Here is a 144,179-nt window from a genome sequence, read left to right on the forward strand (position 1 = left end):
AATCCCCAACTCTGATTCCCTGCCTCTGATTCACCAGCTCTGATTCCCCGCCTTTGATTCCCCCCGTCTGATTCCCAGCCTCTGAATCCCTGTCTGATTTCCTGCCTCTGATTTCCCGCCTCTGATTCCCGGCATCCGATTCCCTGCCTCTGATTCCCCGCCTCTGATTCCCCATCTCTGATTCCCCGCCTCTGATTCCCCGTGTCTGATTCCCTGCCTCTGATTCCCCGCCTCTGATTCCCCATATCTGATTCCCCGCCTCTGTATTCCCGCCTCTGATTCCCTGCCTCTGATTCCCCATATCTGATTCCCCGCCTCTGATTCCCCAACTCTGATTCCCCGCCTCTGATTCCCCAGCTCTGAATCCCCGCCTCTGATTCCCTGCGTCTGATTCCCTGCCTCTGATTCCCCGCCTCTGATTCCCCATCTGTGATTCACAACCTCTGATGCCCCACCTCTGATTCCCCATATCTGATTCCCCGCCTCTGTTTCCCCGCCTCTGATTCCCCGCCTCTGATTCCCCATATCTGATTCCCCGCCTCTGATTGCCCACCTTTGATTCCCCGCGTCTGATTCCCCGCCTCTGATTCCCCGCCTCTGATTCCCCATCTCTGATTCACCACCTCTGATTCCCAGCCTCTGATTCCCCATCTCTGATTCCGCACATCCGATTCCCTGCCTATGATTCCCCACCTCTGATTCCCCGCCTCTGATTCCCAAATCTGATTCCCTGCCTCTGTTTCCCCGCCTCTGATTCCCCACCTCTGTTTCCCCATATCAGATTCCCCGCCTCTGATTCCCCAACTCTAATACCCCGCCTCTGATTCCCCAGCTCTGATTCCCCGCCTCTGATTCCCCGCATCTGATTCCCTGCCTCTGATTCCCCGCCTCTGATTCCAGGCCTCTGATTCCCAGCATCTGATTCCGGCCTCTAATTCCCGGCCTCTGATTCCCTGCTTCTGATTCTGATTCCCTGCCTCTGATTCCCCATCTCTGATTCCGCACATCTGATTCCTTGCCTCTGATTCCCCACCTCTGATTCCCCATATCTGATTCCCCGCCTGGGTTTCCCCACCTCTGATTCCCCTCCTCTGTTTCCCAATATCTAATTCCCCGCCTCTGATTCCCCAAATCTGATTCCCCACCTCTGATTCCCCAGCTCTGATTCCCCGCCTCTGATTCCCCGCATCTGATTCCCTGCATCTGATTCCAAGCCTCTGATTCCCTGCCTCTGATTCCCAACCTCTGATTCCCCACCTCTGATTCCCCATATCTGATTTCCCGCCTCTGTTTCCCCGCCTCGGATTCCCCGCCTCTGTTTCCCCATATCTGATTCCCGGCCTCTGATTCCCCGCCTCTGATTCCCCGCCTCTGATTCCCTGCCTCTGATTCCCCATCTCCGATTCCGCACATCTGATTCCCTTCCTCTGATTCCCCGCCTCTGATTCCCCGCCTCTGATTCCCTGCCTCTGATTCCCAACCTCGGATTCCCCCCCTCTGATTCTCCATATCTGATTCCCCGCCTCTGTTTCCCCGCCTCTGATTCCCCGCCTCTGATTCCCAACTCTGATTCCCCGCCTCTGATTCCCCAGCTCTGATTCCCCGTGTTTGATTCCCTGCCTCTGATTCCCTGCCCTGATTCCCCATCTCTGTTTCACCGCCTTTGATTCGCCACCTCTGATTCCCCATATCTGATTACCCGCCTCTGTTTCCCCGACTCTGATTCCCTGCCTCTGATTCCCAACCTCTGATTCCACACCTCTGATTCCCCATATCTGATTCCCCGCCTCTATTTCCCCATATCTGATTCCCCGCCTCTGATTCCCCAACTCTGATTCCCCGCCTCTGATTCCCCAGCTCTGATTCCCCGACTCTGATTCCCGGAGTCCGATTCCCTGCCTCTGATTCCCCGCCTCTGATTCCCCATCTCTGATTCCCCGCCTATGATTCCCCGTGTCTGATTCCCTGCCTCTGATTCCCCGCCTCTGATTCCCCGCCTCTGATTCCCTGCCACTGATTCCCTGCCCCTGATTCCCCAATTCTGATTCCCCATATCTGATTCCCCGCCTCTGTTTCCCCGCCTCTGATTCGCCACCTCTGATTCCCCATATCTGATTCCCTGCCTCTGATTCCCCAACTCTGATTCACCGCCTCTGATTCCCCAGCTCTGAATCCCCGCCTCTGATTCCCCGCGTCTGATTCCCTGCCTCTGATTCCCCGCCTTGATTCCCCATCTCTGATTCACAACCTCTGATTCCCCACCTCTGATTCCCTATATTTGATTCCCCGCCTCTGATTCCCCGCCTCTGATTCACTGCCTCTGATTCCCCACATCTGATTCCCCATCTCTGATTCCGCACAACCGATTCCCTGCCTATGATTCCCCGACTCTGATTCCCCACCTCTGATTCCCCAGCTCTGATTCCCCGCCTCTGATTCCCCGCGTCTGATTCCCTGCCTGTGATTCCCCGCCTCTGATTCCCCATCTCTGATTCCCCACCTCTGATTCCCCGTGTCTGATTACCTTCCCTTGATTCCCCGCCTCTGATTCCCCGCCTCTGATTCCCTGCCACTGATTCCCCGCCCCTGATTCCCCACCTCTGATTCCCCATATCTTATTCCCCGCCTCTGTTTCCCCCCCTCTGATTCCCAGCCTCTGATTCCCCATATCTGATTCCCCGCCTCTGATTCCCCACATCTGATTCCCCGCCTCTATTTCCCCATATCTGCTTCGCCGCCTCTGATTCCCCAACTCTGATTCCCCGCCTCTGATTCCCCAGCTCTGATTTCCCGCCTCTGATTCCCGGCATCCGATTCCCTGCCTCTGATTCCCCGCCTCTGATTCGCCATCTCTGATTCCCCGCCTCTGATTCCCCGCCTCTGATTCCCCATATCTGATTCCCCGCCTCTGTTTTCCCGCCTCTGATTCCCTGCCTCTGATTCCCCATATCTGATTCCCCGCCTCTGATTCCCCAACTCTGATTCCCCGCTTCTGATTCCCCGCGTCTGATTCCCCGCGTCTGATTCCCTGCCTCTGATTCCCCGCCTCTGATTCCCCATCTGTGATTCACAACCTCTGATGCCCCACCTCTGATTCCCCATATCTGATTCCCCGCCTCTGTTTCCCCGCCTCTGATTCCCCGCCTCTGATTCCCCATATCTGATTCCCCGCCTCTGATTGCCCACCTCTGATTCCCCGCGTCTGATTCCCTGCCTCTGATTCCCCGCCTCTGATTCCCCATCTCTGATTCACCACCACTGATTCCCAGCCTCTGATTCCCCATCTCTGATTCCGCACATCCGATTCCCTGCCTATGATTCCCCACCTCTGATTCCCCGCCTCTGATTCCCCATATCTGATTCCCTGCCTCTGTTTCCCCGCCTCTGATTCCCCACCTCTGTTTCCCCATATCTGATACCCCGCCTCTGATTCCCCAACTCTAATACCCCGCCTCTGATTCCCCAGCTCTGATTCCCCGCCTCTGATTCCCCGCATCTGATTCCCTGCCTCTGATTCCCCGCCTCTGATTCCAGGCCTCTGATTCCCAGCATCTGATTCCGGCCTCTGATTCCCGGCCTCTGATTCCCTGTTTCTGATTCTGATTCCCTGCCTCTGATTCCCCACCTCTGATTCCCCATATCTGATTCGCCGCCTGGGTTTCCCCGCGTCTGATTCCCTGCCTCTGATTCCCCGCCTCTGATTCCCCATCTGTGATTCACAACCTCTGATGCCCCACCTCTGATTCCCCATATCTGATTCCCCGCCTCTGTTTCCCCGCCTCTGATTCCCCGCCTCTGATTCCCCATATCTGATTCCCCGCCTCTGATTGCCCACCTCTGATTCCCCGCGTCTGATTCCCTGCCTCTGATTCCCCGCCTCTGATTCCCCATCTCTGATTCACCACCACTGATTCCCAGCCTCTGATTCCCCATCTCTGATTCCGCACATCCGATTCCCTGCCTATGATTCCCCACCTCTGATTCCCCGCCTCTGATTCCCCATATCTGATTCCCTGCCTCTGTTTCCCCGCCTCTGATTCCCCACCTCTGTTTCCCCATATCTGATACCCCGCCTCTGATTCCCCAACTCTAATACCCCGCCTCTGATTCCCCAGCTCTGATTCCCCGCCTCTGATTCCCCGCATCTGATTCCCTGCCTCTGATTCCCCGCCTCTGATTCCAGGCCTCTGATTCCCAGCATCTGATTCCGGCCTCTGATTCCCGGCCTCTGATTCCCTGCTTCTGATTCTGATTCCCTGCCTCTGATTCCCCACCTCTGATTCCCCATATCTGATTCGCCGCCTGGGTTTCCCCGCCTCTGATTCCCCGCCTCTGTTTCCCAATATCTAAGTCCCCGCCTCTGATTCCCCAAATCTGATTCCCCACCTCTGATTCCCCAGCTCTGATTCCCCGCCTCTGATTCCCCGCATCTGATTCCCTGCATCTGATTCCAAGCCTCTGATTCCCTGCCTCTGATTCCCAACCTCTGATTCCCCACCTCTGATTCCCCATATCTGATTCCCCGCCTCTGTTTCCCCGCCTCGGATTCCCCGCCTCTGTTTCCCCATATCTGATTCCCGGCCTCTGATTCCCCGCCTCTGATTCCCCGCCTCTGATTCCCTGCCTCTGATTCCCCATCTCCGATTCCGCACATCTGATTCCCTTCCTCTGATTCCCCGCCTCTGATTTTCCGCCTCTGATTCCCTGCCTCTGATTCCCAACCTCGGATTCCCCACATCTGATTCCCCATATCTGATTCCCCGCCTCTGTTTCCCCGCCTCTGATTCCCCGCCTCTGATTCCCAACTCTGATTCCCCGCCTCTGATTCCCCAGCTCTGATTCCCCGTGTTTGATTCCCTGCCTCTGATTCCCTGCCCTGATTCCCCATCTCTGTTTCACCGCCTTTGATTCGCCACCTCTGATTCCCCATATCTGATTCCCCGCCTCTGTTTCCCTGACTCTGATTCCCTGCCTCTGATTCCCAACCTCTGATTCCACACCTCTGATTCCCCATATCTGATTCCCCGCCTCTATTTCCCCATATCTGATTCCCCGCCTCTGATTCCCCAACTCTGATTCCCCGCCTCTGATTCCCCAGCTCTGATTCCCCGACTCTGATTCCCGGCATACGATTCCCTGCCTCTGATTCCCCATCTCTGATTCCCCGCCTCTGATTCCCCGTGTCTGATTCCCTGCCGTTGATTCCTCGCCTCTGATTCCCCGCCTCTGATTCCCTGCCACTGATTCCCTGCCCCTGATTCCCCACCTCTGATTCCCCACATCTGATTCCCCGCCTCTGTTTCCCCGCCTCTGATTCCCCGCCTCTGATTCCCCATATCTGATTCCCTGCCTCTGATTCCCCAACTCTGATTCCCCGCCTCTGATTCCCCAGCTCTGAATCCCCGCCTCTGATTCCCCGCGTCTGATTCCCTGCCTCTGATTCCCCGCCTTGATTCCCCATCTCTGATTCACAACCTCTGATTCCCCACCTCTGATTCCCTATATTTGATTCCCCGCCTCTGTTTCCCCGCCTCTGATTCCCCGCATCTGATTCCCTGCCTCTGATTCCCCGCCTCTGATTCCCCATCTCTGATTCACCGCCTTTGATTCGCCACCTCTGATTCCCCATATCTGATTCCCCACCTCTGATTCCCGGCCTCTTATTCCCAGCATCTGATTCCCGGCCTCTGATTCCTGGCCTCTGATTCCCCGCTTCTGATTCTGATTCCCTGCCTCTTATTCCCCATCTCTGATTCCGCACATCTGATTCCCTGGCTCTGATTCCCCACCTCTGATTCCCCATATCTGATTCCCCGCCTCTGTTTCCCCGCCTCTGATTCCCCGCCTCTGTTTCCCTATATCTAATTCCCCACCTCTGATGCCCCAACTCTGATTCCCCGCCTCTGATTCCCCAGCTCTGATTCCCCGCCTCTGATTCCCTGCATCCGATTCCCCATATCTGATTCCCCGCCTCTGTTTCACCGCCTCTGATTCCCCGCCTCTGTTTCCCCAAATCTGATACCCGCCTCTGATTCCCAACTATGAATCCCCTCCTCTGATTCCCCAGCTCTGATTCCCTGCCTCTGATTCCCCGCGTTCTATTCCCTGCCTCAGATTCCCCGCCTGTGATTCCCCATCACTGATTCACCACCTCTGATTCCCTACCTCTGATTCCCCATATCTAATTCCCCTCCTCTGTTTGCCCGCCTCTGATTCCCCGCCTCTGTTTCCCCATATCTGATTCCCCGCCTCTGAATCCCCAACTCTGATTCCCCAGCTCTGATTCCCCGCCTCTGATTCCCCGCATCTGATTCCCTGCCTCTGATTCCCCGCCTCTGATTCCAGGCCTCTGATTCCCAGCATCTGATTCCGGCCTCTGATTCCCCATCTCTGATTCACCGCCTCTGATTCCCCACCTCTGATTCCCCCTCTCTGATTCCGCACATCCAATTCCCTGCCTCTGATTCCCCAACTCTGATTCCCCACCTCTGATTCCCCAGCTCTGATTCCCCGCCTCAGATTCGCCGCGTCTGATTCCCTGCCTCTGATTCCCCGCCTCTGATTCCCTGCCTCTGATTCCCCATATCTGATTCCCCGCCTCTGATTCCCCAACTCTGATTCCCCGCTTCTGATTCCCCAGCTCTGAATCCCCGCCTATGATTCCCCGTGTCTGATTCCCTGCCTCTGATTCCCCGCCTCTGATTCCCCATCTGTGATTCACAACCTCTGATGCCCCACCTCTGATTCCCCATATCTGATTCCCTGCCTCTGTTTCCCCGCCTCTGATTCCCCACCTCTGTTTCCCCATATCTGATTCCCCGCCTCTGATTCCCCAACTCTAATACCCCGCCTCTGATTCCCCAGCTCTGATTCCCCGCCTCTGATTCCCCGCATCTGATTCCCTGCCTCTGATTCCCCGCCTCTGATTCCAGGCCTCTGATTCCCAGCATCTGATTCCGGCCTCTGATTCCCCATCTCTGATTCACCGCCTCTGATTCCCCACCTCTGATTCCCCCTCTCTGATTCCGCACATCCAATTCCCTGCCTCTGATTCCCCAACTCTGATTCCCCACCTCTGATTCCCCAGCTCTGATTCCCCGCCTCAGATTCGCCGCGTCTGATTCCCTGCCTCTGATTCCCCGCCTCTGATTCCCTGCCTCTGATTCCCCATATCTGATTCCCCGCCTCTGATTCCCCAACTCTGATTCCCCGCTTCTGATTCCCCAGCTCTGAATCCCCGCCTATGATTCCCCGTGTCTGATTCCCTGCCTCTGATTCCCCGCCTCTGATTCCCCATCTGTGATTCACAACCTCTGATGCCCCACCTCTGATTCCCCATATCTGATTCCCTGCCTCTGTTTCCCCGCCTCTGATTCCCCAGCTCTGATTCCCCGCCTCTGATTCCCCGCATCTGATTCCCTGCCTCTGATTCCCCGCCTCTGATTCCAGGCCTCTGATTCCCAGCATCTGATTCCGGCCTCTGATTCCCCATCTCTGATTCACCGCCTCTGATTCCCCACCTCTGATTCCCCCTCTCTGATTCCGCACATCCAATTCCCTGCCTCTGATTCCCCAACTCTGATTCCCCACCTCTGATTCCCCAGCTCTGATTCCCCGCCTCAGATTCGCCGCGTCTGATTCCCTGCCTCTGATTCCCCGCCTCTGATTCCCTGCCTCTGATTCCCCATATCTGATTCCCCGCCTCTGATTCCCCAACTCTGATTCCCCGCTTCTGATTCCCAAGCTCTGAATCCCCGCCTATGATTCCCCGTGTCTGATTCCCTGCCTCTGATTCCCCGCCTCTGATTCCCCATCTGTGATTCACAACCTCTGATGCCCCACCTCTGATTCCCCATATCTGATTCCCTGCCTCTGTTTCCCCGCCTCTGATTCCACACCTCTGTTTCCCCATATCTGATTCCCCGCCTCTGATTCCCCAACTCTAATACCCCGCCTCTGATTCCCCAGCTCTGATTCCCCGCCTCTGATACCCCGCATCTGATTCCCTGCCTCTGATTCCCCGCCTCTGATTCCAGGCCTCTGATTCCCCATCTCTGATTCCGCACATCCGATTCCCTGCCTATGTTTCCCCACCTCTGATTCCCCGCCTCTGATTCCCCATATCTGATTCCCTGCCTCTGTTTCCCCGCCTCTGATTCCCTACCTCTGTTTCCCCATATCTGATTCCCCGCTTCTGATTCCCCAACTCTAATACCCCGCCTCTGATTCCCCAGCTCTGATTCCCCGCCTCTGATTCCCCGCATCTGATTCCCTGCCTCTGATTCCCCGCCTCTGATTCCAGGCCTCTGATTCCCATCATCTGATTCCGGCCTCTGATTCCCGGCCTCTGATTCCCTGCTTCTGATTCTGATTCCCTGCCTCTGATTCCCTATCTCTGATTCCGCACATCTGATTCCCTGCCTCTGATTCCCCACCTCTGATTCCCCATATCTGATTCCCCACCTCTGTTTCCCCGCCTCTGATTCCCCGCCTCTGTTTCCCAATATCTATGTCCCCACCTCTGATTCCCCAAATCTGATTCCCCACCTCTGATTCCCCAGCTCTGATTCCCCGCCTCTAATGCCCCGCATCTGATTCCCTGCATCTGATTCCAAGCCTCTGATTCCCTGCCTCTGATTCCCAACCTCTGATTCCCCACCTCTGATTCCCCATATCTGATTCCCCGCCTCTGTTTCCCCGCCTCGGATTCCCCGCCTCAGTTTCCCCATATCTGATTCCCGGCCTCTGATTCCCCGCCTCTGATTCCCCGCCTCTGATTCCCTGCCTCTGATTCCCCATCTCCGATTCCGCACATCTGATTCCCTTCCTCTGATTCCCCGTCTCTGATTCCCCGCCTCTGATTCCCTGCCTCTGATTCCCAACCTCTGATTCCCCACCTCGGATTCCCCATATCTGATTCCCCGCCTCTGTTTCCCCGCCTCTGATTCCCCGCCTCTGATTCCCAACTCTGATTCCCCGCCTCTGATTCCCCAGCTCTGATTCCCCGTGTTTGATTCCCTGCCTCAGATTCCCTGCCCTGATTCCCCATCTCTGTTTCACCGCCTTTGATTCGCCACCTCTGATTCCCCATATCTGATTCCCCGCCTCTGTTTCCCCGACTCTGATTCCCTGCCTCTGATTCCCAACCTCTGATTCCACACCTCTGATTCCCCATATCTGATTCCCCGCCTCTATTTCCCCATATCTGATTCCCCGCCTCTGATTCCCCAACTCTGATTCCCCGCCTCTGATTCCCCAGCTCTGATTCCCCAACTCTGATTCCCGGAGTCCGATTCCCTGCCTCTGATTCCCCGCCTCTGATTCCCCATCTCTGATTCCCCGCCTCCGATTCCCCGTGTCTGATTCCCTGCCTCTGATTCCCCGCCTCTGATTCCCCGCCTCTGATTCCCTGCCACTGATTCCCTGCCCCTGATTCCCCAATTCTGATTCCCCATATCTGATTCCCCGCCTCTGTTTCCCCGCCTCTGATTCCCCGCCTCTGATTCCCCATATCTGATTCCCTGCCACTGATTCCCTGCCCCTGATTCCCCAATTCTGATTCCCCATATCTGATTCCCCGCCTCTGTTTCCCCGCCTCTGACTCCCCGCGTCTGATTCCCTGCCTCTGATTCCCCGCCTTGATTCCCCATCTCTGATTCACAACCTCTGATTCCCCACCTCTGATTCCCTATATTTGATTCCCCGCCTCTGTTTCCCCGCCTCTGATTCGCAACCTCTAATTCCCCACCTCTGATTCCCCATATCTGATTCCCCGCCTCTGTTACCCTGCCTCTGATTCCCGGCCTCTGTTTCCCCATATCTGATTCCCCTCCTCTGATTCCCCAACTCTGATTCCCCGCCTCTGATTCCCCAGCTCTGATTCCCCGCCTTTTATTCCCGGCCTCTGATTCCCTGCCACTGATTCCCCGCCCCTGATTCCCCACCTCTGATTCCCCATATCTGATTCCCCGCCTCTGTTTCCCCAGCTCTGATTCCCCGCCTCTGATTCCCGGCGTCCGATTCCCTGCCTCTGATTCCCCGCCTCTGATTCCCCATCTCTGATTCACCACCTCTGATTCCCCGCCTCTGATTCCCCAGCTCTGATTCCCCGCCTCTGATTCCCGGCGTCCGATTCCCTGCCTCTGATTCCCCGCCTCTGATTCCCCATCTCTGATTCACGACCTCTGATTCCCCACCTCTGATTCCCCATATCTAATTCCCCGCCTCTGTTTTCCCGCCTCTGATTCCCCGCCTCTGTTTCCCCATATCTGATTCCCCGCCTCTGATTCCCCATCTCTGATTCCCTGCCTCCGATTCCCCGTGTCTGATTCCCTGCCTCTGATTCCCCGCCTCTGATTCCCCGCCTCTGATTCCCTGCCACTGATTCCCTGCCCCTGATTCCCCAATTCTGATTCCCCATATCTGATTCCCCGCCTCTGTTTCCCCGCCTCTGATTCCCCGCCTCTGATTCCCCATATCTGATTCCCTGCCACTGATTCCCTGCCCCTGATTCCCCAATTCTGATTCCCCATATCTGATTCCCCGCCTCTGTTTCCCCGCCTCTGATTCCCCGCGTCTGATTCCCTGCCTCTGATTCCCCGCCTTGATTCCCCATCTCTGATTCACAACCTCTGATTCCCCACCTCTGATTCCCTATATTTGATTCCCCGCCTCTGTTTCCCCGCCTCTGATTCGCAACCTCTAATTCCCCACCTCTGATTCCCCATATCTGATTCCCCGCCTCTGTTACCCTGCCTCTGATTCCCGGCCTCTGTTTCCCCATATCTGATTCCCCTCCTCTGATTCCCCAACTCTGATTCCCCGCCTCTGATTCCCCAGCTCTGATTCCCCGCCTTTTATTCCCGGCCTCTGATTCCCTGCCACTGATTCCCCGCCCCTGATTCCCCACCTCTGATTCCCCATATCTGATTCCCCGCCTCTGTTTCCCCAGCTCTGATTCCCCGCCTCTGATTCCCGGCGTCCGATTCCCTGCCTCTGATTTCCCGCCTCTGATTCCCCATCTCTGATTCACCACCTCTGATTCCCCGCCTCTGATTCCCCAGCTCTGATTCCCCGCCTCTGATTCCCGGCGTCCGATTCCCTGCCTCTGATTCCCCGCCTCTGATTCCCCATCTCTGATTCACCACCTCTGATTCCCCACCTCTGATTCCCCATATCTAATTCCCCGCCTCTGTTTTCCCGCCTCTGATTCCCCGCCTCTGTTTCCCCATATCTGATTCCCCGCCTCTGAATCCCCAACTCTGATTCCCTGCCTCAGATTCCCCAGCTCTGATTCCCCGCCTTTGATTCCCCCCGTCTGATTCCCAGCCTCTGAATCCCCGTGTCTGATTTCCTGCCTCTGATTCCCCGCCTCTGATTCCACATCTCTGATTCACCGCCTCTGATTCCCCACCTCTGATTCCCCATCTCTGATTCCGCACATCTAATTCCCTGCCTCTGATTCCCCAACTCTGATTCCCCACCTCTGATTCCCCAGCTCTGATTCCCCGCCTCAGATTCCCCACGTCTGATTCCCTGCCTCTGATTCCCCGCCTCTGATTCCCTGCCTCTGATTCCCCATATCTGATTCCCCGCCTCTGATTCCCCAACTCTGATTCCCCGCTTCTGATTCCCCAGCTCTGAATCCCCGACTCTGATTCCCCGAGTCTGATTCCCTGCCTCTGATTCCCCGCCTCTAATTCCCCATCTGTGATTCACAACCTCTGATGCCCCACCTCTGATTCCCCATATCTGATTCCCCGCCTCTGTTTCCCCGCCTATGATTCCCCGCCTCTGATTCCCCATATCTGATTCCCCGCCTCTGATTGCCCACCTCTGATTCCCCGCGTCTGATTCACTGCCTCTGATTCCCCGCCTCTGATTCCCCATATCTGATTCACCACCTCTCATTCCCGGCCTCTGATTCCCCATCTCTGATTCCGCACATCCGATTCCCTGCCTATGATTCCCCACCTCTGATTCCCGCCTCTGATTCCCCATATCTGATTCCCTGCCTCTGTTTCCCCGCCTCTGATTCCCCACCTCTGTTTCCCCATATCTGATTCCCCGCCTCTGATTCCCCAACTCTAATACCCTGCCTATGATTCCCCAGCTCTGATTCCCCGCCTCTGATTCCCCGCATCAGATTCCCTGCCTCTGATTCCCCGCCTCTGATTCCAGGCCTCTGATTCCCAGCATCTGATTCCGGCCTCTGATTCCCGGCCTCTGATTCCCTGCTTCTGATTCTGATTCCCTGCCTCTGATTCCCCATCTCTGATTCCGCACATCTGATTCCCTGCCTCTGATTCCCCACCTCTGATTCCCCATATCTGATTCCCCGCCTCTGTTTCCCCGCCTCTGATTCCCCGACTGTTTCCCCATATCTGATTCCCCGCCTCTGATTCCCCAACTCTGATTCCCCTCCTCTAATTCGCCAGCTATGATTCCCCGCCTCTGATTCCCTGCGTCTGATTCCCTGCCTCTGATTCCCAGCCTCTGATTCCCCTTTTCTGATTCACCACCTCTGAATCCCCACCTCTGATTCCCCATCTCTGATTCCGCACATCCGATTCCCTGCCTCTGATTCCCCGCCTCTGATTCCCCGCCTCTGATTCGCAACCTCAAATTCCCCACCTCTGATTCCCCATATCTGATTCCCCGCCTCTGTTTCCCTGCCTCTGATTCCCGGCCTCTGTTTCCCCATATCTGATTCCCCTCCTCTGATTCCCCAACTCTGATTCCCCGCCTCTGATTCCCCAGCTCTGATTCCCCGCCTTTTATTCCCGGCCTCTGATTCCCTGCCACTGATTCCCCGCCCCTGATTCCCCACCTCTGATTCCCCATATCTGATTCCCCGCCTCTGTTTCCCCAGCTCTGATTCCCCACCTCTGATTCCCCAGCTCTGATTCCCTGCAACTGATTCCCCGCCCCTGATTCCCCACCTCTGATTCCCCATATCTGATTCCCCGCCTCTGTTTCCCCAGCTCTGATTCCCTGCCTCTGATTCCCTGCCCTGATTCCCCATCTCTGTTTCACCGCCTTTGATTCGCCACCTCTGATTCCCCATATCTGATTCCCCGCCTCTGTTTCCCCGCCTCTGATTCCCTGCCTCTGATTCCCAACCTCTGATTCCACACCTCTGATTCCCCATATCTGATTCCCCGCCTCTATTTCCCCATATCTGATTCCCCGCCTCTGATTCCCCGACTCTGATTCCCCTCCTCTGATTCCCCAGCTCTGATTCCCCGCCTCTGATTCCCGGCGTCCGATTCCCTGCCTCTGATTCCCCGCCTCTGATTCACCATCTCTGATTCCCCGCCTCTGATTCCCCGTGTCTGATTCCCTGCCTCTGATTCCCCGGCTCAGATTCCCCGCCTCTGATTCCCTGCCACTGATTCCCTGCCCCTGATTCCCCACCTCTGATTCCCCATATCTGATTCCCCGCCTCTGTTTCCCCGCCTCTGATTCCCCGCCTCTGATTCCCCATATCTGATTCCCTGCCTCTGATTCCCCAACTCTGATTCCCCGCCTCTGATTCCCCAGCTCTGAATCCCCGCCTCTGATTCACCACGTCTGATTCCCTCCCTCTGTTTCCCCGCCTTGATTCCCCATCTCTGATTCACAACCTCTGATTCCCCACCTCTGATTCCCCATATCTGATTCCCCGCCTCTGTTTCCCCGCCTCTGATTCCCCATATCTGATTCCCCGGCTCTGATTGCCCACCTCTGATTCCCCGCCTCTGATTCGCTAGCTCTGATTCCCCGCCTCTGAATCCCCGCATCTGATTCCCTGCCTCTGATTCCCCGCCTCTGATTCCCCATCTCTGATTCACCGCCTTTGATTCGCCACCTCTGATTCCCCATATCTGATTCCCCACCTCTGTTTCCCCGCCTCTGATTCCCCGCCTCTGATTCTCCATATCTCATTCCCCGCCTCTGAATCCCCACTTCTGATTCCCGGCCTCTTATTCCCAGCATCTGATTCCCGGCCTCTGATTCCCGGCCTCTGATTCCCCGCTTCTGATTCTGATTCCCTGCCTCTGATTCCCCATCTCTGATTCCGCACATCTGATTCCCTGCCTCTGATTCCCCACCTCTGATTCCCCATATCTGATTCCCCGCCTCTGTTTCCCCGCCTCTGATTCCCCGCCTCTGTTTCCCCATATCTAATTCCCCACCTCTGATGCCCCAACTCTGATTCCCCACCTCTGATTCCCCAGCTCTGATTCCCCGCCTCTGATTCCCCGCATCCGATTCCCCATGTCTGATTCCCCGCCTCTGTTTCCCCGCCTCTGATTCCCCGCCTCTGTTTCCCCATATCTGATTCCCCGCCTCTGTTTCCCCGCCTCTGATTCCCCGCCTCTGTTTCCCCATATCTAATTCCCCACCTCTGATGCCCCAACTCTAATTCCCCACATCTGATTCCCCAGCTCTGATTCCCCGCCTCTGATTCCCCAGCTCTGATTCCCTGCGTCTGATTCCCTGCGTTCTATTCCCTGCCTATGATTCCCCGCCTGTGATTCCTCATCACAGATTCACCACCTCTGATTCCCCACCTCTGATTCCCCATATCTAATTCCCCGCCTCTGTTTGCCCGCCTCTGATTCCCCGCCTCTGTTTCCCCATATCTGATTCCCCGTCTCTGAATCCCCAACTCTGATTCCCTGCCTCTGATTCCCCAGCTCTGATTCCCCGCCTTTGATTCCCCCCGTCTGATTCCCAGCCTCTGAATCCCCGTGTCTGATTTCCTGCCTCTGATTCCCCGCCTCTGATTCCCCGCATCCGATTCCCCATATCTGATTCCCCGCCTCTGTTTCCCCGCCTCTGATTCCCCGCCTCTGTTTCCCCATATCTGATTCCCCGCCTCTGATTCCCCAACTCTGATTCCCCGCCTCTGATTCCCCAGCTCTGAATCCCCGCCTCTGATTCCCCGTGTCTGATTCCCTGCCTCTGATTCCCCGCCTTGATTCCCCATCTCTGATTCACAACCTCTGATTCCCCACCTCTGATTCCCTATATTTGATTCCCCGCCTCTGTTTCCCCGCCTCTGATTCCCCGCCTCTGATTCCCCATATCTGATTCCCCGCCTCTGATTGCCCACCTCTGATTCCCCGCCTCTGATTCGCCAGCTCTGATTCCCCGCCTCTGATTCCCCGCATCTGATTCCCTGCCTCTGATTCCCCGCCTCTGATTCCCCATCTCTGATTCACCGCCTTTGATTCGCCACCTCTGATTCCCCATATCTGATTCCCCACCTCTGTTTCCCGGCCTCTGATTCCCCGCCTCTGATTCTCCATATCTCATTCCCCGCCTCTGAATCCCCATCTCTGATTCCCGGACTCTGATTCCCCACCTCTGATTCCCGGCCTCTTATTCCCAGCATCTGATTCCCAACCTCTGATTCCCCACCTCTGATTCCCCATATCTGATTCCCCGCCTCTGTTTCCCCGCCTCTGATTCCCCGCCTCTGATTCCCAACTCAGATTCCCCGCCTCTGATTCCCCAGCTCTGATTCCCCGTGTTTGATTCCCTGCCTCTGATTCCCTGCCCTGATTCCCCATCTCTGTTTCACCGCCTTTGATTCGCCACCTCTGATTCTACATATCTGATTCCCCGCCTCTGTTTCCCCGACTCTGATTCCCTTCCTCTGATTCCCCATATCTGATTCCCCACCTCTGTTTCCCCGCCTCTGATTCCCCGCCTCTGTTTCCCAATATCTAAGTCCCCACCTCTGATTCCCCAAATCTGATTCCCCACCTCTGATTCCCCAGCTCTGATTCCCCGCCTCTGATGCCCCGCATCTGATTCCCTGCATCTGATTCCAAGCCTCTGATTCCCTGCCTCTGATTCCCAACCTCTGATTCCCCACCTCTGATTCCCCATATCTGATTCCCCGCCTCTGTTTCCCCGCCTCGGATTCCCCGCCTCAGTTTCCCCATATCTGATTCCCGGCCTCTGATTCCACGCCTCTGATTCCCCGCCTCTGATTCCCTGCCTCTGATTCCCCATCTCCGATTCCGCACATCTGATTCCCTTCCTCTGATTCCCCGCCTCTGATTCCCCGCCTCTGATTCCCTGCCTCTGATTCCCAACCTCTGATTCCCCACCTCTGATTCCCCATATCTGATTCCCCAGCTCTGATTCCCCGTGTTTGATTCCCTGCCTCTGATTCCCTGCCCTGATTCCCCATCTCTGTTTCACCGCCTTTGATTCGCCACCTCTGATTCTATATATCTGATACCCCGCCTCTGTTTCCCCGACTCTGATTCCCTTCCTCTGATTCCCAACCTCTGATTCCACATCTCTGATTCCCCATATCTGATTCCCCGCCTCTATTTCCCCATATCTGAATCCCCGCCTCTGATTCCCCAACTCTGATTCCCCGCCTCTGATTCCCCAGCTCTGATTCCCCGACTCTGATTCCCGGCGTCCGATTCCCTGCCTCTGATTCCCCGCCTCTGATTCCCCATCTCTGATTCCCCGCCTCTGATTCCCCGTGTCTGATTCCCTGCCTCTGATTCCCCGCCTCTGATTCCCCGCCTCTGATTCCCTGCCACTGATTCCCTGCCCCTGATTCCCCACCTCTGATTCCCCATATCTGATTCCCCGCCTCTGTTTCCCCGCCTCTGATTCCCCGCCTCTGATTCCCCATATCTGATTCCCTGCCTCTGATTCCCCAACTCTGATTCCCCGCCTCTGATTCCCCAGCTCTGAAACCCCGCCTCTGATTCCCCGTGTCTGATTCCCTGCCTCTGATTCCCCGCCTTGATTCCCCATCTCTGATTCACAACCTCTGATTCCCCACCTCTGATTCCCTATATTTGATTCCCCGCCTCTGTTTCCCCGCCTCTGATTCCCCGCCTCTGATTCCCCATATCTGATTCCCCGCCTCTGATTGCCCACCTCTGATTCCCCGCCTCTGATTCGCCAGCTCTGATTCCCCGCCTCTGATTCCCCGCATCTGATTCCCTGCCTCTGATTCCCCGCCTCTGATTCCCCATCTCTGATTCACCGCCTTTGATTCGCCACCTCTGATTCCCCATATCTGATTCCCCACCTCTGTTTCCCGGCCTCTGATTCCCCGCCTCTGATTCTCCATATCTCATTCCCCGCCTCTGAATCCCCATCTCTGATTCCCGGACTCTGATTCCCCACCTCTGATTCCCGGCCTCTTATTCCCAGCATCTGATTCCCGGCCTCTGATTCCCGGCCTCTGATTCCCCGCTTCTGATTCTGATTCCCTGCCTCTGATTCCCCATCTCTGATTCCGCACATCTGATTCCCTGCCTCTGATTCCCCACCTCTGTTTCCCTATATCTAATTCCCCACCTCTGATGCCCCAACTCTGATTCCCCGCCTCTGATTCCCCAGCTCTGATTCCCCGCCTCTGATTCCCCGCATCCGATTCCCCATATCTGATTCCCCGCCTCTGTTTCCCCGCCTCTGATTCCCCGCCTCTGTTTCCCCATATCTGATTCCCCGCCTCTGATTCCCAACTATGATTCCCCGCCTCTGATTCCCCAGCTCTGATTCCCTGCGTCTGATTCCCTGCGTTCTATTCCCTGCCTATGATTCCCCGCCTGTGATTCCCCATCACTGATTCACCACCTCTGATTCCCCACCTCTGATTCCCCATATCTAATTCCCCGCCTCTGTTTGCCCGCCTCTGATTCCCCGCCTCTGTTTCCCCATATCTGATTCCCCGTCTCTGAATCCCCAACTCTGATTCCCTGCCTCTGATTCCCCAGCTCTGATTCCCCGCCTTTGATTCCCCCCGTCTGATTCCCAGCCTCTGAATCCCCGTGTCTGATTTCCTGCCTCTGATTCCCTGCCTCTGATTCCCCATCTCTGATTCCTCTGATTCCCCACATCTGATTCCCCATCTCTGATTCCGCACATCCGATTCCCTGCCTCTGATTCCCCAACTCTGATTCCCCACCTCTGATTCCCCAGCTCTGATTCCCCGCCTCAGATTCCCCGCGTCTGATTCCCTGCCTCTGATTCCCCGCCTCTGATTCCCCATCTCTGATTCCCCACCTCTGATTCCACATGTCTGATTCCCTGCCTCTGATTCCCCGCCTCTGAATCCCAGCCTCTGATTCCCCATATCTGATTCCCCGCCTCTGATTCCCTGCCTCTGATTCCCCAGCTTTGATTCCCCGCCTTTGATTCCCCCCGTCTGATTCCCAGCCTCTGAATCCCCGTGTCTGATTTCCTGCCTCTGATTCCCCGCCTCTGATTCCCCATCTCTGATTCACCGCCTCTGATTCCCCATCTCTGATTCCCCACCTCTGATTCCCCATATCTGATTCCCTGCCTCTGTTTCCCCGCCTCTGATTCCCCACCTCTGTTTCCCCATATCTGATTCCCCGCCTCTGATTCCCCAACTCTAATACCCCACCTCTGATTCCCCAGCTCTGATTCCCCGCCTCTGATTCCCCGCATCTGATTCCCTGCCTCTGATTCCCCGCCTCTGATTCCAGGCCTCTGATTCCCAGCATCTGATTCCGGCCTCTGATTCCCGGCCTCTGATTCCCTGCTTCTGATTCTGATTCCCTGCCTCTGATTCCCCATCTCTGATTCCGCACATCTGATTCCTTGCCTCTGATTCCCCACCTCTGATTCCCCATATCTGATTCCCCACCTGGGTTTCCCCGCCTCTCATTCCCCGCCTCTGTTTCCCAATATCTAAGTCCCCGCCTCTGATTCCCCAAATCTGATTCCCCACCTCTGATTCCCCAGCTCTGATTCCCCGCCTCTGATTCCCCGCATCTGATTCCCTGCATCTGATTCCAAGCCTCTGATTCCCTGCCTCTGATTCCCAACCTCTGATTCCCCAACTCTGATTCCCCATATCTGATTCCCCGCCTCTGTTTCCCCGCCTCGGATTCCCAGCCTCTGTTTTCCCATATCTGATTCCCGGCCTCTGATTCCCCGCTTCTGATTCCCCGCCTATGATTCCCTGCCTCTGATTCCCCATCTCCGATTCCGCACATCTGATTCCCTTCCTCTGATTCCCCGCCTCTGATTCCCCGCCTCTGATTCCCTGCCTCTGATTCCCAACCTCGGATTCCCCACCTCTGATTCCCCATATCTGATTCCCCGCCTCTGTTTCCCCGCCTCTGATTCCCCGCCTCTGATTCCCAACTCTGATTCCCCGCCTCTGATTCCCCAGCTCTGATTCCCCGTGTTTGATTCCCTGCCTCTGATTCCCTGCCCTGATTCCCCATCTCTGTTTCACCGCCTTTGATTCGCCACCTCTGATTCCCCATATCTGATTCCCCGCCTCTGTTTCCCCGACTCTGATTCCCTGCCTCTGATTCCCAACCTCTGATTCCACACCTCTGATTCCCCATATCTGATTCCCCGCCTCTATTTCCCCATATCTGATTCCCCGCCTCTGATTCCCCAACTCTGATTCCCCGCCTCTGATTCCCCAGCTCTGATTCCCCAACTCTGATTCCCGGAGTCCGATTCCCTGCCTCTGATTCCCCGCCTCTGATTCCCCATCTCTGATTCCCCGCCTCCGATTCCCCGTGTCTGATTCCCTGCCTCTGATTCCCCGCCTCTGATTCCCCGCCTCTGATTCCCTGCCACTGATTCCCTGCCCCTGATTCCCCAATTCTGATTCCCCATATCTGATTCCCCGCCTCTGTTTCCCCGCCTCTGATTCCCCGCCTCTGATTCCCCATATCTGATTCCCTGCCACTGATTCCCTGCCCCTGATTCCCCAATTCTGATTCCCCATATCTGATTCCCCGCCTCTGTTTCCCCGCCTCTGACTCCCCGCGTCTGATTCCCTGCCTCTGATTCCCCGCCTTGATTCCCCATCTCTGATTCACAACCTCTGATTCCCCACCTCTGATTCCCTATATTTGATTCCCCGCCTCTGTTTCCCCGCCTCTGATTCGCAACCTCTAATTCCCCACCTCTGATTCCCCATATCTGATTCCCCGCCTCTGTTACCCTGCCTCTGATTCCCGGCCTCTGTTTCCCCATATCTGATTCCCCTCCTCTGATTCCCCAACTCTGATTCCCCGCCTCTGATTCCCCAGCTCTGATTCCCCGCCTTTTATTCCCGGCCTCTGATTCCCTGCCACTGATTCCCCGCCCCTGATTCCCCACCTCTGATTCCCCATATCTGATTCCCCGCCTCTGTTTCCCCAGCTCTGATTCCCCGCCTCTGATTCCCGGCGTCCGATTCCCTGCCTCTGATTCCCCGCCTCTGATTCCCCATCTCTGATTCACCACCTCTGATTCCCCGCCTCTGATTCCCCAGCTCTGATTCCCCGCCTCTGATTCCCGGCGTCCGATTCCCTGCCTCTGATTCCCCGCCTCTGATTCCCCATCTCTGATTCACCACCTCTGATTCCCCACCTCTGATTCCCCATATCTAATTCCCCGCCTCTGTTTTCCCGCCTCTGATTCCCCGCCTCTGTTTCCCCATATCTGATTCCCCGCCTCTGATTCCCCATCTCTGATTCCCCGCCTCCGATTCCCCGTGTCTGATTCCCTGCCTCTGATTCCCCGCCTCTGATTCCCCGCCTCTGATTCCCTGCCACTGATTCCCTGCCCCTGATTCCCCAATTCTGATTCCCCATATCTGATTCCCCGCCTCTGTTTCCCCGCCTCTGATTCCCCGCCTCTGATTCCCCATATCTGATTCCCTGCCACTGATTCCCTGCCCCTGATTCCCCAATTCTGATTCCCCATATCTGATTCCCCGCCTCTGTTTCCCCGCCTCTGATTCCCCGCGTCTGATTCCCTGCCTCTGATTCCCCGCCTTGATTCCCCATCTCTGATTCACAACCTCTGATTCCCCACCTCTGATTCCCTATATTTGATTCCCCGCCTCTGTTTCCCCGCCTCTGATTCGCAACCTCTAATTCCCCACCTCTGATTCCCCATATCTGATTCCCCGCCTCTGTTACCCTGCCTCTGATTCCCGGCCTCTGTTTCCCCATATCTGATTCCCCTCCTCTGATTCCCCAACTCTGATTCCCCGCCTCTGATTCCCCAGCTCTGATTCCCCGCCTTTTATTCCCGGCCTCTGATTCCCTGCCACTGATTCCCCGCCCCTGATTCCCCACCTCTGATTCCCCATATCTGATTCCCCGCCTCTGTTTCCCCAGCTCTGATTCCCCGCCTCTGATTCCCGGCGTCCGATTCCCTGCCTCTGATTTCCCGCCTCTGATTCCCCATCTCTGATTCACCACCTCTGATTCCCCGCCTCTGATTCCCCAGCTCTGATTCCCCGCCTCTGATTCCCGGCGTCCGATTCCCTGCCTCTGATTCCCCGCCTCTGATTCCCCATCTCTGATTCACCACCTCTGATTCCCCACCTCTGATTCCCCATATCTAATTCCCCGCCTCTGTTTTCCCGCCTCTGATTCCCCGCCTCTGTTTCCCCATATCTGATTCCCCGCCTCTGAATCCCCAACTCTGATTCCCTGCCTCAGATTCCCCAGCTCTGATTCCCCGCCTTTGATTCCCCCCGTCTGATTCCCAGCCTCTGAATCCCCGTGTCTGATTTCCTGCCTCTGATTCCCCGCCTCTGATTCCCCATCTCTGATTCACCGCCTCTGATTCCCCACCTCTGATTCCCCATCTCTGATTCCGCACATCTAATTCCCTGCCTCTGATTCCCCAACTCTGATTCCCCACCTCTGATTCCCCAGCTCTGATTCCCCGCCTCAGATTCCCCACGTCTGATTCCCTGCCTCTGATTCCCCGCCTCTGATTCCCTGCCTCTGATTCCCCATATCTGATTCCCCGCCTCTGATTCCCCAACTCTGATTCCCCGCTTCTGATTCCCCAGCTCTGAATCCCCGACTCTGATTCCCCGAGTCTGATTCCCTGCCTCTGATTCCCCGCCTCTAATTCCCCATCTGTGATTCACAACCTCTGATGCCCCACCTCTGATTCCCCATATCTGATTCCCCGCCTCTGTTTCCCCGCCTATGATTCCCCGCCTCTGATTCCCCATATCTGATTCCCCGCCTCTGATTGCCCACCTCTGATTCCCCGCGTCTGATTCACTGCCTCTGATTCCCCGCCTCTGATTCCCCATATCTGATTCACCACCTCTCATTCCCGGCCTCTGATTCCCCATCTCTGATTCCGCACATCCGATTCCCTGCCTATGATTCCCCACCTCTGATTCCCGCCTCTGATTCCCCATATCTGATTCCCTGCCTCTGTTTCCCCGCCTCTGATTCCCCACCTCTGTTTCCCCATATCTGATTCCCCGCCTCTGATTCCCCAACTCTAATACCCTGCCTATGATTCCCCAGCTCTGATTCCCCGCCTCTGATTCCCCGCATCAGATTCCCTGCCTCTGATTCCCCGCCTCTGATTCCAGGCCTCTGATTCCCAGCATCTGATTCCGGCCTCTGATTCCCGGCCTCTGATTCCCTGCTTCTGATTCTAATTCCCTGCCTCTGATTCCCCATCTCTGATTCCGCACATCTGATTCCCTGCCTCTGATTCCCCACCTCTGATTCCCCATATCTGATTCCCCGCCTCTGTTTCCCCGCCTCTGATTCCCCGACTGTTTCCCCATATCTGATTCCCCGCCTCTGATTCCCCAACTCTGATTCCCCTCCTCTAATTCGCCAGCTATGATTCCCCGCCTCTGATTCCCTGCGTCTGATTCCCTGCCTCTGATTCCCAGCCTCTGATTCCCCTTTTCTGATTCACCACCTCTGAATCCCCACCTCTGATTCCCCATCTCTGATTCCGCACATCCGATTCCCTGCCTCTGATTCCCCGCCTCTGATTCCCCGCCTCTGATTCGCAACCTCAAATTCCCCACCTCTGATTCCCCATATCTGATTCCCCGCCTCTGTTTCCCTGCCTCTGATTCCCGGCCTCTGTTTCCCCATATCTGATTCCCCTCCTCTGATTCCCCAACTCTGATTCCCCGCCTCTGATTCCCCAGCTCTGATTCCCCGCCTTTTATTCCCGGCCTCTGATTCCCTGCCACTGATTCCCCGCCCCTGATTCCCCACCTCTGATTCCCCATATCTGATTCCCCGCCTCTGTTTCCCCAGCTCTGATTCCCCACCTCTGATTCCCCAGCTCTGATTCCCTGCAACTGATTCCCCGCCCCTGATTCCCCACCTCTGATTCCCCATATCTGATTCCCCGCCTCTGTTTCCCCAGCTCTGATTCCCTGCCTCTGATTCCCTGCCCTGATTCCCCATCTCTGTTTCACCGCCTTTGATTCGCCACCTCTGATTCCCCATATCTGATTCCCCGCCTCTGTTTCCCCGCCTCTGATTCCCTGCCTCTGATTCCCAACCTCTGATTCCACACCTCTGATTCCCCATATCTGATTCCCCGCCTCTATTTCCCCATATCTGATTCCCCGCCTCTGATTCCCCGACTCTGATTCCCCTCCTCTGATTCCCCAGCTCTGATTCCCCGCCTCTGATTCCCGGCGTCCGATTCCCTGCCTCTGATTCCCCGCCTCTGATTCACCATCTCTGATTCCCCGCCTCTGTTTCCCCATATCTGATTCCCCGCCTCTGAATCCCCAACTCTGATTCCCTGCCTCAGATTCCCCAGCTCTGATTCCCCGCCTTTGATTCCCCCCGTCTGATTCCCAGCCTCTGAATCCCCGTGTCTGATTTCCTGCCTCTGATTCCCCGCCTCTGATTCCCCATCTCTGATTCACCGCCTCTGATTCCCCACCTCTGATTCCCCATCTCTGATTCCGCACATCTAATTCCCTGCCTCTGATTCCCCAACTCTGATTCCCCACCTCTGATTCCCCAGCTCTGATTCCCCGCCTCAGATTCCCCACGTCTGATTCCCTGCCTCTGATTCCCCGCCTCTGATTCCCTGCCTCTGATTCCCCATATCTGATTCCCCGCCTCTGATTCCCCAACTCTGATTCCCCGCTTCTGATTCCCCAGCTCTGAATCCCCGACTCTGATTCCCCGAGTCTGATTCCCTGCCTCTGATTCCCCGCCTCTAATTCCCCATCTGTGATTCACAACCTCTGATGCCCCACCTCTGATTCCCCATATCTGATTCCCCGCCTCTGTTTCCCCGCCTATGATTCCCCGCCTCTGATTCCCCATATCTGATTCCCCGCCTCTGATTGCCCACCTCTGATTCCCCGCGTCTGATTCACTGCCTCTGATTCCCCGCCTCTGATTCCCCATATCTGATTCACCACCTCTCATTCCCGGCCTCTGATTCCCCATCTCTGATTCCGCACATCCGATTCCCTGCCTATGATTCCCCACCTCTGATTCCCGCCTCTGATTCCCCATATCTGATTCCCTGCCTCTGTTTCCCCGCCTCTGATTCCCCACCTCTGTTTCCCCATATCTGATTCCCCGCCTCTGATTCCCCAACTCTAATACCCTGCCTATGATTCCCCAGCTCTGATTCCCCGCCTCTGATTCCCCGCATCAGATTCCCTGCCTCTGATTCCCCGCCTCTGATTCCAGGCCTCTGATTCCCAGCATCTGATTCCGGCCTCTGATTCCCGGCCTCTGATTCCCTGCTTCTGATTCTGATTCGCTGCCTCTGATTCCCCATCTCTGATTCCGCACATCTGATTCCCTGCCTCTGATTCCCCACCTCTGATTCCCCATATCTGATTCCCCGCCTCTGTTTCCCCGCCTCTGATTCCCCGACTGTTTCCCCATATCTGATTCCCCGCCTCTGATTCCCCAACTCTGATTCCCCTCCTCTAATTCGCCAGCTATGATTCCCCGCCTCTGATTCCCTGCGTCTGATTCCCTGCCTCTGATTCCCAGCCTCTGATTCCCCTTTTCTGATTCACCACCTCTGAATCCCCACCTCTGATTCCCCATCTCTGATTCCGCACATCCGATTCCCTGCCTCTGATTCCCCGCCTCTGATTCCCCGCCTCTGATTCGCAACCTCAAATTCCCCACCTCTGATTCCCCATATCTGATTCCCCGCCTCTGTTTCCCTGCCTCTGATTCCCGGCCTCTGTTTCCCCATATCTGATTCCCCTCCTCTGATTCCCCAACTCTGATTCCCCGCCTCTGATTCCCCAGCTCTGATTCCCCGCCTTTTATTCCCGGCCTCTGATTCCCTGCCACTGATTCCCCGCCCCTGATTCCCCACCTCTGATTCCCCATATCTGATTCCCCGCCTCTGTTTCCCCAGCTCTGATTCCCCACCTCTGATTCCCCAGCTCTGATTCCCTGCAACTGATTCCCCGCCCCTGATTCCCCACCTCTGATTCCCCATATCTGATTCCCCGCCTCTGTTTCCCCAGCTCTGATTCCCTGCCTCTGATTCCCTGCCCTGATTCCCCATCTCTGTTTCACCGCCTTTGATTCGCCACCTCTGATTCCCCATATCTGATTCCCCGCCTCTGTTTCCCCGCCTCTGATTCCCTGCCTCTGATTCCCAACCTCTGATTCCACACCTCTGATTCCCCATATCTGATTCCCCGCCTCTATTTCCCCATATCTGATTCCCCGCCTCTGATTCCCCGACTCTGATTCCCCTCCTCTGATTCCCCAGCTCTGATTCCCCGCCTCTGATTCCCGGCGTCCGATTCCCTGCCTCTGATTCCCCGCCTCTGATTCACCATCTCTGATTCCCCGCCTCTGATTCCCCGTGTCTGATTCCCTGCCTCTGATTCCCCGGCTCAGATTCCCCGCCTCTGATTCCCTGCCACTGATTCCCTGCCCCTGATTCCCCACCTCTGATTCCCCATATCTGATTCCCCGCCTCTGTTTCCCCTCCTCTGATTCCCCGCCTCTGATTCCCCATATCTGATTCCCTGCCTCTGATTCCCCAACTCTGATTCCCCGCCTCTGATTCCCCAGCTCTGAATCCCCGCCTCTGATTCACCACGTCTGATTCCCTCCCTCTGTTTCCCCGCCTTGATTCCCCATCTCTGATTCACAACCTCTGATTCCCCACCTCTGATTCCCCATATCTGATTCCCCGCCTCTGTTTCCCCGCCTCTGATTCCCCATATCTGATTCCCCGGCTCTGATTGCCCACCTCTGATTCCCCGCCTCTGATTCGCTAGCTCTGATTCCCCGCCTCTGAATCCCCGCATCTGATTCCCTGCCTCTGATTCCCCGCCTCTGATTCCCCATCTCTGATTCACCGCCTTTGATTCGCCACCTCTGATTCCCCATATCTGATTCCCCACCTCTGTTTCCCCGCCTCTGATTCCCCGCCTCTGATTCTCCATATCTCATTCCCCGCCTCTGAATCCCCACTTCTGATTCCCGGCCTCTTATTCCCAGCATCTGATTCCCGGCCTCTGATTCCCGGCCTCTGATTCCCCGCTTCTGATTCTGATTCCCTGCCTCTGATTTCCCATCTCTGATTCCGCACATCTGATTCCCTGCCTCTGATTCCCCACCTCTGATTCCCCATATCTGATTCCCCGCCTCTGTTTCCCCGCCTCTGATTCCCCGCCTCTGTTTCCCCATATCTAATTCCCCACCTCTGATGCCCCAACTCTGATTCCCCACCTCTGATTCCCCAGCTCTGATTCCCCGCCTCTGATTCCCCGCATCCGATTCCCCATGTCTGATTCCCCGCCTCTGTTTCCCCGCCTCTGATTCCCCGCCTCTGTTTCCCCATATCTGATTCCCCGCCTCTGTTTCCCCGCCTCTGATTCCCCGCCTCTGTTTCCCCATATCTAATTCCCCACCTCTGATGCCCCAACTCTAATTCCCCACATCTGATTCCCCAGCTCTGATTCCCCGCCTCTGATTCCCCGCATCCGATTCCCCATGTCTGATTTCCCACCTCTGATTCCCCATATCTAATTCCCCGCCTCTGCTTGCCCGCCTCTCATTCCCCGCCTCTGTTTCCCCATATCTGATTCCCCGCCTTTGAATCCCCAACTCTGATTCCCTGCCTCTGATTCACCAGCTCTGATTCCCCGCCTTTGATTCCCCCCGTCTGATTCCCAGCCTCTGAATCCCTGTCTGATTTCCTGCCTCTGATTCCCCGCCTCTGATTCCCCATCTTTGATTCACTGCCTCTGATTCCCCACATCTGATTCCCCATCTCTGATTCCGCACAACCGATTCCCTGCCTCTGATTCCCCGACTCTGATTCCCCACCTCTGATTCCCCAGCTCTGATTCCCCGCCTCTGATTCCCCGCGTCTGATTCCCTGCCTGTGATTCCCCGCCTCTGATTCCCCATCTCTGATTCCCCACCTCTGATTCCCCGTGTCTGATTCCCTTCCTTTGATTCCCCGCCTCTGATTCCCCGCCTCTGATTCCCTGCCACTGATTCCCCGCCCCTGATTCCCCACCTCTGATTCCCCATATCTTATTCCCCGCCTCTGTTTCCCCCCCCTCTGATTCCCAGCCTCTGATTCCCCATATCTGATTCCCCGCCTCTGATTCCCCATATCTGATTCCCCGCCTCTATTTCCCCATATCTGCTTCGCCGCCTCTGATTCCCCAACTCTGATTCCCCGCCTCTGATTACCCAGCTCTGATTTCCCGCCTCTGATTCCCGGCATCCGATTCCCTGCCTCTGATACCCCGCCTCTGATTCCCCATCTCTGATTCCCCGCCTCTGAATCCCCGTGTCTAATTCCCTGCCTCTGATTCCCCGCCTCTGATTCCCCATATCTGATTCCCCGCCTCTGTTTTCCCGCCTCTGATTCCCTGCCTCTGATTCCCCATATCTGATTTCCCGCCTCTGATTCCCCAACTCTGATTCCCCGCCTCTGATTCCCCAGCTCTGAATCCCCGCCTCTGATTCCCTGCGTCTGATTCCCTGCCTCTGATTCCCCGCCTCTGATTCCCCATCTGTGATTCACAACCTCTGATGCCCCACCTCTGATTCCCCATATCTGATTCCCCGCCTCTGTTTCCCCGCCTCTGATTCCACACTTCTGATTCCCCACCTCTTATTCCCCGCCTCTGATTGCACGCCTCTGATTCCCCGCCTCTGATTCCCCGCCTCTGATTCCCCGCCTCTGATTCCCCTACTCTGATACCCCGCCTCTGATTCCCCACCTCTGATTCCCCGCATCTGATTCCCCGCCTCTGATTCCCCGCCTCTGATTCCCTGCCTCTGATTCCCCGCCTCTGATTCCGCGCCTCTGATTCCCCGCCTATGTTTACCCGCCTCTGTTTACCCACCTGTTTCCCCGCCTCTGATTCCCCACCTCAGATTCCCTGCCTCAGATTCCATGCCTCTGATTCCCTGCCTCTGATTCCCTGCCTCTGATTCCCTGCATCTGATTGCCCGCCTCTGATTCTCCGCCTCTGATTCCCCGCCTCTGATTCCCCACCTCTGATTCCCCGCTTCTGATTCCCTGCCTCTGATTCCCCGCCTCTGATTCAATGCCTCCCTTTCCGCTCAACTTTCTTGGCCTACTTTTCCCCACATATCTTTCCCCGCCTCTGATTTCCCGCCTCTGAATCCACGCCTCTGAATCCCCGCCTATGTTTACCCGCCTCTGTTTAACCGCCTGTTTTCCCGCCTCTGATTCCCCACCACAGATTCCCTGCCTCAGATTCCCTGCCTCAGATTCCCTGCATCAGATTCCCTTCATTTGATTCCCTGCGTCTGGTTCCCTGCCTCTGATTCCCTGCCTCTGATTCCCTGCATCTGATTGCCCGCCTCTGATTCCCCGCCTCTGATTCCCCGCCTCTGATTCCCCACATCTGATTCCCCACTTCTGATTCCCCGCCTCTGATTCCCCGCCTCTGATTCCCCGCCTCTGATTCCCCACCTCTGATTCCCCGCCTCTGATTCCCCATATCTGATTCCCTGCCTCTGTTTCCCCGCCTCTGATTCCCCACCTCTGTTTCCCCATATCTGATTCCCCGCCTCTGATTCCCCAACTCTAATACCCCGCCTCTGATTCCCCAGCTCTGATTCCCCGCCTCTGATTCCCCGCATCTGATTCCCTGCCTCTGATTCCCCGCCTCTGATTCCAGGCCTCTGATTCCCAGCATCTGATTCCGGCCTCTAATTCCCGGCCTCTGATTCCCTGCTTCTGATTCTGATTCCCTGCCTCTGATTCCCCATCTCTGATTCCGCACATCTGATTCCTTGCCTCTGATTCCCCACCTCTGATTCCCCATATCTGATTCCCCGCCTGGGTTTACCCGCCTCTGATTCCCCGCCTCTGTTTCCCAATATCTAAGTCCCCGCCTCTGATTCCCCAAATCTGATTCCCCACCTCTGATTCCCCAGCTCTGATTCCCCGCCTCTGATTCCCCGCATCTGATTCCCTGCATCTGATTCCAAGCCTCTGATTCCCTGCCTCTGATTCCCAACCTCTGATTCCCCACCTCTGATTCCCCATATCTGATTCCCCGCCTCTGTTTCCCCGCCTCGGATTCCCCGCCTCTGTTTCCCCATATCTGATTCCCGGCCTCTGATTCCCCGCCTCTGATTCCCCACCTCTGATTCCCTGCCTCTGATTCCCCATCTCCGATTCCGCACATCTGATTCCCTTCCTCTGATTCCCCGCCTCTGATTCCCCGCCTCTGATTCCCTGCCTCTGATTCCCAACCTCGGATTCCCCACCTCTGATTCCCCATATCTGATTCCCCGCCTCTGTTTCCCCGCCTCTGATTCCCCGCCTCTGATTCCCAACTCTGATTCCCCGCCTCTGATTCCCCAGCTCTGATTCCCCGTGTTTGATTCCCTGCCTCTGATTCCCTGCCCTGATTCCCCATCTCTGTTTCACCGCCTTTGATTCGCCACCTCTGATTCCCCATATCTGATTACCCGCCTTTGTTTCCCCGACTCTGATTCCCTGTCTCTGATTCCCAACCTCTGATTCCACACCTCTGATTCCCCATATCTGATTCCCCGCCTCTATTTCCCCATATCTGATTCCCCGCCTCTGATTCCCCAACTCTGATTCCCCGCCTCTGATTCCCCAGCTCTGATTCCCCGACTCTGATTCCCGGAGTCCGATTCCCTGCCTCTGATTCCCCGCCTCTGATTCCCCATCTCTGATTCCCCGCCTCTGATTCCCCGTGTCTGATTCCCTGCCTCTGATTCCCCGCCTCTGATTCCCCGCCTCTGATTCCCTGCCACTGATTCCCTGCCCCTGATTCCCCAATTCTGATTCCCCATATCTGATTCCCCGCCTCTGTTTCCCCGACTCTGATTCCCCACCTCTGATTCCCCATATCTGATTCCCTGCCTCTGATTCCCCAACTCTGATTCACCGCCTCTGATTCCCCAGCTCTGAATCCCCGCCTCTGATACCCCGCGTCTGATTCCCTGCCTCTGATTCCCCGCCTCTGTTTCCCCGCCTCTGATTCACTGCCTCTGATTCCCCACATCTGATTCCCCATCTCTGATTCCGCACAACCGATTCCCTGCCTATGATTCCCCGACTCTGATTCCCCACCTCTGATTCCCCAGCTCTGATTCCCCGCCTCTGATTCCCCGCGTCTGATTCCCTGCCTGTGATTCCCCGCCTCTGATTCCCCATCTCTGATTCCCCACCTCTGATTCCCCGTGTCTGATTCCCTTCCTTTGATTCCCCGCCTCTGATTCCCCGCCTCTGATTCCCTGCCACTGATTCCCCGCCCCTGATTCCCCACCTCTGATTCCCCATATCTTATTCCCCGCCTCTGTTTCCCCCCCTCTGATTCCCAGCCTCTGATTCCCCATATCTGATTCCCCGCCTCTGATTCCCCATATCTGATTCCCCGCCTCTATTTCTCCATATCTGCTTCGCCGCCTCTGATTCCCCAACTCTGATTCCCCGCCTCTGATTCCCCAGCTCTGATTTCCCGCCTCTGATTCCCGGCATCCGATTCCCTGCCTCTGATTCCCCGCCTCTGATTCCCCATCTCTGATTCCCCGCCTCTGATTCCCCGTGTCTGATTCCCTGCCTCTGATTCCCCGCCTCTGATTCCCCATATCTGACTCCCCGCCTCTGTTTTCCCGCCTCTGATTCCCTGCCTCTGATTCCCCATATCTGATTCCCCGCCTCTGATTCCCCAACTCTGATTCCCAGCCTCTGATTCCCCAGCTCTGAATCCCCACCTCTGATTCCCCGCGTCTGATTCCCTGCCTCTGATTCCCCGCCTCTGATTCCCCATCTGTGATTCACAACCTCTGATGCCCCACCTCTGATTCCCCATATCTGATTCCCCGCCTCTGTTTCCACGCCTCTGATTCCCCGCCTCTGATTCCCCATATCTGATTCCCCGCCTCTGATTGCCCACCTCTGATTCCCCGCGTCTGATTCCCTGCCTCTGATTCCCTGCCTCTGATTCCCCATCTCTGATTCACCACCTCTGATTCCCAGCCTCTGATTCCCCATCTCTGATTCCGCACATCCGATTCCCTGCCTATGATTCCCCACCTCTGATTCCCCGCCTCTGATTCCCCATATCTGATTCCCTGCCTCTGTTTCCCCGCCTCTGATTCCCCACCTCTGTTTCCCCATATCTGATTCCCCGCCTCTGATTCCCCAACTCTAATACCCCGCCTCTGATTCCCCAGCTCTGATTCCCCGCCTCTGATTCCCCGCATCTGATTCCCTGCCTCTGATTCCCCGCCTCTGATTCCAGGCCTCTGATTCCCAGCATCTGATTCCGGCCTCTGATTCCCGGCCTCTGATTCCCTGCTTCTGATTCTGATTCCCTGCCTCTGATTCCCCATCTCTGATTCCGCACATCTGATTCCTTGCCTCTGATTCCCCACCTCTGATTCCCCATATCTGATTCCCCGCCTGGGTTTCCCCGCCTCTGATTCCCCGCCTCTGTTTCCCCATATCTGATTCCCCGTCTCTGAATCCCCAACTCTGATTCCCTGCCTCTGATTCCCCAGCTCTGATTCCCCGCCTTTGATTCCCCCCTTCTGATTCCCAGCCTCTGAATCCCCGTGTCTGATTTCCTGCCTCTGATTCCCCGCCTCTGATTCCCCATCTCTGATTCCTCTGATTCCCCGCATCTGATTCCCCATCTCTGATTCCCCACATCCGATTCCCTGCCTCTGATTCCCCAACTCTGATTCCCCACTTCTGATTCCCCAGCTCTGATTCCCCGCCTCAGATTCCCCGCGTCTGATTCCCTGACTCTGATTCCCCGCCTCTGATTCCCCATCTCTGATTCCCCACCTCTGATTCCACGTGTCTGATTCCCTGCCTCTGATTCCCCGCCTCTGAATCCCAGCCTCTGATTCCCCATATCTGATTCCCCGCCTCTGATTCCCTGCCTCTGATTCCCCAGCTTTGATTCCCCGCCTTTGATTCCCCCCGTCTGATTCCCAGCCTCTGAATCCCCGTGTCTGATTTCCTGCCTCTGATTCCCCGCCTCTGATTCCCCATCTCTGATTCACCGCCTCTGATTCCCCATCTCTGATTCCCCACCTCTGATTCCCCATATCTGATTCCCTGCCTCTGTTTCCCCGCCTCTGATTCCCCACCTCTGTTTCCCCATATCTGATTCCCCGCCTCTGATTCCCCAACTCTAATACCCCACCTCTGATTCCACAGCTCTGATTCCCCGCCTCTGATTCCCCGCATCTGATTCCCTGCCTCTGATTCCCCGCCTCTGATTCCAGGCCTCTGATTCCCAGCATCTGATTCCGGCCTCTGATTCCCGGCCTCTGATTCCCTGCTTCTGATTCTGATTCCCTGCCTCTGATTCCCCATCTCTGATTCCGCACATCTGATTCCTTGCCTCTGATTCCCCACCTCTGATTCCCCATATCTGATTCCCCACCTGGGTTTCCCCGCCTCTCATTCCCCGCCTCTGTTTCCCAATATCTAAGTCCCCGCCTCTGATTCCCCAAATCTGATTCCCCACCTCTGATTCCCCAGCTCTGATTCCCCGCCTCTGATTCCCCGCATCTGATTCCCTGCATCTGATTCCAAGCCTCTGATTCCCTGCCTCTGATTCCCAACCTCTGATTCCCCAACTCTGATTCCCCATATCTGATTCCCCGCCTCTGTTTCCCCGCCTCGGATTCCCAGCCTCTGTTTTCCCATATCTGATTCCCGGCCTCTGATTCCCCGCTTCTGATTCCCCGCCTCTGATTCCCTGCCTCTGATTCCCCATCTCCGATTCCGCACATCTGATTCCCTTCCTCTGATTCCCCGCCTCTGATTCCCCGCCTCTGATTCCCTGCCTCTGATTCCCAACCTCGGATTCCCCACCTCTGATTCCCCATATCTGATTCCCCGCCTCTGTTTCCCCGCCTCTGATTCCCCGCCTCTGATTCCCAACTCTGATTCCCCGCCTCTGATTCCCCAGCTCTGATTCCCCGTGTTTGATTCCCTGCCTCTGATTCCCTGCCCTGATTCCCCATCTCTGTTTCACCGCCTTTGATTCGCCACCTCTGATTCCCCATATCTGATTCCCCGCCTCTGTTTCCCCGACTCTGATTCCCTGCCTCTGATTCCCAACCTCTGATTCCACACCTCTGATTCCCCATATCTGATTCCCCGCCTCTATTTCCCCATATCTGATTCCCCGCCTCTGATTCCCCAACTCTGATTCCCCGCCTCTGATTCCCCAGCTCTGATTCCCCAACTCTGATTCCCGGAGTCCGATTCCCTGCCTCTGATTCCCCGCCTCTGATTCCCCATCTCTGATTCCCCGCCTCCGATTCCCCGTGTCTGATTCCCTGCCTCTGATTCCCCGCCTCTGATTCCCCGCCTCTGATTCCCTGCCACTGATTCCCTGCCCCTGATTCCCCAATTCTGATTCCCCATACCTGATTCCCCGCCTCTGTTTCCCCGCCTCTGATTCCCCGCCTCTGATTCCCCATATCTGATTCCCTGCCACTGATTCCCTGCCCCTGATTCCCCAATTCTGATTCCCCATATCTGATTCCCCGCCTCTGTTTCCCCGCCTCTGATTCCCCGCGTCTGATTCCCTGCCTCTGATTCCCCGCCTTGATTCCCCATCTCTGATTCACAACCTCTGATTCCCCACCTCTGATTCCCTATATTTGATTCCCCGCCTCTGTTTCCCCGCCTCTGATTCGCAACCTCTAATTCCCCACCTCTGATTCCCCATATCTGATTCCCCGCCTCTGTTACCCTGCCTCTGATTCCCGGCCTCTGTTTCCCCATATCTGATTCCCCTCCTCTGATTCCCCAACTCTGATTCCCCGCCTCTGATTCCCCAGCTCTGATTCCCCGCCTTTTATTCCCGGCCTCTGATTCCCTGCCACTGATTCCCCGCCCCTGATTCCCCACCTCTGATTCCCCATATCTGATTCCCCGCCTCTGTTTCCCCAGCTCTGATTCCCCGCCTCTGATTCCCGGCGTCCGATTCCCTGCCTCTGATTCCCCGCCTCTGATTCCCCATCTCTGATTCGCCACCTCTGATTCCCCGCCTCTGATTCCCCAGCTCTGATTCCCCGCCTCTGATTCCCGGCGTCCGATTCCCTGCCTCTGATTCCCCGCCTCTGATTCCCCATCTCTGATTCACCACCTCTAATTCCCCACCTCTGATTCCCCATATCTAATTCCCCGCCTCTGTTTTCCCGCCTCTGATTCCCCGCCTCTGTTTCCCCATATCTGATTCCCCGCCTCTGAATCCCCAACTCTGATTCCCTGCCTCAGATTCCCCAGCTCTGATTCCCCGCCTTTGATTCCCCCCGTCTGATTCCCAGCCTCTGAATCCCCGTGTCTGATTTCCTGCCTCTGATTCCCCGCCTCTGATTCCCCATCTCTGATTCACCGCCTCTGATTCCCCACCTCTGATTCCCCATCTCTGATTCCGCACATCTAATTCCCTGCCTCTGATTCCCCGCCTCAGATTCCCCGCGTCTGATTCCCTGCCTCTGATTCCCCGCCTCTGATTCCCTGCCTCTGATTCCCCATATCTGATTCCCCGCCTCTGATTCCCCAACTCTGATTCCCCGCTTCTGATTCCCCAGCTCTGAATCCCCGACTCTGATTCCCCGAGTCTGATTCCCTGCCTCTGATTCCCCGCCTCTAATTCCCCATCTGTGATTCACAACCTCTGATGCCCCACCTCTGATTCCCCATATCTGATTCCCCGCCTCTGTTTCCCCGCCTCTGATTCCCCGCCTCTGATTCCCCATATCTGATTCCCCGCCTCTGATTGCCCACCTCTGATTCCCCGCGTCTGATTCACTGCCTCTGATTCCCCGCCTCTGATTCCCCATATCTGATTCACCACCTCTCATTCCCGGCCTCTGATTCCCCATCTATGATTCCGCACATCCGATTCCCTGCCTATTATTCCCCACCTCTGATTCCCGCCTCTGATTCCCCATATCTGATTCCCTGCCTCTGTTTCCCTGCCTCTGATTCCCCACCTCTGTTTCCCCATATCTGATTCCCCGCCTCTGATTCCCCAACTCTAATACCCTGCCTATGATTCCCCAGCTCTGATTCCCCGCCTCTGATTCCCCGCATCAGATTCCCTGCCTCTGATTCCCCGCCTCTGATTCCAGGACTCTGATTCCCAGCATCTGATTCCGGCCTCTGATTCCCGGCCTCTGATTCCCTGCTTCTGATTCTGATTCCCTGCCTCTGATTCCCCATCTCTGATTCCGCACATCTGATTCCCTGCCTCTGATTCCCCACCTCTGATTCCCCATATATGATTCCCCGCCTCTGTTTCCCCGCCTCTGATTCCCCGACTGTTTCCCCATATCTGATTCCCCGCCTCTGATTCCCCAACTCTGATTCCCCTCCTCTAATTCGCCAGCTATGATTCCCCGCCTCTGATTCCCTGCGTCTGATTCCCTGCCTCTGATTCCCAGCCTCTGATTCCCCTTTTCTGATTCACCACCTCTGAATCCCCACCTCTGATTCCCCATCTCTGATTCCGCACATCCGATTCCCTGCCTCTGATTCCCCGCCTCTGATTCCCCGCCTCTGATTCGCAACCTCAAATTCCCCACCTCTGATTCCCCATATCTGATTCCCCGCCTCTGTTTCCCTGCCTCTGATTCCCGGCCTCTGTTTCCCCATATCTGATTCCCCTCCTCTGATTCCCCAACTCTGATTCCCCGCCTCTGATTCCCCAGCTCTGATTCCCCGCCTTTTATTCCCGGCCTCTGATTCCCTGCCACTGATTCCCCGCCCCTGATTCCCCACCTCTGATTCCCCATATCTGATTCCCCGCCTCTGTTTTCCCAGCTCTGATTCCCCACCTCTGATTCCCCAGCTCTGATTCCCTGCAACTGATTCCCCGCCCCTGATTCCCCACCTCTGATTCCCCATATCTGATTCCCCGCCTCTGTTTCCCCAGCTCTGATTCCCTGCCTCTGATTCCCTGCCCTGATTCCCCATCTCTGTTTCACCGCCTTTGATTCGCCACCTCTGATTCCCCATATCTGATTCCCCGCCTCTGTTTCCCCGCCTCTGATTCCCTGCCTCTGATTCCCAACCTCTGATTCCACACCTCTGATTCCCCATATCTGATTCCCCGCCTCTATTTCCCCATATCTGATTCGCCGCCTCTGATTCCCCGACTCTGATTCCCCGCCTCTGATTCCCCAGCTCTGATTCCCCGCCTCTGATTCCCGGCGTCCGATTCCCTGCCTCTGATTCCCCGCCTCTGATTCACCATCTCTGATTCCCCGCCTCTGATTCCCCGTGTCTGATTCCCTGCCTCTGATTCCCCGGCTCAGATTCCCCGCCTCTGATTCCCTGCCACTGATTCCCTGCCCCTGATTCCCCACCTCTGATTCCCCATATCTGATTCCCCGCCTCTGTTACCCCGCCTCTGATTCCCCGCCTCTGATTCCCCATATCTGATTCCCTGCCTCTGATTCCCCAACTCTGATTCCCCGCCTCTGATTCCCCAGCTCTGAATCCCCGCCTCTGATTCACCATGTCTGATTCCCTCCCTCTGTTTCCCCGCCTTGATTCCCCATCTCTGATTCACAACCTCTGATTCCCCACCTCTGATTCCCCATATCTGATTCCCCGCCTCTGTTTCCCCGCCTCTGATTCCCCATATCTGATTCCCCGGCTCTGATTGCCCACCTCTGATTCCCCGCCTCTGATTCGCTAGCTCTGATTCCCCGCCTCTGAATCCCCGCATCTGATTCCCTGCCTCTGATTCCCGGCCTCTGATTCCCCATCTCTGATTCACCGCCTTTGATTCGCCACCTCTGATTCCCCATATCTGATTCCCCACCTCTGTTTCCCCGCCTCTGATTCCCCGCCTCTGATTCTCCATATCTCATTCCCCGCCTCTGAATCCCCACTTCTGATTCCCGGCCTCTTATTCCCAGCATCTGATTCCCGGCCTCTGATTCCCGGCCTCTGATTCCCCGCTTCTGATTCTGATTCCCTGCCTCTGATTCCCCATCTCTGATTCCGCACATCTGATTCCCTGCCTCTGATTCCCCACCTCTGATTCCCCATATCTGATTCCCCGCCTCTGTTTCCCCGCCTCTGATTCCCCGCCTCTGTTTCCCCATATCTAATTCCCCACCTCTGATGCCCCAACTCTGATTCCCCACCTCTGATTCACCAGCTCTGATTCCCCGCCTCTGATTCCCCGCATCCGATTCCCCATGTCTGATTCCCCGCCTCTGTTTCCCCGCCTCTGATTCCCCGCCTCTGTTTCCCGATATCTGATTCCCCGCCTCTGTTTCCCCGCCTCTGATTCCCCGCCTCTGTTTCCCCATATCTAATTCCCCACCTCTGATGCCCCAACTCTGATTCCCCACATCTGATTCCCCAGCTCTGATTCCCCGCCTCTGATTCCCCGCATCCGATTCCCCATGTCTGATTTCCCACCTCTGATTCCCCATATCTAATTCCCCGCCTCTGCTTGCCCGCCTCTCATTCCCCGCCTCTGTTTCCCCATATCTGATTCCCCGCCTCTGAATCCCCAACTCTGATTCCCTGCCTCTGATTCACCAGCTCTGATTCCCCGCCTTTGATTCCCCCCGTCTGATTCCCAGCCTCTGAATCCCTGTCTGATTTCCTGCCTCTGATTCCCCGCCTCTGATTCCCCATCTCTGATTCACTGCCTCTGATTCCCCACATCTGATTCCCCATCTCTGATTCCGCACAACCGATTCCCTGCCTCTGATTCCCCGACTCTGATTCCCCACCTCTGATTCCCCAGCTCTGAATCCCCGCCTCTGATTCCCCGCGTCTGATTCCCTGCCTGTGATTCCCCGCCTCTGATTCCCCATCTCTGATTCCCCACCTCTGATTCCCCGTGTCTGATTCCCTTCCTTTGATTCCCCGCCTCTGATTCCCCGCCTCTGATTCCCTGCCACTGATTCCCCGCCCCTGATTCCCCACCTCTGATTCCCCATATCTTATTCCCCGCCTCTGTTTCCCCCCCCTCTGATTCCCAGCCTCTGATTCCCCATATCTGATTCCCCGCCTCTGATTCCCCATATCTGATTCCCCGCCTCTATTTCCCCATATCTGCTTCGCCGCCTCTGATTCCCCAACTCTGATTCCCCGCCTCTGATTACCCAGCTCTGATTTCCCGCCTCTGATTCCCGGCATCCGATTCCCTGCCTCTGATACCCCGCCGCTGATTCCCCATCTCTGATTCCCCGCCTCTGAATCCCCGTGTCTAATTCCCTGCCTCTGATTCCCCGCCTCTGATTCCCCATATCTGATTCCCCGCCTCTGTTTTCCCGCCTCTGATTCCCTGCCTCTGATTCCCCATATCTGATTCCCCGCCTCTGATTCCCCAACTCTGATTCCCCGCCTCTGATTCCCCAGCTCTGAATCCCCGCCTCTGATTCCCCGCGTCTGATTCCCTGCCTCTGATTCCCCGCCTCTGATTCCCCATCTGTGATTCACAACCTCTGATGCCCCACCTCTGATTCCCCATATCTGATTCCCCGCCTCTGTTTCCCCGCCTCTGATTCCACACTTCTGATTCCCCACCTCTGATTCCCCGCCTCTGATTGCACGCCTCTGATTCCCCGCCTCTGATTCCCCGCCTCTGATTCCCCGCCTCTGATTCCCCTACTCTGATACCCCGCCTCTGATTCCCCACCTCTGATTCCCCGCATCTGATTCCCCGCCTCTGATTCCCCGCCTCTCATTCCCTGCCTCTGATTCCCCGCCTCTGATTCCGCGCCTCTGATTCCCCGCCTATGTTTACCCGCCTCTGTTTACCCACCTGTTTCCCCGCCTCTGATTCCCCACCTCAGATTCCCTGCCTCAGATTCCATGCCTCTGATTCCCTGCCTCTGATTCCCTGCCTCTGATTCCCTGCATCTGATTGCCCGCCTCTGATTCTCCGCCTCTGATTCCCCGCCTCTGATTCCCCACCTCTGATTCCCCGCTTCTGATTCCCTGCCTCTGATTCCCCGCCTCTGATTCAATGCCTCCCTTTCCGCTCAACTTTCTTGGCCTACTTTTCCCCACATATCTTTCCCCGCCTCTGATTTCCCGCCTCTGAATCCACGCCTCTGAATCCCCGCCGATGTTTACCCGCCTCTGTTTAACCGCCTGTTTTCCCGCCTCTGATTCCCCACCACAGATTCCCTGCCTCAGATTCCCTGCCTCAGATTCCCTGCATCAGATTCCCTTCATTTGATTCCCTGCGTCTGGTTCCCTGCCTCTGATTCCCTGCCTCTGATTCCCTGCATCTGATTGCCCGCCTCTGATTCCCCGCCTCTGATTCCCCGCCTCTGATTCCCAACCTCTGATTCCCCACTTCTGATTCCCCGCCTCTGATTCCCCGCCTCTGATTCCCCGCCTCTGATTCCCCACCTCTGATTCCCCGCCTCTGATTCCCCATATCTGATTCCCTGCCTCTGTTTCCCCGCCTCTGATTCCCCACCTCTGTTTCCCCATATCTGATTCCCCGCCTCTGATTCCCCAACTCTAATACCCCGCCTCTGATTCCCCAGCTCTGATTCCCCGCCTCTGATTCCCCGCATCTGATTCCCTGCCTCTGATTCCCCGCCTCTGATTCCGGCCTCTAATTCCCGGCCTCTGATTCCCTGCTTCTGATTCTGATTCCCTGCCTCTGATTCCCCATCTCTGATTCCGCACATCTGATTCCTTGCCTCTGATTCCCCACCTCTGATTCCCCATATCTGATTCCCCGCCTGGGTTTACCCGCCTCTGATTCCCCGCCTCTGTTTCCCAATATCTAAGTCCCCGCCTCTGATTCCCCAAATCTGATTCCCCACCTCTGATTCCCCAGCTCTGATTCCCCGCCTCTGATTCCCCGCATCTGATTCCCTGCATCTGATTCCAAGCCTCTGATTCCCTGCCTCTGATTCCCAACCTCTGATTCCCCACCTCTGATTCCCCATATCTGATTCCCCGCCTCTGTTTCCCCGCCTCGGATTCCCCGCCTCTGTTTCCCCATATCTGATTCCCGGCCTCTGATTCCCCGCCTCTGATTCCCCACCTCTGATTCCCTGCCTCTGATTCCCCATCTCCGATTCCGCACATCTGATTCCCTTCCTCTGATTCCCCGCCTCTGATTCTCCGCCTCTGATTCCCTGCCTCTGATTCCCAACCTCGGATTCCCCACCTCTGATTCCCCATATCTGATTCCCCATCGGGGAATCAGATATGGGGAATCAGAATTGGGGAATCAGGGGCAGGGAATCAGTGGCAGGGAATCAGAGGCTGGGAATCAGAGGCGGGGAATCAGAGGCAGGGAATCAGACACGGGGAATCGGAGGCGGGGAATCAGAGATGGGAAATCAGAGGCGGGGAATCAGAGGCAGGTAATCGTACTCCGGGAATCAGAGTCGGGGAATCAGAGCTGGGGAATCAGAGGCGGGGAATCAGAGTTGGGGAATCAGAGGTGGGGAATCAGATATGGGGAAATAGAGGCGGGGAATCAGATATGGGGAATCAGAGGTGTGGAATCAGAGGTTGGGAATCAGAGGCAGGGAATCAGAGTCGGGGAAACAGAGGCGGGGAATCAGATATGGGGAATCAGAGGTGGCGAATCAAAGGCGGTGAAACAGAGATGGGGAATCAGGGCAGGGAATCAGAGGCAGGGAATCAAACACGGGGAATCAGAGCTGGGGAATCAGAGGCGGGGAATCAGAGTTGGGAATCAGAGGCGGGGAATCAGAGTCGGGGAAACAGAGGCGGGGAATCAGATATGGGGAATCAGAGGTGGGGAATCCGAGGTTGGGAATCAGAGGCAGGGAATCAGAGGCGGGGAATCAGAGGCGGGGAATCAGGGGAAGGGAATCAGATGTGCGGAATCGGAGATGGGGAATCAGAGGCAGGGAATCAGAGGCGGGGAATCAGAGGCGGGGAATCAGAGGCCGGGAATCAGATATGGGGAAACAGAGGCGGGGAATCCGAGGCGGGGAAACAGAGGCGGGGAATCAGAATCAGAAGCGGGGAATCAGAGGCCGGGAATCAGAGGCCGGGAATCAGATGCTGAGAATAAGAGGCCGGGAATCAGAGGTGGGGAATCAGAGTCCGGGAATCAGAGATGGGGATTCAGAGGCGGGGAATGAGATATGGAGAATCAGAGGCGGGGAATCAGAAGCCGGGAAACAGAGGTGGGGAATCAGATATGGGGAATCAGAGGTGGCGAATCAAAGGCGGTGAATCAGAGATGGGGAATCAGAGGCGGGGAATCAGAGGCAGGGAATCAGATGCGGGGAATCAGAGGCGTGGAATCAGAGCTGGCGAATCAGAGGCGGGGAATCAGAGGTGGGCAATCAGAGGCGGGGAATCAGATATGGGGAATCAGAGGCGGGGAATCAGAGGCGGGGAAACAGAGGCGGGGAATCAAATATAGGGAATCAGAGGTGGGGAATCAGAGGTTGTGAATCAGAGATGGGGAATCAAGGCGGGGAATCAGAGGCAGGGAATCAGACACGGGGAATCAGAGGTGGGGATTCAGAGCTGGGGAATCAGAGGCGGGGAATCAGAGTTGGGGAGTCAGAGGCAGGGAATCAGATATGGGGAATCAGAGGCGGGGAATCAGAGGCGGGGAAACAGAGGCGGGGAATCAGATATGGGGAATCAGAGGTGGGGAATCAGGGGCAGGGAATCAGTGGCAGGGAATCAGAGGCGGGGAATCAGAGGCGGGGAATCAGAGGCAGGGAATCAGACACGGGGAATCAGAGGCGGGGAATCAGAGATGGGGAATCAGAGGCGGGGAATCAGAGGCAGGGAATCGGACGCCGGGTATCAGAGTCGGGGAATCAGAGCTGGGGAATCAGAGGCGGGGAATCAGAGTTGGGGAATCAGAGGCGGGGATTCAGATATGGGGAAATAGAGGCGGGGAATCAGATATGGGGAATCAGAGGTGTGGAATCAGAGGTTGGGAATCAGAGGAAGGGAATCAGAGTCGGGGAAACAGAGGCGGGGAATCACATGATGGGAATCAGAGGCCTGGAATCAGAGGCGGGGAATTAGAGGCAGGGAATCAGATGCGGGGAATCAGAGGCGGGGAATCAGAGCTGGGGAATCAGAGGCGGGGTATTAGAGTTGGGGAATCAGAGGCGGGGAATCAGATATGGGGAAACAGAGGTAGGGAATCAGAGGCGGGGAAACAGAGGCAGGGAATCAGATATGGGGAATCAGAGGCGGGGAATCAGAGGTGGGGAAACATAGGCAGGGAATCGGATGTGCGGAATCAGAGATGGGGAATCAGAGGCCGGGAATCAGAGGTGGTGAATCAGAGATGGGGAATCAGAGGCGGGGAATCAGAGGCAGGGTATCAGACGCGGGGAATCAGAGGTGGGCAATCAGAGGCGGGGAATCAGATATGGGGAATCAGAGGTGGGGCATCAGAGGTTGTTAATCACAGATGGGGAATCTGAGGCGGGGAATCAGAGGCAGGGAATCAGACGCGGGGAATCAGAGGCGGGGATTCAGAGCTGGGGAATCAGAAGCGGGGAATCAGAGTTGGGGAATCAGAGGCGGGGAATCAGATATGGGGAATCAGAGGCAGGGAATCAGAGGCGGGGAATCAGAGGCAGGGAATCAGACGCGGGGAATCTGAGGCGGGGAATCAGAGCTGGGGAATCAGAGGTGGGGAATCAGAGTTGGGGAATCAGAGGCAGGGAATTGGATGTGCGGAATCAGAGATGGGGAATCAGAGGTGGGGAATCAGAGGCGGTGAATCAGAGATGGGGAATCAGAGGCGGGGAATCAGAGGCAGGAAATCAGACACGGGGATTCAGAGGCTGGGAATCAGAGGCAGGGAATCAGACGCGGGGAATCTGAGGCGGGGAATCAGAGCTGGGGAATCTGAGGCAGGGAATCAGAGTTGGGGATTCAGAGGCGGGGAATCAGATATGGGGAAACAGAGGCGGGGAATCAGAGGCAGGCAAACAGAGGCGGGGAATTAGATATGGGGAATCAGAGGTAGGGAATCAGAGGTGGTGAATCAGTGATGGGGAATCACAGGCGGGGAATCAGAGGCAGGGAATAGAACGTGGGGAATCAGAGGCAGGGAATCAGAGCTGGGGAATCAGAGGCGGGGACTTAGATATTGGGAAACAGAGGCGGGGAATCAGAGGCGGGGAAACCCAGGCGGGGAATCAGATATGGGGAATCAGAGGTGGGGAATCAGAGGCAAGGAATCAGATGTGCGGAATCAGAGATGGGGAATCAGAGGCAGGGAATCAGAATCAGAAGCAGGGAATCAGAGGCCGGGAATCAGAGGCCGGAATCAGATGCTGGGAATCAGAGGCCTGGAATCAGAGGCGGGGAATCAGAGGCAGGGAATCAGATGCGGGGAATCAGAGGTGGGGAATCAGAGCTGGGGAATCAGAGGTGGGGTATTAGAGTTGGGGAATCAGAGGCGGGGAATCAGATATGGGGAAACAGAGGTGGGGAATCAGAGGCGGGGAAACAGAGGCAGGGAATCAGATATGGGGAATCAGAGGTGGGGAATCAGAGATGGGGAATCAGAGGCGGTGAATCAGAGATGGGGAATCAGAGGCGGGGAATCAGAGGCAGGAAATCAGACACGGGGATTCAGAGGCTGGGAATCAGACGGGGGGGAATCAAAGGCGGGGAATCAGAGCTGGGGAATCAGAGGCAGGGAATCAGAGGCGGGGAATCAGATATGGGGAATCAGAGGCTGGGATTCAGAGGCGGGGAATCAGAGGCAGGGAATCAGACACGGGGAATCAGAGGTGGGGAATCAGAGATGGGGAATCAGAGGCGGGGAATCAGAGTCAGGGAATCAGACGCGATGAATCTGAGGCGGGGAATCAGAGCTGGGGAATCAGAGGTGGGGAATCAGAGTTGGGGAATCAGAGGCAGGGAATCGGATGTGCGGATTCAGAGATGGGGAATCAGATGTGGGGAATCAGAGGAATCAGAGATGGGGAATCAGAGTCGGGGAATCAGAGGCAGGAAATCAGACACGGGGATTCAGAGGCTGGGAATCAGACGGGGGGAATCAAAGGCGGGGAATCAGAGCTGGGGAATCAGAGGCAGGGAATCAGAGTTGGGGATTCAGAGACGGGGAATCAGATATGGGGAAACAGAGGCGGGGAATCAGAGGCGGGCAAACAGAGGCGGGGAATTAGATATGGGGAATCAGAGGTGGGGAATCAGAGGTGGTGAATCAGTGATGGGGAATCACAGGCGGGGAATCAGAGGCAGGGAATAGAACGCAGGGAATCAGACGCAGGGAATCAGAGCTGGGGAATCAGAGGCGGGGAATCATAGTTGGGAATCAGAGGCGGGGAATCAGATATGGGGAAACTGAGGCGGGGAATCAGAGGCGGGGAAACAGAGGCGGGGAATCAGATATGGGGAATCGGATGCGGGGAATCAGAGGCGGGGAATCAGAGCTGGGGAATCAGAGGCGGGGAATCAGAGTTGGGGCATCAGAGGTGGGGAATTAGATATAGGGAAACAGAGGCGGGAAATCAGAGGCGGGGAAACAGAGGCGGGGAATCAGATATGGGGAATCAGAGGTGGGGAATCAGAGGCAGGGAATCAGATGTGCGGAATCAGAGATGGGGAATCAGAGGCAGGGAATCAGAATCAGAAGCGGGGAATCAGAGGCCGGGAATCAGAGGCCGGGAATCAGATGCTGGGAATAAGAGGCCGGGAATCAGAGGTGGGGAATCAGAGTCCGGGAATCAGAGATGGGGATTCAGAGGCGGGGAATGAGATATGGAGAATCAGAGGCGGGGAATCAGAAGCCGGGAAACAGAGGTGGGGAATCAGATATGGGGAATCAGAGGTGGCGAATCAAAGGCGGTGAATCAGAGATGGGGAATCAGAGGCGGGGAATCAGAGGCAGGGAATCAGATGCGGGGAATCAGAGGCGGGGAATCAGAGCTGGCGAATCAGAGGCGGGGAATCAGAGGTGGGCAATCAGAGGCGGGGAATCAGATATGGGGAATCAGAGGCGGGGTATCAGAGGCGGGGAAACAGAGGCGGGGAATCAAATATAGGGAATCAGAGGTGGGGAATCAGAGGTTGTGAATCAGAGATGGGGAATCAAGGCGGGGAATCAGAGGCAGGGAATCAGACACGGGGAATCAGAGGTGGGGATTCAGAGCTGGGGAATCAGAGGCGGGGAATCAGAGTTGGGGAGTCAGAGGCAGGGAATCAGATATGGGGAATCAGAGGCGGGGAATCAGAGGCGGGGAAACAGAGGCGGGGAATCAGATATGGGGAATCAGAGGTGGGGAATCAGGGGCAGGGAATCAGTGGCAGGGAATCAGAGGCGGGGAATCAGAGGCGGGGAATCAGAGGCAGGGAATCAGACACGGGGAATCAGAGGCGGGGAATCAGAGATGGGGAATCAGAGGCGGGGAATCAGAGGCAGGGAATCGGACGCCGGGTATCAGAGTCGGGGAATCAGAGCTGGGGAATCAGAGGCGGGGAATCAGAGTTGGGGAATCAGAGGCGGGGATTCAGATATGGGGAAATAGAGGCGGGGAATCAGATATGGGGAATCAGAGATGGGGAATCAGAGGCCGGGAATCAGAGGTGGTGAATCAGAGATGGGGAATCAGAGGCGGGGAATCAGAGGCAGGGTATCAGACGCGGGGAATCAGAGGTGGGCAATCAGAGGCGGGGAATCAGATATGGGGAATCAGAGGCGGGGAATCAGAGGCGGGGAAACAGAGGCGGGGAATCAGATATGGGGAATCAGAGGTGGGGCATCAGAGGTTGTGAATCACAGATGGGGAATCAGAGGCGGGGAATCAGAGGCTGGGAATCAGACGCGGGGAATCAGAGGCGGGGATTCAGAGCTGGGGAATCAGAAGCGGGGAATCAGAGTTGGGGAATCAGAGGCGGGGAATCAGATATGGGGAATCAGAGGCAGGGAATCAGAGGCGGGGAATCAGAGGCAGGGAATCAGACGCGGGGAATCTGAGGCGGGGAATCAGAGCTGGGGAATCAGAGGTGGGGAATCAGAGTTGGTGAATCAGAGGCAGGGAATTGGATGTGCGGAATCAGAGATGGGGAATCAGAGGTGGGGAATCAGAGGCGGTGAATCAGAGATGGGGAATCAGAGGCAGGAAATCAGACACGGGGATTCAGAGGCTGGGAATCAGAGGCAGGGAATCAGACGCGGGGAATCTGAGGCGGGGAATCAGAGCTGGGGAATCTGAGGCAGGGAATCAGAGTTGGGGATTCAGAGGCGGGGAATCAGATATGGGGAAACAGAGGCGGGGAATCAGAGGCGGGCAAACAGAGGCGAGGAATTAGATATGGGGAATCAGAGGTAGGGAATCAGAGGTGGTGAATCAGTGATGGGGAATCACAGGAGGGGAAACAGAGGCAGGGAATAGAACGCGGGGAATCAGAGGCAGGGAATCAGAGCTGGGGAATCAGAGGCGGGGAATCATAGTTGGGAATCAGAGGCGGGAATCAGATATGGGGAAACAGAGGCGGGGAATCAGAGGCGGGGAAACAGAGGCGGGGAATCAGATATGGGGAATCGGATGCAGGGAATCAGAGGCGGGGAATCAGAGCTGGGGAATCAGAGGCGGGGAATCAGAGTTGGGGCATCAGAGGTGGGGAATTAGATATAGGGAAACAGAGGCGGGGAATCAGAGGCGGGGAATCAGAGGCGGGGAATCAGATATGGGGAATCAGAGGTGGGGAATCAGAGGCAGGGAATCAGATGTGCGGAATCAGAGATGGGGAATCAGAGGCAGGGAATCAGAAGCGGGGAATCAGAGGCCGGGAATCAGAGGCCGGGAATCAGATGCTGGGAATAAGAGGTCGGGAATCAGAGGAGGGGAATCAGAGTCCGGGAATCAGAGATGGGGATTCAGAGGCGGGGAATGAGATATGGAGAATCAGAGGCGGGGAATCAGAGGCGGGGAAACAGAGGTTGGGAATCAGATATGGGGAATCAGAGGTGGAGAATCAAAGGCGGTGAATCAGAGATGGGGAATCAGAGGCGGTGAATCAGAGGCAGGGAATCAGATGCGGGGAATCAGAGGCGGGGAATCAGAGCTGGCGAATCAGAGGCTGGGAATCAGAGGTGGGCAATCAGAGGCGGGGAATCAGATATGGGGAATCAGAGGCGGGGAATCAGAGGCGGGGAAACAGAGGCGGGGAATCAAATATAGGGAATCAGAGGTGGGGAATCAGAGGTTGTGAATCAGAGATGGGGAATCAAGGCGGGGAATCAGAGGCAGGGAATCAGACGCGGGGAAACAGAGGCGGGGATTCAGAGCTAGGGAATCAGAGGCGGGGAATCAGAGTTGGGGAATCAGAGGCAGGGAATCAGATATGGGGAATCAGAGGCGGGGAATCAGAGGCCGGGAATCAGATATGGGGAAACAGAGGCGGGGAATCCGAGGCGGAGAAACAGAGGCGGGGAATCAGATATGGGGAATCAGAGGTGGGGAATCAGAGGTTGGGAATCAGAGGCAGGGAATCAGAGGCTTGGAATCAGATGCAGGGTATCAGATGCGGGGAATCAGAGGCGGGGAATCAGAGCTGGGGAATCAGAGGTGGGGAATCAGATTTGGGGAATCAGAGGTGGGGACTTAGATATTGGGAAACAGAGGCGGGGAATCAGAGGCGGGGAAACAGAGGCGGGGAATCAGATATGGGGAATCAGAGGTGGGGAATCAGAGGCAGGGAATCAGATGTGCGGAATCAGAGATGGGGAATCAGAGGCAGGGAATCAGAATCAGAAGAAGGGAATCAGAGGCCGGGAATCAGAGGCCGGAATCAGATGCTGGGAATCAGAGGCCTGGAATCAGAGGCGGGGAATCAGAGGCAGGGAATCAGATGCGGGGAATCAGAGGCGGGGAATCAGAGCTGGGGAATCAGAGGCGGGGTATTAGAGTTGGGGAATCAGAGGCGGGTAATCAGATATGGGGAAACAGAGGTGGGGAATCAGAGGCGGGGAAACAGAGGCAGGGAATCAGATATGGGGAATCAGAGGTGGGGCATCAGAGGTTGTGAATCACAGATGGGGAATCAGAGGCGGGGAATCAGAGGCAGGGAATCAGACGCGGGGAATCAGAGGCGGGGATTCAGAGCTGGGGAATCAGAAGCGGGGAATCAGAGTTGGGGAATCAGAGGCGGGGAATCAGATATGGGGAATCAGAGGCAGGGAATCAGAGGCGGGGAATCAGAGGCAGGGAATCAGACGCGGGGAATCTGAGGCGGGGAATCAGAGCTGGGGAATCAGAGGTGGGGAATCAGAGTTGGGGAATCAGAGGCAGGGAATTGGATGTGCGGAATCAGAGAGGGGGAATCAGAGGTGGGGAATCAGAGGCGGTGAATCAGAGATGGGGAATCAGAGGCGGGGAATCAGAGGCAGGAAATCAGACACGGGGATTCAGAGGCTGGGAATCAGACGGGGGGAATCAAAGGCGGGGAATCAGAGCTGGGGAATCTGAGGCAGGGAATCAGAGTTGGGGATTCAGAGGCGGGGAATCAGATATGGGGAAACAGAGGCGGGGAATCAGAGGCGGGCAAACAGAGGCGGGGAATTAGATATGGGGAATCAGAGGTAGGGAATCAGAGGTGGTGAATCAGTGATGGGGAATCACAGGCGGGGAATCAGAGGCAGGGAATAGAACGCGGGGAATCAGAGGCAGGGAATCAGAGCTGGGGAATCAGAGGCGGGGAATCATAGTTGGGAATCAGAGGCAGGAATCAGATATGGGGAAACAGAGGCGGGGAATCAGAGGCGGGGAAACAGAGGCGGGGAATCAGATATGGGGAATCGGATGCAGGGAATCAGAGGCGGGGAATCAGAGCTGGGGAATCAGAGGCGGGGAATCAGAGTTGGGGCATCAGAGGTGGGGAATTAGATATAGGGAAACAGAGGCGGGGAATCAGAGGCGGGGAAACAGAGGCGGGGAATCAGATATGGGGAATCAGAGGTGGGGAATCAGAGGCAGGGAATCAGATGTGCGGAATCAGAGATGGGGAATCAGAGGCAGGGAATCAGAATCAGAAGCGGGGAATCAGAGGCCGGGAATCAGAGGCCGGGAATCAGATGCTGGGAATAAGAGGCCGGGAATCAGAGGAGGGGAATCAGAGTCCGGGAATCAGAGATGGGGATTCAGAGGCGGGGAATCAGATATGGAGAATCAGAGATGGGGAATCAGAGGCGGGGAATCAGAGGCAGGGAATCGGACGCCGGGAATCAGAGGCGGGGATTCAGAGCTGGGGAATCAGAGGCGGGGAATCAGAGTTGGGGAATCAGAGGCGGGGAATCAGATATGGGGAAATAGAGGCGGGGAATCAGAGGTGTGGAATCAGAGGTTGGGAATCAGAGACAGGGAATCAGAGGCGGGGAAACAGAGGCGGGGAATCAGATATGGGGAATCAGAGGTGGCGAATCAAAGGCGGTGAAACAGAGATGGGGAATCAGGGCAGGGAATCAGAGGCAGGGAATCAGAGCTGGGGAAACAGAGGCGGGGAATCAGATATGGGAAATCAGAGGTGGGGAATCAGGGGCGGGGAATCAGTGGCAGGGAATCAGAGCTGGGGAATCAGTGGTGGGGAATCAGAGCTGGGGAAACAGAGGCGGGGAATCAGATATGGGGAATCAGAGGTGGAGAATCAGGGGCGGGGAATCAGTGGCAGGGAATCGGAGGCCGGGAATAAAAGGCGGGGAATCAGAGCTGGGGAATCAGAGGCGGGGAATCAGAGTTGGGGAATCAGAGGAGGGGAATCAGATATGGGGAAACAGAGGCCGGGAATCAGAGGCAGGGTAACAGAGGCGGGGAATCAGAGGCGGGGAATCAGAGGAAGGGAATCAGATGTGCGGAATCGGAGAAGGGGAATCAGAGGCAGGGAATCAGAGGCGGGGAATCAGAGGCGGGGAATCAGAGGCCGGGAATCAGATATGGGGAAACAGAGGCGGGGAATCTGAGGCGGGGAAACAGAGGCGGGGTATCAGATATGGGGAATCAGAGGTGGGGAATCAGAGGTTGGGAATCAGAGGCAGGGAATCAGAGGCTTGGAATCAGATGCAGGGAATCAGATGCGGGGCATCAGAGGCGGGGAATCAGAGCTGGGGAATCAGAGGTGGGGAATCAGATTTGGGGAATCAGAGGTGGGGACTTAGATATTGGGAAACAGAGGCGGGGAATCAGAGGCGGGGAAACAGAGGCGGGGAATCAGATATGGGGAATCAGAGGTGGGGAATCAGAGGCAGGGAATCAGATGTGCGGAATCAGAGATGGGGAATCAGAGGCAGGGAATCAGAATCAGAAGCAGGGAATCAGAGGCCGGGAATCAGAGGCCGGAATCAGATGATGGGAATCAGAGGCCTGGAATCAGAGGCGGGGAATCAGAGGCAGGGAATCAGATGCGGGGAATCAGAGGCGGGGAATCAGAGCTGGGGAATCAGAGGCGGGGTATTAGAGTTGGGGAATCAGAGGCGGGGAATCAGATATGGGGAAACAGAGGTAGGGAATCAGAGGCGGGGAAACAGAGGCAGGGAATCAGATATGGGGAATCAGAGGCGGGGAATCAGAGGTGGGGAAACATAGGCAGGGAATCGGATGTGCGGAATCAGAGATGGGGAATCAGAGGCCGGGAATCAGAGGTGGTGAATCAGAGATGGGGAATCAGAGGCGGGGAATCAGAGGCAGGGTATCAGACGCGGGGAATCAGAGGTGGGCAATCAGAGGCGGGGAATCAGATATGGGGAATCAGAGGCGGGGAATCAGAGGCGGGGAAACAGAGGCAGGGAATCAGATATGAGGAATCAGAGGTGGGGCATCAGAGGTTGTTAATCACAGATGGGGAATCAGAGGCGGGAAATCAGAGGCAGGGAATCAGACGCGGGGAATCAGAGGCGGGGATTCAGAGCTGGGGAATCAGAAGCGGGGAATCAGAGTTGGGGAATCAGAGGCGGGGAATCAGATATGGGGAATCAGAGGCAGGGAATCAGAGGCGGGGAATCAGAGGCAGGGAATCAGACGCGGGGAATCTGAGGCGGGGAATCAGAGCTGGGGAATCAGAGGTGGGGAATCAGAGTTGGGGAATCAGAGGCAGGGAATTGGATGTGCGGAATCAGAGATGGGGAATCAGAGGTGGGGAATCAGAGGCGGTGAATCAGAGATGGGGAATCAGAGGCGGGGAATCAGAGGCAGGAAATCAGACACGGGGATTCAGAGGCTGGGAATCAGAGGCAGGGAATCAGACGCGGGGAATCTGAGGCGGGGAATCAGAGCTGGGGAATCTGAGGCAGGGAATCAGAGTTGGGGATTCAGAGGCGGGGAATCAGATATGGGGAAACAGAGGCGGGGAATCAGAGGCGGGCAAACAGAGGCGGGGAATTAGATATGGGGAATCAGAGGTAGGGAATCAGAGGTGGTGAATCAGTGATGGGGAATCACAGGCGGGGAATCAGAGGCAGGGAATAGAACGTGGGGAATCAGAGGCAGGGAATCAGAGCTGGGGAATCAGAGGCGGGGAATCATAGTTGGGAATCAGAGGCGGGAATCAGATATGGGGAAACAGAGGCGGGGAATCAGAGGCGGGGAAACAGAGGCGGGGAATCAGATATGGGAAATCGGATGCAGGGAATCAGAGGCGGGGAATCAGAGCTGGGGAATCAGAGGCGGGGAATCAGAGTTGGGGCATCAGAGGTGGGGAATTAGATATAGGGAAACAGAGGCGGGGAATCAGAGGCGGGGAAACAGAGGCGGGGAATCAGATATGGGGAATCAGAGGTGGGGAATCAGAGGCAGGGAATCAGATGTGCGGAATCAGAGATGGGGAATCAGAGGCAGGGAATCAGAAGCGGGGAATCAGAGGCCGGGAATCTGAGGCCGGGAATCAGATGCTGGGAATAAGAGGTCGGGAATCAGAGGAGGGGAATCAGAGTCCGGGAATCAGAGATGGGGATTCAGAGGCGGGGAATGAGATATGGAGAATCAGAGGCGGGGAATCAGAGGCGGGGAAACAGAGGTTGGGAATCAGATATGGGGAATCAGAGGTGGCGAATCAAAGGCGGTGAATCAGAGATGGGGAATCAGAGGCGGGGAATCAGAGGCAGGGAATCAGATGCGGGGAATCAGAGGCGGGGAAACAGAGCTGGCGAATCAGAGGCTGGGAATCAGAGGTGGGCAATCAGAGGCGGGGAATCAGATATGGGGAATCAGAGGCGGGGAATCAGAGGCGGGGAAACAGAGGCGGGGAATCAAATATAGGGAATCAGAGGTGGGGAATCAGAGGTTGTGAATCAGAGATGGGGAATCAAGGCGGGGAATCAGAGGCAGGGAATCAGACGCGGGGAAACAGAGGCGGGGATTCAGAGCTAGGGAATCAGAGGCGGGGAATCAGAGTTGGGGAATCAGAGGCAGGGAATCAGATATGGGGAATCAGAGGCGGGGAATCAGAGGCCGGGAATCAGATATGGGGAAACAGAGGCGGGGAATCCGAGGCGGGGAAACAGAGGCGGGGAATCAGATATGGGGAATCAGAGGTGGGGAATCAGAGGTTGGGAATCAGAGGCAGGGAATCAGAGGCTTGGAATCAGATGCAGGGTATCAGATGCGGGGAATCAGAGGCGGGGAATCAGAGCTGGGGAATCAGAGGTGGGGAATCAGATTTGGGGAATCAGAGGTGGGGACTTAGATATTGGGAAACAGAGGCGGGGAATCAGAGGCGGGGAAACAGAGGCGGGGAATCAGATATGGGGAATCAGAGGTGGGGAATCAGAGGCAGGGAATCAGATGTGCGGAATCAGAGATGGGGAATCAGAGGCAGGGAATCAGAATCAGAAGAAGGGAATCAGAGGCCGGGAATCAGAGGCCGGAATCAGATGCTGGGAATCAGAGGCCAGGAATCAGAGGCGGGGAATCAGAGGCAGGGAATCAGATGCGGGGAATCAGAGGCGGGGAATCAGAGCTGGGGAATCAGAGGCGGGGTATTAGAGTTGGGGAATCAGAGGCGGGGAATCAGATATGGGGAAACAGAGGTGGGGAATCAGATATGGGGAATCAGAGGTGGGGCATCAGAGGTTGTGAATCACAGATGGGGAATCAGAGGCGGGGAATCAGAGGCAGGGAATCAGACGCGGGGAATCAGAGGCGGGGATTCAGAGCTGGGGAATCAGAAGCGGGGAATCAGAGTTGGGGAATCAGAGGCGGGGAATCAGATATGGGGAATCAGAGGCAGGGAATCAGAGGCGGGGAATCAGAGGCAGGGAATCAGACGCGGGGAATCTGAGGCAGGGAATCAGAGCTGGGGAATCAGAGGTGGGGAATCAGAGTTGGGGAATCAGTGGCAGGGAATTGGATGTGCGGAATCAGAGAGGGGGAATCAGTGGTGGGGAATCAGAGGCGGTGAATCAGAGATGGGGAATCAGAGGCGGGGAATCAGAGGCAGGAAATCAGACACGGGGATTCAGAGGCTGGGAATCAGACGGGGGGAATCAAAGGCGGGGAATCAGAGCTGGGGAATCTGAGGCAGGGAATCAGAGTTGGGGATTCAGAGGCGGGGAATCAGATATGGGGAAACAGAGGCAGGGAATCAGAGGCGGGCAAACAGAGGCGGGGAATTAGATATGGGGAATCAGAGGTAGGGAATCAGAGGTGGTGAATCAGTGATGGGGAATCACAGGCGGGGAATCAGAGGCAGGGAATAGGACGCGGGGACTCAGAGGCAGGGAATCAGAGCTGGGGAATCAGAGGAGGGGATTCATAGTTGGGAATCAGAGGCGGGAATCAGATATGGGGAAACAGAGGCGGGGAATCTGAGGCGGTGAAACAGAGGCGGGGAATCAGATATGGGGAATCGGATGCAGGGAATCAGAGGCGGGGAATCAGAGCTGGGGAATCAGAGGCGGGGAATCAGAGTTGGGGCATCAGAGGTGGGGAATTAGATATAGGGAAACAGAGGCGGGGAATCAGAGGCGGGGAAACAGAGGCGGGGAATCAGATATGGGGAATCAGAGGTGGGGAATCAGAGGCAGGGAATCAGATGTGCGGAATCAGAGATGGGGAATAAGAGGCAGGGAATCAGAATCAGAAGCGGGGAATCAGAGGCCGGGAATCAGAGGCCGGGAATCAGATGCTGGGAATAAGAGGCCGGGAATCAGAGGTGGGGAATCAGATATGGGGAATCAGAGGTGGCGAATCAAAGGCGGTGAATCAGAGATGGGGAATCAGAGGCGGGGAATCAGAGGCAGGGAATCAGATGCGGGGAATCAGAGGCGGGGAATCAGAGCTGGCAAATCAGAGGCTGGGAATCAGAGGTGGGCAATCAGAAGCGGGGAATCAGATATGGGGAATCAGAGGCGGGGAATCAGAGGCGGGGAAACAGAGGCGGGGAATCAAATATAGGGAATCAGAGGTGGGGAATCAGAGGTTGTGAATCAGAGAAGGGGAATCAAGGCGGGGAATCAGAGGCAGGGAATCAGACGCGGGGAATCAGAGGCGGGGATTCAGAGCTGGGGAATCAGAGGCGGGGAATCAGAGTTGGGGAATCAGAGGCAGGGAATCAGATATGGGGAATCAGAGGCGGGGAATCAGAGGCGGGGAAACAGAGGCGGGGAATCAGAGGCGGGGATTCAGAGCTGGGGAATCAGAAGCGGGGAATCAGAGTTGGGGAATCAGAGGCGGGGAATCAGATATGGGGAATCAGAGGCAGGGAATCAGAGGCGGGGAATCAGAGGCAGGGAATCAGACGCGGGGAATCTGAGGCGGGGAATCAGAGCTGGGGAATCAGAGGTGGGGAATCAGAGTTGGGGAATCAGAGGCAGGGAATTGGATGTGCGGAATCAGAGGTGGGGAATCCGAGGTGGGGAATCAGAGGCAGGGAATCAGAGGCGGAAAATCAGAGGCGGGGAATCAGAGGAAGGGAATCAGATGTGCGGAATCGGAGATGGGGAATCAGAGGCAGGGAATCAGAGGCGGGGAATCAGAGGCGGGGAATCAGAGGCCGGGAATCAGATATGGGGAAACAGAGGCGGGGAATCCGAGGCGGGGAAACAGAGGCGGGGAATCAGATATGGGGAATCAGAGGTGGGGAATCAGAGGTTGGGAATCAGAGGCAGGGAATCAGAGGCTTGGAATCAGATGCAGGGAATCAGATGCGGGGAATCAGAGGCGGGGAATCAGTGCTGGGGAATCAGAGGTGGGGAATCAGATTTGGGGAATCAGAGGCGGGGACTTAGATATTGGGAAACAGAGGCGGGGAATCAGAGGCGGGGAACCCAGGCGGGGAATCTAATATGGGGAATCAGAGGTGGGGAATCAGAGGCAAGGAATCAGATGTGCGGAATCAGAGATGGGGAATCAGAGGCAGGGAATCAGAATCAGAAGCAGGGAATCAGAGGCCGGGAATCAGAGGCCGGAATCAGATGCTGGGAATCAGAGGCCTGGAATCAGAGGCGGTGAATCAGAGGCAGGGAATCATATGCGGGGAATCAGAGGCGGGGAATCAGAGCTGGGGAATCAGAGGCGGGGTATTAGAGTTGGGGAATCAGAGGCGGGGAATTAGATATGGGGAAACAGAGGTGGGGAATCAGAGGCGGGGAAACAGAGGCAGGGAATCAGATGTGCGGAATCAGAGATGGGGAATAAGAGGCAGGGAATCAGAATCAGAAGCGGGGAATCAGAGGCCGGGAATCAGAGGCCGGGAATCAGATGCTGGGAATAAGAGGCCGGGAATCAGAGGTGGGGAATCAGATATGGGGAATCAGAGGTGGCGAATCAAAGGCGGTGAATCAGAGATGGGGAATCAGAGGCGGGGAATCAGAGGCAGGGAATCAGATGCGGGGAATCAGAGGCGGGGAATCAGAGCTGGCAAATCAGAGGCTGGGAATCAGAGGTGGGCAATCAGAAGCGGGGAATCAGATATGGGGAATCAGAGGCGGGGAATCAGAGGCCGGGAATCAGAGGCCGGAATCAGATGCTGGGAATCAGAGGCCTGGAATCAGAGGGGGGGAATCAGAGGCAGGGAATCAGATGCGGGGAATCAGAGGCTGGGAATCAGAGCTGGGGAATCAGAGGCGGGGTATTAGAGTTGGGGAATCAGAGGCGGGGAATCAGATATGGGGAAACAGAGGTGGGGAATCAGAGGTGGGGAATCAGAGGCAGGGAATCAGATGTGCGGAATCAGAGATGGGGAATCAGAGGTGGGGAATCATAGGTAGGGAATCGGATGTGCGGAATCAGAGATGGGGAATCAGAGGCTGGGAATCAGAGGTGGTGAATCAGAGATGGGGAATCAGAGGCGGGGAATCAGAGGCAGGGAATCAGACGTGGGGAATCAGATGTGGGCAATCAGAGGCGGGGAATCAGATATGGGGAATCAGAGGCGGGGAATCAGAGGCGGGGAAACAGAGGCGGGGAATCAGATATGGGGAATCAGAGGTGGGGCATCAGAGGTTGTGAATGACAGATGGGGAATCAGAGGCGGGGAATCAGAGGCAGGGAATCAGACGCGGGGAATCAGAGGCGGGGATTCAGAGCTGGGGAATCAGAGGCTGGGAATCAGAGTTGGGGAATCAGAGGCGGGGAATCAGATATGGGGAATCAGAGGCAGGGAATCAGAGGCAGGAAAACAGAGGCGGGGAATCAGATATGGGGAATCAGAGGCGGGGAATCAGAGGCAGGGAATCAGACACGGGGAATCAGAGGCGGGGAATCAGAGATGGGGAATCAGAGGCGGGGAATCAGAGGCAGGGAATCGGATGCCGGGAATCAGAGGCGGGAAATCAGAGCTGGGGAATCAGAGGCGGGGAATCAGAGTTGGGGAATCAGAGGCGGCGAAGCAGATATGGGGAAATAGAGGCAGGGAATCAGATATGGGGAATCAGAGGCGGGGAATCAGATATGGGGAATCAGAGGCTGGGAATCAGAGGGGGGGAAACAGAGGCGGGGAATAAGATATGGGGAATCAGAGGTGGGGAATCATGGGCGGGGAATCAGTGGCAGGGAATCAGACGCGGGGAATCAGAGGCGGGGAATCAGAGCTGGGGAATCAGAGGTGGGGAATCAGAGTCGGGGAATCATAGGCAGGGAATCGGTTGTGCGGAATCAGAGATGGGGAATCAGATGTGGGGAATCAGGGGCAGGGAATCAGTGGCAGGGAATCAGAGGCGGGGAATCAGAGGCGGGGAATCAGAGGCAGGGAATCAGACATGGGGAATCAGAGGCGGGGAATCAGAGATGGGGAATCAGAGGCGGGGAATCAGAGGCAGGGAATCGGACTCCGGGAATCAGAGTCGGGGAATCAGAGCTGGGGAATCAGAGGCGGGGAATCAGAGTTGGGGAATCAGAGGCGGGGAATCAGATATGGGGAAATAGAGGCGGGGAATCAGATATGGGCAATCAGAGGTGTGGAATCAGAGGTTGGGAATCAGAGGCAGGGAATCAGAGTCGGGGAAACAGAGGCGGGTAATCAGATATGGGGAATCAGAGGTGGCGAATCAAAGGCGGTGAAACAGAGATGGGGAATCAGGGCAGGGAATCAGAGGCAGGGAATCAAACACGGGGAATCAGAGCTGGGGAATCAGAGGCGGGGAATCAGAGTTGGGAATCAGAGGCGGGGAATCAGAGGCGGGGAAACAGAGGCGGGGAATCAGATATGGGGAATCAGAGGTGGGGAATCCGAGGTTGGGAATCAGAGGCAGGGAATCAGAGGCGGGGAATCAGAGGCGGGGAATCAGAGGAAGGGAATCAGATGTGCGGAATCGGAGATGGGGAATCAGAGGCAGGGAATCAGAGGCGGGGAATCAGAGGCGGGGAATCAGAGGCCAGGAATCAGATATGGGGAAACAGAGGCGGGGAATCCGAGGCGGGGAAACAGAGGCGGGGAATCAGATATGGGGAATCAGAGGTGGGGAATCAGAGGTTGGGAATCAGAGGCAGGGAATCAGAGGCTTGGAATCAGATGCAGGGAATCAGATGCGGGGAATCAGAGGCGGGGAATCAGAGGTGGGGAATCAGAGGTGGGGAATCAGATTTGGGGAATCAGAGGCGGGGACTTAGATATTGGGAAACAGAGGCGGGGAATCAGAGGCGGGGAAACCCAGGCGGGGAATCAGATATGGGGAATCAGAGGTGGGGAATCAGAGGCAAGGAATCAAATGTGCGGAATCAGAGATGGGGAATCAGAGGCAGGGAATCAGAATCAGAAGCAGGGAATCAGAGGCCGTGAATTAGAGGCCGGAATCAGATGCTGGGAATCAGAGGCCTGGAATCAGAGGCGGGGAATCAGAGGCAGGGAATCAGATGCGGGGAATCAGAGGCGGGGAATCAGAGCTGGGGAATCAGAGGCGGGGTATTAGAGTTGGGGAATCAGAGGCGGGGAATCAGATATGGGGAAACAGAGGTGGGGAATCAGAGGCGGGGAAACAGAGGCAGGGAATCAGATATGGGGAATCAGAGGCGGGGAATCAGAGGTGGGGAATCATAGGCAGGGAATCGGATGTGCGGAATCAGAGATGGGGAATCAGAGGCTGGGAATCAGAGGTGGTGAATCAGAGATGGGGAATCAGAGGCGGGGAATCAGAGGCAGGGAATCAGACGCGGGGAATCAGAGGTGGGCAATCAGAGGCGGGGAATCAGATATGGGGAATCAGAGGCAGGGAATCAGAGGCAGGGAAACAGAGGCGGGGAATCAGATATGGGGAATCAGAGGTGGGGCATCAGAGGTTGTGAATCACAGATGGGGAATCAGAGGCGGGGAATCAGAGGCAGGGAATCAGACGCGGGGAATCAGAGGCGGGGATTCAGAGCTGGGGAATCAGAGGCGGGGAATCAGAGTTGGGGAATCAGAGGCGGGGAATCAGATATGGGGAATCAGAGGCAGGGAATCAGATGCGGGAAAACAGAGGCGGGGAATCAGATATGGGGAATCAGAGGCGGGGAATCAGAGGCAGGGAATCAGACACGGGGAATCAGAGGCGGGGAATCAGAGATGGGGAATCAGAGGCGGGGAATAAGAGGCAGGGAATCGGATGCCGGGAATCAGAGGCGGGAAATCAGAGCTGGGGAATCAGAGGCGGGGAATCAGAGTTGGGGAATCAGAGGCGGCGAAGCAGATATGGGGAAATAGAGGCGGGGAATCAGATATGGGGAATCAGAGGCGGGGAATCAGATATGGGGAATCAGAGGCTGGGAATCAGAGGGGGGGAAACAGAGGCGGGGAATAAGATATGGGGAATCAGAGGTGGGGAATCAGGGGCGGGGAATCAGTGGCAGGGAATCAGAGGCGGGAAATCAGAGGCGGGGAATCAAAGGAAGGGAATCAGACACGGGGAATCAGAGGTGGGTAATCAGAGATGGGGAATCAGAGGCGGGGAATCACAGGCAGGGAATCAGACGCGGGGAATCAGAGGCGGGGAATCAGAGCTGGGGAATCAGAGGTGGGGAATCAGAGGCAGGGAATCAGATATGGGGAATCAGAGGTGTGGAATCAGAGGTTGGGAATCAGAGGCAGGGAATCAGAGTCGGGGAAACAGAGGCGGGGAATCAGATATGGGGAATCAGAGGTGGCGAATCAAAGTCGGTGAAACAGAGATGGGGAATCAGGGCAGGGAATCAGAGGCAGGGAATCAAACACGGGGAATCAGAGCTGGGGAATCAGAGGCGGGGAATCAGAGTTGGGAATCAGAGGCGGGGAATCAGAGTCGGGGAAACAGAGGCGGGGAATCAGATATGGGGAATCAGAGGTGGGGCATCAGAGGTTGTGAATCACAGATGGGGAATCAGAGGCGGGGAATCAGAGGCAGGGAATCAGACGCGGGGAATCAGAAGCGGGGATTCAGAGCTGGGGAATCAGAGGCGGGGAATCAGAGTTGGGGAATCAGAGGCGGGGAATCAGATATGGGGAATCAGAGGCAGGGAATCAGATGCGGGAAAACAGAGGCGGGGAATCAGATATGGGGAATCAGAGGCAGGGAATCAGAGGCAGGGAATCAGACACGGGGAATCAGAGGCGGGGAATCAGAGATGGGGAATCAGAGGCGGGGAATAAGAGGCAGGGAATCGGATGCCGGGAATCAGAGGCGGGAAATCAGAGCTGGGGAATCAGAGGTGGGGAATCAGAGGCAGGGAATCAGATATGGGGAATCAGAGGTGTGGAATCAGAGGTTGGGAATCAGAGGCAGGGAATCAGAGTCGGGGAAACAGAGGCGGGGAATCAGATATGGGGAATCAGAGGTTGCGAATCAAAGGCGGTGAAACAGAGATGGGGAATCAGGGCAGGGAATCAGAGGCAGGGAATCAAACACGGGGAATCAGAGCTGGGGAATCAGAGGCGGGGAATCAGAGTTGGGAATCAGAGGCGGGGAATCAGAGGCGGGGAAACAGAGGCGGGGAATCAGATATGGGGAATCTGAGGTGGGGAATCCGAGGTTGGGAATCAGAGGCAGGGAATCAGAGGCGGAAAATCAGAGGCGGGGAATCAGAGGAAGGGAATCAGATGTGCGGAATCGGAGATGGGGAATCAGAGGCAGGGAATCAGAGGCGGGGAATCAGAGGCGGGGAATCAGAGGCCGGGAATCAGATATGGGGAAACAGAGGCGGGGAATCCGAGGCGGGGAAACAGAGGCGGGGAATCAGATATGGGGAATCAGAGGTGGGGAATCAGAGGTTGGGAATCAGAGGCAGGGAATCAGAGGCTTGGAATCAGATGCAGGGAATTCAGATGCGGGGAATCAGAGGCGGGGAATCAGAGCTGGGGAATCAGAGGTGGGGAATCAGATTTGGGGAATCAGAGGCGGGGACTTAGATATTGGGAAACAGAGGCGGGGAATCAGAGGCGGGGAACCCAGGCGGGGAATCTAATATGGGGAATCAGAGGTGGGGAATCAGAGGCAAGGAATCAGATGTGCGGAATCAGAGATGGGGAATCAGAGGCAGGGAATCAGAATCAGAAGCAGGGAATCAGAGGCCGGGAATCAGAGGCCGGAATCAGATGCTGGGAATCAGAGGCCTGGAATCAGAGGCGGTGAATCAGAGGCAGGGAATCATATGCGGGGAATCAGAGGCGGGGAATCAGAGCTGGGGAATCAGAGGCGGGGAATCAGAGTTGGGGCATCAGAGGTGGGGAATTAGATATAGGGAAACAGAGGCGGGGAATCAGAGGCGGGGAAACAGAGGCGGGGAATCAGATATGGGGAATCAGAGGTGGGGAATCAGAGGCAGGGAATCAGATGTGCGGAATCAGAGATGGGGAATCAGAGGCAGGGAATCAGAATCAGAAGCGGGGAATCAGAGGCCGGGAATCAGAGGCCGGGAATCAGATGCTGGGAATAAGAGGCCGGGAATCAGAGGAGGGGAATCAGAGTCCGGGAATCAGAGATGGGGATTCAGAGGCGGGGAATCAGATATGGAGAATCAGAGATGGGGAATCAGAGGCGGGGAATCAGAGGCAGGGAATCGGACGCCGGGAATCAGAGGCGGGGATTCAGAGCTGGGGAATCAGAGGCGGGGAATCAGAGTTGGGGAATCAGAGGCGGGGAATCAGATATGGGGAAATAGAGGCGGGGAATCAGAGGTGTGGAATCAGAGGTTGGGAATCAGAGACAGGGAATCAGAGGCGGGGAAACAGAGGCGGGGAATCAGATATGGGGAATCAGAGGTGGCGAATCAAAGGCGGTGAAACAGAGATGGGGAATCAGGGCAGGGAATCAGAGGCAGGGAATCAGAGCTGGGGAAACAGAGGCGGGGAATCAGATATGGGAAATCAGAGGTGGGGAATCAGGGGCGGGGAATCAGTGGCAGGGAATCAGAGCTGGGGAATCAGTGGTGGGGAATCAGAGCTGGGGAAACAGAGGCGGGGAATCAGATATGGGGAATCAGAGGTGGAGAATCAGGGGCGGGGAATCAGTGGCAGGGAATCGGAGGCCGGGAATAAAAGGCGGGGAATCAGAGCTGGGGAATCAGAGGCGGGGAATCAGAGTTGGGGAATCAGAGGAGGGGAATCAGATATGGGGAAACAGAGGCCGGGAATCAGAGGCAGGGTAACAGAGGCGGGGAATCAGAGGCGGGGAATCAGAGGAAGGGAATCAGATGTGCGGAATCGGAGAAGGGGAATCAGAGGCAGGGAATCAGAGGCGGGGAATCAGAGGCGGGGAATCAGAGGCCGGGAATCAGATATGGGGAAACAGAGGCGGGGAATCTGAGGCGGGGAAACAGAGGCGGGGTATCAGATATGGGGAATCAGAGGTGGGGAATCAGAGGTTGGGAATCAGTGGCAGGGAATCAGAGGCTTGGAATCAGATGCAGGGAATCAGATGCGGGGCATCAGAGGCGGGGAATCAGAGCTGGGGAATCAGAGGTGGGGAATCAGATTTGGGGAATCAGATGTGGGGACTTAGATATTTGGAAACAGAGGCGGGGAATCAGAGGCGGGGAAACAGAGGCGGGGAATCAGATATGGGGAATCAGAGGTGGGGAATCAGAGGCAGGGAATCAGATGTGCGGAATCAGAGATGGGGAATCAGAGGCAGGGAATCAGAATCAGAAGCAGGGAATCAGAGGCCGGGAATCAGAGGCCGGAATCAGATGATGGGAATCAGAGGCCTGGAATCAGAGGCGGGGAATCAGAGGCAGGGAATCAGATGCGGGGAATCAGAGGTGGGGAATCAGAGCTGGGGAATCAGAGGCGGGGTATTAGAGTTGGGGAATCAGAGGCGGGGAATCAGATATGGGGAAACAGAGGTAGGGAATCAGAGGCGGGGAAACAGAGGCAGGGAATCAGATATGGGGAATCAGAGGCGGGGAATCAGAGGTGGGGAAACATAGGCAGGGAATCGGATGTGCGGAATCAGAGATGGGGAATCAGAGGCCGGGAATCAGAGGTGGTGAATCAGAGATGGGGAATCAGAGGCGGGGAATCAGAGGCAGGGTATCAGACGCGGGGAATCAGAGGTGGGCAATCAGAGGCGGGGAATCAGATATGGGGAATCAGAGGCGGGGAATCAGAGGCGGGGAAACAGAGGCAGGGAATCAGATATGAGGAATCAGAGGTGGGGCATCAGAGGTTGTTAATCACAGATGGGGAATCAGAGGCGGGAAATCAGAGGCAGGGAATCAGACGCGGGGAATCAGAGGCGGGGATTCAGAGCTGGGGAATCAGAAGCGGGGAATCAGAGTTGGGGAATCAGAGGCGGGGAATCAGATATGGGGAATCAGAGGCAGGGAATCAGAGGCGGGGAATCAGAGGCAGGGAATCAGACGCGGGGAATCTGAGGCGGGGAATCAGAGCTGGGGAATCAGAGGTGGGGAATCAGAGTTGGGGAATCAGAGGCAGGGAATTGGATGTGCGGAATCAGAGATGGGGAATCAGAGGTGGGGAATCAGAGGCGGTGAATCAGAGATGGGGAATCAGAGGCGGGGAATCAGAGGCAGGAAATCAGACACGGGGATTCAGAGGCTGGGAATCAGAGGCAGGGAATCAGACGCGGGGAATCTGAGGCGGGGAATCAGAGCTGGGGAATCTGAGGCAGGGAATCAGAGTTGGGGATTCAGAGGCGGGGAATCAGATATGGGGAAACAGAGGCGGGGAATCAGAGGCGGGCAAACAGAGGCGGGGAATTAGATATGGGGAATCAGAGGTAGGGAATCAGAGGTGGTGAATCAGTGATGGGGAATCACAGGCGGGGAATCAGAGGCAGGGAATAGAACGTGGGGAATCAGAGGCAGGGAATCAGAGCTGGGGAATCAGAGGCGGGGAATCATAGTTGGGAATCAGAGGCGGGAATCAGATATGGGGAAACAGAGGCGGGGAATCAGAGGCGGGGAAACAGAGGCGGGGAATCAGATATGGGAAATCGGATGCAGGGAATCAGAGGCGGGGAATCAGAGCTGGGGAATCAGAGGCGGGGAATCAGAGTTGGGGCATCAGAGGTGGGGAATTAGATATAGGGAAACAGAGGCGGGGAATCAGAGGCGGGGAAACAGAGGCGGGGAATCAGATATGGGGAATCAGAGGTGGGGAATCAGAGGCAGGGAATCAGATGTGCGGAATCAGAGATGGGGAATCAGAGGCAGGGAATCAGAAGCGGGGAATCAGAGGCCGGGAATCTGAGGCCGGGAATCAGATGCTGGGAATAAGAGGTCGGGAATCAGAGGAGGGGAATCAGAGTCCGGGAATCAGAGATGGGGATTCAGAGGCGGGGAATGAGATATGGAGAATCAGAGGCGGGGAATCAGAGGCGGGGAAACAGAGGTTGGGAATCAGATATGGGGAATCAGAGGTGGCGAATCAAAGGCGGTGAATCAGAGATGGGGAATCAGAGGCGGGGAATCAGAGGCAGGGAATCAGATGCGGGGAATCAGAGGCGGGGAAACAGAGCTGGCGAATCAGAGGCTGGGAATCAGAGGTGGGCAATCAGAGGCGGGGAATCAGATATGGGGAATCAGAGGCGGGGAATCAGAGGCGGGGAAACAGAGGCGGGGAATCAAATATAGGGAATCAGAGGTGGGGAATCAGAGGTTGTGAATCAGAGATGGGGAATCAAGGCGGGGAATCAGAGGCAGGGAATCAGACGCGGGGAAACAGAGGCGGGGATTCAGAGCTAGGGAATCAGAGGCGGGGAATCAGAGTTGGGGAATCAGAGGCAGGGAATCAGATATGGGGAATCAGAGGCGGGGAATCAGAGGCCGGGAATCAGATATGGGGAAACAGAGGCGGGGAATCCGAGGCGGGGAAACAGAGGCGGGGAATCAGATATGGGGAATCAGAGGTGGGGAATCAGAGGTTGGGAATCAGAGGCAGGGAATCAGAGGCTTGGAATCAGATGCAGGGTATCAGATGCGGGGAATCAGAGGCGGGGAATCAGAGCTGGGGAATCAGAGGTGGGGAATCAGATTTGGGGAATCAGAGGTGGGGACTTAGATATTGGGAAACAGAGGCGGGGAATCAGAGGCGGGGAAACAGAGGCGGGGAATCAGTTATGGGGAATCAGAGGTGGGGAATCAGAGGCAGGGAATCAGATGTGCGGAATCAGAGATGGGGAATCAGAGGCAGGGAATCAGAATCAGAAGAAGGGAATCAGAGGCCGGGAATCAGAGGCCGGAATCAGATGCTGGGAATCAGAGGCCAGGAATCAGAGGCGGGGAATCAGAGGCAGGGAATCAGATGCGGGGAATCAGAGGCGGGGAATCAGAGCTGGGGAATCAGAGGCGGGGTATTAGAGTTGGGGAATCAGAGGCGGGGTATCAGATATGGGGAAACAGAGGTGGGGAATCAGATATGGGGAATCAGAGGTGGGGCATCAGAGGTTGTGAATCACAGATGGGGAATCAGAGGCGGGGAATCAGAGGCAGGGAATCAGACGCGGGGAATCAGAGGCGGGGATTCAGAGCTGGGGAATCAGAAGCGGGGAATCAGAGTTGGGGAATCAGAGGCGGGGAATCAGATATGGGGAATCAGAGGCAGGGAATCAGAGGCGGGGAATCAGAGGCAGGGAATCAGACGCGGGGAATCTGAGGCAGGGAATCAGAGCTGGGGAATCAGAGGTGGGGAATCAGAGTTGGGGAATCAGAGGCAGGGAATTGGATGTGCGGAATCAGAGAGGGGGAATCAGAGGTGGGGAATCAGAGGCGGTGAATCAGAGATGGGGAATCAGAGGCGGGGAATCAGAGGCAGGAAATCAGACACGGGGATTCAGAGGCTGGGAATCAGACGGGGGGAATCAAAGGCGGGGAATCAGAGCTGGGGAATCTGAGGCAGGGAATCAGAGTTGGGGATTCAGAGGCGGGGAATCAGATATGGGGAAACAGAGGCAGGGAATCAGAGGCGGGCAAACAGAGGCGGGGAATTAGATATGGGGAATCAGAGGTAGGGAATCAGAGGTGGTGAATCAGTGATGGGGAATCACAGGCGGGGAATCAGAGGCAGGGAATAGGACGCGGGGACTCAGAGGCAGGGAATCAGAGCTGGGGAATCAGAGGAGGGGATTCATAGTTGGGAATCAGAGGCGGGAATCAGATATGGGGAAACAGAGGCGGGGAATCTGAGGCGGTGAAACAGAGGCGGGGAATCAGATATGGGGAATCGGATGCAGGGAATCAGAGGCGGGGAATCAGAGCTGGGGAATCAGAGGCGGGGAATCAGAGTTGGGGCATCAGAGGTGGGGAATTAGATATAGGGAAACAGAGGCGGGGAATCAGAGGCGGGGAAACAGAGGCGGGGAATCCGATATGGGGAATCAGAGGTGGGGAATCAGAGGCAGGGAATCAGATGTGCGGAATCAGAGATGGGGAATAAGAGGCAGGGAATCAGAATCAGAAGCGGGGAATCAGAGGCCGGGAATCAGAGGCCGGGAATCAGATGCTGGGAATAAGAGGCCGGGAATCAGAGGTGGGGAATCAGATATGGGGAATCAGAGGTGGCGAATCAAAGGCGGTGAATCAGAGATGGGGAATCAGAGGCGGGGAATCAGAGGCAGGGAATCAGATGCGGGGAATCAGAGGCGGGGAATCAGAGCTGGCAAATCAGAGGCTGGGAATCAGAGGTGGGCAATCAGAAGCGGGGAATCAGATATGGGGAATCAGAGGCGGGGAATCAGAGGCGGGGAAACAGAGGCGGGGAATCAAATATAGGGAATCAGAGGTGGGGAATCAGAGGTTGTGAATCAGAGAAGGGGAATCAAGGCGGGGAATCAGAGGCAGGGAATCAGACGCGGGGAATCAGAGGCGGGGATTCAGAGCTGGGGAATCAGAGGCGGGGAATCAGAGTTGGGGAATCAGAGGCAGGGAATCAGATATGGGGAATCAGAGGCGGGGAATCAGAGGCGGGGAAACAGAGGCGGGGAATCAGAGGCGGGGATTCAGAGCTGGGGAATCAGAAGCGGGGAATCAGAGTTGGGGAATCAGAGGCGGGGAATCAGATATGGGGAATCAGAGGCAGGGAATCAGAGGCGGGGAATCAGAGGCAGGGAATCAGACGCGGGGTATCTGAGGCGGGGAATCAGAGCTGGGGAATCAGAGGTGGGGAATCAGAGTTGGGGAATCAGAGGCAGGGAATTGGATGTGCGGAATCAGAGGTGGGGAATCCGAGGTGGGGAATCAGAGGCAGGGAATCAGAGGCGGAAAATCAGAGGCGGGGAATCAGAGGAAGGGAATCAGATGTGCGGAATCGGAGATGGGGAATCAGAGGCAGGGAATCAGAGGCGGGGAATCAGAGGCGGGGAATCAGAGGCCGGGAATCAGATATGGGGAAACAGAGGCGGGGAATCCGAGGCGGGGAAACAGAGGCGGGGAATCAGATATGGGGAATCAGAGGTGGGGAATCAGAGGTTGGGAATCAGAGGCAGGGAATCAGAGGCTTGGAATCAGATGCAGGGAATCAGATGCGTGGAATCAGAGGCGGGGAATCAGATCTGGGGAATCAGAGGTGGGGAATCAGATTTGGGGAATCAGAGGCGGGGACTTAGATATTGGGAAACAGAGGCGGGGAATCAGAGGCGGGGAACCCAGGCGGGGAATCTAATATGGGGAATCAGAGGTGGGGAATCAGAGGCAAGGAATCAGATGTGCGGAATCAGAGATGGGGAATCAGAGGCAGGGAATCAGAATCAGAAGCAGGGAATCAGAGGCCGGGAATCAGAGGCCGGAATCAGATGCTGGGAATCAGAGGCCTGGAATCAGAGGCGGTGAATCAGAGGCAGGGAATCATATGCGGGGAATCAGACGCGGGGAATCAGAGCTGGGGAATCAGAGGCGGGGTATTAGAGTTGGGGAATCAGAGGCGGGGAATTAGATATGGGGAAACAGAGGTGGGGAATCAGAGGCGGGGAAACAGAGGCAGGGAATCAGATGTGCGGAATCAGAGATGGGGAATAAGAGGCAGGGAATCAGAATCAGAAGCGGGGAATCAGAGGCCGGGAATCAGAGGCCGGGAATCAGATGCTGGGAATAAGAGGCCGGGAATCAGAGGTGGGGAATCAGATATGGGGAATCAGAGGTGGCGAATCAAAGGCGGTGAATCAGAGATGGGGAATCAGAGGCGGGGAATCAGAGGCAGGGAATCAGATGCGGGGAATCAGAGGCGGGGAATCAGAGCTGGCAAATCAGAGGCTGGGAATCAGAGGTGGGCAATCAGAAGCGGGGAATCAGATATGGGGAATCAGAGGCGGGGAATCAGAGGCCGGGAATCAGAGGCCGGAATCAGATGCTGGGAATCAGAGGCCTGGAATCAGAGGGGGGGAATCAGAGGCAGGGAATCAGATGCGGGGAATCAGAGGCTGGGAATCAGAGCTGGGGAATCAGAGGCGGGGTATTAGAGTTGGGGAATCAGAGGCGGGGAATCAGATATGGGGAAACAGAGGTGGGGAATCAGAGGTGGGGAATCAGAGGCAGGGAATCAGATGTGCGGAATCAGAGATGGGGAATCAGAGGTGGGGAATCATAGGTAGGGAATCGGATGTGCGGAATCAGAGATGGGGAATCAGAGGCTGGGAATCAGAGGTGGTGAATCAGAGATGGGGAATCAGAGGCGGGGAATCAGAGGCAGGGAATCAGACGTGGGGAATCAGATGTGGGCAATCAGAGGCGGGGAATCAGATATGGGGAATCAGAGGCGGGGAATCAGAGGCGGGGAAACAGAGGCGGGGAATCAGATATGGGGAATCAGAGGTGGGGCATCAGAGGTTGTGAATGACAGATGGGGAATCAGAGGCGGGGAATCAGAGGCAGGGAATCAGACGCGGGGAATCAGAGGCGGGGATTCAGAGCTGGGGAATCAGAGGCTGGGAATCAGAGTTGGGGAATCAGAGGCGGGGAATCAGATATGGGGAATCAGAGGCAGGGAATCAGAGGCAGGAAAACAGAGGCGGGGAATCAGATATGGGGAATCAGAGGCGGGGAATCAGAGGCAGGGAATCAGACACGGGGAATCAGAGGCGGGGAATCAGAGATGGGGAATCAGAGGCGGGGAATCAGAGGCAGGGAATCGGATGCCGGGAATCAGAGGCGGGAAATCAGAGCTGGGGAATCAGAGGCGGGGAATCAGAGTTGGGGAATCAGAGGCGGCGAAGCAGATATGGGGAAATAGAGGCAGGGAATCAGATATGGGGAATCAGAGGCGGGGAATCAGATATGGGGAATCAGAGGCTGGGAATCAGAGGGGGGGAAACAGAGGCGGGGAATAAGATATGGGGAATCAGAGGTGGGGAATCATGGGCGGGGAATCAGTGGCAGGGAATCAGACGCGGGGAATCAGAGGCGGGGAATCAGAGCTGGGGAATCAGAGGTGGGGAATCAGAGTCGGGGAATCATAGGCAGGGAATCGGTTGTGCGGAATCAGAGATGGGGAATCAGATGTGGGGAATCAGGGGCAGGGAATCAGTGGCAGGGAATCAGAGGCGGGGAATCAGAGGCGGGGAATCAGAGGCAGGGAATCAGACATGGGGAATCAGAGGCGGGGAATCAGAGATGGGGAATCAGAGGCGGGGAATCAGAGGCAGGGAATCGGACTCCGGGAATCAGAGTCGGGGAATCAGAGCTGGGGAATCAGAGGCGGGGAATCAGAGTTGGGGAATCAGAGGCGGGGAATCAGATATGGGGAAATAGAGGCGGGGAATCAGATATGGGCAATCAGAGGTGTGGAATCAGAGGTTGGGAATCAGAGGCAGGGAATCAGAGTCGGGGAAACAGAGGCGGGTAATCAGATATGGGGAATCAGAGGTGGCGAATCAAAGGCGGTGAAACAGAGATGGGGAATCAGGGCAGGGAATCAGAGGCAGGGAATCAAACACGGGGAATCAGAGCTGGGGAATCAGAGGCGGGGAATCAGAGTTGGGAATCAGAGGCGGGGAATCAGAGGCGGGGAAACAGAGGCGGGGAATCAGATATGGGGAATCAGAGGTGGGGAATCCGAGGTTGGGAATCAGAGGCAGGGAATCAGAGGCGGGGAATCAGAGGCGGGGAATCAGAGGAAGGGAATCAGATGTGCGGAATCGGAGATGGGGAATCAGAGGCAGGGAATCAGAGGCGGGGAATCAGAGGCGGGGAATCAGAGGCCAGGAATCAGATATGGGGAAACAGAGGCGGGGAATCCGAGGCGGGGAAACAGAGGCGGGGAATCAGATATGGGGAATCAGAGGTGGGGAATCAGAGGTTGGGAATCAGAGGCAGGGAATCAGAGGCTTGGAATCAGATGCAGGGAATCAGATGCGGGGAATCAGAGGCGGGGAATCAGAGCTGGGGAATCAGAGGTGGGGAATCAGATTTGGGGAATCAGAGGCGGGGACTTAGATATTGGGAAACAGAGGCGGGGAATCAGAGGCGGGGAAACCCAGGCGGGGAATCAGATATGGGGAATCAGAGGTGGGGAATCAGAGGCAAGGAATCAAATGTGCGGAATCAGAGATGGGGAATCAGAGGCAGGGAATCAGAATCAGAAGCAGGGAATCAGAGGCCGGGAATTAGAGGCCGGAATCAGATGCTGGGAATCAGAGGCCTGGAATCAGAGGCGGGGAATCAGAGGCAGGGAATCAGATGCGGGGAATCAGAGGCGGGGAATCAGAGCTGGGGAATCAGAGGCGGGGTATTAGAGTTGGGGAATCAGAGGCGGGGAATCAGATATGGGGAAACAGAGGTGGGGAATCAGAGGCGGGGAAACAGAGGCAGGGAATCAGATATGGGGAATCAGAGGCGGGGAATCAGAGCTGGGGAATCTGAGGCAGGGAATCAGAGCTGGGGAATCAGAGGTGGGGAATCAGAGTTGGGGAATCAGAGGCAGGGAATTGGATGTGCGGAATCAGAGAGGGGGAATCAGTGGTGGGGAATCAGAGGCGGTGAATCAGAGATGGGGAATCAGAGGCGGGGAATCAGAGGCAGGAAATCAGACACGGGGATTCAGAGGCTGGGAATCAGACGGGGGGAATCAAAGGCGGGGAATCAGAGCTGGGGAATCTGAGGCAGGGAATCAGAGTTGGGGATTCAGAGGCGGGGAATCAGATATGGGGAAACAGAGGCAGGGAATCAGAGGCGGGCAAACAGAGGCGGGGAATTAGATATGGGGAATCAGAGGTAGGGAATCAGAGGTGGTGAATCAGTGATGGGGAATCACAGGCGGGGAATCAGAGGCAGGGAATAGGACGCGGGGACTCAGAGGCAGGGAATCAGAGCTGGGGAATCAGAGGAGGGGATTCATAGTTGGGAATCAGAGGCGGGAATCAGATATGGGGAAACAGAGGCGGGAAATCTGAGGCGGTGAAACAGAGGCGGGGAATCAGATATGGGGAATCGGATGCAGGGAATCAGAGGCGGGGAATCAGAGCTGGGGAATCAGAGGCGGGGAATCAGAGTTGGGGCATCAGAGGTGGGGAATTAGATATAGGGAAACAGAGGCGGGGAATCAGAGGCGGGGAAACAGAGGCGGGGAATCAGATATGGGGAATCAGAGGTGGGGAATCAGAGGCAGGGAATCAGATGTGCGGAATCAGAGATGGGGAATAAGAGGCAGGGAATCAGAATCAGAAGCGGGGAATCAGAGGCCGGGAATCAGAGGCCGGGAATCAGATGCTGGGAATAAGAGGCCGGGAATCAGAGGTGGGGAATCAGATATGGGGAATCAGAGGTGGCGAATCAAAGGCGGTGAATCAGAGATGGGGAATCAGAGGCGGGGAATCAGAGGCAGGGAATCAGATGCGGGGAATCAGAGGCGGGGAATCAGAGCTGGCAAATCAGAGGCTGGGAATCAGAGGTGGGCAATCAGAAGCGGGGAATCAGATATGGGGAATCAGAGGCGGGGAATCAGAGGCGGGGAAACAGAGGCGGGGAATCAAATATAGGGAATCAGAGGTGGGGAATCAGAGGTTGTGAATCAGAGAAGGGGAATCAAGGCGGGGAATCAGAGGCAGGGAATCAGACGCGGGGAATCAGAGGCGGGGATTCAGAGCTGGGGAATCAGAGGCGGGGAATCAGAGTTGGGGAATCAGAGGCAGGGAATCAGATATGGGGAATCAGAGGCGGGGAATCAGAGGCGGGGAAACAGAGGCGGGGAATCAGAGGCGGGGATTCAGAGCTGGGGAATCAGAAGCGGGGAATCAGAGTTGGGGAATCAGAGGCAGGGAATCAGATATGGGGAATCAGAGGCAGGGAATCAGAGGCGGGGAATCAGAGGCAGGGAATCAGACGCGGGGAATCTGAGGCGGGGAATCAGAGCTGGGGAATCAGAGGTGGGGAATCAGAGTTGGGGAATCAGAGGCAGGGAATTGGATGTGCGGAATCAGAGGTGGGGAATCCGAGGTGGGGAATCAGAGGCAGGGAATCAGAGGCGGAAAATCAGAGGCGGGGAATCAGAGGAAGGGAATCAGATGTGCGGAATCGGAGATGGGGAATCAGAGGCAGGGAATCAGAGGCGGGGAATCAGAGGCGGGGAATCAGAGGCCGGGAATCAGATATGGGGAAACAGAGGCGGGGAATCCGAGGCGGGGAAACAGAGGCGGGGAATCAGATATGGGGAATCAGAGGTGGGGAATCAGAGGTTGGGAATCAGAGGCAGGGAATCAGAGGCTTGGAATCAGATGCAGGGAATCAGATGCGGGGAATCAGAGGCGGGGAATCAGAGCTGGGGAATCAGAGGTGGGGAATCAGATTTGGGGAATCAGAGGCGGGGACTTAGATATTGGGAAACAGAGGCGGGGAATCAGAGGCGGGGAACCCAGGCGGGGAATCTAATATGGGGAATCAGAGGTGGGGAATCAGAGGCAAGGAATCAGATGTGCGGAATCAGAGATGGGGAATCAGAGGCAGGGAATCAGAATCAGAAGCAGGGAATCAGAGGCCGGGAATCAGAGGCCGGAATCAGATGCTGGGAATCAGAGGCCTGGAATCAGAGGCGGTGAATCAGAGGCAGGGAATCATATGCGGGGAATCAGAGGCGGGGAATCAGAGCTGGGGAATCAGAGGCGGGGTATTAGAGTTGGGGAATCAGAGGCGGGGAATTAGATATGGGGAAACAGAGGTGGGGAATCAGAGGCGGGGAAACAGAGGCAGGGAATCAGATGTGCGGAATCAGAGATGGGGAATAAGAGGCAGGGAATCAGAATCAGAAGCGGGGAATCAGAGGCCGGGAATCAGAGGCCGGGAATCAGATGCTGGGAATAAGAGGCCGGGAATCAGAGGTGGGGAATCAGATATGGGGAATCAGAGGTGGCGAATCAAAGGCGGTGAATCAGAGATGGGGAATCAGAGGCGGGGAATCAGAGGCAGGGAATCAGATGCGGGGAATCAGAGGCGGGGAATCAGAGCTGGCAAATCAGAGGCTGGGAATCAGAGGTGGGCAATCAGAAGCGGGGAATCAGATATGGGGAATCAGAGGCGGGGAATCAGAGGCCGGGAATCAGAGGCCGGAATCAGATGCTGGGAATCAGAGGCCTGGAATCAGAGGGGGGGAATCAGAGGCAGGGAATCAGATGCGGGGAATCAGAGGCTGGGAATCAGAGCTGGGGAATCAGAGGCGGGGTATTAGAGTTGGGGAATCAGAGGCGGGGAATCAGATATGGGGAAACAGAGGTGGGGAATCAGAGGTGGGGAATCAGAGGCAGGGAATCAGATGTGCGGAATCAGAGATGGGGAATCAGAGGTGGGGAATCATAGGTAGGGAATCGGATGTGCGGAATCAGAGATGGGGAATCAGAGGCTGGGAATCAGAGGTGGTGAATCAGAGATGGGGAATCAGAGGCGGGGAATCAGAGGCAGGGAATCAGACGTGGGGAATCAGATGTGGGCAATCAGAGGCGGGGAATCAGATATGGGGAATCAGAGGCGGGGAATCAGAGGCGGGGAAACAGAGGCGGGGAATCAGATATGGGGAATCAGAGGTGGGGCATCAGAGGTTGTGAATGACAGATGGGGAATCAGAGGCGGGGAATCAGAGGCAGGGAATCAGACGCGGGGAATCAGAGGCGGGGATTCAGAGCTGGGGAATCAGAGGCTGGGAATCAGAGTTGGGGAATCAGAGGCGGGGAATCAGATATGGGGAATCAGAGGCAGGGAATCAGAGGCAGGAAAACAGAGGCGGGGAATCAGATATGGGGAATCAGAGGCGGGGAATCAGAGGCAGGGAATCAGACACGGGGAATCAGAGGCGGGGAATCAGAGATGGGGAATCAGAGGCGGGGAATCAGAGGCAGGGAATCGGATGCCGGGAATCAGAGGCGGGAAATCAGAGCTGGGGAATCAGAGGCGGGGAATCAGAGTTGGGGAATCAGAGGCGGCGAAGCAGATATGGGGAAATAGAGGCAGGGAATCAGATATGGGGAATCAGAGGCGGGGAATCAGATATGGGGAATCAGAGGCTGGGAATCAGAGGGGGGGAAACAGAGGCGGGGAATAAGATATGGGGAATCAGAGGTGGGGAATCATGGGCGGGGAATCAGTGGCAGGGAATCAGACGCGGGGAATCAGAGGCGGGGAATCAGAGCTGGGGAATCAGAGGTGGGGAATCAGAGTCGGGGAATCATAGGCAGGGAATCGGTTGTGCGGAATCAGAGATGGGGAATCAGATGTGGGGAATCAGGGGCAGGGAATCAGTGGCAGGGAATCAGAGGCGGGGAATCAGAGGCGGGGAATCAGAGGCAGGGAATCAGACATGGGGAATCAGAGGCGGGGAATCAGAGATGGGGAATCAGAGGCGGGGAATCAGAGGCAGGGAATCGGACTCCGGGAATCAGAGTCGGGGAATCAGAGCTGGGGAATCAGAGGCGGGGAATCAGAGTTGGGGAATCAGAGGCGGGGAATCAGATATGGGGAAATAGAGGCGGGGAATCAGATATGGGCAATCAGAGGTGTGGAATCAGAGGTTGGGAATCAGAGGCAGGGAATCAGAGTCGGGGAAACAGAGGCGGGTAATCAGATATGGGGAATCAGAGGTGGCGAATCAAAGGCGGTGAAACAGAGATGGGGAATCAGGGCAGGGAATCAGAGGCAGGGAATCAAACACGGGGAATCAGAGCTGGGGAATCAGAGGCGGGGAATCAGAGTTGGGAATCAGAGGCGGGGAATCAGAGGCGGGGAAACAGAGGCGGGGAATCAGATATGGGGAATCAGAGGTGGGGAATCCGAGGTTGGGAATCAGAGGCAGGGAATCAGAGGCGGGGAATCAGAGGCGGGGAATCAGAGGAAGGGAATCAGATGTGCGGAATCGGAGATGGGGAATCAGAGGCAGGGAATCAGAGGCGGGGAATCAGAGGCGGGGAATCAGAGGCCAGGAATCAGATATGGGGAAACAGAGGCGGGGAATCCGAGGCGGGGAAACAGAGGCGGGGAATCAGATATGGGGAATCAGAGGTGGGGAATCAGAGGTTGGGAATCAGAGGCAGGGAATCAGAGGCTTGGAATCAGATGCAGGGAATCAGATGCGGGGAATCAGAGGCGGGGAATCAGAGGTGGGGAATCAGAGGTGGGGAATCAGATTTGGGGAATCAGAGGCGGGGACTTAGATATTGGGAAACAGAGGCGGGGAATCAGAGGCGGGGAAACCCAGGCGGGGAATCAGATATGGGGAATCAGAGGTGGGGAATCAGAGGCAAGGAATCAAATGTGCGGAATCAGAGATGGGGAATCAGAGGCAGGGAATCAGAATCAGAAGCAGGGAATCAGAGGCCGGGAATTAGAGGCCGGAATCAGATGCTGGGAATCAGAGGCCTGGAATCAGAGGCGGGGAATCAGAGGCAGGGAATCAGATGCGGGGAATCAGAGGCGGGGAATCAGAGCTGGGGAATCAGAGGCGGGGTATTAGAGTTGGGGAATCAGAGGCGGGGAATCAGATATGGGGAAACAGAGGTGGGGAATCAGAGGCGGGGAAACAGAGGCAGGGAATCAGATATGGGGAATCAGAGGCGGGGAATCAGAGGTGGGGAATCATAGGCAGGGAATCGGATGTGCGGAATCAGAGATGGGGAATCAGAGGCTGGGAATCAGAGGTGGTGAATCAGAGATGGGGAATCAGAGGCGGGGAATCAGAGGCAGGGAATCAGACGCGGGGAATCAGAGGTGGGCAATCAGAGGCGGGGAATCAGATATGGGGAATCAGAGGCAGGGAATCAGAGGCAGGGAAACAGAGGCGGGGAATCAGATATGGGGAATCAGAGGTGGGGCATCAGAGGTTGTGAATCACAGATGGGGAATCAGAGGCGGGGAATCAGAGGCAGGGAATCAGACGCGGGGAATCAGAGGCGGGGATTCAGAGCTGGGGAATCAGAGGCGGGGAATCAGAGTTGGGGAATCAGAGGCGGGGAATCAGATATGGGGAATCAGAGGCAGGGAATCAGATGCGGGAAAACAGAGGCGGGGAATCAGATATGGGGAATCAGAGGCGGGGAATCAGAGGCAGGGAATCAGACACGGGGAATCAGAGGCGGGGAATCAGAGATGGGGAATCAGAGGCGGGGAATAAGAGGCAGGGAATCGGATGCCGGGAATCAGAGGCGGGAAATCAGAGCTGGGGAATCAGAGGCGGGGAATCAGAGTTGGGGAATCAGAGGCGGCGAAGCAGATATGGGGAAATAGAGGCGGGGAATCAGATATGGGGAATCAGAGGCGGGGAATCAGATATGGGGAATCAGAGGCTGGGAATCAGAGGGGGGGAAACAGAGGCGGGGAATAAGATATGGGGAATCAGAGGTGGGGAATCAGGGGCGGGGAATCAGTGGCAGGGAATCAGAGGCGGGAAATCAGAGGCGGGGAATCAAAGGAAGGGAATCAGACACGGGGAATCAGAGGTGGGGAATCAGAGATGGGGAATCAGAGGCGGGGAATCACAGGCAGGGAATCAGACGCGGGGAATCAGAGGCGGGGAATCAGAGCTGGGGAATCAGAGGTGGGGAATCAGAGGCAGGGAATCAGATATGGGGAATCAGAGGTGTGGAATCAGAGGTTGGGAATCAGAGGCAGGGAATCAGAGTCGGGGAAACAGAGGCGGGGAATCAGATATGGGGAATCAGAGGTGGCGAATCAAAGTCGGTGAAACAGAGATGGGGAATCAGGGCAGGGAATCAGAGGCAGAGAATCAAACACGGGGAATCAGAGCTGGGGAATCAGAGGCGGGGAATCAGAGTTGGGAATCAGAGGCGGGGAATCAGAGTCGGGGAAACAGAGGCGGGGAATCAGATATGGGGAATCAGAGGTGGGGCATCAGAGGTTGTGAATCACAGATGGGGAATCAGAGGCGGGGAATCAGAGGCAGGGAATCAGACGCGGGGAATCAGAAGCGGGGATTCAGAGCTGGGGAATCAGAGGCGGGGAATCAGAGTTGGGGAATCAGAGGCGGGGAATCAGATATGGGGAATCAGAGGCAGGGAATCAGATGCGGGAAAACAGAGGCGGGGAATCAGATATGGGGAATCAGAGGCGGGGAATCAGAGGCAGGGAATCAGACACGGGGAATCAGAGGCGGGGAATCAGAGATGGGGAATCAGAGGCGGGGAATAAGAGGCAGGGAATCGGATGCCGGGAATCAGAGGCGGGAAATCAGAGCTGGGGAATCAGAGGTGGGGAATCAGAGGCAGGGAATCAGATATGGGGAATCAGAGGTGTGGAATCAGAGGTTGGGAATCAGAGGCAGGGAATCAGAGTCGGGGAAACAGAGGCGGGGAATCAGATATGGGGAATCAGAGGTTGCGAATCAAAGGCGGTGAAACAGAGATGGGGAATCAGGGCAGGGAATCAGAGGCAGGGAATCAAACACGGGGAATCAGAGCTGGGGAATCAGAGGCGGGGAATCAGAGTTGGGAATCAGAGGCGGGGAATCAGAGGCGGGGAAACAGAGGCGGGGAATCAGATATGGGGAATCTGAGGTGGGGAATCCGAGGTTGGGAATCAGAGGCAGGGAATCAGAGGCGGAAAATCAGAGGCGGGGAATCAGAGGAAGGGAATCAGATGTGCGGAATCGGAGATGGGGAATCAGAGGCAGGGAATCAGAGGCGGGGAATCAGAGGCGGGGAATCAGAGGCCGGGAATCAGATATGGGGAAACAGAGGCGGGGAATCCGAGGCGGGGAAACAGAGGCGGGGAATCAGATATGGTGAATCAGAGGTGGGGAATCAGAGGTTGGGAATCAGAGGCAGGGAATCAGAGGCTTGGAATCAGATGCAGGGAATTCAGATGCGGGGAATCAGAGGCGGGGAATCAGAGCTGGGGAATCAGAGGTGGGGAATCAGATTTGGGGAATCAGAGGCGGGGACTTAGATATTGGGAAACAGAGGCGGGGAATCAGAGGCGGGGAACCCAGGCGGGGAATCTAATATGGGGAATCAGAGGTGGGGAATCAGAGGCAAGGAATCAGATGTGCGGAATCAGAGATGGGGAATCAGAGGCAGGGAATCAGAATCAGAAGCAGGGAATCAGAGGCCGGGAATCAGAGGCCGGAATCAGATGCTGGGAATCAGAGGCCTGGAATCAGAGGCGGTGAATCAGAGGCAGGGAATCATATGCGGGGAATCAGAGGCGGGGAATCAGAGCTGGGGAATCAGAGGCGGGGAATCAGAGTTGGGGCATCAGAGGTGGGGAATTAGATATAGGGAAACAGAGGCGGGGAATCAGAGGCGGGGAAACAGAGGCGGGGAATCAGATATGGGGAATCAGAGGTGGGGAATCAGAGGCAGGGAATCAGATGTGCGGAATCAGAGATGGGGAATCAGAGGCAGGGAATCAGAATCAGAAGCGGGGAATCAGAGGCCGGGAATCAGAGGCCGGGAATCAGATGCTGGGAATAAGAGGCCGGGAATCAGAGGAGGGGAATCAGAGTCCGGGAATCAGAGATGGGGATTCAGAAGCGGGGAATCAGATATGGAGAATCAGAGATGGGGAATCAGAGGCGGGGAATCAGAGGCAGGGAATCGGACGCCGGGAATCAGAGGCGGGGATTCAGAGCTGGGGAATCAGAGGCGGGGAATCAGAGTTGGGGAATCAGAGGCGGGGAATCAGATATGGGGAAATAGAGGCGGGGAATCAGAGGTGTGGAATCAGAGGTTGGGAATCAGAGACAGGGAATCAGAGGCGGGGAAACAGAGGCGGGGAATCAGATATGGGGAATCAGAGGTGGCGAATCAAAGGCGGTGAAACAGAGATGGGGAATCAGGGCAGGGAATCAGAGGCAGGGAATCAGAGCTGGGGAAACAGAGGCGGGGAATCAGATATGGGGAATCAGAGGTGGAGAATCAGGGGCGGGGAATCAGTGGCAGGGAATCGGAGGCCGGGAATAAAAGGCGGGGAATCAGAGCTGGGGAATCAGAGGCGGGGAATCAGAGTTGGGGAATCAGAGGAGGGGAATCAGATATGGGGAAACAGAGGCCGGGAATCAGAGGCAGGGTAACAGAGGCGGGGAATCAGAGGCGGGGAATCAGAGCTGGGGAATCAGAGGTGGGGAATCAGATTTGGGGAATCAGAGGCGGGGACTTAGATATTGGGAAACAGAGGCGGGGAATCAGAGGCGGGGAACCCAGGCGGGGAATCTAATATGGGGAATCAGAGGTGGGGAATCAGAGGCAAGGAATCAGATGTGCGGAATCAGAGATGGGGAATCAGAGGCAGGGAATCAGAATCAGAAGCAGGGAATCAGAGGCCGGGAATCAGAGGCCGGAATCAGATGCTGGGAATCAGAGGCCTGGAATCAGAGGCGGTGAATCAGAGGCAGGGAATCATATGCGGGGAATCAGAGGCGGGGAATCAGAGCTGGGGAATCAGAGGCGGGGTATTAGAGTTGGGGAATCAGAGGCGGGGAATTAGATATGGGGAAACAGAGGTGGGGAATCAGAGGCGGGGAAACAGAGGCAGGGAATCAGATGTGCGGAATCAGAGATGGGGAATAAGAGGCAGGGAATCAGAATCAGAAGCGGGGAATCAGAGGCCGGGAATCAGAGGCCGGGAATCAGATGCTGGGAATAAGAGGCCGGGAATCAGAGGTGGGGAATCAGATATGGGGAATCAGAGGTGGCGAATCAAAGGCGGTGAATCAGAGATGGGGAATCAGAGGCGGGGAATCAGAGGCAGGGAATCAGATGCGGGGAATCAGAGGCGGGGAATCAGAGCTGGCAAATCAGAGGCTGGGAATCAGAGGTGGGCAATCAGAAGCGGGGAATCAGATATGGGGAATCAGAGGCGGGGAATCAGAGGCCGGGAATCAGAGGCCGGAATCAGATGCTGGGAATCAGAGGCCTGGAATCAGAGGGGGGGAATCAGAGGCAGGGAATCAGATGCGGGGAATCAGAGGCTGGGAATCAGAGCTGGGGAATCAGAGGCGGGGTATTAGAGTTGGGGAATCAGAGGCGGGGAATCAGATATGGGGAAACAGAGGTGGGGAATCAGAGGTGGGGAATCAGAGGCAGGGAATCAGATGTGCGGAATCAGAGATGGGGAATCAGAGGTGGGGAATCATAGGTAGGGAATCGGATGTGCGGAATCAGAGATGGGGAATCAGAGGCTGGGAATCAGAGGTGGTGAATCAGAGATGGGGAATCAGAGGCGGGGAATCAGAGGCAGGGAATCAGACGTGGGGAATCAGATGTGGGCAATCAGAGGCGGGGAATCAGATATGGGGAATCAGAGGCGGGGAATCAGAGGCGGGGAAACAGAGGCGGGGAATCAGATATGGGGAATCAGAGGTGGGGCATCAGAGGTTGTGAATGACAGATGGGGAATCAGAGGCGGGGAATCAGAGGCAGGGAATCAGACGCGGGGAATCAGAGGCGGGGATTCAGAGCTGGGGAATCAGAGGCTGGGAATCAGAGTTGGGGAATCAGAGGCGGGGAATCAGATATGGGGAATCAGAGGCAGGGAATCAGAGGCAGGAAAACAGAGGCGGGGAATCAGATATGGGGAATCAGAGGCGGGGAATCAGAGGCAGGGAATCAGACATGGGGAATCAGAGGCGGGGAATCAGAGATGGGGAATCAGAGGCGGGGAATCAGAGGCAGGGAATCGGATGCCGGGAATCAGAGGCGGGAAATCAGAGCTGGGGAATCAGAGGCGGGGAATCAGAGTTGGGGAATCAGAGGCGGCGAAGCAGATATGGGGAAATAGAGGCAGGGAATCAGATATGGGGAATCAGAGGCGGGGAATCAGATATGGGGAATCAGAGGCTGGGAATCAGAGGGGGGGAAACAGAGGCGGGGAATAAGATATGGGGAATCAGAGGTGGGGAATCATGGGCGGGGAATCAGTGGCAGGGAATCAGACGCGGGGAATCAGAGGCGGGGAATCAGAGCTGGGGAATCAGAGGTGGGGAATCAGAGTCGGGGAATCATAGGCAGGGAATCGGTTGTGCGGAATCAGAGATGGGGAATCAGATGTGGGGAATCAGGGGCAGGGAATCAGTGGCAGGGAATCAGAGGCGGGGAATCAGAGGCGGGGAATCAGAGGCAGGGAATCAGACATGGGGAATCAGAGGCGGGGAATCAGAGATGGGGAATCAGAGGCGGGGAATCAGAGGCAGGGAATCGGACTCCGGGAATCAGAGTCGGGGAATCAGAGCTGGGGAATCAGAGGCGGGGAATCAGAGTTGGGGAATCAGAGGCGGGGAATCAGATATGGGGAAATAGAGGCGGGGAATCAGATATGGGCAATCAGAGGTGTGGAATCAGAGGTTGGGAATCAGAGGCAGGGAATCAGAGTCGGGGAAACAGAGGCGGGTAATCAGATATGGGGAATCAGAGGTGGCGAATCAAAGGCGGTGAAACAGAGATGGGGAATCAGGGCAGGGAATCAGAGGCAGGGAATCAAACACGGGGAATCAGAGCTGGGGAATCAGAGGCGGGGAATCAGAGTTGGGAATCAGAGGCGGGGAATCAGAGGCGGGGAAACAGAGGCGGGGAATCAGATATGGGGAATCAGAGGTGGGGAATCCGAGGTTGGGAATCAGAGGCAGGGAATCAGAGGCGGGGAATCAGAGGCGGGGAATCAGAGGAAGGGAATCAGATGTGCGGAATCGGAGATGGGGAATCAGAGGCAGGGAATCAGAGGCGGGGAATCAGAGGCGGGGAATCAGAGGCCAGGAATCAGATATGGGGAAACAGAGGCGGGGAATCCGAGGCGGGGAAACAGAGGCGGGGAATCAGATATGGGGAATCAGAGGTGGGGAATCAGAGGTTGGGAATCAGAGGCAGGGAATCAGAGGCTTGGAATCAGATGCAGGGAATCAGATGCGGGGAATCAGAGGCGGGGAATCAGAGGTGGGGAATCAGAGGTGGGGAATCAGATTTGGGGAATCAGAGGCGGGGACTTAGATATTGGGAAACAGAGGCGGGGAATCAGAGGCGGGGAAACCCAGGCGGGGAATCAGATATGGGGAATCAGAGGTGGGGAATCAGAGGCAAGGAATCAAATGTGCGGAATCAGAGATGGGGAATCAGAGGCAGGGAATCAGAATCAGAAGCAGGGAATCAGAGGCCGGGAATTAGAGGCCGGAATCAGATGCTGGGAATCAGAGGCCTGGAATCAGAGGCGGGGAATCAGAGGCAGGGAATCAGATGCGGGGAATCAGAGGCGGGGAATCAGAGCTGGGGAATCAGAGGCGGGGTATTAGAGTTGGGGAATCAGAGGCGGGGAATCAGATATGGGGAAACAGAGGTGGGGAATCAGAGGCGGGGAAACAGAGGCAGGGAATCAGATATGGGGAATCAGAGGCGGGGAATCAGAGGTGGGGAATCATAGGCAGGGAATCGGATGTGCGGAATCAGAGATGGGGAATCAGAGGCTGGGAATCAGAGGTGGTGAATCAGAGATGGGGAATCAGAGGCGGGGAATCAGAGGCAGGGAATCAGACGCGGGGAATCAGAGGTGGGCAATCAGAGGCGGGGAATCAGATATGGGGAATCAGAGGCAGGGAATCAGAGGCAGGGAAACAGAGGCGGGGAATCAGATATGGGGAATCAGAGGTGGGGCATCAGAGGTTGTGAATCACAGATGGGGAATCAGAGGCGGGGAATCAGAGGCAGGGAATCAGACGCGGGGAATCAGAGGCGGGGATTCAGAGCTGGGGAATCAGAGGCGGGGAATCAGAGTTGGGGAATCAGAGGCGGGGAATCAGATATGGGGAATCAGAGGCAGGGAATCAGATGCGGGAAAACAGAGGCGGGGAATCAGATATGGGGAATCAGAGGCGGGGAATCAGAGGCAGGGAATCAGACACGGGGAATCAGAGGCGGGGAATCAGAGATGGGGAATCAGAGGCGGGGAATAAGAGGCAGGGAATCGGATGCCGGGAATCAGAGGCGGGAAATCAGAGCTGGGGAATCAGAGGCGGGGAATCAGAGTTGGGGAATCAGAGGCGGCGAAGCAGATATGGGGAAATAGAGGCGGGGAATCAGATATGGGGAATCAGAGGCGGGGAATCAGATATGGGGAATCAGAGGCTGGGAATCAGAGGGGGGGAAACAGAGGCGGGGAATAAGATATGGGGAATCAGAGGTGGGGAATCAGGGGCGGGGAATCAGTGGCAGGGAATCAGAGGCGGGAAATCAGAGGCGGGGAATCAAAGGAAGGGAATCAGACACGGGGAATCAGAGGTGGGGAATCAGAGATGGGGAATCAGAGGCGGGGAATCACAGGCAGGGAATCAGACGCGGGGAATCAGAGGCGGGGAATCAGAGCTGGGGAATCAGAGGTGGGGAATCAGAGGCAGGGAATCAGATATGGGGAATCAGAGGTGTGGAATCAGAGGTTGGGAATCAGAGGCAGGGAATCAGAGTCGGGGAAACAGAGGCGGGGAATCAGATATGGGGAATCAGAGGTGGCGAATCAAAGTCGGTGAAACAGAGATGGGGAATCAGGGCAGGGAATCAGAGGCAGAGAATCAAACACGGGGAATCAGAGCTGGGGAATCAGAGGCGGGGAATCAGAGTTGGGAATCAGAGGCGGGGAATCAGAGTCGGGGAAACAGAGGCGGGGAATCAGATATGGGGAATCAGAGGTGGGGCATCAGAGGTTGTGAATCACAGATGGGGAATCAGAGGCGGGGAATCAGAGGCAGGGAATCAGACGCGGGGAATCAGAAGCGGGGATTCAGAGCTGGGGAATCAGAGGCGGGGAATCAGAGTTGGGGAATCAGAGGCGGGGAATCAGATATGGGGAATCAGAGGCAGGGAATCAGATGCGGGAAAACAGAGGCGGGGAATCAGATATGGGGAATCAGAGGCGGGGAATCAGAGGCAGGGAATCAGACACGGGGAATCAGAGGCGGGGAATCAGAGATGGGGAATCAGAGGCGGGGAATAAGAGGCAGGGAATCGGATGCCGGGAATCAGAGGCGGGAAATCAGAGCTGGGGAATCAGAGGTGGGGAATCAGAGGCAGGGAATCAGATATGGGGAATCAGAGGTGTGGAATCAGAGGTTGGGAATCAGAGGCAGGGAATCAGAGTCGGGGAAACAGAGGCGGGGAATCAGATATGGGGAATCAGAGGTTGCGAATCAAAGGCGGTGAAACAGAGATGGGGAATCAGGGCAGGGAATCAGAGGCAGGGAATCAAACACGGGGAATCAGAGCTGGGGAATCAGAGGCGGGGAATCAGAGTTGGGAATCAGAGGCGGGGAATCAGAGGCGGGGAAACAGAGGCGGGGAATCAGATATGGGGAATCTGAGGTGGGGAATCCGAGGTTGGGAATCAGAGGCAGGGAATCAGAGGCGGAAAATCAGAGGCGGGGAATCAGAGGAAGGGAATCAGATGTGCGGAATCGGAGATGGGGAATCAGAGGCAGGGAATCAGAGGCGGGGAATCAGAGGCGGGGAATCAGAGGCCGGGAATCAGATATGGGGAAACAGAGGCGGGGAATCCGAGGCGGGGAAACAGAGGCGGGGAATCAGATATGGTGAATCAGAGGTGGGGAATCAGAGGTTGGGAATCAGAGGCAGGGAATCAGAGGCTTGGAATCAGATGCAGGGAATTCAGATGCGGGGAATCAGAGGCGGGGAATCAGAGCTGGGGAATCAGAGGTGGGGAATCAGATTTGGGGAATCAGAGGCGGGGACTTAGATATTGGGAAACAGAGGCGGGGAATCAGAGGCGGGGAACCCAGGCGGGGAATCTAATATGGGGAATCAGAGGTGGGGAATCAGAGGCAAGGAATCAGATGTGCGGAATCAGAGATGGGGAATCAGAGGCAGGGAATCAGAATCAGAAGCAGGGAATCAGAGGCCGGGAATCAGAGGCCGGAATCAGATGCTGGGAATCAGAGGCCTGGAATCAGAGGCGGTGAATCAGAGGCAGGGAATCATATGCGGGGAATCAGAGGCGGGGAATCAGAGCTGGGGAATCAGAGGCGGGGAATCAGAGTTGGGGCATCAGAGGTGGGGAATTAGATATAGGGAAACAGAGGCGGGGAATCAGAGGCGGGGAAACAGAGGCGGGGAATCAGATATGGGGAATCAGAGGTGGGGAATCAGAGGCAGGGAATCAGATGTGCGGAATCAGAGATGGGGAATCAGAGGCAGGGAATCAGAATCAGAAGCGGGGAATCAGAGGCCGGGAATCAGAGGCCGGGAATCAGATGCTGGGAATAAGAGGCCGGGAATCAGAGGAGGGGAATCAGAGTCCGGGAATCAGAGATGGGGATTCAGAGGCGGGGAATCAGATATGGAGAATCAGAGATGGGGAATCAGAGGCGGGGAATCAGAGGCAGGGAATCGGACGCCGGGAATCAGAGGCGGGGATTCAGAGCTGGGGAATCAGAGACAGGGAATCAGAGGCGGGGAAACAGAGGCGGGGAATCAGATATGGGGAATCAGAGGTGGCGAATCAAAGGCGGTGAAACAGAGATGGGGAATCAGGGCAGGGAATCAGAGGCAGGGAATCAGAGCTGGGGAAACAGAGGCGGGGAATCAGATATGGGAAATCAGAGGTGGGGAATCAGGGGCGGGGAATCAGTGGCAGGGAATCAGAGCTGGGGAATCAGTGGTGGGGAATCAGAGCTGGGGAAACAGAGGCGGGGAATCAGATATGGGGAATCAGAGGTGGAGAATCAGGGGCGGGGAATCAGTGGCAGGGAATCGGAGGCCGGGAATAAAAGGCGGGGAATCAGAGCTGGGGAATCAGAGGCGGGGAATCAGAGTTGGGGAATCAGAGGAGGGGAATCAGATATGGGGAAACAGAGGCCGGGAATCAGAGGCAGGGTAACAGAGGCGGGGAATCAGAGGCGGGGAATCAGAGGAAGGGAATCAGATGTGCGGAATCGGAGAAGGGGAATCAGAGGCAGGGAATCAGAGGCGGGGAATCAGAGGCGGGGAATCAGAGGCCGGGAATCAGATATGGGGAAACAGAGGCGGGGAATCTGAGGCGGGGAAACAGAGGCGGGGTATCAGATATGGGGAATCAGAGGTGGGGAATCAGAGGTTGGGAATCAGAGGCAGGGAATCAGAGGCTTGGAATCAGATGCAGGGAATCAGATGCGGGGCATCAGAGGCGGGGAATCAGAGCTGGGGAATAAGAGGTGGGGAATCAGATTTGGGGAATCAGAGGTGGGGACTTAGATATTGGGAAACAGAGGCGGGGAATCAGAGGCGGGGAAACAGAGGCGGGGAATCAGATATGGGGAATCAGAGGTGGGGAATCAGAGGCAGGGAATCAGATGTGCGGAATCAGAGATGGGGAATCAGAGGCAGGGAATCAGAATCAGAAGCAGGGAATCAGAGGCCGGGAATCAGAGGCCGGAATCAGATGATGGGAATCAGAGGCCTGGAATCAGAGGCGGGGAATCAGAGGCAGGGAATCAGATGCGGGGAATCAGAGGCGGGGAATCAGAGCTGGGGAATCAGAGGCGGGGTATTAGAGTTGGGGAATCAGAGGCGGGGAATCAGATATGGGGAAACAGAGGTAGGGAATCAGAGGCGGGGAAACAGAGGCAGGGAATCAGATATGGGGAATCAGAGGCGGGGAATCAGAGGTGGGGAAACATAGGCAGGGAATCGGATGTGCGGAATCAGAGATGGGGAATCAGAGGCCGGGAATCCGAGGTGGTGAATCAGAGATGGGGAATCAGAGGTGGGGAATCAGAGGCAGGGTATCAGACGCGGGGAATCAGAGGTGGGCAATCAGAGGCGGGGAATCAGATATGGGGAATCAGAGGCGGGGAATCAGAGGCGGGGAAACAGAGGCAGGGAATCAGATATGAGGAATCAGAGGTGGGGCATCAGAGGTTGTTAATCACAGATGGGGAATCAGAGGCGGGAAATCAGAGGCAGGGAATCAGACGCGGGGAATCAGAGGCGGGGATTCAGAGCTGGGGAATCAGAAGCGGGGAATCAGAGTTGGGGAATCAGAGGCGGGGAATCAGATATGGGGAATCAGAGGCAGGGAATCAGAGGCGGGGAATCAGAGGCAGGGAATCAGACGCGGGGAATCTGAGGCGGGGAATCAGAGCTGGGGAATCAGAGGTGGGGAATCAGAGTTGGGGAATCAGAGGCAGGGAATTGGATGTGCGGAATCAGAGATGGGGAATCAGAGGTGGGGAATCAGAGGCGGTGAATCAGAGATGGGGAATCAGAGGCGGGGAATCAGAGGCAGGAAATCAGACACGGGGATTCAGAGGCTGGGAATCAGAGGCAGGGAATCAGACGCGGGGAATCTGAGGCGGGGAATCAGAGCTGGGGAATCTGAGGCAGGGAATCAGAGTTGGGGATTCAGAGGCGGGGAATCAGATATGGGGAAACAGAGGCGGGGAATCAGAGGCGGGCAAACAGAGGCGGGGAATTAGATATGGGGAATCAGAGGTAGGGAATCAGAGGTGGTGAATCAGTGATGGGGAATCACAGGCGGGGAATCAGAGGCAGGGAATAGAACGTGGGGAATCAGAGGCAGGGAATCAGAGCTGGGGAATCAGAGGCGGGGAATCATAGTTGGGAATCAGAGGCGGGAATCAGATATGGGGAAACAGAGGCGGGGAATCAGAGGCGGGGAAACAGAGGCGGGGAATCAGATATGGGAAATCGGATGCAGGGAATCAGAGGCGGGGAATCAGAGCTGGGGAATCAGAGGCGGGGAATCAGAGTTGGGGCATCAGAGGTGGGGAATTAGATATAGGGAAACAGAGGCGGGGAATCAGAGGCGGGGAAACAGAGGCGGGGAATCAGATATGGGGAATCAGAGGTGGGGAATCAGAGGCAGGGAATCAGATGTGCGGAATCAGAGATGGGGAATCAGAGGCAGGGAATCAGAAGCGGGGAATCAGAGGCCGGGAATCTGAGGCCGGGAATCAGATGCTGGGAATAAGAGGTCGGGAATCAGAGGAGGGGAATCAGAGTCCGGGAATCAGAGATGGGGATTCAGAGGCGGGGAATGAGATATGGAGAATCAGAGGCGGGGAATCAGAGGCGGGGAAACAGAGGTTGGGAATCAGATATGGGGAATCAGAGGTGGCGAATCAAAGGCGGTGAATCAGAGATGGGGAATCAGAGGCGGGGAATCAGAGGCAGGGAATCAGATGCGGGGAATCAGAGGCGGGGAAACAGAGCTGGCGAATCAGAGGCTGGGAATCAGAGGTGGGCAATCAGAGGCGGGGAATCAGATATGGGGAATCAGAGGCGGGGAATCAGAGGCGGGGAAACAGAGGCGGGGAATCAAATATAGGGAATCAGAGGTGGGGAATCAGAGGTTGTGAATCAGAGATGGGGAATCAAGGCGGGGAATCAGAGGCAGGGAATCAGACGCGGGGAAACAGAGGCGGGGATTCAGAGCTAGGGAATCAGAGGCGGGGAATCAGAGTTGGGGAATCAGAGGCAGGGAATCAGATATGGGGAATCAGAGGCGGGGAATCAGAGGCCGGGAATCAGATATGGGGAAACAGAGGCGGGGAATCCGAGGCGGGGAAACAGAGGCGGGGAATCAGATATGGGGAATCAGAGGTGGGGAATCAGAGGTTGGGAATCAGAGGCAGGGAATCAGAGGCTTGGAATCAGATGCAGGGTATCAGATGCGGGGAATCAGAGGCGGGGAATCAGAGCTGGGGAATCAGAGCTGGGGAATCAGATTTGGGGAATCAGAGGTGGGGACTTAGATATTGGGAAACAGAGGCGGGGAATCAGAGGCGGGGAAACAGAGGCGGGGAATCAGTTATGGGGAATCAGAGGTGGGGAATCAGAGGCAGGGAATCAGATGTGCGGAATCAGAGATGGGGAATCAGAGGCAGGGAATCAGAATCAGAAGAAGGGAATCAGAGGCCGGGAATCAGAGGCCGGAATCAGATGCTGGGAATCAGAGGCCAGGAATCAGAGGCGGGGAATCAGAGGCAGGGAATCAGATGCGGGGAATCAGAGGCGGGGAATCAGAGCTGGGGAATCAGAGGCGGGGTATTAGAGTTGGGGAATCAGAGGCGGGGAATCAGATATGGGGAAACAGAGGTGGGGAATCAGATATGGGGAATCAGAGGTGGGGCATCAGAGGTTGTGAATCACAGATGGGGAATCAGAGGCGGGGAATCAGAGGCAGGGAATCAGACGCGGGGAATCAGAGGCGGGGATTCAGAGCTGGGGAATCAGAAGCGGGGAATCAGAGTTGGGGAATCAGAGGCGGGGAATCAGATATGGGGAATCAGAGGCAGGGAATCAGAGGCGGGGAATCAGAGGCAGGGAATCAGACGCGGGGAATCTGAGGCAGGGAATCAGAGCTGGGGAATCAGAGGTGGGGAATCAGAGTTGGGGAATCAGAGGCAGGGAATTGGATGTGCGGAATCAGAGAGGGGGAATCAGAGGTGGGGAATCAGAGGCGGTGAATCAGAGATGGGGAATCAGAGGCGGGGAATCAGAGGCAGGAAATCAGACACGGGGATTCAGAGGCTGGGAATCAGACGGGGGGAATCAAAGGCGGGGAATCAGAGCTGGGGAATCTGAGGCAGGGAATCAGAGTTGGGGATTCAGAGGCGGGGAATCAGATATGGGGAAACAGAGGCAGGGAATCAGAGGCGGGCAAACAGAGGCGGGGAATTAGATATGGGGAATCAGAGGTAGGGAATCAGAGGTGGTGAATCAGTGATGGGGAATCACAGGCGGGGAATCAGAGGCAGGGAATAGGACGCGGGGACTCAGAGGCAGGGAATCAGAGCTGGGGAATCAGAGGAGGGGATTCATAGTTGGGAATCAGAGGCGGGAATCAGATATGGGGAAACAGAGGCGGGGAATCTGAGGCGGTGAAACAGAGGCGGGGAATCAGATATGGGGAATCGGATGCAGGGAATCAGAGGCGGGGAATCAGAGCTGGGGAATCAGAGGCGGGGAATCAGAGTTGGGGCATCAGAGGTGGGGAATTAGATATAGGGAAACAGAGGCGGGGAATCAGAGGCGGGGAAACAGAGGCGGGGAATCAGATATGGGGAATCAGAGGTGGGGAATCAGAGGCAGGGAATCAGATGTGCGGAATCAGAGATGGGGAATAAGAGGCAGGGAATCAGAATCAGAAGCGGGGAATCAGAGGCCGGGAATCAGAGGCCGGGAATCAGATGCTGGGAATAAGAGGCCGGGAATCAGAGGTGGGGAATCAGATATGGGGAATCAGAGGTGGCGAATCAAAGGCGGTGAATCAGAGATGGGGAATCAGAGGCGGGGAATCAGAGGCAGGGAATCAGATGCGGGGAATCAGAGGCGGGGAATCAGAGCTGGCAAATCAGAGGCTGGGAATCAGAGGTGGGCAATCAGAAGCGGGGAATCAGATATGGGGAATCAGAGGCGGGGAATCAGAGGCGGGGAAACAGAGGCGGGGAATCAAATATAGGGAATCAGAGGTGGGGAATCAGAGGTTGTGAATCAGAGAAGGGGAATCAAGGCGGGGAATCAGAGGCAGGGAATCAGACGCGGGGAATCAGAGGCGGGGATTCAGAGCTGGGGAATCAGAGGCGGGGAATCAGAGTTGGGGAATCAGAGGCAGGGAATCAGATATGGGGAATCAGAGGCGGGGAATCAGAGGCGGGGAAACAGAGGCGGGGAATCAGAGGCGGGGATTCAGAGCTGGGGAATCAGAAGCGGGGAATCAGAGTTGGGGAATCAGAGGCGGGGAATCAGATATGGGGAATCAGAGGCAGGGAATCAGAGGCGGGGAATCAGAGGCAGGGAATCAGACGCGGGGTATCTGAGGCGGGGAATCAGAGCTGGGGAATCAGAGGTGGGGAATCAGAGTTGGGGAATCAGAGGCAGGGAATTGGATGTGCGGAATCAGAGGTGGGGAATCCGAGGTGGGGAATCAGAGGCAGGGAATCAGAGGCGGAAAATCAGAGGCGGGGAATCAGAGGAAGGGAATCAGATGTGCGGAATCGGAGATGGGGAATCAGAGGCAGGGAATCAGAGGCGGGGAATCAGAGGCGGGGAATCAGAGGCCGGGAATCAGATATGGGGAAACAGAGGCGGGGAATCCGAGGCGGGGAAACAGAGGCGGGGAATCAGATATGGGGAATCAGAGGTGGGGAATCAGAGGTTGGGAATCAGAGGCAGGGAATCAGAGGCTTGGAATCAGATGCAGGGAATCAGATGCGTGGAATCAGAGGCGGGGAATCAGATCTGGGGAATCAGAGGTGGGGAATCAGATTTGGGGAATCAGAGGCGGGGACTTAGATATTGGGAAACAGAGGCGGGGAATCAGAGGCGGGGAACCCAGGCGGGGAATCTAATATGGGGAATCAGAGGTGGGGAATCAGAGGCAAGGAATCAGATGTGCGGAATCAGAGATGGGGAATCAGAGGCAGGGAATCAGAATCAGAAGCAGGGAATCAGAGGCCGGGAATCAGAGGCCGGAATCAGATGCTGGGAATCAGAGGCCTGGAATCAGAGGCGGTGAATCAGAGGCAGGGAATCATATGCGGGGAATCAGACGCGGGGAATCAGAGCTGGGGAATCAGAGGCGGGGTATTAGAGTTGGGGAATCAGAGGCGGGGAATTAGATATGGGGAAACAGAGGTGGGGAATCAGAGGCGGGGAAACAGAGGCAGGGAATCAGATGTGCGGAATCAGAGATGGGGAATAAGAGGCAGGGAATCAGAATCAGAAGCGGGGAATCAGAGGCCGGGAATCAGAGGCCGGGAATCAGATGCTGGGAATAAGAGGCCGGGAATCAGAGGTGGGGAATCAGATATGGGGAATCAGAGGTGGCGAATCAAAGGCGGTGAATCAGAGATGGGGAATCAGAGGCGGGGAATCAGAGGCAGGGAATCAGATGCGGGGAATCAGAGGCGGGGAATCAGAGCTGGCAAATCAGAGGCTGGGAATCAGAGGTGGGCAATCAGAAGCGGGGAATCAGATATGGGGAATCAGAGGCGGGGAATCAGAGGCCGGGAATCAGAGGCCGGAATCAGATGCTGGGAATCAGAGGCCTGGAATCAGAGGGGGGGAATCAGAGGCAGGGAATCAGATGCGGGGAATCAGAGGCTGGGAATCAGAGCTGGGGAATCAGAGGCGGGGTATTAGAGTTGGGGAATCAGAGGCGGGGAATCAGATATGGGGAAACAGAGGTGGGGAATCAGAGGTGGGGAATCAGAGGCAGGGAATCAGATGTGCGGAATCAGAGATGGGGAATCAGAGGTGGGGAATCATAGGTAGGGAATCGGATGTGCGGAATCAGAGATGGGGAATCAGAGGCTGGGAATCAGAGGTGGTGAATCAGAGATGGGGAATCAGAGGCGGGGAATCAGAGGCAGGGAATCAGACGTGGGGAATCAGATGTGGGCAATCAGAGGCGGGGAATCAGATATGGGGAATCAGAGGCGGGGAATCAGAGGCGGGGAAACAGAGGCGGGGAATCAGATATGGGGAATCAGAGGTGGGGCATCAGAGGTTGTGAATGACAGATGGGGAATCAGAGGCGGGGAATCAGAGGCAGGGAATCAGACGCGGGGAATCAGAGGCGGGGATTCAGAGCTGGGGAATCAGAGGCTGGGAATCAGAGTTGGGGAATCAGAGGCGGGGAATCAGATATGGGGAATCAGAGGCAGGGAATCAGAGGCAGGAAAACAGAGGCGGGGAATCAGATATGGGGAATCAGAGGCGGGGAATCAGAGGCAGGGAATCAGACACGGGGAATCAGAGGCGGGGAATCAGAGATGGGGAATCAGAGGCGGGGAATCAGAGGCAGGGAATCGGATGCCGGGAATCAGAGGCGGGAAATCAGAGCTGGGGAATCAGAGGCGGGGAATCAGAGTTGGGGAATCAGAGGCGGCGAAGCAGATATGGGGAAATAGAGGCAGGGAATCAGATATGGGGAATCAGAGGCGGGGAATCAGATATGGGGAATCAGAGGCCTGGAATCAGAGGGGGGGAAACAGAGGCGGGGAATAAGATATGGGGAATCAGAGGTGGGGAATCATGGGCGGGGAATCAGTGGCAGGGAATCAGACGCGGGGAATCAGAGGCGGGGAATCAGAGCTGGGGAATCAGAGGTGGGGAATCAGAGTCGGGGAATCATAGGCAGGGAATCGGTTGTGCGGAATCAGAGATGGGGAATCAGATGTGGGGAATCAGGGGCAGGGAATCAGTGGCAGGGAATCAGAGGCGGGGAATCAGAGGCGGGGAATCAGAGGCAGGGAATCAGACATGGGGAATCAGAGGCGGGGAATCAGAGCTGGGGAATCAGAGGCGGGGAATCAGAGTTGGGGAATCAGAGGCGGGGAATCAGATATGGGGAAATAGAGGCGGGGAATCAGATATGGGCAATCAGAGGTGTGGAATCAGAGGTTGGGAATCAGAGGCAGGGAATCAGAGTCGGGGAAACAGAGGCGGGTAATCAGATATGGGGAATCAGAGGTGGCGAATCAAAGGCGGTGAAACAGAGATGGGGAATCAGGGCAGGGAATCAGAGGCAGGGAATCAAACACGGGGAATCAGAGCTGGGGAATCAGAGGCGGGGAATCAGAGTTGGGAATCAGAGGCGGGGAATCAGAGGCGGGGAAACAGAGGCGGGGAATCAGATATGGGGAATCAGAGGTGGGGAATCCGAGGTTGGGAATCAGAGGCAGGGAATCAGAGGCGGGGAATCAGAGGCGGGGAATCAGAGGAAGGGAATCAGATGTGCGGAATCGGAGATGGGGAATCAGAGGCAGGGAATCAGAGGCGGGGAATCAGAGGCGGGGAATCAGAGGCCAGGAATCAGATATGGGGAAACAGAGGCGGGGAATCCGAGGCGGGGAAACAGAGGCGGGGAATCAGATATGGGGAATCAGAGGTGGGGAATCAGAGGTTGGGAATCAGAGGCAGGGAATCAGAGGCTTGGAATCAGATGCAGGGAATCAGATGCGGGGAATCAGAGGCGGGGAATCAGAGCTGGGGAATCAGAGGTGGGGAATCAGATTTGGGGAATCAGAGGCGGGGACTTAGATATTGGGAAACAGAGGCGGGGAATCAGAGGCGGGGAAACCCAGGCGGGGAATCAGATATGGGGAATCAGAGGTGGGGAATCAGAGGCAAGGAATCAAATGTGCGGAATCAGAGATGGGGAATCAGAGGCAGGGAATCAGAATCAGAAGCAGGGAATCAGAGGCCGGGAATTAGAGGCCGGAATCAGATGCTGGGAATCAGAGGCCTGGAATCAGAGGCGGGGAATCAGAGGCAGGGAATCAGATGCGGGGAATCAGAGGCGGGGAATCAGAGCTGGGGAATCAGAGGCGGGGTATTAGAGTTGGGGAATCAGAGGCGGGGAATCAGATATGGGGAAACAGAGGTGGGGAATCAGAGGCGGGGAAACAGAGGCAGGGAATCAGATATGGGGAATCAGAGGCGGGGAATCAGAGGTGGGGAATCATAGGCAGGGAATCGGATGTGCGGAATCAGAGATGGGGAATCAGAGGCTGGGAATCAGAGGTGGTGAATCAGAGATGGGGAATCAGAGGCGGGGAATCAGAGGCAGGGAATCAGACGCGGGGAATCAGAGGTGGGCAATCAGAGGCGGGGAATCAGATATGGGGAATCAGAGGCAGGGAATCAGAGGCAGGGAAACAGAGGCGGGGAATCAGATATGGGGAATCAGAGGTGGGGCATCAGAGGTTGTGAATCACAGATGGGGAATCAGAGGCGGGGAATCAGAGGCAGGGAATCAGACGCGGGGAATCAGAGGCGGGGATTCAGAGCTGGGGAATCAGAGGCGGGGAATCAGAGTTGGGGAATCAGAGGCGGGGAATCAGATATGGGGAATCAGAGGCAGGGAATCAGATGCGGGAAAACAGAGGCGGGGAATCAGATATGGGGAATCAGAGGCGGGGAATCAGAGGCAGGGAATCAGACACGGGGAATCAGAGGCGGGGAATCAGAGATGGGGAATCAGAGGCGGGGAATAAGAGGCAGGGAATCGGATGCCGGGAATCAGAGGCGGGAAATCAGAGCTGGGGAATCAGAGGCGGGGAATCAGAGTTGGGGAATCAGAGGCGGCGAAGCAGATATGGGGAAATAGAGGCGGGGAATCAGATATGGGGAATCAGAGGCGGGGAATCAGATATGGGGAATCAGAGGCTGGGAATCAGAGGGGGGGAAACAGAGGCGGGGAATAAGATATGGGGAATCAGAGGTGGGGAATCAGGGGCGGGGAATCAGTGGCAGGGAATCAGAGGCGGGAAATCAGAGGCGGGGAATCAAAGGAAGGGAATCAGACACGGGGAATCAGAGGTGGGGAATCAGAGATGGGGAATCAGAGGCGGGGAATCACAGGCAGGGAATCAGACGCGGGGAATCAGAGGCGGGGAATCAGAGCTGGGGAATCAGAGGTGGGGAATCAGAGGCAGGGAATCAGATATGGGGAATCAGAGGTGTGGAATCAGAGGTTGGGAATCAGAGGCAGGGAATCAGAGTCGGGGAAACAGAGGCGGGGAATCAGATATGGGGAATCAGAGGTGGCGAATCAAAGTCGGTGAAACAGAGATGGGGAATCAGGGCAGGGAATCAGAGGCAGGGAATCAAACACGGGGAATCAGAGCTGGGGAATCAGAGGCGGGGAATCAGAGTTGGGAATCAGAGGCGGGGAATCAGAGTCGGGGAAACAGAGGCGGGGAATCAGATATGGGGAATCAGAGGTGGGGCATCAGAGGTTGTGAATCACAGATGGGGAATCAGAGGCGGGGAATCAGAGGCAGGGAATCAGACGCGGGGAATCAGAAGCGGGGATTCAGAGCTGGGGAATCAGAGGCGGGGAATCAGAGTTGGGGAATCAGAGGCGGGGAATCAGATATGGGGAATCAGAGGCAGGGAATCAGATGCGGGAAAACAGAGGCGGGGAATCAGATATGGGGAATCAGAGGCGGGGAATCAGAGGCAGGGAATCAGACACGGGGAATCAGAGGCGGGGAATCAGAGATGGGGAATCAGAGGCGGGGAATAAGAGGCAGGGAATCGGATGCCGGGAATCAGAGGCGGGAAATCAGAGCTGGGGAATCAGAGGTGGGGAATCAGAGGCAGGGAATCAGATATGGGGAATCAGAGGTGTGGAATCAGAGGTTGGGAATCAGAGGCAGGGAATCAGAGTCGGGGAAACAGAGGCGGGGAATCAGATATGGGGAATCAGAGGTTGCGAATCAAAGGCGGTGAAACAGAGATGGGGAATCAGGGCAGGGAATCAGAGGCAGGGAATCAAACACGGGGAATCAGAGCTGGGGAATCAGAGGCGGGGAATCAGAGTTGGGAATCAGAGGCGGGGAATCAGAGGCGGGGAAACAGAGGCGGGGAATCAGATATGGGGAATCTGAGGTGGGGAATCCGAGGTTGGGAATCAGAGGCAGGGAATCAGAGGCGGAAAATCAGAGGCGGGGAATCAGAGGAAGGGAATCAGATGTGCGGAATCGGAGATGGGGAATCAGAGGCAGGGAATCAGAGGCGGGGAATCAGAGGCGGGGAATCAGAGGCCGGGAATCAGATATGGGGAAACAGAGGCGGGGAATCCGAGGCGGGGAAACAGAGGCGGGGAATCAGATATGGGGAATCAGAGGTGGGGAATCAGAGGTTGGGAATCAGAGGCAGGGAATCAGAGGCTTGGAATCAGATGCAGGGAATTCAGATGCGGGGAATCAGAGGCGGGGAATCAGAGCTGGGGAATCAGAGGTGGGGAATCAGATTTGGGGAATCAGAGGCGGGGACTTAGATATTGGGAAACGGAGGCGGGGAATCAGAGGCGGGGAACCCAGGCGGGGAATCTAATATGGGGAATCAGAGGTGGGGAATCAGAGGCAAGGAATCAGATGTGCGGAATCAGAGATGGGGAATCAGAGGCAGGGAATCAGAATCAGAAGCAGGGAATCAGAGGCCGGGAATCAGAGGCCGGAATCAGATGCTGGGAATCAGAGGCCTGGAATCAGAGGCGGTGAATCAGAGGCAGGGAATCATATGCGGGGAATCAGAGGCGGGGAATCAGAGCTGGGGAATCAGAGGCGGGGTATTAGAGTTGGGGAATCAGAGGCGGGGAATTAGATATGGGGAAACAGAGGTGGGGAATCAGAGGCGGGGAAACAGAGGCAGGGAATCAGATGTGCGGAATCAGAGATGGGGAATAAGAGGCAGGGAATCAGAATCAGAAGCGGGGAATCAGAGGCCGGGAATCAGAGGCCGGGAATCAGATGCTGGGAATAAGAGGCCGGGAATCAGAGGTGGGGAATCAGATATGGGGAATCAGAGGTGGCGAATCAAAGGCGGTGAATCAGAGATGGGGAATCAGAGGCGGGGAATCAGAGGCAGGGAATCAGATGCGGGGAATCAGAGGCGGGGAATCAGAGCTGGCAAATCAGAGGCTGGGAATCAGAGGTGGGCAATCAGAAGCGGGGAATCAGATTTGGGGAATCAGAGGCGGGGAATCAGAGGCCGGGAATCAGAGGCCGGAATCAGATGCTGGGAATCAGAGGCCTGGAATCAGAGGGGGGGAATCAGAGGCAGGGAATCAGATGCGGGGAATCAGAGGCGGGGAATCAGAGCTGGGGAATCAGAGGCGGGGTATTAGAGTTGGGGAATCAGAGGCGGGGAATCAGATATGGGGAAACAGAGGTGGGGAATCAGAGGTGGGGAATCAGAGGCAGGGAATCAGATGTGCGGAATCAGAGATGGGGAATCAGAGGTGGGGAATCATAGGTAGGGAATCGGATGTGCGGAATCAGAGATGGGGAATCAGAGGCTGGGAATCAGAGGTGGTGAATCAGAGATGGGGAATCAGAGGCGGGGAATCAGAGGCAGGGAATCAGACGCGGGGAATCAGATGTGGGCAATCAGAGGCGGGGAATCAGATATGGGGAATCAGAGGCGGGGAATCAGAGGCGGGGAAACAGAGGCGGGGAATCAGATATGGGGAATCAGAGGTGGGGCATCAGAGGTTGTGAATGACAGATGGGGAATCAGAGGCGGGGAATCAGAGGCAGGGAATCAGACGCGGGGAATCAGAGGCGGGGATTCAGAGCTGGGGAATCAGAGGCTGGGAATCAGAGTTGGGGAATCAGAGGCGGGGAATCAGATATGGGGAATCAGAGGCAGGGAATCAGAGGCGGGAAAACAGAGGCGGGGAATCAGATATGGGGAATCAGAGGCGGGGAATCAGAGGCAGGGAATCAGACACGGGGAATCAGAGGCGGGGAATCAGAGATGGGGAATCAGAGGCGGGGAATCAGAGGCAGGGTATCGGATGCCGGGAATCAGAGGCGGGAAATCAGAGCTGGGGAATCAGAGGCGGGGAATCAGAGTTGGGGAATCAGAGGCGGCGAAGCAGATATGGGGAAATAGAGGCAGGGAATCAGATATGGGGAATCAGAGGCGGGGAATCAGATATGGGGAATCAGAGGCTGGGAATCAGAGGGGGTGAAACAGAGGCGGGGAATAAGATATGGGGAATCAGAGGTGGGGAATCATGGGCGGGGAATCAGTGGCAGGGAATCAGACGCGGGGAATCAGAGGCGGGGAATCAGAGCTGGGGAATCAGAGGTGGGGAATCAGAGTCGGGGAATCATAGGCAGGGAATCGGTTGTGCGGAATCAGAGATGGGGAATCAGATGTGGGGAATTAGGGGCAGGGAATCAGTGGCAGGGAATCAGAGGCGGGGAATCAGAGGCGGGGAATCAGAGGCAGGGAATCAGACATGGGGAATCAGAGGCGGGGAATCAGAGATGGGGAATCAGAGGCGGGGAATCAGAGGCAGGGAATCGGACTCCGGGAATCAGAGTCGGGGAATCAGAGCTGGGGAATCAGAGGCGGGGAATCAGAGTTGGGGAATCAGAGGCGGGGAATCAGATATGGGGAAATAGAGGCGGGGAATCAGATATGGGCAATCAGAGGTGTGGAATCAGAGGTTGGGAATCAGAGGCAGGGAATCAGAGTCGGGGAAACAGAGGCGGGTAATCAGATATGGGGAATCAGAGGTGGCGAATCAAAGGCGGTGAAACAGAGATGGGGAATCAGGGCATGGAATCAGAGGCAGGGAATCAAACACGGGGAATCAGAGCTGGGGAATCAGAGGCGGGGAATCAGAGTTGGGAATCAGAGGCGGGGAATCAGAGGCGGGGAAACAGAGGCGGGGAATCAGATATGGGGAATCAGAGGTGGGGAATCCGAGGTTGGGAATCAGAGGCAGGGAATCAGAGGCGGGGAATCAGAGGCGGGGAATCAGAGGAAGGGAATCAGATGTGCGGAATCGGAGATGGGGAATCAGAGGCAGGGAATCAGAGGCGGGGAATCAGAGGCGGGGAATCAGAGGCCAGGAATCAGATATGGGGAAACAGAGGCGGGGAATCCGAGGCGGGGAAACAGAGGCGGGGAATCAGATATGGGGAATCAGAGGTGGGGAATCAGAGGTTGGGAATCAGAGGCAGGGAATCAGAGGCTTGGAATCAGATGCAGGGAATCAGATGCGGGGAATCAGAGGCGGGGAATCAGAGCTGGGGAACAGAGGCGGGGAATCAGAGGCGGGGAAACCCAGGCGGGGAATCAGATATGGGGAATCAGAGGTGGGGAATCAGAGGCAAGGAATCAAATGTGCGGAATCAGAGATGGGGAATCAGAGGCAGGAAATCAGAATCAGAAGCAGGGATTCAGAGGCCGGGAATTAGAGGCCGGAATCAGATGCTGGGAATCAGAGGCCTGGAATCAGAGGCGGGGAATCAGAGGCAGGGAATCAGATGCGGGGAATCAGAGGCGGGGAATCAGAGCTGGGGAATCAGAGGCGGGGTATTAGAGTTGGGGAATCAGAGGCGGGGAATCAGATATGGGGAAACAGAGGTGGGGAATCAGAGGCGGGGAAACAGAGGCAGGGAATCAGATATGGGGAATCAGAGGCGGGGAATCAGAGGTGGGGAATCATAGGCAGGGAATCGGATGTGCGGAATCAGAGATGGGGAATCAGAGGCTGGGAATCAGAGGTGGTGAATCAGAGATGGGGAATCAGAGGCGGGGAATCAGAGGCAGGGAATCAGACGCGGGGAATCAGAGGTGGGCAATCAGAGGCGGGGAATCAGATATGGGGAATCAGAGGCAGGGAATCAGAGGCAGGGAAACAGAGGCGGGGAATCAGATATGGGGAATCAGAGGTGGGGCATCAGAGGTTGTGAATCACAGATGGGGAATCAGAGGCGGGGAATCAGAGGCAGGGAATCAGACGCGGGGAATCAGAGGCGGGGATTCAGAGCTGGGGAATCAGAGGCGGGGAATCAGAGTTGGGGAATCAGAGGCGGGGAATCAGATATGGGGAATCAGAGGCAGGGAATCAGATGCGGGAAAACAGAGGCGGGGAATCAGATATGGGGAATCAGAGGCGGGGAATCAGAGGCAGGGAATCAGACACGGGGAATCAGAGGCGGGGAATCAGAGATGGGGAATCAGAGGCGGGGAATCAGAGTTGGGGAATCAGAGGCGGCGAAGCAGATATGGGGAAATAGAGGCGGGGAATCAGATATGGGGAATCAGAGGCGGGGAATAAGATATGGGGAATCAGAGGTGGGGAATCAGGGGCGGGGAATCAGTGGCAGGGAATCAGAGGCGGGAAATCAGAGGCGGAGAATCAAAGGAAGGGAATCAGACACGGGGAATCAGAGGTGGGGAATCAGAGATGGGGAATCAGAGGCGGGGAATCACAGGCAGGGAATCAGACGCGGGGAATCAGAGGCGGGGAATCAGAGCTGGGGAATCAGAGGTGGGGAATCAGAGTCGGGGAATCAGAGGCAGGGAATCAGTTGTGCGGAATCAGAGATGGGGAATCAGATGTGGGGAATCAGAGGCAGTGAATCAGAGATGGGGAATCAGAGGCGGGGAATCAGAGGCAGGAAATCAGACAGGGATTCAGAGTCTGGGAATCAGACGGGGGGAATCAAAGGCGGGGAATCAGAGCTGGTGAATCAGAGGCAGGGAATCAGAGTTGGGGATTCAGAGGCGGGGAATCAGATATGGGGAAACAGAGGCGGGGAATGAGAGGCGGGCAAGCAGAGGCGGGGAATTAGATATGGGGAATCAGAGGTGGGAAATCAGACATGGGGAATCGGATGCGGGGAATCAGAGGCGGGGAATCAGAGCTGGGGAATCAGAGGTGGGGAATCAGAGTTGGGGCATCAGAGGTGGGTAATAAGATATGGGGAAACAGAGGCGGGGAATCAGAGGTGGGGAAACAGAGGCGGGGAATCAGATATGGGGAAACAGAGGCGTGGAATCAGAGGCGGGGAAACAGAGGCGGGGAATCAGACATGTGGAATCGGATGCGGGGAATCAGAGGCGGGGAATCAGAGCTGGGGAATCAGAGGTGGGGAATCAGAGTTGGGGCATCAGAGGTGGGGAATTAGATATGGGGAAACAGAGGCGGGGAATCAGAGGCGGGGAAACAGAGGCGGGGAATCAGATATGGGGAATCAGAGGTGGGGAATCAGAGGCAGGGAATCAGATGTGCGGAATCAGAGATGGGGAATCAGAGGCAGGGAATCAGAATCAGAAGCGGGGAATCAGAGGCCTGGAATCAGAGGCCGGGAATCAGATGCTGGGAATAAAAGGCCGGGAATCAGAGGTGGGGATTCAGAATCTGGGAATCAGAGATGGGGATTCAGAGGCGGGGAATGAGATATGGAGAATCAGAGGCGGGGAATCAGAGGCGGGGAAACAGAGGTGGAGAATCAGATATGGGGAATCAGAGGTGGCGAATCAAAGGCGGTGAATCAGAGATGGGGAATCAGAGGCGGGGAATCAGAGGCAGGGAATCAGATGCGGGGATTCAGAGGCGGGGAATCAGAGCTGGCGAATCAGAGGCGGGGAATCAGAGGTGGGCAATCAGAGCCAGGGAATCAGATATGGGGAATCAGAGGCGGGTAAACAGAGGCGGGGAATCAGATATGGGGAATCAGAGGTGGGGAATCAGAGGTTGTGAATCAGAGATGGGGAATCAAGGCGGGGAATCAGAGGGAGGGAATCAGACGCGGGGAATCAGAGGCGGGGATTCAGAGCTGGGGAATCAGAGGCGGGGAATCTGAGTTGGGGAATCAGAGGCAGGGAATCAGATATGGGGAATCAGAGGCGGGGAATCAGAGGCGGGGAAACAGAGGCAGGGAATCAGATATGGGGAATCAGAGGTGGGGAATCAGGGGCAGGGAATCAGTGGCAGGGAATCAGAGGCGGGGAATCTGAGCCGGGGAATCAGAGGCAGGGAATCAGACACGGGGAATCAGAGGCGGGGAATCAGAGATGGTGAATCAGAGGCGGGGAATCAGAGGCAGGGAATCGGACGCCGGGAATCAGAGGCGGGGAATCAGAGCTGGGGAATCAGAGGCGGGGAATCAGAGTTGAGGAATCAGAGGCGGGGAATCAGATATGGGGAAATAGAGGCGGGGAATCAGATATGGGGAATCAGAGGTGTGGAATCAGAGGTTGGGAATCAGAGGCAGGGAATCAGAGGCGGGGAAACAGAGGCGGGGAATCAGATATGGGGAATCAGAGGTGGCGAATCAAAGGCGGTGAAACAGAGATGGGGTATCAGGGCAGGGAATCAGAGGCAGGGAATCAGAGCTGGGGAAACAGAGGCGGGGAATCAGATATGGGGAATCAGAGGTAGGGAATCAGGGGCGGGGAATCAGTGGCAGGGAATCAGAGCTGGGGAATCAGAGGTGGGGAATCAGAGCTGGGGAAACAGAGGCGGGGAATCAGATATGGGGAATCAGAGGTGGGGAATCAGGGGCGGGGAATCAGTGGCAGGGAATCAGAGGCCGGGAATAAAAGGCGGGGAATCAGAGCTGGGGAATCAGAGGCAGGGAATTAGAGTTGGGGAATCAGAGGTGGGGATTCAGATATGGGGAAACAGAGGCCGGGAATCAGAGGCAGGGAAACAGAGGCGGGGAATCAGATATGGGGAATCAGAGGTGGGGAATTTGAGGTTGCGAATCAGAGGCGGGGATTCAGAGGCGGGGAATCAGAGGCAGGGAATCGGATGTGCGGAATCAGAGATGGGGAATCAGAGGTGGGGATTCAGAGGTGGTGAATCAGAAAAGGGGAATCAGAGGCTGGGAATCAGAGGCAGGGAATCAGACGCAGGGAATCAGAGGCGGGGAATCATAGCTGGCGAATTAGAGGAGGGGAATCAGAGTTGGGGAATCAGAGGCGGGGAATCAGATATGGGGAAACAGAGGCGGGGAATCAGAGGCGGGGAAACAGAGGCGGGGAATCAGATATGGGGAATCAGAGGTGGGGAATCAGAGGCAGGGAATCAGATGTGCGGAATCAGAGATGGGGAATCATAGGCAGGGGATCAGAATCAGAAGCAGGGAATCAGAGGCCGGGAATCAGAGGCCGGAATCAGATGCTGGGAATCAGAGGCCTGGAATCAGAGGCGGGGAATCAGAGGCAGGGAATCTGATGCGGGGAATCAGAGGCGGGGAATCAGAGCTGGGGAATCATAGGCAGGGTATTAGAGTTGGGGAATCAGAGGCGGGGAATCAGATATGGGGAAACAGAGGTGGGGAATCAAAGGCGGGGAAACAGAGGCAGGGAATCAGATATGGGGAATCAGAGGCGGGAATCAGAGGTGGGGAATCATAGGCAGGGAATCGGATGTGCGGAATCAGAGATGGGGAATCAGAGGCCGGGAATCAGAGCTGGGGAATCAGAGGTGGGGAATCAGAGTTGGGGCATCAGAGGTGGGGAATTAGATATGGGGAAACAGAGGCGGGGAATCAGAGGCGGGGAAACAGAGGCGGGGAATCAGATATGGGGAATCAGAGGTGGGGAATCAGAGGCAGGGAATCAGATGTGCGGAATCAGAGATGGGGAATCAGAGGCAGGGAATCAGAATCAGAAGCGGGGAATCAGAGGCCGGGAATCAGAGGCCGGGAATCAGATGCTGGGAATAAGAGGCCGGGAATCAGAGGTGGGGATTCAGAATCTGGGAATCAGAGATGGGGATTCAGAGGCGGGGAATGAGATATGGAGAATCAGAGGCGGGGAATCAGAGGCGGGGAAACAGAGGTGGGGAATCAGATATGGGGAATCAGAGGTGGCGAATCAAAGGCGGTGAATCAGAGATGGGGAATCAGAGGCGGGGAATCAGAGGCAGGGAATCAGATGCGGGGATTCAGAGGCGGGGAATCAGAGCTGGCGAATCAGAGGCGGGGAATCAGAGGTGGGCAATCAGAGCCAGGGAATCAGATATGGGGAATCAGAGGCGGGGAAACAGAGGCGGGGAATCAGATATGGGGAATCAGAGGTGGGGAATCAGAGGTTGTGAATCAGAGATGGGGAATCAAGGCGGGGAATCAGAGGGAGGGAATCAGACGCGGGGAATCAGAGGCGGGGATTCAGAGCTGGGGAATCAGAGGCGGGGAATCTGAGTTGGGGAATCAGAGGCAGGGAATCAGATATGGGGAATCAGAGGCGGGGAATCAGAGGCGGGGAAACAGAGGCGGGGAATCAGATATGGGGAATCAGAGGTGGGGAATCAGGGGCAGGGAATCAGTGGCAGGGAATCAGAGGCGGGGAATCTGAGCCGGGGAATCAGAGGCAGGGAATCAGACACGGGGAATCAGAGGCGGGGAATCAGAGATGGTGAATCAGAGGCGGGGAATCAGAGGCAGGGAATCGGACGCCGGGAATCAGAGGCGGGGAATCAGAGCTGGGGAATCAGAGGCGGGGAATCAGAGTTGGGGAATCAGAGGCGGGGAATCAGATATGGGGAAATAGAGGCGGGGAATCAGATATGGGGAATCAGAGGTGTGGAATCAGAGGTTGGGAATCAGAGGCAGGGAATCAGAGGCGGGGAAACAGAGGCGGGGAATCAGATATGGGGAATCAGAGGTGGCGAATCAAAGGCGGTGAAACAGAGATGGGGTATCAGGGCAGGGAATCAGAGGCAGGGAATCAGAGCTGGGGAAACAGAGGCGGGGAATCAGATATGGGGAATCAGAGGTGGGGAATCAGGGGCGGGGAATCAGTGGCAGGGAATCAGAGCTGGGGAATCAGAGGTGGGGAATCAGAGCTGGGGAAACAGAGGCGGGGAATCAGATATGGGGAATCAGAGGTGGGGAATCAGGGGCGGGGAATCAGTGGCAGGGAATCAGAGGCCGGGAATAAAAGGCGGGGAATCAGAGCTGTGGAATCAGAGGCAGGGAATCAGAGTTGGGGAATCAGAGGTGGGGAATCAGATATGGGGAAACAGAGGCCGGGAATCAGAGGCAGGGAAACAGAGGCGGGGAATCAGATATGGGGAATCAGAGGTGGGGAATTTGAGGTTGCGAATCAGAGGCGGGGAATCAGAGGCGGGGAATCAGAGGCAGGGAATCGGATGTGCGGAATCAGAGATGGGGAATCAGAGGTGGGGATTCAGAGGTGGTGAATCAGAAAAGGGGAATCAGAGGCTGGGAATCAGAGGCAGGGAATCAGACGCAGGGAATCAGAGGCGGGGAATCATAGCTGGCGAATTAGAGGAGGGGAATCAGAGTTGGGGAATCAGAGGCGGGGAATCAGATATGGGGAAACAGAGGCGGGGAATCAGAGGCGGGGAAACAGAGGCAGGGAATCAGATATGGGGAATCAGAGGTGGGGAATCAGAGGCAGGGAATCAGATGTGCGGAATCAGAGATGGGGAATCAGAGGCAGGGAATCAGAATCAGAAGCAGGGAATCAGAGGCCGGGAATCAGAGGCCGGAATCAGATGCTGGGAATCAGAGGCCTGGAATCAGAGGCGGGGAATCAGAGGCAGGGAATCTGATGCGGGGAATCAGAGGCGGGGAATCAGAGCTGGGGAATCATAGGCAGGGTATTAGAGTTGGGGAATCAGAGGCGGGGAATCAGATATGGGGAAACAGAGGTGGGGAATCAGAGGCGGGGAAACAGAGGCAGGGAATCAGATATGGGGAATCAGAGGCGGGAATCAGAGGTGGGGAATCATAGGCAGGGAATCGGATGTGCGGAATCAGAGATGGGGAATCAGAGGCCGGGAATGAGAGGTGGTGAATCAGATATGGGGAATCAGAGGTGGGGAATCAGAGGCAGGGAATCAGATGTGCGGAATCAGAGATGGGGAATCAGAGGCAGGGAATCAGAATCAGAAGCAGGGAATCAGAGGCCGGGAATCAGAGGCCGGAATCAGATGATGGGAATCAGAGGCCTGGAATCAGAGGCGGGGAAACAGAGGTAGGGAATCAGAGGCGGGGAAACAGAGGCAGGGAATCAGATATGGGGAATCAGAGGCGGGGAATCAGAGGTGGGGAAACATAGGCAGGGAATCAGATGTGCGGAATCAGAGATGGGGAATCAGAGGCCGGGAATCAGAGGTGGTGAATCAGAGATGGGGAATCAGAGGCGGGGAATCAGAGGCAGGGTATCAGACGCGGGGAATCAGAGGTGGGCAATCAGAGGCGGGGAATCAGATATGGGGAATCAGAGGCGGGGAATCAGAGGCGGGGAAACAGAGGCGGGGAATCAGATATGGGGAATCAGAGGTGGGGCATCAGAGGTTGTGAATCACAGATGGGGAATCAGAGGCGGGGAATCAGAGGCAGGGAATCAGACGCGGGGAATCAGAGGCGGGGATTCAGAGCTGGGGAATCAGAAGCGGGGAATCAGAGTTGGGGAATCAGAGGCGGGGAATCAGATATGGGGAATCAGAGGCAGGGAATCAGAGGCGGGGAATCAGAGGCAGGGAATCAGATATGGGGAATCAGAGGTGGGGAATCAGAGGCAGGGAATCAGATGTGCGGAATCAGAGATGGGGAATCAGAGGCAGGGAATCAGAATCTGAAGCAGGGAATCAGAGGCCGGGAATCAGAGGCCGGAATCAGATGCTGGGAATCAGAGGCCTGGAATCAGAGGCGGGGAATCAGAGGCAGGGAATCTGATGCGGGGAATCAGAGGCGGGGAATCGGAGCTTGGGAATCATAGGCAGGGTATTAGAGTTGGGGAATCAGAGGCGGGGAATCAGATATGGGGAAACAGAGGTGGGGAATCAGAGGCGGGGAAACAGAGGCAGGGAATCAGATATGGGGAATCAGAGGCGGGAATCAGAGGTGGGGAATCATAGGCAGGGAATCGGATGTGCGGAATCAGAGATGGGGAATCAGAGGCCGGGAATCAGAGCTGGGGAATCAGAGGTGGGGAATCAGAGTTGGGGCATCAGAGGTGGGGAATTAGATATGGGGAAACAGAGGCGGGGAATCAGAGGCGGGGAAACAGAGGCGGGGAATCAGATATGGGGAATCAGAGGTGGGGAATCAGAGGCAGGGAATCAGATGTGCGGAATCAGAGATGGGGAATCAGAGGCAGGGAATCAGAATCAGAAGCGGGGAATCAGAGGCCGGGAATCAGAGGCCGGGAATCAGATGATGGGAATAAGAGGCCGGGAATCAGAGGTGGGGATTCAGAATCTGGGAATCAGAGATGGGGATTCAGAGGCGGGGAATGAGATATGGAGAATCAGAGGCGGGGAATCAGAGGCGGGGAAACAGAGGTGGGGAATCAGATATGGGGAATCAGAGGTGGCGAATCAAAGGCGGTGAATCAGAGATGGGGAATCAGAGGCGGGGAATCAGAGGCAGGGAATCAGATGCGGGGATTCAGAGGCGGGGAATCAGAGCTGGCGAATCAGAGGCGGGGAATCAGAGGTGGGCAATCAGAGCCAGGGAATCAGATATGGGGAATCAGAGGCGGGGAAACAGAGGCGGGGAATCAGATATGGGGAATCAGAGGTGGGGAATCAGAGGTTGTGAATCAGAGATGGGGAATCAAGGCGGGGAATCAGAGGGAGGGAATCAGACGCGGGGAATCAGAGGCGGGGATTCAGAGCTGGGGAATCAGAGGCGGGGAATCTGAGTTGGGGAATCAGAGGCAGGGAATCAGATATGGGGAATCAGAGGCGGGGAATCAGAGGCGGGGAAACAGAGGCGGGGAATCAGATATGGGGAATCAGAGGTGGGGAATCAGGGGCAGGGAATCAGTGGCAGGGAATCAGAGGCGGGGAATCTGAGCCGGGGAATCAGAGGCAGGGAATCAGACACGGGGAATCAGAGGCGGGGAATCAGAGATGGTGAATCAGAGGCGGGGAATCAGAGGCAGGGAATCGGACGCCGGGAATCAGAGGCGGGGAATCAGAGCTGGGGAATCAGAGGCGGGGAATCAGAGTTGGGGAATCAGAGGCGGGGAATCAGATATGGGGAAATAGAGGCGGGGAATCAGATATGGGGAATCAGAGGTGTGGAATCAGAGGTTGGGAATCAGAGGCAGGGAATCAGAGGCGGGGAAACAGAGGCGGGGAATCAGATATGGGGAATCAGAGGTGGCGAATCAAAGGCGGTGAAACAGAGATGGGGTATCAGGGCAGGGAATCAGAGGCAGGGAATCAGAGCTGGGGAAACAGAGGCGGGGAATCAGATATGGGGAATCAGAGGTGGGGAATCAGGGGCGGGGAATCAGTGGCAGGGAATCAGAGCTGGGGAATCAGAGGTGGGGAATCAGAGCTGGGGAAACAGAGGCGGGGAATCAGATATGGGGAATCAGAGGTGGGGAATCAGGGGCGGGGAATCAGTGGCAGGGAATCAGAGGCCGGGAATAAAAGGCGGGGAATCAGAGCTGGGGAATCAGAGGCAGGGAATCAGAGTTGGGGAATCAGAGGTGGGGAATCAGATATGGGGAAACAGAGGCCGGGAATCAGAGGCAGGGAAACAGAGGCGGGGAATCAGATATGGGGAATCAGAGGTGGGGAATTTGAGGTTGCGAATCAGAGGCGGGGAATCAGAGGCGGGGAATCAGAGGCAGGGAATCGGATGTGCGGAATCAGAGATGGGGAATCAGAGGTGGGGATTCAGAGGTGGTGAATCAGAAAAGGGGAATCAGAGGCTGGGAATCAGAGGCAGGGAATCAGACGCAGGGAATCAGAGGCGGGGAATCATAGCTGGCGAATTAGAGGAGGGGAATCAGAGTTGGGGAATCAGAGGCGGGGAATCAGATATGGGGAAACAGAGGCGGGGAATCAGAGGCGGGGAAACAGAGGCAGGGAATCAGATATGGGGAATCAGAGGTGGGGAATCAGAGGCAGGGAATCAGATGTGCGGAATCAGAGATGGGGAATCAGAGGCAGGGAATCAGAATCAGAAGCAGGGAATCAGAGGCCGGGAATCAGAGGCCGGAATCAGATGCTGGGAATCAGAGGCCTGGAATCAGAGGCGGGGAATCAGAGGCAGGGAATCTGATGCGGGGAATCAGAGGCGGGGAATCAGAGCTGGGGAATCATAGGCAGGGTATTAGAGTTGGGGAATCAGAGGCGGGGAATCAGATATGGGGAAACAGAGGTGGGGAATCAGAGGCGGGGAAACAGAGGCAGGGAATCAGATATGGGGAATCAGAGGCGGGAATCAGAGGTGGGGAATCATAGGCAGGGAATCGGATGTGCGGAATCAGAGATGGGGAATCAGAGGCCGGGAATGAGAGGTGGTGAATCAGATATGGGGAATCAGAGGTGGGGAATCAGAGGCAGGGAATCAGATGTGCGGAATCAGAGATGGGGAATCAGAGGCAGGGAATCAGAATCAGAAGCAGGGAATCAGAGGCCGGGAATCAGAGGCCGGAATCAGATGATGGGAATCAGAGGCCTGGAATCAGAGGCGGGGAAACAGAGGTAGGGAATCAGAGGCGGGGAAACAGAGGCAGGGAATCAGATATGGGGAATCAGAGGCGGGGAATCAGAGGTGGGGAAACATAGGCAGGGAATCAGATGTGCGGAATCAGAGATGGGGAATCAGAGGCCGGGAATCAGAGGTGGTGAATCAGAGATGGGGAATCAGAGGCGGGGAATCAGAGGCAGGGTATCAGACGCGGGGAATCAGAGGTGGGCAATCAGAGGCGGGGAATCAGATATGGGGAATCAGAGGCGGGGAATCAGAGGCGGGGAAACAGAGGCGGGGAATCAGATATGGGGAATCAGAGGTGGGGCATCAGAGGTTGTGAATCACAGATGGGGAATCAGAGGCGGGGAATCAGAGGCAGGGAATCAGACGCGGGGAATCAGAGGCGGGGATTCAGAGCTGGGGAATCAGAAGCGGGGAATCAGAGTTGGGGAATCAGAGGCGGGGAATCAGATATGGGGAATCAGAGGCAGGGAATCAGAGGCGGGGAATCAGAGGCAGGGAATCAGATATGGGGAATCAGAGGTGGGGAATCAGAGGCAGGGAATCAGATGTGCGGAATCAGAGATGGGGAATCAGAGGCAGGGAATCAGAATCTGAAGCAGGGAATCAGAGGCCGGGAATCAGAGGCCGGAATCAGATGCTGGGAATCAGAGGCCTGGAATCAGAGGCGGGGAATCAGAGGCAGGGAATCTGATGCGGGGAATCAGAGGCGGGGAATCGGAGCTGGGGAATCATAGGCAGGGTATTAGAGTTGGGGAATCAGAGGCGGGGAATCAGATATGGGGAAACAGAGGTGGGGAATCAGAGGCGGGGAAACAGAGGCAGGGAATCAGATATGGGGAATCAGAGGCGGGAATCAGAGGTGGGGAATCATAGGCAGGGAATCGGATGTGCGGAATCAGAGATGGGGAATCAGAGGCCGGGAATGAGAGGTGGTGAATCAGATATGGGGAATCAGAGGTGGGGAATCAGAGGCAGGGAATCAGATGTGCGGAATCAGAGATGGGGAATCAGAGGCAGGGAATCAGAATCAGAAGCAGGGAATCAGAGGCCGGGAATCAGAGGCCGGAATCAGATGATGGGAATCAGAGGCCTGGAATCAGAGGCGGGGAAACAGAGGTAGGGAATCAGAGGCGGGGAAACAGAGGCAGGGAATCAGATATGGGGAATCAGAGGCGGGGAATCAGAGGTGGGGAAACATAGGCAGGGAATCGGATGTGCGGAATCAGAGATGGGGAATCAGAGGCCGGGAATCAGAGGTGGTGAATCAGAGATGGGGAATCAGAGGCGGGGAATCAGAGGCAGGGTATCAGACGCGGGGAATCAGAGGTGGGCAATCAGAGGCGGGGAATCAGATATGGGGAATCAGAGGCGGGGAATCAGAGGCGGGGAAACAGAGGCGGGGAATCAGATATGGGGAATCAGAGGTGGGGCATCAGAGGTTGTGAATCACAGATGGGGAATCAGAGGCGGGGAATCAGAGGCAGGGAATCAGACGCGGGGAATCAGAGGCGGGGATTCAGAGCTGGGGAATCAGAAGCGGGGAATCAGAGTTGGGGAATCAGAGGCGGGGAATCAGATATGGGGAATCAGAGGCAGGGAATCAGAGGCGGGGAATCAGAGGCAGGGAATCAGACGCGGGGAATCTGAGGCGGGGAATCATAGCTGGGGAATCAGAGGTGGGGAATCAGAGTTGGGGAATCATAGGCAGGGAATTGGATGTGCGGAATCAGAGATGGGGAATCAGAGGTGGGGAATCAGAGGCGGTGAATCAGAGATGGGGAATCAGAGGCGGGGAATCAGAGGCAGGAAATCAGACACGGGGATTCAGAGGCTGGGAATCAGAGGCAGGGAATCAGACGCGGGGAATCTGAGGCGGGGAATCAGAGCTGGGGAATCTGAGGCAGGGAATCAGAGTTGGGGATTCAGAGGCGGGGAATCAGATATAGGGAAACAGAGGCGGGGAATCAGAGGCGGGGAAACAGAGGCGGGGAATCAGATATGGGGAATCAGAGGTGGGGAATCAGAGGCAGGGAATCAGATGTGCGGAATCAGAGATGGGGAATCAGAGGCAGGGAATCAGAAGCGGGGAATCAGAGGCCGGGAATCAGAGGCCGGGAATCAGATGCTGGGAATAAGAGGCCGGGAATCAGAGGAGGGGAATCAGAGTCCGGGAATCAGAGATGGGGATTCAGAGGCGGGGAATCAGAGTCGGGGAATCATAGGCAGGGAATCGGTTGTGCGGAATCAGAGATGGGGAATCAGATGTGGGGAATCAGGGGCAGGGAATCAGTGGCAGGGAATCAGAGGCGGGGAATCAGAGGCGGGGAATCAGAGGCAGGGAATCAGACATGGGGAATCAGAGGCGGGGAATCAGAGATGGGGAATCAGAGGCGGGGAATCAGAGGCAGGGAATCGGACTCCGGGAATCAGAGTCGGGGAATCAGAGCTGGGGAATCAGAGGCGGGGAATCAGAGTTGGGGAATCAGAGGCGGGGAATCAGATATGGGGAAATAGAGGCGGGGAATCAGATATGGGCAATCAGAGGTGTGGAATCAGAGGTTGGGAATCAGTGGCAGGGAATCAGAGTCGGGGAATCAGAGGCGGGTAATCAGATATGGGGAATCAGAGGTGGCGAATCAAAGGCGGTGAAACAGAGATGGGGAATCAGGGCAGGGAATCAGAGGCAGGGAATCAAACACGTGGAATCAGAGCTGGGGAATCAGAGGCGGGGAATCAGAGTTGGGAATCAGAGGCGGGGAATCAGAGGCGGGGAAACAGAGGCGGGGAATCAGATATGGGGAATCAGAGGTGGGGAATCCGAGGTTGGGAATCAGAGGCAGGGAATCAGAGGCGGGGAATCAGAGGCGGGGAATCAGAGGAAGGGAATCAGATGTGCGGAATCGGAGATGGGGAATCAGAGGCAGGGAATCAGAGGCGGGGAATCAGAGGCGGGGAATCCGAGGCGGGGAAACAGAGGCGGGGAATCAGATATGGGGAATCAGAGGTGGGGAATCAGAGGTTGGGAATCAGAGGCAGGGAATCAGAGGCTTGGAATCAGATGCAGGGAATCAGATGCGGGGAATCAGAGGCGGGAAATCAGAGCTGGGGAATCAGAGGTGGGGAATCAGATTTGGGGAATCAGAGATGGGGACTTAGATATTGGGAAACAGAGGCGGGGAATCAGAGGCGGGGAACCCAGGCGGGGAATCTAATATGGGGAATCAGAGGTGGGGAATCAGAGGCAAGGAATCAGATGTGCGGAATCAGAGATGGGGAATCAGAGGCAGGGAATCAGAATCAGAAGCAGGGAATCAGAGGCCGGGAATCAGAGGCCGGAATCAGATGCTGGGAATCAGAGGCCTGGAATCAGAGGCGGTGAATCAGTGGCAGGGAATCATATGCGGGGAATCAGAGGCGGGGAATCAGAGCTGGGGAATCAGAGGCGGGGTATTAGAGTTGGGGAATCAGAGGCGGGGAATTAGATATGGGGAAACAGAGGTGGGGAATCAGAGGCGGGGAAACAGAGGCAGGGAATCAGATGTGCGGAATCAGAGATGGGGAATAAGAGGCAGGGAATCAGAATCAGAAGCGGGGAATCAGAGGCCGGGAATCAGAGGCCGGGAATCAGATGCTGGGAATAAGAGGCCGGGAATCAGAGGTGGGGAATCAGATATGGGGAATCAGAGGTGGCGAATCAAAGGCGGTGAATCAGAGATGGGGAATCAGAGGCGGGGAATCAGAGGCAGGGAATCAGATGCGGGGAATCAGAGGCGGGGAATCAGAGCTGGCAAATCAGAGGCTGGGAATCAGAGGTGGGCAATCAGAAGCGGGGAATCAGATATGGGGAATCAGAGGCGGGGAATCAGAGGCCGGGAATCAGAGGTCGGAATCAGATGCTGGGAATCAGAGGCCTGGAATCAGAGGCGGGGAATCAGAGGCAGGGAATCAGATGCGGGGAATCAGAGGCGGGGAATCAGAGCTGGGGAATCAGAGGCGGGGTATTAGAGTTGGGGAATCAGAGGCGGGGAATCAGATATGGGGAAACAGAGGTGGGGAATCAGAGGTGGGGAATCAGAGGCAGGGAATCAGATGTGCGGAATCAGAGATGGGGAATCAGAGGTGGGGAATCATAGGCAGGGAATCGGATGTGCGGAATCAGAGATGGGGAATCAGAGGCTGGGAATCAGAGGTGGTGAATCAGAGATGGGGAATCAGAGGCGGGGAATCAGAGGCAGGGAATCAGACGCGGGGAATCAGATGTGGGCAATCAGAGGCGGGGAATCAGATATTGGGAATCAGAGGCGGGGAATCAGAGGCGGGGAAACAGAGGCGGGGAATCAGATATGGGGAATCAGAGGTGGGGCATCAGAGGTTGTGAATCACAGATGGGGAATCAGAGGCGGGGAATCAGAGGCAGGGAATCAGAGGCTTGGAATCAGATGCAGGGAATCAGATGCGGGGAATCAGAGGCGGGAAATCAGAGCTGGGGAATCAGAGGTGGGGAATCAGATTTGGGGAATCAGAGATGGGGACTTAGATATTGGGAAACAGAGGCGGGGAATCAGAGGCGGGGAACCCAGGCGGGGAATCTAATATGGGGAATCAGAGGTGGGGAATCAGAGGCAAGGAATCAGATGTGCGGAATCAGAGATGGGGAATCAGAGGCAGGGAATCAGAATCAGAAGCAGGGAATCAGAGGCCGGGAATCAGAGGCCGGAATCAGATGCTGGGAATCAGAGGCCTGGAATCAGAGGCGGTGAATCAGAGGCAGGGAATCATATGCGGGGAATCAGAGGCGGGGAATCAGAGCTGGGGAATCAGAGGCGGGGTATTAGAGTTGGGGAATCAGAGGCGGGGAATTAGATATGGGGAAACAGAGGTGGGGAATCAGAGGCGGGGAAACAGAGGCAGGGAATCAGATGTGCGGAATCAGAGATGGGGAATAAGAGGCAGGGAATCAGAATCAGAAGCGGGGAATCAGAGGCCGGGAATCAGAGGCCGGGAATCAGATGCTGGGAATAAGAGGCCGGGAATCAGAGGTGGGGAATCAGATATGGGGAATCAGAGGTGGCGAATCAAAGGCGGTGAATCAGAGATGGGGAATCAGAGGCGGGGAATCAGAGGCAGGGAATCAGATGCGGGGAATCAGAGGCGGGGAATCAGAGCTGGCAAATCAGAGGCTGGGAATCAGAGGTGGGCAATCAGAAGCGGGGAATCAGATATGGGGAATCAGAGGCGGGGAATCAGAGGCCGGGAATCAGAGGCCGGAATCAGATGCTGGGAATCAGAGGCCTGGAATCAGAGGCGGGGAATCAGAGGCAGGGAATCAGATGCGGGGAATCAGAGGCGGGGAATCAGAGCTGGGGAATCAGAGGCGGGGTATTAGAGTTGGGGAATCAGAGGCGTGGAATCAGATATGGGGAAACAGAGGTGGGGAATCAGAGGTGGGGAATCAGAGGCAGGGAATCAGATGTGCGGAATCAGAGATGGGGAATCAGAGGTGGGGAATCATAGGCAGGGTATCGGATGTGCGGAATCAGAGATGGGGAATCAGAGGCTGGGAATCAGAGGTGGTGAATCAGAGATGGGGAATCAGAGGCGGGGAATCAGAGGCAGGGAATCAGACGCGGGGAATCAGATGTGGGCAATCAGAGGCGGGGAATCAGATATTGGGAATCAGAGGCGGGGAATCAGAGGCGGGGAAACAGAGGCGGGGAATCAGATATGGGGAATCAGAGGTGGGGCATCAGAGGTTGTGAATCACAGATGGGGAATCAGAGGCGGGGAATCAGAGGCAGGGAATCAGACGCGGGGAATCAGAGGCGGGGATTCAGAGCTGGGGAATCAGAGGCTGGGAATCAGAGTTGGGGAATCAGAGGCGGGGAATCAGATATGGGGAATCAGAGGCAGGGAATCAGAGGCGGGAAAACAGAGGCGGGGAATCAGATATGGGGAATCAGAGGCGGGGAAACAGAGGCAGGGAATCAGACACGGGGAATCAGAAGCGGGGAATCAGAGATGGGGAATCAGAGGCGGGGAATCAGAGGCAGGGAATCGGATGCCGGGAATCAGAGGCGGGAAATCAGAGCTGGGGAATCAGAGGCGGGGAATCAGAGTTGGGGAATCAGAGGCGGCGAAGCAGATATGGGGAAATAGAGGCAGGGAATCAGATATGGGGAATCAGAGGCGGGGAATCAGATATGGGGAATCAGAGGCTGGGAATCAGAGGGGGGGAAACAGAGGCGGGGAATAAGATATGGGGAATCAGAGGTGGGGAATCATGGGCGGGGAATCAGTGGCAGGGAATCAGACGCGGGGAATCAGAGGCGGGGAATCAGAGCTGGGGAATCAGAGGTGGGGAATCAGAGTCGGGGAATCATAGGCAGGGAATCGGTTGTGCGGAATCAGAGATGGGGAATCAGATGTGGGGAATCAGGGGCAGGGAATCAGTGGCAGGGAATCAGAGGCGGGGAATCAGAGGCGGGGAATCAGAGGCAGGGAATCAGACATGGGGAATCAGAGGCGGGGAATCAGAGATGGGGAATCAGAGGCGGGGAATCAGAGGCAGGGAATCGGACTCCGGGAATCAGAGTCGGGGAATCAGAGCTGGGGAATCAGAGGCGGGGAATCAGAGTTGGGGAATCAGAGGCGGGGAATCAGATATGGGGAAATAGAGGCGGGGAATCAGATATGGGCAATCAGAGGTGTGGAATCAGAGGTTGGGAATCAGAGGCAGGGAATCAGAGTCGGGGAAACAGAGGCGGGTAATCAGATATGGGGAATCAGAGGTGGCGAATCAAAGGCGGTGAAACAGAGATGGGGAATCAGGGCAGGGAATCAGAGGCAGGGAATCAAACACGGGGAATCAGAGCTGGGGAATCAGAGGCGGGGAATCAGAGTTGGGAATCAGAGGCGGGGAATCAGAGGCGGGGAAACAGAGGCGGGGAATCAGATATGGGGAATCAGAGGTGGGGAATCCGAGGTTGGGAATCAGAGGCAGGGAATCAGAGGCGGGGAATCAGAGGCGGGGAATCAGAGGAAGGGAATCAGATGTGCGGAATCGGAGATGGGGAATCAGAGGCAGGGAATCAGAGGCGGGGAATCAGAGGCGGGGAATCAGAGGCCAGGAATCAGATATGGGGAAACAGAGGCGGGGAATCCGAGGCGGGGAAACAGAGGCGGGGAATCAGATATGGGGAATCAGAGGTGGGGAATCAGAGGTTGGGAATCAGAGGCAGGGAATCAGAGGCTTGGAATCAGATGCAGGGAATCAGATGCGGGGAATCAGAGGCGGGGAATCAGAGCTGGGGAATCAGAGGTGGGGAATCAGATTTGGGGAATCAGAGGCGGGGACTTAGATATTGGGAAACAGAGGCGGGGAATCAGAGGCGGGGAAACCCAGGCGGGGAATCAGATATGGGGAATCAGAGGTGGGGAATCAGAGGCAAGGAATCAAATGTGCGGAATCAGAGAAGGGGAATCAGAGGCAGGGAATCAGAATCAGAAGCAGGGAATCAGAGGCCGGGAATTAGAGGCCGGAATCAGATGCTGGGAATCAGAGGCCTGGAATCAGAGGCGGGGAATCAGAGGCAGGGAATCAGATGCGGGGAATCAGAGGTGGGGAATCAGAGCTGGGGAATCAGAGGCGGGGTATTAGAGTTGGGGAATCAGAGGCGGGGAATCAGATATGGGGAAACAGAGGTGGGGAATCAGAGGCGGGGAAACAGAGGCAGGGAATCAGATATGGGGAATCAGAGGCGGGGAATCAGAGGTGGGGAATCATAGGCACGGAATCGGATGTGCGGAATCAGAGATGGGGAATCAGAGGCTGGGAATCAGAGGTGGTGAATCAGAGATGGGGAATCAGAGGCGGGGAATCAGAGGCAGGGAATCAGACGCGGGGAATCAGAGGTTGGCAATCAGAGGCGGGGAATCAGATATGGGGAATCAGAGGCAGGGAATCAGAGGCAGGGAAACAGAGGCGGGGAATCAGATATGGGGAATCAGAGGTGGGGCATCAGAGGTTGTGAATCACAGATGGGGAATCAGAGGCGGGGAATCAGAGGCAGGGAATCAGACGCGGGGAATCAGAGGCGGGGATTCAGAGCTGGGGAATCAGAGGCGGGGAATCAGAGTTTGGGAATCAGAGGCGGGGAATCAGATATGGGGAATCAGAGGCAGGGAATCAGAGGCGGGAAAACAGAGGCGGGGAATCAGATATGGGGAATCAGAGGCGGGGAATCAGAGGCAGGGAATCAGACACGGGGAATCAGAGGCGGGGAATCAGAGATGGGGAATCAGAGGCGGGGAATAAGAGGCAGGGAATCGGATGCCGGGAATCAGAGGCGGGAAATCAGAGCTGGGGAATCAGAGGCGGGGAATCAGAGTTGGGGAATCAGATGGGCGATGCAGATATGGGGAAATAGAGGCGGGGAATCAGATATGGGGAATCAGAGGCGGGGAATCAGATATGGGGAATCAGAGGCTGGGAATCAGAGGGGGGGAAACAGAGGCGGGGAATAAGATATGGGGAATCAGAGGTGGGGAATCAGGGGCGGGGAATCAGTGGCAGGGAATCAGAGGCGGGAAATCAGAGGCGGGGAATCAAAGGAAGGGAATCAGACACGGGGAATCAGAGGTGGGGAATCAGAGATGGGGAATCAGAGGCGGGGAATCACAGGCAGGGAATCAGACGCGGGGAATCAGAGGCGGGGAATCAGAGCTGGGGAATCAGAGGTGGGGAATCAGAGTCGGGGAATCAGAGGCAGGGAATCGGTTGTGCGGAATCAGAGATGGGGAATCAGATGTGGGGAATCAGAGGCAGTGAATCAGAGATGGGGAATCAGAGGCGGGGAATCAGAGGCAGGAAATCAGACAGGGATTCAGAGTCTGGGAATCAGACGGGGGGAATCAAAGGCGGGGAATCAGAGCTGGTGAATCAGAGGCAGGGAATCAGAGTTGGGGATTCAGAGGCGGGGAATCAGATATGGGGAAACAGAGGCGGGGAATGAGAGGAGGGCAAGCAGAGGCGGGGAATTAGATATGGGGAATCAGAGGTGGGGAATCAGGGGCAGGGAATCAGTGGCAGGGAATCAGAGGCGGGGAATCAGAGGCGGGGAATCAGAGGCAGGGAATCAGACATGGGGAATCAGAGGCGGGGAATCAGAGATGGGGAATCAGAGGCGGGGAATCAGAGGCAGGGAATCGGACTCCGGGAATCAGAGTCGGGGAATCAGAGCTGGGGAATCAGAGGCGGGGAATCAGAGTTGGGGAATCAGAGGCGGGGAATCAGATATGGGGAAATAGAGGCGGGGAATCAGATATGGGCAATCAGAGGTGTGGAATCAGAGGTTGGGAATCAGAGGCAGGGAATCAGAGTCGGGGAAACAGAGGCGGGTAATCAGATATGGGGAATCAGAGGTGGCGAATCAAAGGCGGTGAAACAGAGATGGGGAATCAGGGCAGGGAATCAGAGGCAGGGAATCAAACACGGGGAATCAGAGCTGGGGAATCAGAGGCGGGGAATCAGAGTTGGGAATCAGAGGCGGGGAATCAGAGGCGGGGAAACAGAGGCGGGGAATCAGATATGGGGAATCAGAGGTGGGGAATCCGAGGTTGGGAATCAGAGGCAGGGAATCAGAGGCGGGGAATCAGAGGCGGGGAATCAGAGGAAGGGAATCAGATGTGCGGAATCGGAGATGGGGAATCAGAGGCAGGGAATCAGAGGCGGGGAATCAGAGGCGGGGAATCAGAGGCCAGGAATCAGATATGGGGAAACAGAGGCGGGGAATCCGAGGCGGGGAAACAGAGGCGGGGAATCAGATATGGGGAATCAGAGGTGGGGAATCAGAGGTTGGGAATCAGAGGCAGGGAATCAGAGGCTTGGAATCAGATGCAGGGAATCAGAGCTGGGGAATCAGAGGTGGGGAATCAGATTTGGGGAATCAGAGGCGGGGACTTAGATATTGGGAAACAGAGGCGGGGAATCAGAGGCGGGGAAACCCAGGCGGGGAATCAGATATGGGGAATCAGAGGTGGGGAATCAGAGGCAAGGAATCAAATGTGCGGAATCAGAGAAGGGGAATCAGAGGCAGGGAATCAGAATCAGAAGCAGGGAATCAGAGGCCGGGAATTAGAGGCCGGAATCAGATGCTGGGAATCAGAGGCCTGGAATCAGAGGCGGGGAATCAGAGGCAGGGAATCAGATGCGGGGAATCAGAGGCGGGGAATCAGAGCTGGGGAATCAGAGGCGGGGTATTAGAGTTGGGGAATCAGAGGCGGGGAATCAGATATGGGGAAACAGAGGTGGGGAATCAGAGGCGGGGAAACAGAGGCAGGGAATCAGATATGGGGAATCAGAGGCGGGGAATCAGAGGTGGGGAATCATAGGCACGGAATCGGATGTGCGGAATCAGAGATGGGGAATCAGAGGCTGGGAATCAGAGGTGGTGAATCAGAGATGGGGAATCAGAGGCGGGGAATCAGAGGCAGGGAATCAGACGCGGGGAATCAGAGGTGGGCAATCAGAGGCGGGGAATCAGATATGGGGAATCAGAGGCAGGGAATCAGAGGCAGGGAAACAGAGGCGGGGAATCAGATATGGGGAATCAGAGGTGGGGCATCAGAGGTTGTGAATCACAGATGGGGAATCAGAGGCGGGGAATCAGAGGCAGGGAATCAGACGCGGGGAATCAGAGGCGGGGATTCAGAGCTGGGGAATCAGAGGCGGGGAATCAGAGTTTGGGAATCAGAGGCGGGGAATCAGATATGGGGAATCAGAGGCAGGGAATCAGAGGCGGGAAAACAGAGGCGGGGAATCAGATATGGGGAATCAGAGGCGGGGAATCAGAGGCAGGGAATCAGACACGGGGAATCAGAGGCGGGGAATCAGAGATGGGGAATCAGAGGCGGGGAATAAGAGGCAGGGAATCGGATGCCGGGAATCAGAGGCGGGAAATCAGAGCTGGGGAATCAGAGGCGGGGAATCAGAGTTGGGGAATCAGATGGGCGATGCAGATATGGGGAAATAGAGGCGGGGAATCAGATATGGGGAATCAGAGGCGGGGAATCAGATATGGGGAATCAGAGGCTGGGAATCAGAGGGGGGGAAACAGAGGCGGGGAATAAGATATGGGGAATCAGAGGTGGGGAATCAGGGGCGGGGAATCAGTGGCAGGGAATCAGAGGCGGGAAATCAGAGGCGGGGAATCAAAGGAAGGGAATCAGACACGGGGAATCAGAGGTGGGGAATCAGAGATGGGGAATCAGAGGCGGGGAATCACAGGCAGGGAATCAGACGCGGGGAATCAGAGGCGGGGAATCAGAGCTGGGGAATCAGAGGTGGGGAATCAGAGTCGGGGAATCAGAGGCAGGGAATCGGTTGTGCGGAATCAGAGATGGGGAATCAGATGTGGGGAATCAGAGGCAGTGAATCAGAGATGGGGAATCAGAGGCGGGGAATCAGAGGCAGGAAATCAGACAGGGATTCAGAGTCTGGGAATCAGACGGGGGGAATCAAAGGCGGGGAATCAGAGCTGGTGAATCAGAGGCAGGGAATCAGAGTTGGGGATTCAGAGGCGGGGAATCAGATATGGGGAAACAGAGGCGGGGAATGAGAGGCGGGCAAGCAGAGGCGGGGAATTAGATATGGGGAATCAGAGGTGGGAATTCAGACATGGGGAATCGGATGCGGGGAATCAGAGGCGGGGAATCAGAGCTGGGGAATCAGAGGTGGGGAATCAGAGTTGGGGCATCAGAGGTGGGGAATTAGATATGGGGAAACAGAGGCGGGGAATCAGAGGCGGGGAAACAGAGGCGGGGAATCAGATATGGGGAAACAGAGGCGGGGAATCAGAGGCGGGGAAACAGAGGCGGGGAATCAGACATGGGGAATCGGATGCGGGGAATCAGAGGCGGGGAATCAGAGCTGGGGAATCAGAGGTGGGGAATCAGAGTTGGGGCATCAGAGGTGGGGAATTAGATATGGGGAAACAGAGGCGGGGAATCAGAGGCGGGGAAACAGAGGCGGGGAATCAGATATGGGGAATCAGAGGTGTGGAATCAGAGGCAGGGAATCAGATGTGCGGAATCAGAGATGGGGAATCAGAGGCAGGGAATCAGAATCAGAAGCGGGGAATCAGAGGCCGGGAATCAGAGGCCGGGAATCAGATGCTGGGAATAAGAGGCCGGGAATCAGAGGTGGGGATTCAGAATCTGGGAATCAGAGATGGGGATTCAGAGGCGGGGAATGAGATATGGAGAATCAGAGGCGGGGAATCAGAGGCGGGGAAACAGAGGTGGGGAATCAGATATGGGGAATCAGACGTGGCGAATCAAAGGCGGTGAATCAGAGATGGGGAATCAGAGGCGGGGAATCAGAGGCAGGGAATCAGATGCGGGGATTCAGAGGCGGGGAATCAGAGCTGGCGAATCAGAGGCGGGGAATCAGAGGTGGGCAATCAGAGCCAGGGAATCAGATATGGGGAATCAGAGGCAGGGAATCGGACTCCGGGAATCAGAGTCGGGGAATCAGAGCTGGGGAATCAGAGGCGGGGAATCAGAGTTGGGGAATCAGAGGCGGGGAATCAGATATGGGGAAATAGAGGCGGGGAATCAGATATGGGCAATCAGAGGTGTGGAATCAGAGGTTGGGAATCAGAGGCAGGGAATCAGAGTCGGGGAAACAGAGGCGGGTAATCAGATATGGGGAATCAGAGGTGGGGAATCAGAGGTTGGGAATCAGAGGCAGGGAATCAGAGGCTTGGAATCAGATGCAGGGAATCAGATGCGGGGAATCAGAGGCGGGGAATCAGAGCTGGGGAATCAGAGGTGGGGAATCAGATTTGGGGAATCAGAGGCGGGGACTTAGATATTGGGAAACAGAGGCGGGGAATCAGAGGCGGGGAAACCCAGGCGGGGAATCAGATATGGGGAATCAGAGGTGGGGAATCAGAGGCAAGGAATCAAATGTGCGGAATCAGAGATGGGGAATCAGAGGCAGGGAATCAGAATCAGAAGCAGGGAATCAGAGGCCGGGAATTAGAGGCCGGAATCAGATGCTGGGAATCAGAGGCCTGGAATCAGAGGCGGGGAATCAGAGGCAGGGAATCAGATGCGGGGAATCAGAGGCGGGGAATCAGAGCTGGGGAATCAGAGGCGGGGTATTAGAGTTGGGGAATCAGAGGCGGGGAATCAGATATGGGGAAACAGAGGTGGGGAATCAGAGGCGGGGAAACAGAGGCAGGGAATCAGATATGGGGAATCAGAGGCGGGGAATCAGAGGTGGGGAATCATAGGCAGGGAATCGGATGTGCGGAATCAGAGATGGGGAATCAGAGGCTGGGAATCAGAGGTGGTGAATCAGAGATGGGGAATCAGAGGCGGGGAATCAGAGGCAGGGAATCAGACGCGGGGAATCAGAGGTGGGCAATCAGAGGCGGGGAATCAGATATGGGGAATCAGAGGCAGGGAATCAGAGGCAGGGAAACAGAGGCGGGGAATCAGATATGGGGAATCAGAGGTGGGGCATCAGAGGTTGTGAATCACAGATGGGGAATCAGAGGCGGGGAATCAGAGGCAGGGAATCAGACGCGGGGAATCAGAGGCGGGGATTCAGAGCTGGGGAATCAGAGGCGGGGAATCAGAGTTTGGGAATCAGAGGCGGGGAATCAGATATGGGGAATCAGAGGCAGGGAATCAGAGGCGGGAAAACAGAGGCGGGGAATCAGATATGGGGAATCAGAGGCGGGGAATCAGAGGCAGGGAATCAGACACGGGGAATCAGAGGCGGGGAATCAGAGATGGGGAATCAGAGGCGGGGAATCAGAGGCAGGGAATCGGATGCCGGGAATCAGAGGCGGGAAATCAGAGCTGGGGAATCAGAGGCGGGGAATCAGAGTTGGGGAATCAGATGGGCGATGCAGATATGGGGAAATAGAGGCGGGGAATCAGATATGGGGAATCAGAGGCGGGGAATCAGATATGGGGAATCAGAGGCTGGGAATCAGAGGGGGGGAAACAGAGGCGGGGAATAAGATATGGGGAATCAGAGGTGGGGAATCAGGGGCGGGGAATCAGTGGCAGGGAATCAGAGGCGGGAAATCAGAGGCGGGGAATCAAAGGAAGGGAATCAGACACGGGGAATCAGAGGTGGGGAATCAGAGATGGGGAATCAGAGGCGGGGAATCACAGGCAGGGAATCAGACGCGGGGAATCAGAGGCGGGGAATCAGAGCTGGGGAATCAGAGGTGGGGAATCAGAGTCGGGGAATCAGAGGCAGGGAATCGGTTGTGCGGAATCAGAGATGGGGAATCAGATGTGGGGAATCAGAGGCAGTGAATCAGAGATGGGGAATCAGAGGCGGGGAATCAGAGGCAGGAAATCAGACAGGGATTCAGAGTCTGGGAATCAGACGGGGGGAATCAAAGGCGGGGAATCAGAGCTGGTGAATCAGAGGCAGGGAATCAGAGTTGGGGATTCAGAGGCGGGGAATCAGATATGGGGAAACAGAGGCGGGGAATGAGAGGCGGGCAAGCAGAGGCGGGGAATTAGATATGGGGAATCAGAGGTGGGAAATCAGACATGGGGAATCGGATGCGGGGAATCAGAGGCGGGGAATCAGAGCTGGGGAATCAGAGGTGGGGAATCAGAGTTGGGGCATCAGAGGTGGGGAATTAGATATGGGGAAACAGAGGCGGGGAATCAGAGGCGGGGAAACAGAGGCGGGGAATCAGATATGGGGAAACAGAGGCGGGGAATCAGAGGCGGGGAAACAGAGGCGGGGAATCAGACATGGGGAATCGGATGCGGGGAATCAGAGGCGGGGAATCAGAGCTGGGGAATCAGAGGCTGGGAATCAGAGCTGGGGAATCAGAGGCAGGGAATCAGATGCGGGGAATCAGAGGCGGGGAATCAGAGCTGGCGAATCAGAGGCTGGGAATCAGAGGTGGGCAATCAGAGGCGGGGAATCAGATATGGGGAATCAGAGGCGGGGTATCAGAGGCGGGGAAACAGAGGCGGGGAATCAAATATAGGGAATCAGAGGTGGGGAATCAGAGGTTGTGAATCAGAGATGGGGAATCAAGGCGGGGAATCAGAGGCAGGGACTCAGACGCGGGGAAACAGAGGCGGGGATTCAGAGCGAGGGAATCAGAGGCGGGGAATCAGAGTTGGGGAATCAGAGGCAGGGAATCAGATATGGGGAATCAGAGGCGGGTAATCAGAGGCCGGGAATCAGATATGGGGAAACAGAGGCGGGGAATCCGAGGCGGGGAAACAGAGGCGGGGAATCAGATATGGGGAATCAGAGGTGGGGAATCAGAGGTTGGGAATCAGAGGCAGGGAATCAGAGGCTTGGAATCAGATGCAGGGTATCAGATGCGGGGAATCAGAGGCGGGGAATCAGAGCTGGGGAATCAGAGGCGGGGAATCAGAGGCGGGGAAACAGAGGCGGGGAATCAGATATGGGGAATCAGAGGTGGGGAATCCGAGGTTGGGAATCAGAGGCAGGGAATCAGAGGCGGGGAATCAGAGGCGGGGAATCAGAGGAAGGGAATCAGATGTGAGGAAGCGGAGATGGGGAATCAGAGGCAGGGAATCAGAGGCGGGGAATCAGAGGCGGGGAATCAGAGGCCGGGAATCAGATATGGGGAAACAGAGGCGGGGAATACGAGGCGGGGAAACAGAGGCGGGGAATCAGATATGGGGAATCAGAGGTGGGGAATCAGAGGTTGGGAATCAGAGGCAGGGAATCAGAGGCTTGGAATCAGATGCAGGGAATCAGATGCGGGGAATCAGAGGCGGGGAATCAGAGCTGGGGAATCAGAGGTGGGGAATCAGAGGTTGTGAATCACAGATGGGGAATCAGAGGCGGGGAATCAGAGGCAGGGAATCAGACGCGGGGAATCAGAGGCGGGGATTCAGAGCTGGGGAATCAGAGGCGGGGAATCAGAGTTGGGGAATCAGAGGCGGGGAATCAGATATGGGGAATCAGAGGCAGGGAATCAGAGGCGGGAAAACAGAGGCGGGGAATCAGATATGGGGAATCAGAGGCGGGGAATCAGAGGCAGGGAATCAGACACGGGGAATCAGAGGCGGGGAATCAGAGATGGGGAATGAGAGGCGGGGAATCAGAGGCAGGGAATCGGATGCCGGGAATCAGAGGCGGGAAATCAGAGCTGGGGAATCAGAGGCGGGGAATCAGATTTGGGGAATCAGAGGCGGCGAAGCAGATATGGGGAAATAGAGGCGGGGAATCAGATATGGAAAATCAGAGGCGGGGAATCAGATATGGGGAATCAGAGGCTGGGAATCAGAGGGGGGGAAACAGAGGCGGGGAATAAGATATGGGGAATCAGAGGTGGGGAATCAGGGGCGGGGAATCAGTGGCAGGGAATCAGAGGCGGGGAATCAGAGGCGGGGAATCAAAGGAAGGGAATCAGACACGGGGAATCAGAGGTGGGGAATCAGAGGCCGGGAATCAGATGCTGGGAATAAGAGGTCGGGAATCAGAGGAGGGGAATCAGAGTCCGGGAATCAGAGATGGGGATTCAGAGGCGGGGAATGAGATATGGAGAATCAGAGGCGGGGAATCAGAGGCGGGGAAACAGAGGTGGGGAATCAGATATGGGGAATCAGAGGTGGCGAATCAAAGGCGGTGAATCAGAGATGGGGAATCAGAGGCGGGGAATCAGAGGCAGGGAATCAGATGCGGGGAATCAGAGGCGGGGAATCAGAGCTGGCGAATCAGAGGCTGGGAATCAGAGGTGGGCAATCAGAGGCGGGGAATCAGATATGGGGAATCAGAGGCGGGGTATCAGAGGCGGGGAAACAGAGGCGGGGAATCAAATATAGGGAATCAGAGGTGGGGAATCAGAGGTTGTGAATCAGAGATGGGGAATCAAGGCGGGGAATCAGAGGCAGGGAATCAGACGCGGGGAAACAGAGGCGGGGATTCAGAGCTAGGGAATCAGAGGCGGGGAATCAGAGTTGGGGAATCAGAGGCAGGGAATCAGATATGGGGAATCAGAGGCGGGTAATCAGAGGCCGGGAATCAGATATGGGGAAACAGAGGCGGGGAATCCGAGGCGGGGAAACAGAGGCGGGGAATCAGATATGGGGAATCAGAGGTGGGGAATCAGAGGTTGGGAATCAGAGGCAGGGAATCAGAGGCTTGGAATCAGATGCAGGGTATCAGATGCGGGGAATCAGAGGCGGGGAATCAGAGCTGGGGAATCAGAGGCGGGGAATCAGAGGCGGGGAAACAGAGGCGGGGAATCAGATATGGGGAATCAGAGGTGGGGAATCCGAGGTTGGGAATCAGAGGCAGGGAATCAGAGGCGGGAATCAGAGGCGGGGAATCAGAGGAAGGGAATCAGATGTGCGGAATCGGAGATGGGGAATCAGAGGCAGGGAATCAGAGGCGGGGAATCAGAGGCGGGGAATCAGAGGCCGGGAATCAGATATGGGGAAACAGAGGCGGGGAATACGAGGCGGGGAAACAGAGGCGGGGAATCAGATATGGGGAATCAGAGGTGGGGAATCAGAGGTTGGGAATCAGAGGCAGGGAATCAGAGGCTTGGAATCAGATGCAGGGAATCAGATGCGGGGAATCAGAGGCGGGGAATCAGAGCTGGGGAATCAGAGGTGGGGAATCAGATTTGGGGAATCAGAGGCGGGGACTTAGATATTGGGAAACAGAGGCGGGGAATCAGAGGCGGGGAAACCCAGGCGGGGAATCAGATATGGGGAATCAGAGGTGGGGAATCAGAGGCAAGGAATCAGATGTGCGGAATCAGAGATGGGGAATCAGAGGCAGGGAATCAGAATCAGAAGCAGGGAATCAGAGGCCCGGAATTAGAGGCCGGAATAAGATGCTGGGAATCAGAGGCCTGGAATCAGAGGCGGGGAATCAGAGGCAGGGAATCAGATGCGGGGAATCAGAGGCGGGGAATCAGAGCTGGGGAATCAGAGGCGGGGTATTAGTGTTGGGGAATCAGAGGCGGGGAATCAGATATGGGGAAACAGAGGTGGGGAATCAGAGGCGGGGAAACAGAGGCAGGGAATCAGATATGGGGAATCAGAGGCGGGGAATCAGAGGTGGGGAATCATAGGCAGGGAATCGGATGTGCGAATCAGAGATGGGAATCAGAGGCTGGGAATCAGAGGTGGTGAATCAGAGATGGGGAATCAGAGGCGGGGAATCAGAGGCAGGGAATCAGACGCGGGGAATCAGAGGTGGGCAATCAGAGGCGGGGAATCAGATATGGGGAATCAGAGGCGGGGAATCAGAGGCGGGGAAACAGAGGCGGGGATTCAGAGCTGGGGAATCAGAGGCGGGGAATCAGAGTTGGGGAATCAGAGGCGGGGAATCAGATATGGGGAATCAGAGGCAGGGAATCAGAGGCGGGAAAGCAGAGGCGGGGAATCAGATATGGGGAATCAGAGGCGGGGAATCAGAGGCAGGGAATCAGACACGGGGAATCAGAGGCGGGGAATCAGAGATGGGGAATCAGAGGCGGGGAATCAGAGGCAGGGAATCGGATGCCGGGAATCAGAGGCGGGAAATCAGAGCTGGGGAATCAGAGGCGGGGAATCAGAGTTGGGGAATCAGAGGCGGCGAAGCAGATATGGGGAAATAGAGGCGGGGAATCAGATATGGGGAATCAGAGGCGGGGAATCAGATATGGGGAATCAGAGGCTGGGAATCAGAGGGGGGGAAACAGAGGCGGGGAATAAGATATGGGGAATCAGAGGTGGGGAATCAGGGGCGGGGAATCAGTGGCAGGGAATCAGAGGCGGGGAATCAGAGGCGGGGAATCAAAGGAAGGGAATCAGACACGGGGAATCAGAGGTGGGGAATCAGAGGCCGGGAATCAGATTCTGGGAATAAGAGGCCGGGAATCAGAGGAGGGGAATCAGAGTCCGGGAATCAGAGATGGGGATTCAGAGGCGGGGAATGAGATATGGAGAATCAGAGGCGGGGAATCAGAGGCGGGGAAACAGAGGTGGGGAATCAGATATGGGGAATCAGAGGTGGCGAATCAAATGCGGTGAATCAGAGATGGGGAATCAGAGGCGGGGAATCAGAGGCAGGGAATCAGATGCGGGGAATCAGAGGCGGGGAATCAGAGCTGGCGAATCAGAGGCTGGGAATCAGAGGTGGGCAATCAGAGGCGGGGAATCAGATATGGGGAATCAGAGGCGGGGAATCAGAGGCGGGGAAACAGAGGCGGGGAATCAAATATAGGGAATCAGAGGTGGGGAATCAGAGGTTGTGAATCAGAGATGGGGAATCAAGGCGGGGAATCAGAGGCAGGGAATCAGACGCGGGGAAAAAGAGGCTGGGATTCAGAGCTAGGGAATCAGAGGCGGGGAATCAGAGTTGGGGAATCAGAGGCAGGGAATCAGATATGGGGAATCAGAGGCGGGGAATCAGAGGCCGGGAATCAGATATGGGGAAACAGAGGCGGGGAATCCGAGGCGGGGAAACAGAGGCGGGGAATCAGATATGGGGAATCAGAGGTGGGGAATCAGAGGTTGGGAATCAGAGGCAGGGAATCAGAGGCTTGGAATCAGATGCAGGGTATCAGATGCGGGGAATCAGAGGGGGGGAATCAGAGGCTTGGAATCAGATGCAGGGTATCAGATGCGGGGAATCAGAGGGGGGGAATCAGAGCTGGGGAATCAGAGGTGGGGAATCAGATTTGGGGAATCAGAGGTGGGGACTTAGATATTGGGAAACAGAGGCGGGGAATCAGAGGCGGGGAAACAGAGGCGGGGAATCAGATATGGGGAATCAGAGGTGGGGGATCAGAGGCAGGGAATCAGATGTGCGGAATCAGAGATGGGGAATCAGAGGCAGGGAATCAGAATCAGAAGAAGGGAATCAGAGGCCGGGAATCAGAGGCCGGAATCAGATGCTGGGAATCAGAGGCATGGAATCAGAGGCGGGGAATCAGAGGCAGGGAATCAGATGCGGGGAATCAGAGGCGGGGAATCAGAGCTGGGGAATCAGAGGGGGGGTATTAGAGTTGGGGAATCAGAGGCGGGGAATCAGATATGGGAAAACAGAGGTGGGGAATCAGAGGCGGGGAAACAGAGGCAGGGAATCAGATATGGGGAATCAGAGGTGGGGCATCAGAGGTTGTGAATCACAGATGGGGAATCAGAGGCGGGGAATCAGAGGCAGGGAATCAGACGCGGGGAATCAGAGGCGGGGATTCAGAGCTGGGGAATCAGAAGCGGGGAATCAGAGTTGGGGAAACAGAGGCGGGGAATCAGATATGGGGAATCAGAGGCAGGGAATCAGAGGCGGGGAATCAGAGGCAGGGAATCAGACGCGGGGAATCTGAGGCGGGGAATCAGAGCTGGGGAATCAGAGGTGGGGAATCAGAGTTGGGGAATCAGAGGCAGGGAATTGGATGTGCGGAATCAGAGAGGGGGAATCAGAGGTGGGGAATCAGAGGCGGTGAATCAGAGATGGGGAATCAGAGGCGGGGAATCAGAGGCAGGAAATCAGACACGGGGATTCAGAGGCTGGGAATCAGACGGGGGGAATCAAAGGCGGGGAATCAGAGCTGGGGAATCTGAGGCAGGGAATCAGAGTTGGGGATTCAGAGGCGGGGAATCAGATATGGGGAAACAGAGGCGGGGAATCAGAGGCGGGCAAACAGAGGCGGGGAATTAGATATGGGGAATCAGAGGTAGGGAATCAGAGGTGGTGAATCAGTGATGGGGAATCACAGGCGGGGAATCAGAGGCAGGGAATAGGACGCGGGGAATCAGTGGCAGGGAATCAGAGCTGGGGAATCAGAGGAAGGGATTCATAGTTGGGAATCAGAGGCGGGAATCAGATATGGGGAAACAGAGGCGGGGAATCTGAGGCGGTGAAACAGAGGCTGTGAATCAGATATGGGGAATCGGATGCAGGGAATCAGAGGCGGTGAATCAGAGCTGGGGAATCAGAGGCGGGGAATCAGAGTTGGGGCATCAGAGGTGGGGAATTAGATATAGGGAAACAGAGGCGGGGAATCAGAGGCGGGGAAACAGAGGCGGGGAATCAGATATGGGGAATCAGAGGTGGGGAATCAGAGGCAGGGAATCAGATGTGCGGAATCAGAGATGGGGAATAAGAGGCAGGGAATCAGAATCAGAAGCGGGGAATCAGAGGCTGGGAATCAGAGGCCGGGAATCAGATGCTGGGAATAAGAGGCCGGGAATCAGAGGTGGGGAATCAGATATGGGGAATCAGAGGTGGCGAATCAAAGGCGGTGAATAAGAGATGGGGAATCAGAGGCGGGGAATCAGAGGCAGGGAATCAGATGTGGGGAATCAGAGGCGGGGAATCAGAGCTGGCGAATCAGAGGCTGGGAATCAGAGGTGGGCAATCAGAAGCGGGGAATCAGATATGGGGAATCAGAGGCGGGGAATCAGAGGCGGGGAAACAGAGGCGGGGAATCAAATATAGGGAATCAGAGGTGGGGAATCAGAGGTTGTGAATCAGAGATGGGGAATCAAGGCGGGGAATCAGAGGCAGGGAATCAGACGCGGGGAATCAGAGGCGGGGATTCAGAGCTGGGGAATCAGAGGCGGGGATTCAGAGTTGGGGAATCAGAGGCAGGGAATCAGATATGGGGAATCAGAGGCGGGGAATCAGAGGCGGGGAAACAGAGGCGGGGAATCAGATGTGGGGAATCAGAGGTGGGGAATCAGGGGCAGGGAACCAGTGGCAGGGAATCAGAGGCGGGGAATCAGAGGCGGGGAATCAAAGGCAGGGAATCAGACACGGGGAATCAGAGGCGGGGAATCAGAGATGGGGAATCAGAGGCGGGGAATCAGAGGCAGGGAATCGGATGCCGGGAATCAGATTCGGGGAATCAGAGCTGGGGAATCAGAGGCGGGGAATCAGAGTTGGGGAATCAGAGGCGGGGAATCAGATATGGGGAAATAGAGGCGGGGAATCAGATATGGGGAATCAGAGGTGTGGAATCAGAGGTTGGGAATCAGAGGCAGGGAATCAGAGTCGGGGAAACAGAGGCGGGGAATCAGATATGTGGAATCAGAGGTGGCGAATCAAAGGTGGTGAAACAGAGATGGGGAATCAGGGCAGGGAATCAGAGGCAGGGAATCAAACATGGGGAATCAGAGCTGGGGAATCAGAGGCGGGGAATCAGAGGCGGGGAAACAGAGGCGGGGAATCAGATATGGGGAATCAGAGGTGGGGAATCCGAGGTTGGGAATCAGAGGCAGGGATTCAGAGGCGGAAAATCAGAGGCGGGGAATCAGAGGAAGGGAATCAGATGTGCGGAATCGGAGATGGGGAATCAGAGGCAGGGAATCAGAGGCGGGGAATCAGAGGCGGGGAATCAGAGGCCGGGAATCAGATATGGGGAAACAGAGGCGGGGAATCCGAGGCGGGGAAACAGAGGCGGGGAATCAGATATGGGGAATCAGAGGTTGGGAATCAGAGGTTGGGAATCAGAGGCAGGGAATCAGAGGCTTGGAATCAGATGCAGGGAATCAGATGCGGGGAATCAGAGGCGGGGAATCAGAGCTGGGGAATCAGAGGTGGGGAATCAGATTTGGGGAATCAGAGGCGGGGACTTAGATATTGGGAAACAGAGGCGGGGAATCAGAGGCGGGGAAACCCAGGCGGGGAATCAGATATGGGGAATCAGAGGTGGGGAATCAGAGGCAAGGAATCAGATGTGCGGAATCAGAGATGGGGAATCAGAGGCAGGGAATCAGAATCAGAAGCAGGGAATCAGAGGCCGGGAATCAGAGGCCGGAATCAGATGCTGGGAATCAGAGGCCTGGAATCAGAGGCGGGGAATCAGAGGCAGGGAATCAGATGCGGGGAATCAGAGGCGGGGAATCAGAGCTAGGGAATCAGAGGCGGGGTATTAGAGTTGGGGAATCAGAGGCGGGGAATCAGATATGGGGAAACAGAGGTGGGGAATCAGAGGCGGGGAAACAGAGGCAGGGAATCAGATATGGGGAATCAGAGGCGGGGAATCAGAGGTGGGGAATCATAGGCAGGGAATCGGATGTGCGGAATCAGAGATGGGGAATCAGAGGCTGGGAATCAGAGGTGGTGAATCAGAGATGGGGAATCAGAGGCGGGGAATCAGAGGCAGGGAATCAGACGCGGGGAATCAGAGGTGGGCAATCAGAGGCGGGGAATCAGATATGGGGAATCAGAGGCGGGGAATCAGAGGCGGGGAAACAGAGGCGGGGAATCAGATATGGGGAATCAGAGGTGGGGCATCAGAGGTTGTGAATCACAGATGGGGAATCAGAGGCGGGGAATCAGAGGCAGGGAATCAGACGCGGGGAATGAGAGGCGGGGATTCAGAGCTGGGGAATCAGAGGCTGGGAATCAGAGTTGGGGAATCAGAGGCGGGGAATCAGATATGGGGAATCAGAGGCAGGGAATCAGAGGCGGGAAAACAGAGGCGCGGAATCAGATATGGGGAATCAGAGGCGGGGAATCAGAGGCAGGGAATCAGACACGGGGAATCAGAGGCGGGGAATCAGAGATGGGGAATCAGAGGCGGGGAATCAGAGGCAGGGAATCGGATGCCGGGAATCAGAGGCGGGAAATCAGAGCTGGGGAATCAGAGGCGGGGAATCAGAGTTGGGGAATCAGAGGCGGCGAAGCAGATATGGGGAAATAGAGGCGGGGAATCAGATATGGGGAATCAGAGGCGGGGAATCAGATTCTGGGAATAAGAGGCCGGGAATCAGAGGAGGGGAATCAGAGTCCGGGAATCAGAGATGGGGATTCAGAGGCGGGGAATGAGATATGGAGAATCAGAGGCGGGGAATCAGAGGCGGGGAAACAGAGGTGGGGAATCAGATATGGGGAATCAGAGGTGGCGAATCAAAGGCGGTCAATCAGAGATGGGGAATCAGAGGCGGGGAATCAGAGGCAGGGAATCAGATGCGGGGAATCAGAGGCGGGGAATCAGAGCTGGCGAATCAGAGGCTGGGAATCAGAGGTGGGCAATCAGAGGCGGGGAATCAGATATGGGGAATCAGAGGCGGGGAATCAGAGGCGGGGAAACAGAGGCGGGGAATCAAATATAGGGAATCAGAGGTGGGGAATCAGAGGTTGTGAATCAGAGATTGGGAATCAAGGCAGGGAATCAGAGGCAGGGAATCAGACGCGGGGAAAAAAAGGCTGGGATTCAGAGCTAGGGAATCAGAGGCGGGGAATCAGAGTTGGGGAATCAGAGGCAGGGAATCAGATATGGGGAATCAGAGGCGGGGAATCAGAGGCCGGGAATCAGATATGGGGAAACAGAGGTGGGGAATCCGAGGTGGGGAAACAGAGGCGGGGAATCAGATATGGGGAATCAGAGGTGGGGAATCAGAGGTTGGGAATCAGAGGCAGGGAATCAGAGGCTTGGAATCAGATGCAGGGTATCAGATGCGGGGAATCAGAGGCGGGGAATCAGAGCTGGGGAATCAGAGGTGGGGAATCAGATTTGGGGAATCAGAGGTGGGGACTTAGATATTGGGAAACAGAGGCGGGGAATCAGAGGCGGGGAAACAGAGGCGGGGAATCAGATATGGGGAATCAGAGGTGGGGGATCAGAGGCAGGGAATCAGATGTGCGGAATCAGAGATGGGGAATCAGAGGCAGGGAATCAGAATCAGAAGAAGGGAATCAGAGGCCGGGAATCAGAGGCCGGAATCAGATGCTGGGAATCAGAGGCATGGAATCAGAGGCGGGGAATCAGAGGCAGGGAATCAGATGCGGGGAATCAGAGGCGGGGAATCAGAGCTGGGGAATCAGAGGCGGGGTATTAGAGTTGGGGAATCAGAGGCGGGGAATCAGATATGGCAAAACAGAGGTGGGGAATCAGAGGCGGGGAAACAGAGGCAGGGAATCAGATATGGGGAATCAGAGGTGGGGCATCAGAGGTTGTGAATCACAGATGGGGAATCAGAGGCGGGGAATCAGAGGCAGGGAATCAGACGCGGGGAATCAGAGGCGGGGATTCAGAGCTGGGGAATCAGAAGCGGGGAATCAGAGTTGGGGAATCAGAGGCGGGGAATCAGATATGGGGAATCAGAGGCAGGGAATCAGAGGCGGGGAATCAGAGGCAGGGAATCAGACGCGGGGAATCTGAGGCGGGGAATCAGAGCTGGGGAATCAGAGGTGGGGAATCAGAGTTGGGGAATCAGAGGCAGGGAATTGGATGTGCGGAATCAGAGAGGGGGAATCAGAGGTGGGGAATCAGAGGCAGTGAATCAGAGATGGGGAATCAGAGGCGGGGAATCAGAGGCAGGATATCAGACACGGGGATTCAGAGGCTGGGAATCAGACGGGGGGAATCAAAGGCGGGGAATCAGAGCTGGGGAATCTGAGGCAGGGAATCAGAGTTGGGGATTCAGAGGCGGGGAATCAGATATGGGGAAACAGAGGCGGGGAATCAGAGGCGGGCAAACAGAGGCGGGGAATTAGATATGGGGAATCAGAGGTAGGGAATCAGAGGTGGTGAATCAGTGATGGGGAATCACAGGCGGGGAATCAGAGGCAGGGAATAGGACGCGGGGAATCAGAGGCAGGTAATCAGAGCTGGGGAATCAGAGGAGGGGATTCATAGTTGGGAATCAGAGGCGGGAATCAGATATGGGGAAACAGAGGCGGGGAATCTGAGGCGGTGAAACAGAGGCGGGGAATCAGATATGGGGAATCGGATGCAGGGAATCAGAGGCGGGGAATCAGAGCTGGGGAATCAGAGGCGGGGAATCAGAGTTGGGGCATCAGAGGTGGGGAATTAGATATAGGGAAACAGAGGCGGGGAATCAGAGGCGGGGAAACAGAGGCGGGGAATCAGATATGGGGATTCAGAGGTGGGGAATCAGAGGCAGGGAATCAGATGTGCGGAATCAGAGATGGGGAATAAGAGGCAGGGAATCAGAATCAGAAGCGGGGAATCAGAGGCCGGGAATCAGAGGCCGGGAATCAGATGCTCGGAATAAGAGGCCGGGAATCAGAGGTGGGGAATCAGATATGGGGAATCAGAGGTGGCGAATCAAAGGCGGTGAATCAGAGATGGGGAATCAGAGGCGGGGAATCAGAGGCAGGGAATCAGATGCGGGGAATCAGAGGCGGGGAATCAGAGCTGGCGAATCAGAGGCTGGGAATCAGAGGTGGGCAATCAGAAGCGGGGAATCAGATATGGGGAATCAGAGGCGGGGAATCAGAGGCGGGGAAACAGAGGCGGGGAATCAAATATAGGGAATCAGAGGTGGGGAATCAGAGGTTGTGAATCAGAGATGGGGAATCAAGGCGGGGAATCAGAGGCAGGGAATCAGACGCGGGGAATCAGAGGCGGGGATTCAGAGCTGGGGAATCAGAGGCGGGGATTCAGAGTTGGGGAATCAGAGGCAGGGAATCAGATATGGGGAATCAGAGGCGGGGAATCAGAGGCGGGGAAACAGAGGCGGGGAATCAGATGTGGGGAATCAGAGGTGGGGAATCAGGGGCAGGGAACCAGTGGCAGGGAATCAGAGGCGGGGAATCAGAGGCGGGGAATCAAAGGCAGGGAATCAGACACGGGGAATCAGAGGCGGGGAATCAGAGATGGGGAATCAGAGGCGGGGAATCAGAGGCAGGGAATCGGATGCCGGGAATCAGATTCGGGGAATCAGAGCTGGGGAATCAGAGGCGGGGAATCAGAGTTGGGGAATCAGAGGCGGGGAATCAGATATGGGGAAATAGAGGCGGGGAATCAGATATGGGGAATCAGAGGTGTGGAATCAGAGGTTGGGAATCAGAGGCAGGGAATCAGAGTCGTGGAAACAGAGGCGGGGAATCAGATATGTGGAATCAGAGGTGGCGAATCAAAGGTGGTGAAACAGAGATGGGGAATCAGGGCAGGGAATCAGAGGCAGGGAATCAAACACGGGGAATCAGAGCTGGGGAATCAGAGGCGGGGAATCAGAGGCGGGGAAACAGAGGCGGGGAATCAGATATGGGGAATCAGAGGTGGGGAATCCGAGGTTGGGAATCAGATGCGGGGAATCAGAGGCGGGGAATCAGAGCTGGCGAATCAGAGGCTGGGAATCAGAGGTGGGCAATCAGAGGCGGGGAATCAGATATGGGGAATCAGAGGCGGGGAATCAGAGGCGGGGAAACAGAGGCGGGGAATCAAATATAGGGAATCAGAGGTGGGGAATCAGAGGTTGTGAATCAGAGATTGGGAATCAAGGCAGGGAATCAGAGGCAGGGAATCAGACGCGGGGAAAAAAAGGCTGGGATTCAGAGCTAGGGAATCAGAGGCGGGGAATCAGAGTTGGGGAATCAGAGGCAGGGAATCAGATATGGGGAATCAGAGGCGGGGAATCAGAGGCCGGGAATCAGATATGGGGAAACAGAGGCGGGGAATCCGAGGTGGGGAAACAGAGGCGGGGAATCAGATATGGGGAATCAGAGGTGGGGAATCAGAGGTTGGGAATCAGAGGCAGGGAATCAGAGGCTTGGAATCAGATGCAGGGTATCAGATGCGGGGAATCAGAGGCGGGGAATCAGAGCTGGGGAATCAGAGGTGGGGAATCAGATTTGGGGAATCAGAGGTGGGGACTTAGATATTGGGAAACAGAGGCGGGGAATCAGAGGCGGGGAAACAGAGGCGGGGAATCAGATATGGGGAATCAGAGGTGGGGGATCAGAGGCAGGGAATCAGATGTGCGGAATCAGAGATGGGGAATCAGAGGCAGGGAATCAGAATCAGAAGAAGGGAATCAGAGGCCGGGAATCAGAGGCCGGAATCAGATGCTGGGAATCAGAGGCCTGGAATCAGAGGCGGGGAATCAGAGGCAGGGAATCAGATGCGGGGAATCAGAGGCGGGGAATCAGAGCTGGGGAATCAGAGGCGGGGTATTAGAGTTGGGGAATCAGAGGCGGGGAATCAGATATGGCAAAACAGAGGTGGGGAATCAGAGGCGGGGAAACAGAGGCAGGGAATCAGATATGGGGAATCAGAGGTGGGGCATCAGAGGTTGTGAATCACAGATGGGGAATCAGAGGCGGGGAATCAGAGGCAGGGAATCAGACGCGGGGAAACAGAGGCGGGGATTCAGAGCTGGGGAATCAGAAGCGGGGAATCAGAGTTGGGGAATCAGAGGCGGGGAATCAGATATGGGGAATCAGAGGCAGGGAATCAGAGGCGGGGAATCAGAGGCAGGGAATCAGACGCGGGGAATCTGAGGCGGGGAATCAGAGCTGGGGAATCAGAGGTGGGGAATCAGAGTTGGGGAATCAGAGGCAGGGAATTGGATGTGCGGAATCAGAGAGGGGGAATCAGAGGTGGGGAATCAGAGGCAGTGAATCAGAGATGGGGAATCAGAGGCGGGGAATCAGAGGCAGGATATCAGACACGGGGATTCAGAGGCTGGGAATCAGACGGGGGGAATCAAAGGCGGGGAATCAGAGCTGCGGAATCTGAGGCAGGGAATCAGAGTTGGGGATTCAGAGGCGGGGAATCAGATATGGGGAAACAGAGGCGGGGAATCAGAGGCGGGCAAACAGAGGCGGGGAATTAGATATGGGGAATCAGAGGTAGGGAATCAGAGGTGGTGAATCAGTGATGGGGAATCACAGGCGGGGAATCAGAGGCAGGGAATAGGACGCGGGGAATCAGAGGCAGGTAATCAGAGCTGGGGAATCAGAGGAGGGGATTCATAGTTGGGAATCAGAGGCGGGAATCAGATATGGGGAAACAGAGGCGGGGAATCTGAGGCGGTGAAACAGAGGCGGGGAATCAGATATGGGGAATCGGATGCAGGGAATCAGAGGCGGGGAATCAGAGCTGGGGAATCAGAGGCGGGGAATCAGAGTTGGGGCATCAGAGGTGGGGAATTAGATATAGGGAAACAGAGGCGGGGAATCAGAGGCGGGGAAACAGAGGCGGGGAATCAGATATGGGGATTCAGAGGTGGGGAATCAGAGGCAGGGAATCAGATGTGCGGAATCAGAGATGGGGAATAAGAGGCAGGGAATCAGAATCAGAAGCGGGGAATCAGAGGCCGGGAATCAGAGGCCGGGAATCAGATGCTCGGAATAAGAGGCCGGGAATCAGAGGTGGGGAATCAGATATGGGGAATCAGAGGTGGCGAATCAAAGGCGGTGAATCAGAGATGGGGAATCAGAGGCGGGGAATCAGAGGCAGGGAATCAGATGCGGGGAATCAGATGCGGGGAATCAGAGCTGGCGAATCAGAGGCTGGGAATCAGAGGTGGGCAATCAGAAGCGGGGAATCAGATATGGGGAATCAGAGGCGGGGAATCAGAGGCGGGGAAACAGAGGCGGGGAATCAAATATAGGGAATCAGAGGTGGGGAATCAGAGGTTGTGAATCAGAGATGGGGAATCAAGGCGGGGAATCAGAGGCAGGGAATCAGACGCGGGGAATCAGAGGCGGGGATTCAGAGCTGGGGAATCAGAGGCGGGGATTCAGAGTTGGGGAATCAGAGGCAGGGAATCAGATATGGGGAATCAGAGGCGGGGAATCAGAGGCGGGGAAACAGAGGCGGGGAATCAGATGTGGGGAATCAGAGGTGGGGAATCTGGGGCAGGGAACCAGTGGCAGGGAATCAGAGGCGGGGAATCAGAGGCGGGGAATCAAAGGCAGGGAATCAGACACGGGGAATCAGAGGCGGGGAATCAGAGATGGGGAATCAGAGGCGGGGAATCAGAGGCAGGGAATCGGATGCCGGGAATCAGATTCGGGGAATCAGAGCTGGGGAATCAGAGGCGGGGAATCAGAGTTGGGGAATCAGAGGCGGGGAATCAGATATGGGGAAATAGAGGCGGGGAATCAGATATGGGGAATCAGAGGTGTGGAATCAGAGGTTGGGAATCAGAGGCAGGGAATCAGAGTCGTGGAAACAGAGGCGGGGAATCAGATATGTGGAATCAGAGGTGGCGAATCAAAGGTGGTGAAACAGAGATGGGGAATCAGGGCAGGGAATCAGAGGCAGGGAATCAAACACGGGGAATCAGAGCTGGGGAATCAGAGGCGGGGAATCAGAGGCGGGGAAACAGAGGCGGGGAATCAGATATGGGGAATCAGAGGTGGGGAATCCGAGGTTGGGAATCAGAGGCAGGGAATCAGAGGCGGAAAATCAGAGGCGGGGAATCAGAGGAAGGGAATCAGATGTGCGGAATCGGAGATGGGGAATCAGAGGCAGGGAATCAGAGGTGGGGAATCAGAGGCGGGGAATCAGAGGCCGGGAATCAGATATGGGGAAACAGAGGCGGGGAATCCGAGGCGGGGAAACAGAGGCGGGGAATCAGATATGGGGAATCAGAGGTTGGGAATCAGAGGTTGGGAATCAGAGGCAGGGAATCAGAGGCTTGGAATCAGATGCAGGGAATCAGATGCGGGGAATCAGAGGCGGGGAATCAGAGCTGGGGAATCAGAGGTGGGGAATCAGATTTGGGGAATCAGAGGCGGGGACTTAGATATTGGGAAACAGAGGCGGGGAATCAGAGGCGGGGAAACCCAGGCGGGGAATCAGATATGGGGAATCAGAGGTGGGGAATCAGAGGCAAGGAATCAGATGTGCGGAATCAGAGATGGGGAATCAGAGGCAGGGAATCAGAATCAGAAGCAGGGAATCAGAGGCCGGGAATCAGAGGCCGGAATCAGATGCTGGGAATCAGAGGCCTGGAATCAGAGGCGGGGAATCAGAGGCAGGGAATCAGATGCGGGGAATCAGAGGCGGGGAATCAGAGCTGGGGAATCAGAGGCGGGGTATTAGAGTTGGGGAATCAGAGGCGGGGAATCAGATATGGGGAAACAGAGGTGGGGAATCAGAGGCGGGGAAACAGAGGCAGGGAATCAGATATGGGGAATCAGAGGCGGGGAATCAGAGGTGGGGAATCATAGGCAGGGAATCGGATGTGCGGAATCAGAGATGGGGAATCAGAGGCTGGGAATCAGAGGTGGTGAATCAGAGATGGGGAATCAGAGGCGGGGAATCAGAGGCAGGGAATCAGACGCGGGGAATCAGAGGTGGGCAATCAGAGGCGGGGAATCAGATATGGGGAATCAGGCGGGGAATCAGAGGCGGGGAAACAGAGGCGGGGAATCAGATATGGGGAATCAGAGGTGGGGCATCAGAGGTTGTGAATCACAGATGGGGAATCAGAGGCGGGGAATCAGAGGCAGGGAATCAGACGCGGGGAATGAGAGGCGGGGATTCAGAGCTGGGGAATCAGAGGCTGGGAATCAGAGTTGGGGAATCAGAGGCGGGGAATCAGATATGGGGAATCAGAGGCAGGGAATCAGAGGCGGGAAAACAGAGGCGCGGAATCAGATATGTGGAATCAGAGGCGGGGAATCAGAGGCAGGGAATCAGACACGGGGAATCAGAGGCGGGGAATCAGAGATGGGGAATCAGAGGCGGGGAATCAGAGGCAGGGAATCGGATGCCGGGAATCAGAGGCGGGAAATCAGAGCTGGGGAATCAGAGGCGGGGAATCAGAGTTGGGGAATCAGAGGCGGCGAAGCAGATATGGGGAAATAGAGGCGGGGAATCAGATATGGGGAATCAGAGGCGGGGAATCAGATATGGGGAATCAGAGGCTGGGAATCAGAGGGGGGGAAACAGAGGCGGGGAATAAGATATGGGGAATCAGAGGTGGGGAATCATGGGCGGGGAATCTGTGGCAGGGAATCAGAGGCGGGGAATCAGAGGCGGGGAATCAAAGGAAGGGAATCAGACACGGGGAATCAGAGGTGGGGAATCAGAGATGGGGAATCAGAGGCGGGGAATCACAGGCAGGGAATCAGACGCGGGGAATCAGAGGCGGGGAATCAGAGCTGGGGAATCAGAGGTGGGGAATCAGAGTCGGGGAATCATAGGCAGGGAATCGGTTGTGCGGAATCAGAGATGGGGAATCAGATGTGGGGAATCAGAGGCAGTGAATCAGAGGCGGGGAAACAGAGGCGGGGAATCAAATATAGGGAATCAGAGGTGGGGAATCAGAGGTTGTGAATCAGAAATGGGGAATCAAGGTGGGGAATCAGTGGCAGGGAATCAGAGGCGGGGAATCAGAGGCGGAGAATCAGAGGCAGGGAATCAGACATGGAGAATCAGAGGCGGGGAATCAGAGATGGCGAATCAGAGGCGGGGAATCAGAGGCAGGGAATCGGACTCCGGGAATCAGAGTCGGGGAAACAGAGCTGGGGAATCAGAGGCGGGGAATCAGAGTTGGGGAATCAGAGGCGGGGAATCAGATATGGGGAAATAGAGGCGGGGAATCAGATATGGGGAATCAGAGGTGTGGAATCAGAGGTTGGGAATCAGAGGCAGGGAATCAGAGTCCGGGAAACAGAGGCGGGTAATCAGATATGGGGAATCAGAGGTGGCGAATCAAAGGCGGTGAAACAGAGATGGGGAATCAGGGCAGGGAATCAGAGGCAGGGAATCAAACACGGGGAATCAGAGCTGGGGAATCAGAGGCGGGGAATCAGAGTTGGGAATCAGAGGCGGGGAATCAGAGGCGGGGAAACAGAGGCGGGGAATCAGATATGGGGAATCAGAGGTGGGGAATCCGAGGTTGGGAATCAGAGGCAGGGAATCAGAGGCGGGGAATTAGAGGCGGGGAATCAGAGGAAGGGAATCAGATGTGCGGAATCGGAGATGGGGAATCAGAGGCAGGGTATCAGAGGCGGGGAATCAGAGGCGGGGAATCAGAGGCCGGGAATCAGATATGGGGAAACAGAGGCTGGGAATCCGAGGCGGGGAAACAGAGGCGGGGAATCAGATATGGGGAATCAGAGGTGGGGAATCAGAGGTTGGGAATCAGAGGCAGGGAATCAGAGGCTTGGAATCAGATGCAGGGAATCAGATGCGGGGAATCAGAGGCGGGGAATCAGAGCTGGGGAATCAGAGGTGGGGAATCAGATTTGGGGAATCAGAGGCGGGGACTTAGATATTGGGAAACAGAGGCGGGGAATCAGAGGCGGGGAAACCCAGGCGGGGAATCAGATATGGGGAATCATAGGTGGGGAATCAGAGGCAAGGAATCAGATGTGCGGAATCAGAGATGGGGAATCAGAGGCAGGGAATCAGAATCAGAAGCAGGGAATCAGAGGCCGGGAATTAGAGGCCGGAATCAGATGCTGGGAATCAGAGGCCTGGAATCAGAGGCGGGGAATCAGAGGCAGGGAATCAGATGCGGGGAATCAGAGGCGGGGAATCAGAGCTGGGGAATCAGAGGCGGGGTATTAGAGTTGGGGAATCAGAGGCGGGGAATCAGATATGGGGAAACAGAGGTGGGGAGTCAGAGGCGGGGAAACAGAGGCAGGGAATCAGATATGGGGAATCAGAGGCGGGGAATCAGAGGTGGGGAATCATAGGCAGGGAATCGGATGTGCGGAATCAGAGATGGGGAATCAGAGGCTGGGAATCAGAGGTGGTGAATCAGAGATGGGGAATCAGAGGCGGGGAATCAGAGGCAGGGAATCAGACGCGGGGAATCAGAGGTGGGCAATCAGAGGCGGGGAATCAGATATGGGGAATCAGAGGCAGGGAATCAGAGGCGGGGAAACAGAGGCGGGGAATCAGATATGGGGAATCAGAGGTGGGGCATCAGAGGTTGTGAATCACAGATGGGGAATCAGAGGCGGGGAATCAGAGGCAGGGAATCAGACGCCGGGAATCAGAGGCGGGGATTCAGAGCTGGGGAATCAGAGGCGGGGAATCAGAGTTGGGGAATCAGAGGCGGGGAATCAGATATGGGGAATCAGAGGCAGGGAATCAGAGGCGGGAAAACAGAGGCGGGGAATCAGATATGGGGAATCAGAGGCGGGGAATCAGAGGCAGGGAATCAGACACGGGGAATCAGAGGCGGGGAATCAGTGATGGGGAATCAGAGGCGGGGAATCAGAGGCA

The sequence above is a fragment of the Narcine bancroftii genome, chromosome 8, assembly GCF_036971445.1.
Source record: "Narcine bancroftii isolate sNarBan1 chromosome 8, sNarBan1.hap1, whole genome shotgun sequence".
NCBI lineage: Eukaryota > Metazoa > Chordata > Chondrichthyes > Torpediniformes > Narcinidae > Narcine > Narcine bancroftii.